Source organism: Podarcis bocagei (assembly GCF_964188305.1).
Source record: "Podarcis bocagei genome assembly, chromosome: 7".
NCBI classification, from domain to species: Eukaryota; Metazoa; Chordata; class Lepidosauria; order Squamata; family Lacertidae; genus Podarcis; species Podarcis bocagei.
The window spans coordinates 93,069,905-93,214,083 of record NC_138132.1 but is presented as its reverse complement, the minus strand read 5'-3'; the positions used below and the strand labels follow the sequence as shown (position 1 = coordinate 93,214,083).

General features: G+C 46.5%; 2 protein-coding genes across 10 annotated transcripts in view; both read right to left on the bottom strand.

Moving 5' to 3' along the window:
* The window catches only part of ANK1 (ankyrin 1), a 218,876-nt gene extending 200,187 nt beyond the window's left edge, over nucleotides 1-18,689 (bottom strand). For all 9 annotated transcript variants that reach the window (XR_014009893.1, XM_081200899.1, XM_081200905.1 and 6 more), the window contains exon 1: nucleotides 18,531-18,689. Coding sequence is in view for 8 of the 9 variants with exons in the window: in XM_081200899.1 (XP_081057025.1) it covers nucleotides 18,531-18,656 (126 nt within the window). In the remaining variant the exon portion in view is untranslated. The remainder of the gene's footprint in view (nucleotides 1-18,530) is intronic.
* A 38,540-nt stretch (nucleotides 18,690-57,229) lies between these two features.
* On the bottom strand, nucleotides 57,230-137,653 carry KAT6A (lysine acetyltransferase 6A). Its single transcript, XM_081200892.1, has 17 exons — nucleotides 137,537-137,653; nucleotides 135,035-135,964; nucleotides 104,884-104,992; nucleotides 102,951-103,066; nucleotides 101,372-101,453; nucleotides 100,646-100,781; nucleotides 98,354-98,670; nucleotides 97,519-97,637; nucleotides 85,821-85,936; nucleotides 84,406-84,547; nucleotides 83,735-83,896; nucleotides 81,932-82,025; nucleotides 76,330-76,561; nucleotides 70,732-70,939; nucleotides 67,354-68,058; nucleotides 65,916-66,213; nucleotides 57,230-62,253 (listed from the first exon to the last, which is right to left on the bottom strand). Exons 2-17 carry the CDS (start codon nucleotides 135,635-135,637, stop codon nucleotides 59,645-59,647), a joined length of 6,048 nt encoding a protein of 2,015 aa, XP_081057018.1. The 5' UTR covers nucleotides 135,638-135,964; nucleotides 137,537-137,653; the 3' UTR covers nucleotides 57,230-59,644.
* Between the last annotated feature and the right edge of the window lie 6,526 nt (nucleotides 137,654-144,179).

Below are 144,179 nucleotides of genomic sequence, written 5' to 3'. Positions count from 1 at the left end.
GCACTGGAGGGCCACATTAGACACCTCATTCCTGTCCTAAACAAATGGAGTCTCACAAAGAGGGGAGACACAGAGGCGCCAATGCTGCCCTTATATATATAGGGAAGAATGGTATTTTAAAGATTCTGTGCCTCTCTTCAGTTTAAAAATCTCCTAGGGTAGCTACTAAGGGATGTAAATAGAATAAAATGTAAGCATATAAATACCGTATTAGCCTGAATATAAGCGTCACTTTTCCCCCAAATTCAGACCGTGAAAAGTTAAAATGTGGCTTACGGTATATTCATGATTTATTGATGAAAAGGCAGTTGATTAATCAAGGTGAGGTTTTATCTGAAGCATTTATATCCTGCCTCTTTCTCCCCTTGCTCAGCACATCTCAACATCCAGTTCCTCCCTGACAACCTCAAAGTCCAAAAACAGTTACTAAAATCAGCACCTTCAAGAACATTAAAGAAAATGTTGTTACCCAAACCTAAATGTGACTGCCTTTCTGAGACACTGCAGGACGTGTGAGCTAACTCATAATTTAATAAAGAAAGACGTTTTGCTGCCTTCTAAAGCAGCATGAAAGAACAAAAACAAAATAGAAACTATAAACAAGTGCTGACTTAACTCACAGTTCCATTGATTAAAACTGGCCTCAGCGAGCCAGTCAACCAAAGTTTCAAGTTGATGACTCTATCACTTAATGTCTCCACTCCTACATAAAACACATTAGGACTGTGAAGCACAGATGCTTCCAGTGTGGGCCAGCCATGCTAATCTAATGAAAACAGTCAAAGGTTAACCAAGAGTAGCATGGGGGGGGGGGGCTTTAAAAGCCTTGACCTGAAGTCAAGCTACACTCAGCTGTTCCTGAAAGCTCAGGACAATGGACAGACCCTACAGCCTCAAATAGGGGCCCCTAAAAGCTATCTTTATTATTTGTTTCACTTATGAATCAGTTCTTAATGAAGCACCTTGAAACACTTTCAGTTATAAAAACAGTTTAAAAATGGTATTCATGTATAAAACTAAAAGGATTACATACGTAAAATCAATCACATCTATGAAAACAATTTCACACAAGGCTGCTGTACACAAATCCCCACAAATCCTAAGAGATGAAGACTCACATTGCTGAGCGCTCAAGGCACATGAAAAAGAATTCTTCTGATACCCAGAAAGCTAACATGCCAGAGTCAAGTCCCTGATAGACTCATTTTGCAAGTTCAAGGATTCTTTTGTGTGAGAAAGCGGATGAGCACTCAGGTTTGTGAACTCCATCCCTGCACTGTGAAGTGAAGCAGCCCAAATACAGAAGAGAGGAGCCCAGTGAACTCAGCCAAAGACTTCTGTACTTGGCCATGAGAAAAGCTACTCTTCTTAGACAAGAAGGCCCCTTTAAATATCTTCTCATTCCTTATTACAACCACAGACCAGAAACAAAGCAGTTTCAAGAGGTGTGCCCTAACTTTGCAGCCACACTGGTGAAAGTCAGTAGTTTCCTGGGTCGTCTCCCTCCACCCCCCTTTTTGAAGATGGGGACAACATTTGCCCACCTCCAGTCTGTAGGGACCTCACCGGTTCTGCAAGAATTCTCAAAGATCAAAGACTCTGAGATTACACCTGCAAGCTCCTTTATTACCCTTGGATGCAGCTTATCATGCCCTGGAGATTTGAATTCATTTTAAGTAAGTAGATGTTCCCTTTTCCTATCTTGGGCTGCAGCTCCCTCCTTATATCACCAGGTTGAGCATTGCTTTCCTTATGGGTGAAGGCAGAGGCAAAGTAAGTGTTGAGTAATTCCGCCTTTTCTCTGTCACCCAACAGCATCTCTTCATCTTCTCCATGCAGAGGACCTACCACTTGCTTATTCTTCGAGTATTTTGACATCTCCATTCAGAGCACATTCAGTGTGTCTGGAAAAGTCACAAGACAGTATCATATTTTAATTCTGGGCTACAGATAAGGTTCTCATCTCTTCATGAATTCTAGTCTGAAACTAACCTATGACCGACTGTTGGCAGAAGCCCACTTTGGGCCACCTCTGTGTTCACAGAGGCAGAGACACAGCTGCCCTGAATGCTGGGTGCAGACCAGAATCCATCTTCGTCATACCATCTTCAATGGGCCTCATCTCAAACATACAGCAACTCAGCTAAACACCACCTTTGGCTCAGTGTGCAACCAAGTCATGTGACCTATGCACGACACAGGGGTGGTCTATGGTGCAATCACAGCTTTGCTGCTTGCACACAGGTGCCACCCAGACAGAACTTTAATACCTGTCAAGTTTTGCTTTGGGGGCTGTTGGCAGATCAGAGAGATTCAAAACCAACATCTGGGTAGGTGGGTGGGGGGTGAATTCTAACCAATCAGTTATTGCCATTTGTGTGCATATGCATTTTACCACAGTGTACACATATGCACTAAGGCAGCATACAATCCCCGGATGTATCTGTGGTGCAGAATATGTGTGCACACTGTAAACTACACAAAAAACTTCTTCCTGAGCCTCCACTCCTTAAGCAGCATGGATGTGTCTGGGGTGAGGGGTCCCATTCATAGCACAGGCAACCAAGCCAACTCAAAGTGGAAGTCAAGCCTCTCTTGATACTTTAGAAAGACTCAGTGGCCAATCTACTTCAGCGTTGTCTGCATTGACTGGCAGCAACTCTCTCCATAGTTTTTGGCAAGAGAATCTCTCCCAGCCCTACCTGGCAATGCCGGAGACTGATCCTGGTGCCCACAGCTTGCATGGCAGATGTTCCACCGCCCTTCCCCTCATTCTTCCCCCTAGGCTGCCTCTCAAGCAGCCCAGCTGGGGGCGTGTGTGCAGGTTACATCTTCCGCAGCACACTGAGTCTCCTGAAATGCAAGGAAACATTTTTCCTATTCAAAGGAAAGTCACTTTGCCTTGCTCAGAAGCATTCTGCATTAGGAATCAAAGCAGACACTCTAGCAGAGGCAGCCTTGCAACTGTCCCCTATGCACAGGCCTCATTGAAGGCTATATCTATAGTGCCATTCTCTACCCAGTCTACTCTCATTCATCTGCCACAGCTTTTCGGAAGGATGGAACCTTCCTTCATGTGTTTCATGTGTTTACTTGTCAGAGTGAATCTGGAAAGCAAGAGGGAGAACCCTGGGACAGTTTAACATGCAGCCTATTAAGAGTGCCATATATAAATAGCAGCACTGTTTAAGAATGGGTTTTCCTGCATCTATTTGACTGCCAAATTAAGCATTTGGCCGACGAGTTTCCAGCACGAGTTTCTCTCCCTTTCTTTTTGCAAACTCACTTCCAGGCAATAAAAATAGATACACAAAAACTTGTTCCTAAATGACATTTGTGTCAGGGGGGAGAGAGTCTATCCCTGGAGACCCCCTCCCCTTTATCTTCTGCCCCCGACTCTCCAACTCACTGCTAATCAGGCTGGTCCTGAACCTGGAGGAGCATCAGGTGGGCATTGAACTTGCTTAGCACAGAGCAGCACAGCAGCCAAGGCAGCCATGCAGCCACCAGGCGCAGCGCTTGCCCTCCTGCTTGAGCCGGCACAACTCATCAAGGGGCACAGGCCAGACTCCCCCTCCTCCTTCCCCAGTCTGGCTCACAGAAATGTTAAGGGTGCGGCTGCCCTTAAAGACAGCTCAGAAACTTCATCGGGTCCAAATGCAGTGGCCAGATTATTGGCCAGGGTTGTTTTTAGAACTCACGTAACCCCACTTCTCAAGCAGCTTCATCAGATGCCAGCACATTTCCAAACCCAATTTAAAGTGCTCACATTAGCATCCCAAGCCCTCGATGACTTAGGCCCCCAGTACTTGACAGTCTCCTTCCTTACAGACCCCCACCCCGAGTATTAGGATCAACGGAGGGAGAGCTCTTGGCAGTTTCAACCCCCTCAGAAGTTTTTTTTTTGGGGGGGGGAGGGGTGGCCCAGGAGAGGACATTCTCTGTGGAGCCCCTAAGTTGTGGAATGCTCTCCCCAGAGAGGCGCATCTGGATTCTCCACAGCTTCCGGAGAATGCTGAAGACGCATCTCTTTGCCACCTTGGCCACCCAAGATGTGTGTTTTCGGGACCCATCCTGTTCTTGTGAATGTGATAAATATTATAACTATTTTTAATTCTCAAATTGCTGCAACCCACCCTGGGACCTTATTGGTGAAGGGCATGTCATAAATTTAAATAAAAATAGTAATGGTAATATAATAGCAATACATTTCCCCTATCCTTCCCTCTTCTTCTGCTATTCTCTTTGAAGAGAGCAGTTTGTACTGTCTGCTACTGGATCCATGTTCTGCAATGATGGAGTCTGGGGTGCGGAGTTTCAGGGCGAAAGAGGGGAAAGTGGGGAGCAGAATTCATCTCATGTGCATACACTAAACCATGTTGCCTGTGGATTCTACTAGGTTTCCCCCTCAGAATTGCAAGATCCACCAAGCAGAGCCAGGTATAAGCCACACATGAAGAATTAGGGGAATTCTGAGCCCAGGACTTTGAGGTCTTTCCATTCAAAAACTCGTCTGTGAGTAACTCCAAGCTGTCCTCCTTTCCACAGTATAATCTGCACTGCATAAGAGAGCAGGGGGTCATTTTGTTGCTGCCATTGTTAAGCAAACTAGGAGCCAGAAACCCTTATTGATCTGCTGTGAATCTCCTGGTAGGTCCAGATTTAACTTCTGCCCACACCTGCACTAAATGCACAAAGAACCCCACTGAGTGCCCCCCCATCCCCACCCACCTGCCCCCACACCAGTGCTGCCCCACAACACACTCACATTACCAAGAGGCAATACAGGGTCCTGATCCCCCTGGAGTGCCCACAAAGTGAAACATCTCCATGCACACCACCAAATGCGCATGGGCAATATTTTTCACACATTCCCCTTGAATGCACATGTGCTGGGGGCAGGGGGGGAGAAGGCCAATGCAGCAATGTCAGGGGGAAACACAGCCGCACCCCGGGCATTTAGCATGTGCATGGAGTCACGCACAAAGAGGGTTTGGGGACACAGAAACAACTTTTGCTATGCTCTTCTATTAAACGAGGCATGTAACTATCATACCAACTTAACTTCAAAGCTTAAAAGAAGAAGAAAATGCTCCCGTTGTGTGGCTTGGGCAGCCGGAGCCGGTCATGCAAATTACTCAGTTGCAAAAAATAAATGGAGGAGTTGGCCAGGGTTCATAAAAATGTTGCTGATTCACAAGGAAATTCTGTTCCTCCTGCATTTTCCACGACTCTTGGGACTTGTCTGGTGCCTTAATAGCTTCACTGCCATTCTTTCAAAGCCCTCGGATGGCTCTGCCCACCAGATGCCTCACTTTAACACACAAAAGATGGGCTTCCAGCCAGGTGCGTGACCCAGCTCTTGTCAAGCTGGGGAGGGGGGAAAGTGCCATGGCACCTCATGTAAATAAGAAGCGCACAGGGCAAGGGGACTTGTGCCACGGACTCAAGACTCTGGACATGCAGGAGAGAAGGTGGGTCAAGAAATACTGATAAATTTGCAAAGCACTCATCCCAGTTCCAGGAATGGTACAAGCAAGCAATGTAGCAACTGCATGGGGCCCTAGCCATCTCCAGATGTGTTGTGCTACAGGTGGGTGCCAGGTTGGAGACGTCTGGTTTATTCTAGCTGGGTGGGAAGGGCTCTCTAAGGACTCAGGGAGCAGATCATGCCCAGCCAGGCTTCCTGTACCAGAGATGCCAAACACTGAACCTGGGACCTTCTGCATGCCAAGCACAGTCTCTATGACTATCTATCAGTTATGAGTAACCATGATAGCTCTGCAGAAGCTCCTGTTTCAGAAGCAGTCTACCTTTGAATACCAGCTGTTTGGAAGGAAGCAACAGGCGAGAACTGTTTCTTTATGCTCTACTTCAGGGATTCCTAGACACACCTTGCTGGCTAAACAGAAAGCTGGATGAGAAGGAAGAGCCTCAGCTCAGAGGAGGAGCCCGTGCTCTGCTGGCTGGGAGGGACCCCTGCCTGAAGCTCTGGAGGGAGGCGGCCAGTCTGTGAGGACAATACGGAAGGAGATGGACCAACGGAGTAACTCAGCAGGAGGCTGCTTCCTCTCTTCTATGGACCTAGGTAATGATGTTCTTATAGGTACACTTACAAGTCAGAACCCTCCTGATCATGGGAGTCAGGTGATTCCCAAGAGCCAAGCCCATATCATTACCTACTGCGTGCCTATAAAGTCTCTAACATTTCCTCAGCCTGGGGAAGGCAAAGGGGGGCCAACCTGCTGTTGCTTCAGACATTGTGGGGCTCCAGCTCCCAGAATTCCTGACCATTGGCCTGTCTAGCTGGGGCTGATGGGAGCTGGAGTTCCCCACCCTTGCACTAAGGGAATACTTGTTCTCTCTCTGCCCATCCCCTTGCCATCTGCCTCTATGACACCTCCTCTGTGCCGGGTACTTGGCAGCTCTTCCTTGGCTGGCACCTGAGCATGGGCATGACTCAGGCCTGGGCAACTAGCAAGTTTTAGCCTCAACTAAGGGGGCCAAAGCAACATGAAAATTAAGGTGGAGAGAGATCAGGAAGCAGATTGCAGCTCTCCATAGGAATGGCCTGTGCCAGCCCTAGGGGCCTCCAAATATTATTGGACTGCAACTTCCATCAGCACCAGGCAGCATGGCCAATCATCAGGGGTGGTGGGAGTTGTAGTGTACTTTGGCTCTGCTGCCTATGGCTGGAGGAGGTGGTAGCCCAACAAAGCCAGGAGGGTGTGAGAAGCCTGATTCGGCAAATCTCACTGCACACATCACCAAAAGACTGCGCTTGCCTCTTTCTGCCCAACCTCCTGGAAGCCAGACTAAAATAACTGTCTCAGAAACTCTTCTGGGTTCTAATCTGCTGGGAATCATTTATTCTGTGCCAGGGGAACCAGTAGTTCCCTGTGCTCTACTTCACCTTCAGAATGCCCTCTGACAAGGCAACCTTGTCATCCCATTTTTTTACCAGCATCACCCCTTCCAGCTGCTCATGATTTTAATAGGGCTTCTTGATAACAATGTTTTATTGCCAATGCCAGTAGCTATAAGTTGAACCCACAGAGAGATCTGCTCTCTCTCACGAAGCTCTCTGGAACCCATGACATGGATTTAATTCCTACAAATGGGCGGGGGGGGTGGATTCAACATGCTGCCTCTGGCTGCATTGCAGCCCAGCTCCAGAGAGTTGCTGGCCTAGTTAGGAGTCACCTGAGTGCCCAGGATTTGCAGCACATCTCAAACACCAAAGGCCATGCCAATGTGGTGTAGTGGTTAAGAGCGGTAGTCTCGTAATCTGGGGAACCGGGTTCGCGTCTCCGCTGCTGGGTGACCTTGGGCCAGTCACACTTCTCTGAAGTCTCTCAGCCTCACTCACCTCACAGAGTGTTTGTTGTGGGGGAGGAAGGGAAAGGAGAATGTTAGCCGCTTTGAGACTCCTTAAAGGGAGTGAAAGGCGGGATATCAAATCCAAACTCTTCTTCTTCTTCAACTCTCACAGCCACTTATTAGTGCTTAACATGCAGAAGGAAAACAGGCCTTTCCCTTCAGATCTGTTGCTGAATGAGTGGAGAACTTTCTTGGCCTGGTCTTTATCTGCTGGGGACCAACTTTGGCAGATGGACGGGACTACCACCTGTCAGTCACCAGTCATATGTCAGGACCAAGCAACCAAGCAGCTTGTTCCAATGGAATCGTGGACTAGCCCACCTGCCAACAAATGCATTTAGCCATTTGCAGCACACTGGTAGCCTAAATGGGAGGAAAACAGACCACCCCTCTTCCAACTTACAGAAGTTTCCATGTCTGCATATCACAGTCCCCTGGCAGCACCAAGTTCCAGGACATCCACTACGGGGTCAGTTTTCTCAATGAGAAGACTGCTCTTGAGATTTATGGGATTTCTGTGTGACAGCAGTCATCTTCAAAACAGCATCAGCCCAGATCAAACAGAATATACCGTATTTTTGCACCATAACACTCACTTTTTTCCTCCTAGAAAGTAAGGGGAAATGTCTGTGCGTGTTATGGAGCGAATGCCTATGGATGACAGGGGGATCTGTTGCAGTCGTGAGCAGAGGATCCATGGTTACAGCCTGCACCAAAAAAATCACGCACCCACTGTTGCCTGGGGCCACAATGGTGCAAAAACATGGTTACAAAGCATGGATCCACATGGATCCTCAGGATTTTTGCATTGGGCCACCCCAAACTCACCGTCAGATCACATGTCTGTGGCTGCAGCATGAACCACAAAAATCATACATCCACTGTTTCGTTTAGAATATTTTTTTTCTTGTTTTCCTCCTCTCAAAACTATGTGCGTGTTATGGTCAGGTGCGTGTTATAGAACGAAAAATACGGTACTTGACAGTTGCAAAACTGCAGATTTCTTTTTGCCAAACCAGTGTTCAAAATTAGCCAGGTACCAGGTATATTTTGCACCTGCCTATTGGCCACTTGTGACCAAGTGAAGCTGCTTGGGCGCTGCCAAGATGGTGCCTGACATCACCACCATCTGGAAGTGCATACCTGGGAATCTTTGGGTCATAACTGTTTTCACACACTAATGCCACATCTTGTAGAATTCTATCAGTTACATTTTATCTGCACAATCAGAATGAATTTCTGGAACCAAAATGCTTTTTCTGTGCAGCCTGAGCAGGAGTTATAGCTAATTGTCTCAGCTTGTCTTCACTTACCCCACCCCACTGCCCTGCTCACAGTTGTGAAGAATATACCTATGTTATGAATGGTCTGTGTCACTATTAAGAAAAACAGGTTGGAATAGGCCAACACACACACAAACATACACACAAACACACACAAACAAACAAACACACACAAACAGTCCCTGGATCAAATGTCCCTGAACTGAAAATGGATATTGGGTCTTCTGATGGAGGTAAGAACCTGCTTAGCCACAAACAAGCACAGAACCTGAAATCAGAACTCTTGCAATCGTGGGTCTCCTGGGGTTGCTTTAGGGTGTGTGGAGGACCATTAGAAACATATTGCCCTTTCTCCAGTTTCCAGAGAAATCCTGTGAGAAGCAGGATTTCTCTGACATTCACACAGCTTCAGGCTGACTTGTTCCCATTCTGCAGAGAAGCCCGCAGGTCAACTGGCCCAGAAGCAGGGAGAGTGCCTAGCCACCCACTTGCTCCAACAAGGATTAGAAGAAAACTGAAGTCTTGGGAGCCTCTGCCTCCAGTCTGCCTCTCTGAGGCTACACCTGTTTGGGAAACTGAAGTCTCCTTGGTGTGTGGAGTGCCGCAGGGCGCAATTCTCTCCCCAATGCTTTTTAACATCTTTATGCGCCCTCTTGCCCAGATTATCCGGAGCTTTGGGCTGGGCTGTCATCAATATGCTGATGACACTCAGCTCTATCTACTGATGGATGGCCACACCAACTCGGCCCCTTACACACTGACCAGATGCTTGGAAGCTGTGGCTGGATGGTTTCGTGGGAGCCGATTGAAACTAAATCCTTCGAAGACAGAGGTCCTATGGCTAGGTCGGGATAGCATGGGGATGAGGGACCAACTCCCTTCTCTTGCGGGGGCCCAATTAGTGCCATTGCCTTCCGTTAAGAGTTTGGGTGTAATCCTTGACGCCTCCCTTTCCATGGAGGCGCAAGTCACAGCAACAGCCAAGGCGACATTTTTCCACCTTCGCCGCATCAAGCAGTTGGTCCCTTACCTTTCCCGCCCCGACCTGGCCACAGTGATCCATGCAACAGTCATCTCCAGGCTTGACTACTGTAACTCGCTCTACGCGGGGCTGCCCTTGAAGCTGTCCCAGAAACTCCAGCGGGTACAAAATGCTGCAGCGAGGCTCCTCACAGGGTCTCTACCATGGGAGCATATTCATCCAGTGCTTTTCAAGCTGCACTGGCTCCCGGTGGAGTACAGGGTCAGATTTAAGGTGCTGCTTTTGACCTTTAAAGCCCTTCACGGCCTAGGACCCTCGTACCTACGGGACCGCCTCGCCTGGTATGCCCCACGGAGAGCCTCAAGGTCCATAAATAACAACACCCTAGTGGTCCCAGGCCCTAAGGAAGTTAGATTGGCTTCAACCAGAGCCAGGGCCTTTTCAGCACTGGCCCCAACTTGGTGGAACGCTCTGTCTCATGAGACCAGGGCCCTGCAGGATCTGATCTCTTTCCGCAGGGCCTGTAAGACAGAGTTGTTCCGCCTGGCCTTTAGATTGGAGCCAATTTGATTCCCTCCGCCCCCTTTTTCTTTTTTCTTTTCCTTCTCCTACAATGAGGCTCCATTTTAATATTTTAATGTTCCATTATTTTAATGTTGTATTTTATTTTTGTTTTTAAGTTGTAATCACTCATCTTGTTTTTATTATTGCTTGTAAGCCGCTCTGAGCCCGGCCTTGGCTGGGGAGGGCGGGGTATAAATAAAAAATTATTATTATTATTATTATTAAAGGCCAGCCCTCTGACTGGAGATGGACACTTCTCCTGTGCTCTGTAGCCTCCTGCCTGGTGTGCTCCCAGGGAAGACAGTAGGATGCACCTGGTTCCCCAGGGCAAGGCACTTACTGTATGAGAGTCTTGGCTCCTGGTTCACAGGGTGTTCCTGCCTGCCAGCCTCGGGTTCAGTGGCCCCCTATCCACCAGCCCAGCTCCTTAGCCTCCAATCTGATGCCCTGCTCACTGCTGGACTCCAGAATCATGAAACAGATTGCAGTCAACTTACTTTGACCCACATTGATCCTACTCCCAGCAGCTTCTGGCCTTTGTCTCTTAATTATGGAGCAGGTGGAATGTTTTAAACCTCCCTTAAAAAAATATATATTTGTTTATATACTGAAAGTAGTTTTGAGTTACCTTGGTAAAAAAAAAAGAGCAATCAATATATTTAATTAATAATGAAGGCTGCACAAATGCAATGTTTTAAAATTTACTTCCAATACATGCTGGAAAGTGATGCTGTCCACTCACACATCAGTTTTTAATTTTTTTCAGTTGACATGTCAACATAATTATCTTCTCAGTACCGGGTTAAATAATTTCTGCTTTGCCCAGATATCCTAAAGAGGCTGTATTTGATTTTTCTCTGTCACCTTATGATGGCTTATACTTTGCTTTTATCGTATTTTATTATTGATATTATTCTACACACTGCCCTGGAGAACAGTTTAGACATTTTAAAAATAAATAATTCCAAGCCATTGGCTTCAGCAAGTCTGATCTAGTGAAAGTCCTTAATTATGAATCACAGCCTCCTGCAGAAAAGTTGAGCCCAGAATAAAGTTTGTAACTTGAGCATGTAGCAACGAATTCACATGAACAAAAACACACACATGCACACACACACAAAATGACTGAAACACTGGTTGTGCGAATCTGCTTTTAATCAACAGAAGGAATGCAGCTCTTAGAAGCTACCCAACTGGTAGTCCTGGTGGTTAGAGCCAACGGTCCATCTAACTATACTTAATATGCACTAGAAATCAGGCTTTTAGTGTTGCAGCTCCAGCCCTCTGGAATCAGTTACCAACTGAAATTAGGCAAGTGCCTAGTGATCTAGAAGCCTATTGGAGACATTTGCATTTAAGAGGGCTTTCCCTGAAGTGTGACCAGTCATTTTAGGGAATAATTATTGAAATGGGTTTACCGCTGTTAGTTCACTGCGTTTTGAATCTTTTTTATTTTATCTCATTTTATTGTACACCAATTTGGTAACTTTCAGTTGTGAAACAGTTTACATATCTGCAAATAAATAAAATAAAAATAACCACTGCCTACTCCAACCAGCGACCGACCAGCTGTTTATGCGAAGCTCACATGCAGTAGCCTCTTGGCAATTCTTTCACCCAGCAAATGGTAGAGTGGATCTGATCATGGAAGCTCTATTTAGATACCATGGCTAAAATCAGCTACTCTAGACCAGCCCTCCTATATGTCATTTAAATTTCTCTTCTGTTCATCAATTTACTTAGGTGAGTTCTAAAGCAATGGAAGAGTCTTTCCCACCACATCTGCTTTGTGCTTTCTCTACACTATTCCCAATCTGTTAATGAAAAATTGTGGTCTTTCTTAACTGTTCTTTTTCTACACCTACATCAACTGTATGTATGGAACACTGCCCAGCAGAGAAGTGGATGCTGTGCTTCCTTCCCTCTTAAGACTCATAGAACAAAATGGAAAAGAAGGAACAGTGTAACAGTGATTGGGAAATTAGTCACTGGAACTCATAGCAACAAGACAGAAGCAAAGACGAGAACTTCAAAGAACCCAGAAGCTGGCAGGAGTCAAATAAGCTTTGCTATGGCCCTCCAAAAACCTGCCTCCACACCAAGGCATTGTTTGTCAATAGACATAAGCAAGGAACGTGCTCCAACCCAAAATGAGGTGGTGGCCTCAGGTAAGTGGTTGGGTGTCATGAAATGGCAGCAAAATTTTAGAAATTTATATTAGTTATAGGAAATAATAATATGGTGATGGTGATGCTGTTGAGAGGCACTTGTAGGGTGTTCTGCCTCAAGTTGCTAAAGCAGCCTGACCCACCTTAAGACCCAGGCACCTGGATCTGGTTGGTGGGGAGAAACAAGCTGCAATTCTGCCTCAGGCAGCAAAATTTCCTGGGCAAACCCTGACATGGAGCCTAGGAAGCCGCCTCAATCCTCAGGGAGAGCATTGATCCACTGAGCCCAGGACTGCCGACCCACCTGGGGCTTCTGCAGGCAGCGCAGGTGCTCAGCACTTGCTGAGCTGTGGCCTTTCCTATGTGTGGTGCCCAAGAATGGAGATCAGGATGTAGATCTTCTTTCCCATGTTTTCGTATTCTATTTTGCATTAAAGACCAATTTGTGTGTCTGGTTTAAGTCCAAAGACTCAAGCCAGCCAAGTCAGCGTGTTGCATAGGCTGCTAATACTAAATATAATATAACATGAATATATGGCAAGAGGATATAAATTAACATTCATCTTCCGGGTTAGCGCCTCCGGTAATGGATGAATTCCTCTGATCGGGAGGAATTCGCTTCGTGGAAATTAGGGTCTGGCCGCCACGGCAAAGGCGGGGAGCCACAAAAAAATCACAGGCGGGAGAAGCCTGTGAACGTGGGATTCGGCTGGCACCTTTTGCGCCTCCCCTACTCGCGGGGAAACCTGGTTTCGGGGATCCAGAGCGACGTGGGGTGAGTGGCGCGGTGCTTCGAATTGACTGCTTCTTTCACGGAGTGAAGCCGCACTGCTGTTGCCGGAGAGCACTGACTTTTTCCTGTGGACAATTTGATTTTAAAACAACTACCCGTGAGTAGAACGGAAAATTGGATTTTTAAAAGTCTTAATTTGGTACCGAAATGGGGATGTTTCAAACAGGAAGTCCGCCTCCCCCTTTTGTAAATAGACTGAAGCAAAAAGGCTGCAAGCTAAAGTCTTGGAAAGCTTTTCATAAAGGATTAAACTTCCATCGGCTAAAATCATCAAACCCCCCTTGGAAGCAGGAGGAGAGGGGGGGAATTTTTAGACCACGTAAGCCTGCAGGAGAGAGTGAAGAAAGTCAAATTACCACCGCTCTGAACCTGGAAACGGGCTGCTAGTAAGACTGAAGTTTTGGATATGCACATTGACTGTGAATAGATTGTTTGTTGACAGTAAGTTAAAGAAGAGAAATACATTGTTTCCATTGTCTCCTTCTGCGTTTAAAAAGGAGTAAATGTAATTGAAAATTGAAACTAACTTTATTGTTTGAACTGTGCTTAAAAGGATTGATACAAATAGAAATTGTTTCCCCCTAGAGGAAGCCTTTGAAATTGTTACATGAGCTGAGCTGGGGGAATTTCCAGCTGTAAGATAAGACCGTGAGAATCTGGGATTGACCTTGGACCGCTAAGAATGTTGACAGAAGAAGCCTTAGTGGTTGCATTATGTAAGATTAATGACTCACTGGAACAGCTCCATAGGAAGACGGATGTGATGATTATAAAAATTGATAACTTGGAACAAAAAGTGACTAACTTGGGACAAAAAGTGAATATTAATACAGAAACTATTCAGGAATCGATACAGGGATCTACTTTGACATGGCAAATTGAGGAGAAGGCGGGGGAGAAAGTTGTTAGAGCCCCAGCCTCACAGATGCAATTTGATGACTATAAGTTGATGCCTTTTATGACTGAATTTAGAGAAAGCCAGACTGTGAGGATTGGAGCCCCGCTTGGACTGGAGAAGGAAAGTTGGATAGATCCCTTCATGCAGGGATTTATTGACCTTTGGGACCTGGACTTGGGTCAGGAGGAGACTGGAGTTGTGGGGACCGTCAGACTTGGAGGAACTTTGAAATACGACTGGAAATATCTTGTGAATTTTAGTTTTAACTATGGAGCTTTGGCTGATTTGTCGAGAAGGAATAAAAACATCGTTAGGTGGGAATTTCCCCGAGATTTACTTTTCAGCATCAAAGGAAGGAAAATAAGAACAAGATCAGGAGAAGACAAAATAAAGTGCATGTATAAACATGAAGAAGACTCGCAGAAGGGACTTGGAAAAGAGTTAAGAGCCTCGGACAGAAGATCACCAGGTTGATGGACTATATGGAATTGACAGAAAGGACTGGCAGAATCTGAGACCAGGGAGAAGAGACGGTGGAAGAATATTGGAAAAAGTTTAAAATCTATATATGGAAATAATGTAAAATGAATGAGTGTTAGAAAAATGTTGGAAGGAAATTATATGGCTTTAGTAGAAATGTTTTAAGGAATTAAGTATAAATAAGTATTATAGTCTTAATGGAAAATAAGGTTAAAATATGTTAAGATAATTATATGACAGAAAATAGAGAAAGATGGAAAGGATTTGCTGAAATAATTAATAGAAATGGAATACAAAAAGGGAGGTGAGAGGAGGTCGATGAAACAAGGGAATGAAAGAGAGGATATTGAGATGGTATGATGTGTGTTTTTTGAACTGTTTTTGCTTTTGTTTTGTTTAATGTGTTATTGTTGTGTTGTGTATTGTTTATATATTGTACTGTATGTTTTTTCTTTTTTCTTTTCTTTTCTTCTTTTTGTAAGGTTTAAAAGTAATAAATATTATTTTAAAAAAAATATAAATTAACATTCATGTTCCTATATTATGTATGATTTATAACCTAAAAAATTAAACCTGAAAACTGACTAACGTGCTCCAACCCAAAATGGCACAAAATGAAGAAAAGAGTACATTTGTTTCCTCAACATTAACCCTCTGAATAAACTAACCAAGCTAATCTGCAGCATCCAAAAGGGCTTTCTGTCTGCACCTGTGTGCCTGCCTTTGGCAAACCTGTTTTAGGGGATTGCTTTTGATCTTGACCAAATTTTTGTTCTGGATTTTTGTACCTCCAGGCAGGATGGGTTTTATTAATTTAGTGCTGGCTTTTATTATTTATTTCAAATGTAAGATTGCAGTGGATTTAATCACATATGCTTGCTTCAGGTTGACTTTTTGCCCCTAAAAGTGACATTAAAATATTTTAAATAAAATAAAGAGAGGAGCAGGCTGAATAAAGGAGCCCAGAGGGAGAAAATAATCTCCCTACCCTTTACTGACACGATGAACTATTTATCCAAGATGTTTCACATTTTCTCAGGCAGCATCTAATTGCTGGAGGAAGTCTATAATGCAATACTGCAGAGGATGGATGAAACGGTTTTCATCCTCAAAACATGCATGGACACATTGATGGAAACACACATATCACCTGATTTCTCACTACTTGGCTATTTGCCACTGGCTGTGTGAACAGACTCCTTTAAAAGCACACATGAGATGGTAATGAAAGTTCTGTGGGTGGTCTTTGACTGCGACGGACCATTCTTTTTGCAAAAAGGCTGCTCGATGCTGCAGGCCTCAGGTGTTAAGCATGAATGAAAGAACTGGGTGAAATGAGGTTCCAGGCCCTCTAGACTCCAAAACGTGGGACCTAGTGAAACAAAGAAAACCAACTGTAACCTTTCTCCCTTTCTGTATGTATGCTCCATGCAAAGACCTCCAGGCATCTCTCTTCTGGGTTCAGCGTGATGCTTGCATGTGGGCTGACATTTCAGTTGGTCATTGCCTGTACAACTACAAAACTGCTGCTAGCATATAGGGTTTGTTTTATTCCTAGCCTGTTTGCCCACACACACCCATTAGCCATTTGCAATGTATCACCAGGTAGAAAGAGACTGATTTCTTTGCCATTAAAAAAAAAGTCTGTTTGCCTGTATAAGGTTATGACTCCCATAGGTGACCAGGAGACGGTGTATATAGAAACTTGCTATAATACAGCTTGTTCACACAAATTATCCTCATAGACTTCTGATGCATATAAACACTGAATTCAAAGCCCTGTCTTCATCCAGAGTATTTCATTCTTAAAGTAACTTTGATAGATTCCTGCTATGATCAAAATGAGATAGCTGTGTTGACCCACGATGCCCAAAATCAGTGTGATTTAAAATACTTTTAATAAGAATCAACCAGTACTCACACTATGGGATGCAAGCTTCGGATTACAAAAAATTCATCCTCTTCCTGGATGATCTCAAAAAGAGAGGGAGGCGGGAATGGATGTTTCCCAGCAAGGATAAGACCATCTTAAGACTGAAACAAATTTCAGGCAAAGATTGCATCCTCCTTTTCCCCACATCCACTCTCTTCAGGCCGAGGAACAATTCTGTGCAACTCAAAAGCTCATGCTCTGCAAGGGTCAGGCTAAGGCATCAGCTGGAAATTCAAATGGCATCAGCCTCACATACTAATTAGCATGGATCATAATCCACCCAGAAACTGAAAGGAACAGGAGCAGCTCCTGTTCATTTATATATAAACCTGTGTGGCACAGAGATGGACCTTTGGTCCATCTAACTTAGATTGTCTAGACCCCTACAATGGCTGCTGGCATCAGCTTTCCAGAATCTCAAGGCCATGAATGGATGCATCTGGGACCTTCTGTGTGTAGAGCAAATGCTCGGCCATTGAGCTACGCCCCCCCCATGACACCTGCACATGGAAACGGGGGGGGGGGTATTCTAATAACAACACCTAAAATCCATTGCCCCAGGCGGCCACCTCATCTCACCTCTGAATACTGCATTATGAACATCAGCTGGCCCTTTAAAGGGGGCGGAACTATCATTTCACTTCCCCTCCAAAAGAAGGGAATTCAATCTCCTTAAGCTGAAACGGGAAGAACAGCTTCCTACAAAGGGAAAGGGAAAGAAGTGCAGTCTCAGGTTTAATCATGGGATACCTGGCATTTGGAGCCCCCAGCAAAAGCCCTCCCCGCCCCTATTGCCATATAATTAGGAGTAAGTAAGTTTGTGAATGAGAAACACATAAAGCTATCTATTAGCCAATAATAGTTCAATGGAGCTTCAGTGCACAGAGGAAGTATACCATTGAAGACCAGAGGCCAAGGGGGGGTTAAGCTGCCTGATTCATGCTGCAGGAGAAGGGCTGGAGCTCAGAGGCAGAAGGTCCCAGGGTCAATTCCTAGCGGGCATTTCCAGGTATTGCTGGGAAACCCTGAAGAGCTGCTGCCAGTCTGTGTCGGAAATACTGAGCTAGATGGACCAATGGTCTGATGCCGTCTCAGGCGACTTTCGGGCGGCCACTGAAAGAACAACAGGCGAGCAGGTCTTGCCTTGCATCCTTATCCCCATGCAAAGAGGCAGCCAGCAGAACACCGCCCCGTGCCCAGGCGAACAAAGGACTCCAGGCAAACCTGTGGACCTCCAGACGGTGCGGGACTCCAGCTCCCATCAGCCCCAGTCAGACCAGCCAATGGTCAGCACGATGGGAAGTGGAGTCCGGCACCATTTGGAGAGGCACTAGTCTCGCCAGTTCCCGCCCCTGGACTAGAGAGTCCTGCAAAACAGCAGCGTCTGGAAATATACGAACGAGCAGGAAGGGGCAGGAGGAGAAGCACAACATCCAGCGCGGGCAAAATGGACCAAAGCCGGGTGGAGTCCAGAACCTGCCAAAGGAACTACGGGGAAGGGTCCCCAAGCTGCTTTATGGCTCCTGGGACCTGGCCCCCGCCCCCTCCCCTCAGCCCCCGCCAGCTGGAGGGCACCAGGCTGGGGAAGGCTGGACTAGTCCGTCTGCAGCCTCCCAAGTCGGAAAGGGAAGGAGGAGCCCCTAGGAGCTGCAGCGCAGGCCCCGCGCTTGGCGGGAGATGGGGACCTCTAAGCTGTGGGTACCTTGCCCACTGGACGCCAGACTAGAGGCAACAGAAGGCTAGATGTTCGGACAGGCGGGTGGAGGGCGGAGAGGTCCCCACCACCGCAGCCCCTCTTCTACCCCAGCCAGGACCTTCCCGGGGCTCCACTGTCCGGCGCGCCTGGAAACTCCAGCGCGGCCAGGGAGAGGCGGCGGATCAAAAGCCAGTGCGCGCTCGGAAAACACCGCCACGCCAAAGAAACTTGCCCAGGAGAAGCTACTCCCCCCGGGCCCATCCCCAGAGCGCAGACCCATCCGCCCCCCGGGATCTGCAGGAGGGGGTTCCTCCTGCCCCAGCCCGCCCCGCGCGCGCCCGGGCCCTGCGCACCTTTTTCTTGCGGTCCCGCGAGCGGTTCCTGCGCTTGCGGTTGGACTCCTCCTTCTCCTTCTGCTCCTGCAAGGCCTGCGCCTCGATGTCTTTGATCTTCTTGAGCTGCTTGGCCGCCTGCGCCATGGCGAGCAGCCGCCGCACCAGCCCCGCACGCGGCCCCAGACCAGGACCAGGGCGGCCCCAGACGACGACGACGCGGCGGCGGCCACTGCAGTCCCGCCGCCCCGCGCCCGAGCAGCTGCGCCGCGGCCGCGCGGGAGGGGAAGCGGCGCCGCGGCCGGAGGAGAGGCTGCTGCTGCTGCTGCTGCGGCAGGAGGCGGGCGCGGCGCGCCAGGAGCTCGGGAGGCGAGGGGCAAGGCGGCCCGGGCGCGGAGGATGGCGCGCAGCGGGGCGCGAGGGCTGGGCTTCAGTGCGCGCTTCCCGGCGGCCCGCCCGGCGAGCTGGCCCCCGGCATGCCGGCTCCGGCGAGGCGGCGGCTCCGACGGGCCACCTGCGCAGGCGAAGCGAGGCGGGCTGCCGGCAGGTAGGGCGCCTCCGCCTCCGCCGCTGCAGTGGGGGGGTTGCTGCCGCTGCTGATGCCGCTGCGGTGGCGCGTCTGCCCAGCTCAGATGCTCCCCGCGCGGCCACTAACCGCTCAGCAGCGGCGGGAGGGGGCGGCGGGATGGGATCTGAATCGATGCAGATGCGGCTCTGCCTGGGCTAAGCAGGGGACGGCTCCTGCCCACCACCACCTGCCCACCTGGCAGGGGCTCTCTCTGTGCTCGCCGCCGGGGAGAGAGGAGGAGGGGCCCCCTCGGCTGCCCGCCCCCTAAGCATCTCTTTTCAATGAATGGGCTCAACTCTGGAACATCGTGAAGAAAAGAGGGGGTCCCTGAGCAGGTGCAGAGTTCTGCTGCTTTCAACAGGCAAGGCTGGGGGCAGAGAGCCCCCCTGCTTTCAGATTGTAGAGGGGATGGAATGCTAAAAGGCATGCCTGTTTTGTTTTTCTTTTGTAGAAATTTAGAAGTGCACAGAAGCCACAGTCAGGAAAGACCCAAAATGCCTTGCAGAGTATTCCAGTTCCTCCCTAGGAAGGAAATTGTTCTCTGTGTGTGAAGAGGGCACTGGGCACATGATCCAAGGCCAAACCCAGTTGGGCGACAGGGAGCGGGGAAGGGAGACAGTGGCTTTGGTCCTTAGCACACGTCTAGTGTAGGGGAGGCTGGGATCCCAAGCATAGTCACTGGAGAGTAACTCAGCAGGACTTGTTTGTGAGTTGAAATGCGTCAGATTGGGCAGCATCAGCATGCCGTGACCCAGGCTGAAATCGCATCAGAGCTCACCTGGATGATGCAACAAGCAGCTGTTCCATTATCCTCAGCACCTGCCTTCCAACACGGGGATAATAAATGCTTGCTACCCTTTCATGACTAAAATCAGCTGTCTCTCTTTGCCTAGTAGTCAGACTGGCCATCTTACAGGGTGTTTGATCAACCAAGCCAACCATTTCTCTTCCCTTCACAAACCAGACTGGAATCCAGTGACTGTCAAAAGCACCATCACTCCAGAGGGGAGGGATCTGGGTGATCACTTGGAGAACAGGATGTGGGACTGGATGGGCCAGCAGGCTCTACTGATGCAAGAAAGGATGCTGGGAGTTGTAGTCCAGCAACATCTGGAGGACCACAGGTGCCCCATTCCAGGTGTAGACAATACTGAGCTAGATAGATCAATGGTCTGCCTCCGTATAAGGCAGCTTCCTGCCTTGCTGTGCCAGTCTGCGCAAGCCATTTGCCCACCAAGCTAAACAGAAACCACAAGCATATGGGGCATGAGAAGTCTGCAGAGTATTTGCTAGCTACCTCAGACTGCCAAAATAGGCTGGAAGGTTAAAAGCAACTGGGAGGTTGGGGGGGGCAGCTATTTATGGGATGTAATCCACTGGGAGCAGTCAAATACAACAGTCCTTGTTTTGCTAGAGTGGAGATGGAAGGGAATGTTTGGTCCAGCCAGTCGCAATTTCCTGTTCCTCCTGGCCTGGAGCATCCTTCCTTGCATGGGACTAGTGGGTGAGCATGACCTTTCCAGACCTGATAAAAGGCCAAGGCATGCTGCCACTCTCTCCCTTTCTTCCATCTTCTTTTCATCCTGTGAACTTCCTGGAATGAGCTGCTGGCTACCAGCCAAGCAGTCCCCCAGGTCATCTGTCTTATGGGATAAACCTGTTAGTATAAGTTTGTAACTTTAAGCCAAAAGTCTGCCTTCAGGGATCATGCTGTGCTCTGCCTGATCGTGAGTAAACTTTATTTTTATTGAGTATGAATAAGACTGTGGTGTATTTATTCTTTTACGAGGGATTCAAAAGGGGATCTTACCAGGAACATACAATTCAATCTGAGGGAGATTGAATTGCATAATAGTAAGAGGTTCTAACAAGTCTGCAACCAGATTTCTGCTGTGCGTGAGAAGGGGAATGTAAAGTCTGCTAAGTAAAGGAACTTGCTAGCACAAGTTAGAAAGGATATTAATAAACAATATTACTTCTCCTGCCACTCTGAACATTCCCACACTATTTACATCTTCCATTGGACAGTGTTTGGCTGGCCTTGCTAAAACACAGGTGGGGGAGCTTTGGAAAGAGCAAGCAGCATCACCCCACTTTGGATTCCGTCTTCCATGCACACAGACTTGGGTCTGCCTCTCACACATGTCGTGTTGGAGATCCTTTCCAGAACTGTCAGCAAGTTATTTGTGGGGCAGGAGAGAAGTGCCCTGCCTGGGGCAAAGCTTAAAAGGGCTCCTTGTCTTTATTTTGGCTTTGTTTTTAATTGGAATTCATCATGGCTACTCCTTGCCACAAATATCTTGGCTTCAGTATTTGCACCCGAGGGCTGTGGAGTCCTTTCCAGGAGCAGCCAGCTGGCAAGGGAGAGAGGGTGTGGCTGACTGCTGGAGAGGCAGAGGCAGCCGTAATGGGAGGCCATCTGCCCTACTCTGTGCCCTTAAGAGCGGGAGGGTGAGAGGTAGCTGGAGGTGGCCCAGGGGTCACGCAGCCCCCCAGCTGGGGGGAGAAGGGGAAGCCCACAATGGGATTGGGTGAAATGTCATTTTTCAGCTTTCTTTCCCTCCTTTCTCCCAGGAATGCAAGGTGGTGTGTGTGGCCTTTCCCCCACCCTCAGTGAAAAATGGACCTTGTTGCTCCCAGGAGTTTCTGAACTATAGCTCCCATCAGTCTTGACCATTGGTGTCATGGACTGGCTGGAGGCAAGGTGGGAGGACCCTGCTGGGGAACCCCCAATGGAAGAAAGCTCAGAACCTGTGGAGTGGTGGTGGGACAACAATGAGTGCTTAGAGAAAGAAGACTGGGAAGAGGAGGTGTTGGAGGCTGGAGAGGTAACAGGGTTTAGTGAGCTGGGAGAGTCTGTGGCAGAAATAAGTCCAGACTCAGAGGCAGAAGCTGAAGCAGGAGAGGTGGATGAGGGAGGCCAAGAGGCAGACATGAGCCAGGCTGGTGAAGAGTCATGGGTGTCTCCCCCTCCTGACAAGACATTGGATTCACACAGGCACAATCTCTGATTGCTTGGGGAAAACCCAGGGGAGGTGGGACTTTCAGTCTTGGCAACTGAACCATGGGGTATGGTAGCTGAGCCTACCAGGTATGAGCTACTGTGCTCATTAGGCTTGATACTAAGCCAAGTCAGTGCAGATTGTGTTCTTGATAATAAAGAGTTAACTCCAACACTTAACACCAGCTTGTGATTTACTGCCAGCTCACTCCTGTCAATTGGCTACACTGGCTGGAGCCCCCCTTGTAGTGTAGGAGCAGACAATTGGAAGAGCCCAGGATGCATGATTACCACATAGGAAATTCACCCAAACATGGGAGGGGCACAGGATCTTCACCTTTGGTGTAGGCTGAGAGTTGGCTCAATGTCACCCAATAAGCTTTATGGCTGAAGGGGAATTTGAACCTGAGCCTCCTAAGCCCTTGTCCAGCCTTCGAACCATCCCATGAGGGATCCCCAATGTGGTGCCCTCCAGCCATTGTCAAATTCCAGCCAGCCTAGTGCGCTTTCTGTAAGGAGGGCCCTCGGTGAAGGGCCTCAGCCGAAGAGAGGAACACCACTAGTCCACCCTGCTCAGAACTGGGAGCAGCATTGGCTGGGAGCAGCTTTCCAGGGGTTCCAGCAGCCTGGAGATGACAGGGATTGAGCCTGGGACCTTCAGCAGGCAAAGCAGATTCTCTGCCACTGAGCTATGGAGAAAAAGCTCACCGTCTCTTGGAGCTGTCCAGGGTCTGACCTGGTGAGAGACTGGCCTACTTTTCGTCTGGGGTTGGAAATCTTGATATCTTGGCTCAGTTGGGTCCCTTTTTCCTGGCATGCTAGCTTTCTGCAGGATATTATTTGGGCATGAAGTGGTCTGAACATGAGCTTCACCTGGAGGGCGGCTGCCAGGCAATGTAAATAATAGGGAGCTAGATGGAACAGTAGTGTGATTGCATAGGGGGCAGCTTCATAGAATCATAGAGTTGGAAGAGACCACAAGGGCCATCGAGTCCAACCCCCTGCCAAGCAGGAAACACCATCAGAGCACTCCTGACATATGGTTGTCAAGCCTCTGCTTAAAGACCTCCAAAGAAGGAGACTCCACTACACTCCTTGGCAGCAAATTCCACTGTCGAACAGCCCTTACTGTCAGGAAGTTCTTCCTAATGTTTAGGTGGAATCTTCTTTCTTGTAGTTTGGATCCATTGCTCCGTGTCCGCTTATCTGGAGCAGCAGAAAAGAACCTTTCTCCCTCCTCTATGTGACATCCTTTTATATACAGTGGTGCCTCGCAAGACGAAAAGAATCCGTTCTGTGATTCTCTTCGTCTAGCGGTTTTTTCGTCTTGCGAAGCAAGCCCATCGACGGATTAGCGGATTAGCGCTATTAGCGGCTTTTAGCAGCTTATCTGCTGATCGGATCAGCTGATAAGCGGCTTAGCGGCTTAGAAAAAGGGGGGGGAACCAGCAGGAACTCGCAAGACATTGTCGAAGCAAGCCCATAGGAAATTCATTTTGCGAAGCACCTCCAAAACGGAAAACTCTTTCGTCTAGCGAGTTTTCCGTCTTGCGAGGCATTCGTCTTGCGGGGCACCACTGTATTTGAACATGGCTATCATATCACCCCTTAACCTCCTCTTCTCCAGGCTAAACATGCCCAGCTCCCTTAGCCGTTCCTCATAAGGCATCGTTTCCAGGCATCGTTCCAGTTTGTCAGTGTCCTCCTTGAATTGTGGTGCCCAGAACTGGACACAGTACTCTAGGTGAGGTCTGACCAGAGCAGAATACAGTGGCACTATTACTTCCCTTGATCTAGATGCTCTACTCCTATTGATGCAGCCCAGAATTGCATTGGCTTTTTTAGCTGCCGCGTCACACTGTTGACTCATGTCAAGTTTGTGGTCAACCAAGACTCCTAGATCCTTTTCACTGCTCTCAAGCCAGGTGTCACCCATCTTGTATTTGTGCCTCTCATTTTTTTATTTTATTTTTTGCCCAAGTGCAATACTTTACATTTCTCCCTGTTAAAGTTCATCTTGTTTGTTTTGGCCCAGTTGTCTAATCTGTCAAGGTCGTTTTGAAGTGTGATCCTGTCCTCTGGGGTGTTAGCCACCCCTCCCAGTTTGGTGTCATCTGCAAATTTGATCAGGATGCCCTTGAGTCCATCATCCAAGTCGTTGATAAAGATGTTGAATAAGACCGGGCCCAAGACAGAACCCTGTGGCACCCCACTAGTCACTCTTCTCCAGGATGAAGAGGAACCATTGATGAGCACCCTTTGGGTTTGGTCAGTCAGCCAGTTACAAATCCACTGAGTGGTAGCATAGTCAAGACCACATTTTACCAGCTTCTTTACAAGAATATCATGGGGCACCTTGTCGAAAGCCTTGCTGAAATCAAGGTAGGCTACATCCACTGCGTTCCCTTCATCTACCAGGCTTGTAATTCTGTCAAAAAACGAGATCAGGTTAGTCTGACATGACTTATTTTTCAGAAATCCATGCTGACTATTGATGATCACAGCATTCCTTTCTAGGTGCTCACAGACTGTTTGCTTAATGATCTGCTCCAGAATCTTCCCTGGTATTGATGTCAGACTGACTGGGTGGTAATTATTTGGGTCCTCTCTTTTCCCCTTTTTGAAAATAGGGACAACATTTGCCCTCCTCCAGTCTGCCGGGACTTCGCCTGTTCTCCAGGAATTCTCTCTTTTTTTTTAAAAAAAAAATAATCTTTATTAAAGTTTCAAAAGGTTACAAACAGCAAAACAATAAAAAACCAAAAGAAAACACAAAAAACAACAAAAAATTCCACCTTTTAGATCTTATTTTCAATAACTTCTTTTCATGACTTCCCCACGCCTCCCCTTATTGTATTCCAACTCCAATTGTTTGTTCAAACAAGTTTTTTCCTTAGTGTCCTAAACATAGTTGTCAGGGGTTCAGAAGCAGAGACGCAGAGAAGGGAGGAGACAGAGAGCGAGGGGGAGGAATACGAAGGAAAGATGAGTGGGGATGACGAACCGAGATCGCCGAGCTTATCCAGTGAGTCCGAGGATTCCCAGAAGGGAGCGCCAGCAGTCAGAGCAAGGGGGGAAAGCAGGGGGACACCCCAGGAAGAAGGGTCCAGAGAGGAATCAGAGAGCAGCAGTTGGAGATCGGGACCCACGTACCCAGACGGGAACAGCGGGGAGAAAGGGGACCAGATATCGGGTTCCGGAGGCTTTCAGAAGGAGGGAGGGCATGAGTCAGGAGTAGTCACGCCCACCTCGGGGAGCGACGAAACGATCAAGAGGAAGGTTGAGAGTTGGGCGCGCGCGCCAAGTTCAAATGTAGCGGAAGCTGGCGCAGTAAGCAGCCCAGAGAGTGAACCAGGTCCCAAAGCCCGCCGCAAGGAGGCGGAAGGGTCAGGGGGGTCCGCGTCAGAAGAGAGTAGGAAAAAGGAGACCCCGGGGGGCAGAAGGACCCAGAGACGGAGGGAAAGGCGCAGGAGGTGGAGCAAGGCTAGGGTATTAAGCTGGTGTGCTAGAGGCGGAGACTCAGACGGGTCTTCGCCGGTCTGACCTAGAAGAAGTAGGGCTGCATATTGCAGTTTGGAAATGGAAGCTGTAATCCAATAAAGACTCTTTTAACCTGAACGCTGGCTAACGTGGTCCTATGTGAGCTGGGACTGAGTGGCAGCCCTGACAGTAAGACCCGTCTGCTTTAAGCTTCGGACACCTGATATCTCGCAGCGGAGGCAGAAGCAGCGAGAGGAGGAAATTGGTGTTTGGGAGCGAGCTCACAACGGTTGGCAGAGATGACGGAAGCAGAGAAAATTTCAGCGCTGCAACAGGCAGTGACCCAATTGAACGCGGAGGTACAGGCATCCAAGAAAAGGGAGGAGGATGCGGCAGCCGCCTACAGAGATCTCCACGCCAGGTTTGAAGCATTGGTTAAGCATGGGCAGCCAGGACCCAGACCGGAGGGGGTTGGGTTGGCACGGAGAGCAGGAGGGCTTGTGGCTCACTTCGATGGGAATTTACAACAGTACCCCAATTTTCGAGCAGACGTAATGTGCGCACTGCAACTGCTGGCGAAAGACTTTAGGGATGAGGAAGAGAAAGTGGGGTTTATACTATCCCATTTGCATGGGGATGCTAAAGCGTGGCTACGCAATTTGTGGAGGGATAAAGATCCGGCGCTTCAGAATGCAGATGCCTTTATCAAAGCGATGGATGCGTGCTTTTTATCTACCATTGACGTGGATCTTGCCCGACGGGAGATTCATGGACTGAAACAAGGGAGGGCGAGCGTACGCCAGTATCACGCCCGCTTTTTTGCGCTGGTCAGTGCCTTGGAATGGGACCGGGATTCGCCCCCAGTCAGAGACCTATTCTGGGAGGGTTTAAGCAGTGCTGTTAAAGACGAAATTGCGAGGGGGGAGAGGCCCCGGAGCACGCAGGAGGTGGTCCAAAGGGCGCTGACTGTGGGGGTGAGGCTGGAAGAACGTCCGTGGTGCAGAGACGAAGGACGTGGAGGGCGCGAAGCAGCGAGAAGTTTCTCTTTCGTTCCCAGGGACGCTACGCGTGCGCAATCTACACCTCCGCCAGGAGGGGGAGTGGAACCTATGGAGGTGGGAGGAGCCAGGGCTCAGTCAGCTACCAGAGCCCCTGCACCGGCGGCAGTCAAGACTAAACCTCCTAGAGGGACCAGGAAGTGTTATATATGCGACAGCTCTCAACACTTGGCGAAAGAGTGTCCCCAGAGGAGCTCCAAGCACACTGCAGCCTCCGCAACGGTGAAAGCGGCCACGCAACACAGCGAACACCAGCAGGGAAACGACGATGCCTGGCTGGAGACAGAGGCACTGGGGCCCAGCCAGACGCATCACTGAAGCAGTCCCCAGCGATCTTGCAACCCACAGACCCCCTCCCACCCAAACCAGTAGTGCAACTCACAGCATCTCTCCAGCTGCCCGATGGCGTCACTATCGAAGTCCCGCTTTCTGTGGATTCTGGAAGCAACGCAGACTTTATAGCACAGGATTTTGTGGAGCAGCACGCTATACAGCTATTACCGGCCACTCTGCCCCTGCAAGTCGTCACAGTGGATGGCAGAGAGTTGCTGGGGGGGCAGGTGGTGAAGCAAACGCCGCCAATGGTGATGCGCCTTGGCAACCACAGGGAAGTCATCAGTTTTAACGTCACACGACTGTCGGACACACCCATTGTGTTGGGCATGAGTTGGCTGGACAGGCACAGTCCGACACTGGCTTGGTACCAGCGACAGCTGATCTTCGGCTCCTCTTACTGCGCAGAACACTGCATCCTGCCCGGACAGGAGGGAGAGGAGGAGGAATCACAACTGCAGTTGGGAACGTTGCAAGCAGTCCCCCACAAATACGCAGACTTTCTGGAGGTCTTCTGCGAGAAGGAGGCAGACAAGTTACCACCGCACAGGCAATATGACTGCAAGATTGACCTCCTACCAGGGGCGACGCTACCGAAGGGGAAGCTGTATTCCATGTCTGAGGATGAACTACAGGAACTCAAACAGTTCATAGATCACAATTTGGAGCGCGGTTTCATCCGGGAGTCCAGGGCAGTAGGGGGCAGTCCTGTTTTCTTTGTGAAGAAGAAGGACACGCCCCAAAAGAGGCTGGTGGTGGATTTTCGCCTCTTGAACAAGATGACCAAGCCCTCTGATTTCCCCATGCCCAGGATTGACGACCTACTGGCGACGGTGCGCAAGGGACGCGTGTTTACCAAGTTGGACCTGCGAGGGGCGTACAATCTCATCCGCATGAGGGAGGGCGATGAGTGGAAGACAGCCATGTTCACGCCTCTGGGCACCTACGAGTACAGAGTGATGCCGTTTGGATTGCAAAACGGTGCTCACTGTTTTCAAGCTTTCATGCATCATGTGTTGGCGGGACTCCTCTACAAGAAGTGCGTCTGCTTTCTGGATGACATCCTGATATTCTCCAAGTCGCAGCAAGCGCATGACCAAGACGTTCGGGAGGTGCTGGAGAGGTTGCAGCAGCATAGACTGTACGCCAAACTGGAGAAGTGCCAGTTCGACACGACGGAGGTGGATTTCTTGGGTTACAAGTTGTCGGACAAGGGGCTAGCCATGGACAGCGCCAAGGTGCGAGCGGTGTTGGATTGGAAGAGCCCGTGCAACCGGAAGGAGGTCCAGCGGTTTGTCGGCTTCGCCAACTTCTATCGCAAGTTTATCAAAGGGTTCGCGATGCAGACGGCGGCTATTACGGACACGCTAAGCTCCAAGAAAAAGAAATTCATCTGGACGGAGCAGGCAGAGCAGTCCTTTCAGGCACTCAAGCGTCTCTTCGCGTCGGAAGAGCAACTGCTGCATATCGACCCCAGCAGACCGATGCGGGTAGAGACAGACGCGTCCGATAGAGCAGTGGGAGCTGTCCTGCTGCAGAGGGACCCACAGGGGGTCTGGAGACCGGGAGCGTTCTACTCCAGAAAGCTCAGCAAGTCGGAGCAGAACTACACCATCTGGGACAGGGAGTTGCTTGCCATTCATGCAGCATTCAAAGCATGGAGGCACTTCCTGATCGGCGCCAAGCACACGGTGCAGGTCTGCACGGACCACAAGAATCTGGAGCACTGGCGCACGGCGAAGTTCCTGAACCAGAGGCAGATACGTTGGGCGGAGTTCTTTGCTGACTTCGATTTCCGAATAGAGTACGTCCCAGGCGACACCAACATCATGGCGGATGCACTGTCCCGAAAACCGCAATACCTCGAAGAGGCGACGCCAGCGGCAGCCATGCACATCTTCGCGCCAACAGCGTGGGCGTGCGCTTCAGCCACAGTAGACCTGGATGCGGTGCGGCGGGCGTTGCAGGACGACTCATTCGCGCAGGCGAAGATGGCCGAGGTGCACAAGGGCACGGCGAAGAGCGACGAGTTCCAGATACGGGACGGCTTGCTCTTACGTAAAGGGGCCATCTACGTGCCGGGAGATGAACTTCGCGCCAAGGTACTGCAGCAGTTGCACGACGCACCCACGGCCGGGCACTTTGGCACGGAAAAAACGGTGGAATTAGTCGCAAGGGACTTTTGGTGGCCCAGACTGAGAGGGGAAGTCGCGGACTACGTCGCGAGGTGCGACACCTGCCAGAGGGCCAAGCCGGTGCACAAACCACCGGCGGGACTGCTCGAACCGCTGCAAACGCCGTTTGAACCGTGGGAGAGGGTGGCCCTGGACTTTGTCACGGATCTACCCAGCTCGAGAGGCAAGACGGCTGTACTAGTGGTGGTGGACTTGTTCACCAAGATGGCACACTTCATACCGTGTGCGAAGGTGGCCACGGCAGAACAAACAGCCAAACTGTTCATAGATCACGTGTTCAAAGTGCACGGGCTGCCGCGGTCTATACTGTCCGACCGCGGTCGCCAGTTCATCTCGAATTTCTGGCAGAAGCTGATGGGCTTCCTGAACGTCAAAATCAACCTGACATCAGCGAGACACCCGCAGACCAACGGGCAAGCGGAGAGGGTCAATGCCATCATGCAGCAGTACCTGAGATGCTATGCCAATCAACAGCCTGCGACGTGGGTGGATTACCTGCCGCTCGCCGAGTTCGCCTACAACAACACGAAGCACGTGTCCACAGGGGTGACACCGTTCTTCGCCAACAATGGGAGGAATCCCAGAACCTTCCCGGGACTGGACAGAGTGGGGGAAGGGGAACCGCAGACGGCGGACGCTTTCGCGTCTGAGTTGCAGGAGGTCCACGATCAACTCCGACGGCAGCTGGAGCTAGCGAAGCACGCATACAAGGTGCAAGCGGACAAGCACAGGCGGGTTGGCGAAGAGATCCGAGTGGGAGACTGGGTCTGGTTGGCAGCCCACGCAGTGCCGACCAGATCGTTAGCCAAAAAGAAGTTGGGGCACAAGCAACTCGGTCCATACCAAGTCGAAGCGCAGATCAACCCAGTAGCTTTCAGGCTGGTGCTCCCGGAGGGTTCCAGGATGCATCCGGTGTTCCACAGGTCGGTGCTCACTCCCTACAGGACACCTCACAGGTTCCAGGAACCAGGAACAGCACCGAGTCCGTCTCAGGAGCGGTCGGAGGCGGGAAGATTGCCACAGCAGGACCCCATCAACGAAGTCACGGAGATTTTGGACTCCAGATGGGGGGAAGACGGAGTGGAATACCTCCTAGCCAGAGAGGGCACCCGGGCTAGTGCTAATAGCTGGGTGCCAGACTACGCTTTGGAGGAACCCCTGCTCAAGGACGAGTTTCATGCCCTTTTCCCACACAGACCCATGCCAGCAGGCTTCTTCGACGACTGGTTGTTCACGCCCACACTTTCCTCCAGCACGTTCCATGGCTTCGACTCGGACGGGGAGCCCGCACAGCGCACACATTCCCCAGAGGGGTCACCGGAGGGTTCGGCGTCCGACACCTCGTATTGGTGGGACGATCGGCCAGAGGAGCAGTGGCGCCGGAGGTGGCTGGAGATGCCAGGTCAAGCGACCGACGCAGAGACTGACATGGACGTGTGCGGGGAGGATCTCGGTTTCGAGCACGGCGGCACTGAAATGGAGGCGGAGCAGCTCACCGTTGACGAACGCGAGGAGGAAGACTCGGAGGTCTTCAGTTGGCGGCCAGCAACGAGGAGCGAACTGTATCCGGCATTCACTCCTGTGATGATGGAGCACCCTGCAACCACCCTTGAAAGTGGGGAGGGGGGAAGGGGGGGCTTCGAGGGGGGGATGGATGTCAGGGGTTCAGAAGCAGAGACGCAGAGAAGGGAGGAGACAGAGAGCGAGGGGGAGGAATACGAAGGAAAGATGAGTGGGGATGACGAACCGAGATCGCCGAGCTTATCCAGTGAGTCCGAGGATTCCCAGAAGGGAGCGCCAGCAGTCAGAGCAAGGGGGGAAAGCAGGGGGACACCCCAGGAAGAAGAGTCCAGAGAGGAATCAGAGAGCAGCAGTTGGAGATCGGGACCCACGTACCCAGACGGGAACAGCGGGGAGAAAGGGGACCAGATATCGGGTTCCGGAGGCTTTCAGAAGGAGGGAGGGCATGAGTCAGGAGTAGTCACGCCCACCTCGGGGAGCGACGAAACGATCAAGAGGAAGGTTGAGAGTTGGGCGCGCGCGCCAAGTTCAAATGTAGCGGAAGCTGGCGCAGTAAGCAGCCCAGAGAGTGAACCAGGTCCCAAAGCCCGCCGCAAGGAGGCGGAAGGGTCAGGGGGGTCCGCGTCAGAAGAGAGTAGGAAAAAGGAGACCCCGGGGGGCAGAAGGACCCAGAGACGGAGGGAAAGGCGCAGGAGGTGGAGCAAGGCTAGGGTATTAAGCTGGTGTGCTAGAGGCGGAGACTCAGACGGGTCTTCGCCGGTCTGACCTAGAAGAAGTAGGGCTGCATATTGCAGTTTGGAAATGGAAGCTGTAATCCAATAAAGACTCTTTTAACCTGAACGCTGGCTAACGTGGTCCTATGTGAGCTGGGACTGAGTGGCAGCCCTGACAATAGTTTATTAATTCACTTAACCATAATTTATTAATATAATTCTTCATAGTAGATTTAAGCCTTAGTTCATTATTATACCTTGGTTTAATTTAATTAGCATTTTTTTAAAATATATACCTTAACCCTATATAAAGAGAGAAAAAGAAGATATAGAAACAAAATCAGCAATACCTTTCCTAAGGTTGACCCTAATTCCCATCCACGGATTCCCTATTCTTATAATAATAAAGAACATATAATTTTTACACTGCAAAATAAAAATCAGACCCCCTTTGGACTTCTAAACCCCACGCTTCTCTTCCCGGTTTCAATCCCAACCAAAGTCCAGTTAGTCCATCTTTTTAGCCTGGTGACCTTACGTCCGAGGCTCTCAAATCTCTCTCAGTCCCTTTCAGCCGGCTTCTTCGAAAGTCTCTCATACTAAACACCCAAGATCGGAGAAGTACTTTCTCAATGCTGACCATGGTTCTTCCAGCGAGGCCTACTTGTTTAAAGGTGGAGCTCCAGCTCAATTTCTTAAGTCCATATGTCCCAAATAGTCCAGCTTTCACCTTGGTCAAATTAGAGTTCTTCTTGGCAAGTCTCCAGCTCTTTTTTATCTTCTGTGTCATTTCAGCCATCCCTTCTTTCTGCTCCTCCTGTTCAGCGGTTGTCTTTTCCTCCTCAGTATTTGATTTCTTTTCTTGTCCAGTTGCCTGTGTTTTGGGCATCAAGTCCCTATCCAGCTCAGTAGTTATGTTTTCTATTAGCATCGGTTTTGTAGGGCTCATAGACAAAACATGGCCTTGTTCGGTCATCTCTCGCAGCTTTCCCACGAGAAAGATCAGCTCTTTCAAGCCAGCTCGTATTTCCTGAATTCCCTGTCTTAGTTCCATTCTTGTAATGTCCAAGAATCCCCTCTAGAGGGATTCTGGTTACTTAATATTCTTTTCCCTTCTGATCCAAAAGTCAGGTTTGTTTGTAACAATCTTTCTTTACTTTCAATATTTTGTAACAGTATAACCGGTTAGAGTTTAATCTGACAGCTAATTTGACAGCTGTCAAAAGTTTTCTGTAGATCGTCAGCAGGCTCTTTTCACGGGTTACTCCCGGGCTTGAGAAAAGTGGTACTTAATCCAAACAAGTAAACTCTTGTCCTCCAGCACATTAGCTTAGTCCTTTAGATCCGTGGAATTTATATCTTTTACCTAATCACAACAATTCTTCTAGCAACCTTAGTTGACAAATCCTTGCTTTAAACTGTTTACAATAGGGGGGAGACGGACTTCCCTTTTTTTCACCTCCCCCGCTCGTGCCAAATCCAAAACCGAATTATTTGTAATCCAATTTCCAAATTACTCACGGGTTGTTGTTCTTGATTTTTAGTCCAAATTTTAGCAGGAAGAAGTCAGCGCTCTCCGACAAATGGCATGCGGCTTCGCTCGGCAGGGGAAGCAGAAGACTCACAGCACCACGCCGCTCCCCGGCACCCGTTCCGTAGCCTTTAAAAAGGCTCCTTCATGAGTCGGGAGGGCGCTAACGGTGCCCGCCGAGTCACCATGTCCACGGGCTCCATGCCCGTGGTTTTTAAGGGTCCCCGCGTCGCCAGCACGGCAAGACCCAGCCCCCTGTCAAGCCGATTCCCTCCGGAGCTCGGAGGGAATCCGCCATTAGCCGGTCGCGCCAACCCGGAAGTCGCCTGTTCTCCAGGAATCCTCAAAGATGGTTCTGAGATCACATCTGCCAGTTCTTTTAATACTCTTGGATGCAGTTCATCTGGCCCTGGAGACTTGAATACATCTAAACTAGCCAAGTATTCTTGTACTATCTCCTTAGTTATTCTGGGCTGTGTTTCCTCTGCTGAATCATTTGCTCCAAATTCTTCAGGTCGGGCATTGTTTTCTTTATCGGAGAAGACTGAGGCAAAGAAGGCATTGAGGAGTTCAGCCCTTTCTGTGTCCCCTGTTTGCATTTCACCATCTTCTCCTCTGAGTGACCCCACTGTTTCTTTGTTCTTCCTTTTGCTACGGACATACCCATAAAAGCCTTTTTTGTTGCTTTTAACCTCTCTAGCAAGCCTGAGTTCATTCTGTGCTTTAGCTTTTCTGACTTTGTGTCTACACGTGCTGGCTATTTGTTTGAATTCCTCTTTGGTGGTTTCCCCCCTTTTCCATTTTTTGTACACATCCTTTTTTAATCTTAACTCAGTTAAAAGTTCTTTAGATAGCCACCCTGGCTTCTTTAGGCACCTTCCATGTTTCCGTCTCATTGGTATTGCCTGATGTTGTGCTTTTACTATCTCCCTCTTAACAAACTCCCAGCCATCATGAACTCCCTTTCCTTTTAGTATTACTGTCCATGGGATCTCACCCAGCACTTCCCTAAGTTTTATGAAGTCAGCTTTGTTAAAGTCAAGAAATTGAGTCCTAGTATGCTTGGCTGCTCCTTTCCGCTGTATAGTAAACTTCAGAAGAGTATGATCACTCGCGCCTAATGATCCTTCCACTTCTACCCCACTAACCAGGTCATCAACATTGGTTAGGACCAGATCTAAAATGGCTGTTCCTCGTTGCTTCTCCCACTTTCTGGACAATGAAGTTGTCTGCAAGGCCAGTGAGGAATCTGTTTGACCTTATGCTCTTGGCTGAGTTTGACATCCAACAAATATCCGGGTAATTGAAGTCCCCCATTACTACTATCTCCCTTCCTTTTGCATGCTTGGCCATCTGTTCCAGGAAGGCATCATCTATGTCCTCCATTTGGCTTGGGGATCTATAGTAAACTCCCACAATGAGGTCTCTGTTATTCTTCTCTCCCTTAATTTTGACCCAAATGCTCTCACTTCCTATGTTCTGTCTTCTGCTGAGGCCCTTCTCAGAGCGCCTCCCTTAGCAGAGTTGCACTACTCGTTTAATTCAATCTAAAAAAAAGTAGTATAAACACCAACAATTGGAAAACACTTGCCTGCGAGTGCTTCAATTGGAGAACAGCCTTTACCAAAGGTGTCATGGGCTTTGAAGACACTCAAACTCAGGACTCAAGGGAGAAAGGTGCTAAGAGGAAGGCACATTTGGCAAACTCTCACCATGATCAACTCCCGCCCAGAAACCAATGTCTCCACTGTGAAAGGACGTGTGGATCCAGAATTGGCCTCCACAATCACTTACGGCCTTATTGTTAAAACCGTGTTTATGGAAGACAATCTTACTTGGCTACGAGTGATCGCCAAATAAGAAGACTCATATAGTTAATAAAAAATTATTTACCATTTGATTGTAAAAAACCAAAAACCTCCAAGCAGAATAAATCAAAATTATCAGTAAAAACAGAAAATTAAAACTTTCAAATAACAATTAAAATCAGCAGCAAGCTGAAGACTGATTAAGGCACATATAATATGTATGTATGTATGTATGTATGTATGTATGTATGTATGTACAAAGGAGAGAGCCATATCTGTGGTGGTTCCCCAAACTAGAGGAGGCATTGCAACCTTTTTGGCTCCAGGTTAAGACGTGTTTATTACCCCAGCCATTTTAAAGGGTTATGTTGCCTCAGTCTGCTTTTAGCTTCTATAGAGTTTGCTTAAGCAGAGCACATCTAAAGTTACCGTCCAGTTTATAGGTTGGGAACAACTTCCGTAGTTGTATTGCCCCAAATTAGGCTGACGACAATTGTCACAAAAGTTGTCAGCATGTTGACTCAATCGATTGCATTGGTGCAGGTTTGGGCTGCCAAAAATTGATTAGCTCATGAGACGCCACCATGGAGCAAAACTTCATTTGTATTCCATTGTTAAATGATAATCACAACCTGAAATCTTTAATCTAAAAAGCTCAAAAGATTTTTGTTGCAATTTTCCGAATAGCTGATGCTGGAAATTTTAATTGGAAACAGTCTTCACCTCCTCCTGTTGCAAAAGGTTTCTTTAGTGGTGTCAGGGAGAAGGCAGATTGGGATCTACAGTGGTACCTCTGGTTACGTACTTAATTCATCCCGGAGGTCTGTTCTTAACCTGAAACTGTTCTTAACCTGAAGCACCACTTTAGCTAATGGGGCCTCCCGCTGCCACCAGAGCACGATTTCTGTTCTCATCCTGAAGCAAAGTTCTTAACCCGAGGTATTATATCTGGGTTAGCGGAGTCTGTAACCTGAAGTGTCTGTAACCACTGTATTGGGAGATCGCTGGGTGATTTGAAGTACCGTAGATCTGCAAAGTTTTCTTATTTCCAACTGTTTGATAATGGCAAGAACAAAATGATTCCCCCACCCCAAAAGAATTTATACTATTGAAATGAAGAAAGTGGAGGGTGGGGGCTGGGATAATAATAATAATAATAATAATAATAATAATAATAATAATAATAATTTATTTTATTATTACAAATGTAACCCTAGTTCAGTTCAGGTATAAAAACAAATTTGGGGGATCAGAAATATTTTATTCCATGTCTCTTTTGCACCTGGATCCTGTTTGTGAAAGCATAAGAATATCCTGTGTTTCTGCATATCATTCTGAGCATGAACCCCATTTCATAAGTAAGTGCCAAAAACTGGCTCATGTAGAGATACAACAGGCAAGCACTGGCAACAAAGCGGAAATTGCTAAACCACATACAAGGGAGAATGAGGTCTAATATCTCTCTGTATACAGCTTACACAAAAACTGAGAGCCACGAAGTGCTCTTGTCCAGTTTGCCCTATCTACTGCAAGCCCAGCCCAGGGACTCGTGTGGGATGCCACAGAACAACCATACGCACTGCAGTGATGTGGCAAAAGGACCAGCTTTCCAGTGGATATTGATTAGGAAGAGGAATGTCCAAAGCAGTGACTCACACAGGGTTGCAACGGGGGCCTCCTCCTCTCTGGGTAGTTGCTTTTGGCTCAACGAAGCCAAATTATTTCATCAGTGCCTTCCTCAAAACATATTTTGGGAATGATTCTATTATCGGGGCAAAGCAAATTTTGTAATGGATATGGGGGGGGTGACGTTTCTTAAGAAAAGTCATTCCTGGATTGAACCTTTCTATATTTTGAAGTGCTCTCTAATTATGTATCACGGATCAATAACGGTAAGCCACCTGTTGATTCTTTGCTGTGTTCTACTGCATTGTATAATGTTTTCATTACTCAACAAAGTCTTTTCTTTAAAAGATAAAGAGTGATTTCAGTTATTTTCATCCAAACTGGAGCTAATAAAAACATCTGCATAATATTTGCAGAAATATTAAAACCCTCCTAAGGCAAAAACTGCCATCAAAATCTGCAAGCCTGTACTAATTTTCCTGGGAGTAAGCCCTGCTAAACTGAATGGGACTTACTTCTGAGAAGGCATGTATAAAATTGTGCCGTGCTAGCACCTGCTGAAACTTGAGAGAAAGTACATTAATGATATGATAGTCATCTTCAACTGTCTGAAGAGCTGTCACATGGAGGGTGGTGCAGCCTTGTTTTCTGCTGCTCCAGAGAGTAGAAGCCAAATCAATGGATTCAAATTACAAGAAAGGAAGTTCCAACTAAACAGTGGAACGGTCTCCCTCAGAAAGTGGTGGTTTTTAAGCAGAGGCTGGATGGCCATCTGACATGGATGCTTTGGCTGAGATCCCTGCATCGCAGGGGGTTGGGCTACATGGCCATTTGCGTCCTTCCCAGCTCTGCAATTCTATGATTCAACATATTGAGACTTGTTCTAGTTGCCAGTGCCCTAGAGCCATAAACCGTTCCAAAATTCCTGAGTTTCCAATCAAGGAAGTGAAACTAAGCTCTGCCCTCCATCAGTTTTCAGATAGGTCTGTCTGAAAATCATGTCATCAAAATTGTTGTTATGTTTATCATCATCATCATCATCATCATCATCATCATCATCATCAATATTATTTAAATAAATTGAAATATTCTTTTAAAAAAATCAGTCGCCATATACATTACTACGTTTTCCTTGCCCTGTTAAAGGAGTCATTCCTATACAGTGGTACCTCGGGTTAAGTACTTAATTCTTTCCGGAGGTCCATTCTTAACCTGAAACTGTTCTTAACCTGAAGCACCACTTTAGCTAATGGGGCCTCTGGCTGCTGCTGCGCCGCTGGAGCACAATTTCTGTTCTCACCCTGAAGCAAAGTTCTTAACCTGAAGCACTATTTCTGGGTTAGCCGAGTCTGTTACCTGAAGCGTATGTAACCTGATGTACCACTGTACTGTGTTATGAGGAATGAACTGGTGGAATAACTTCGCTCCTGTGAGCCAAAAGCTCCAGAGAGGAGGAGGCTCCCTGGAATCACAGAATTGTAGAGTTAGAAGGGATCCCCAAAGGGTCATCTAGTCCAACCCCCTGAAACGCCATCATTGCAACTCTATGTGAGTCATCTCTTCCCAGTCAGTCTCCGCAGCCTCCCTGTTCTGGTCTTGTTTTCCCAAAGAAGATGTAGGTATCCCAGACTGGAGAAGAACACTTTGCCACTTTCAATTTGTATCCCACCTTCCCTCCCAATGGAGCCCAGGGCATCAAACACATCAATAACAATATCATTAAAGGCATTCCAGAAACAAATCCCATCCTCTCAGCTGCTGATTTCATGGATGCCGACAAGAGTATCTTTCAGCCAGTATATTTTGCGATGAGGAGGGGCCTAGTCGAGAGGCAGAGCGCCTGCCTCAGCACAAAGGAATGGGAAAGATCCTTTTCTGGAGAATCACTGCCCGGCAATGCAGGCAGTACTGAGATAGCTGGACCAATGGCCTGGCTTGAAATAAGGCAGCTCCAGATGATGTGGAGCAGCCCACACCAACAGATTTTGGACTACAAATCCCATCAGCCCCAACCAGCACATGTTGATTGGGGTTGTAGCCCAACCCATCAGAAGGCAGAGAAGGTGGCTGTCTAGGGTGGCTCACAGCCTTGTGGGAGGGTATGCAGAAGGTCCTAGGTTCAACTCTTGGCAGCGTCTCCCATTATAAAGGCCCACATAGCGGAGGATGAGCAAGATCTCTGGCTGAGATGCTAGAGAGGCACTGCCCAATAGAGTGGATGATCCTGGCTTGAAAAGGCATGTAGGCTTACCCAGAGCATAGGATCATTTGACCACGGTCCTAAAGCCATTGCATTCTACAATGATTGACCCCACCCCAGCTGCAACCAATTATACAATGGCATCATGGGTGCCTACATGCTGTTGGAATCCATCTGTCTGGAGAGACCATGGTGTACGCCTCCGGAATGAAGCCACACCGCTGAAATAGCAGCACCGAAGGGACCTCCCCAGGGCGCAAGACTGGGCAGTATGCTTGGGGGTCCTGGGCTGCCCAGACCCTGCTCTCGGCACTGCTGGTTTTTCCAAGGGAAAGTAGAGCAAGACATTTGGCACCATCTTGGCTGCGGAAGTTGCTGGAAGGAGGCAGACATGGTGCCACCCAACCCTCTTAGGGACTCTACTCCAGATTTGTGTAGGGTTTATTCCATAGCCTTTTCATCTCACAAAGATACCTTGCAAGACAGAGGAAGTTTAGTTTCAGAATTTTCCTTCTTCTAGACAGGCTACCATCCCAGCATGACAAGCTCTTGTTGTTGTTGTTTACTCGTCTTAGTCGTGTTCAACTCTCCAAGACCCCAAGAGCATGCCTTGGAAACTCTCACTTTCTTCTCAAAGCTTCTCCTTTTTATGTCCATGGAGTTTTCCTGGCAAAATACTGGAGTGGTTTGCCAGTTCCTTCTCCAGGTGGATCACATTTAGTCTAAACTCTTGACTATGACCTGTCCGTCTTTTGTGGCCCTGAACGGCATGGCGCACAGCTTCTCAGAGTTATTCAAGCCCCTTCGCCATGACAAGGCAGGGATCCATGAAGGGGATGACAAGCCCTATCTGCCCCTAACTTCCCTCTACACTACAGCATGTGCAGAAACTGCCTTCTTGACCGTTAGATCCACTCTTGGCCTCGTGCCCTTGATTTGCCTGAGCCTGTCTTTGCAGGCAGGGGAAGTCCCTCACTCATGGAGGGTTTGGTCGCCTAACATCATCTGGTTTAGCCAGCCAGTTGAAGCTGTGCCCAGTGTGTGATTGCTGTCCCCTGCTGACAGCTTCTTGCAGCCACAGGGTTTAGTAAGCAGAAAGAGGCAGCCGGAGAGGGACCAGCAGACAAAGAGGCAGGCTGCTGAAGAATCTGGGGGGTCTCCTCCTCCTGCTGTGACCAGCTCCTGTCCCCCCCTGGTCTCCCAGGACCAGAAAAGGCAAGAAGATGGCAGAGCAGAGACACCTGGACAGAGTCTCAGATTGCTTGAGAAGGACCCAAGGGAGGAGGAGACTTAGAGAGCGGCGGGAAGGCAGGAACCGGCAGTCCTCGCAACTGTCTCACTGGGGCAAGACCTACTGGGAAGGGTTGCTGTGACCTCTAGGACTGAGCTGTTTTGTTTATTTGAATAAAGAGTTAACTTCACTGACATCAGGTGCTTTGTTGTTTTATTACTGAACTATGCCTAACAACCTAGCAGTTCGAAAGCACGTCAAAGTGCCAGTAGATAAATAGGTACTGCTCTGGCAGGATGGTAAACAGCGTTTCCGTGCGCTGCTCTGGTTCGCCAGAAGCGGCTTAGTCTTGCTGGCCACATGACCCGGAAGCTGTACACCGGCTCCCTCAGCCAGTAAAGCGGGATGAGCGCCACAACCCCAGAGCGCCACAACCCCAGAGTGGGCCACAACTGGACCTAATGGTCAGGGGTCTCTTTACTTTTTTTAATGTCTAACAGTATGTGTAAAGCTGCTGATTTTTGTGTGTTTGGAATGTAGCCTATTGTACAAAGCTAAGAGTCACATTTGTTGCTCCACCCACTTTTGCCTCTGGCTACACCCACCACTGGTGTGCAGCCCCCAGAAAGTTGCCCATGAAGGAAGATATGCCTGTGGGGCTCAAGACAGCTCCTCACTCCTGCTATTGTAGGGGAAATACTGGGGGAATATCCATTCATGCACTCAGTTGGGAAGGACAGGCAGGTATTCACTGCTTAATGTCAATGTTATTGTTTTCTTGCTTGCTTGCCTGCCTGCCTCTTAAATTTCTATCCCGTCCTTCTCCCAGATGATCCCAGGGCAGCAAACATAAGAGTGATAAAACAATGGAAAAATATTAAATCAATTCCAATACAGGTGCAGACTGGGAAAGATCTCTACAGAAAAGGTTTGTGGGAAGAGGAAGGTCTTCAGCAGGTGCTGAAAAGGCAACAGAGGCAGCGCCTGCCTAATCTCCAAGGGGAGGGTGTTCCAAAGGGCAGATGCCACAACACTCAGGGCCCAAGTCCTGAATTTTGTGGAACAGACCGCCTGATAAGTTGGTACAGTGGTACCTTGGTTCTCAAACTTAATCCAATCCGGAAGTCCATTCCAAAACCAAATCGTTCCAAAACCAAGGTGCGGTTTCCCATAGAAAGTAATACAAAATGGATTAATCTGTTCTAGACTTTTAAAAACAACCCCTAAAACAGCAATTTAACATGAATTTTACTATCTAACAAGACCACTGATCCATAAAATGAAAGCAATAAGCAACGTACTGCAGTCACACAATCAATCAGTAGCTGAACTGGGTTCTACACAGTCACAAAAACAAAACAAAAAAAAGCCGCAAAGACAATAGCGCAAAATAAATAGCAAAAACAGACAGAACTCAGTGTAACACTCAAAATGGAAGTGTGGCACTCAAATTGGAGCACGTTCAGCTTCCGAAAAAAGTTCGCAAACTGGAACACTTACTTCCAGGTTTGCAGTGTTTGGGTTCCAAGTTGTTTGAGTACCAAGGTACCACTGTACCAGCAGGAGACCTTCCCACCTCCAGAGGTATATGTGTGGTGAGATGACCTTTCAGGTATCTTGGTCCCAAGTTGTCTAGGGCTTTATGCAGCAGAGTCAGAACTTGTTGGTTGGCTGGTTTGTAGCATTTGTACTCCACTCTTCAGCAAAAAAGGCTTCCAGAGTGGCTTAGCTACAATCCATTAAAACAAGACAGTGCCTGCCCACAGCCTTACAATCTAAAAAGACACAACACACCAGGGAAAAGGGATAGGGAGAAAAGCAGAGTGGGGATCAAATGCAGGCACAATTTTTTAAGCTCTTATACTGGCTATCTGGCACAGTTCAGTGGGCGAAGGTGCCTGATGGAGCTGGTCTTTTGGCAAAGTTGAAGGCATGAGCCCTGCTTCCCACCTCTCCTGCTGATGGCAGGACTTGGCCCAGTTGCTCAGTGCTGCCACCCCACCAAGGCATCTGCATGTTAAGAACGGGTCCAGGGCAGCTTGCCAGCAGCCACTAGAGAAATATGAGAAAGCATAACATGAGCATAACAGAAGACAGATTGTCTCTGAAGGAAGCTCAGTCTATGAGCTGATGGGACAGGCCCCTCTCAGCAGCGTGGTGGAACTGGCTCCACATCCCAACCTGCCAACCTTTACCACTACATGCATTTGGAAAGGTGTGTGAGGCTTTCATGTTCCTGCACATTTTTGAGGATGTGCCTTAATTTGCTAGTCTCTCCTCTCTGTTACCTACTTTATTATTGTTTGATTATATTTAATTGTTTAATATTGCAGGTTTGTGTTTAGATTTTACTGTTCAATGGAAATAGCTTTAGATTTTTTTAAAAAAATATTGAAAATATTTTGGTTAAACAAGATAAAGTGAAAAAAAGGAAAAGGGAAACCAAAGTTGCATAGAAAATGAAGCGGCTTTAGATTTGTCAGTAAGCTATTTTGAACCTTTAAAAACAGGTATTTTTTAAAGAAAGAAAGATTTTGTGCTGTTTCCACACATATGGAAGGCCAGCGGCTGTTATTTATAGCTTTGTAAGTACAGAAACCATTCGGCAATAGACAATGCAACCTAGGAAGGTTGTGTGATGTCTTTTCATTTGAGAGCTGGTTCACACATGAGCTGACCAATCACTGACCCATCAAGGAATGACCTACCATCACAGAATCACAGAACTGTCATGTTGGAAGGGACTACGAGGCTCATCTTGTCCAATGCCCTGAATTGCAGGAAACCTTTGCCCAACGTGGGCCTCAAACATGTGTGAATGACACAATACAGATGAATCATTAGAGACGTATGTTTTCCTATCAACTGAGCAAATAGATAAGTTAGTTTTTTTAAGGCCTTGGAACCAAATGTAGCCTTCTACCTGGCCCTCAAGACTCTTCCCAGGCTACATTCCTTCCTGAGCTGCACCCCTCCCAAGCCCTGCTTCCTTGAGTGTTTTTGCCTGGCTGCAAATCTGATCATGCTTTAGGCCTCATTCACACTATATTAATTTAAGCCAGTATTATCCCACTTTAAACAGTCATGGCTTCCAAAATCCTGGGGATTGCATTGTCATTAAGGCTGCTGAGAGTTGAGTTAGCCGGGGACTTCCGGGGTGGCGCCATCAGTAATGGCGGATTCCCTCTGACTTGGAGGGAACTGGCTCTATGGAAATCGGGTCTTTACCGCTACGGCGCAGCGGGGACCCTTCAAAAATCACAGGCGGGTGAAGCCTGTGACCGTGGGACTCGGCGGGCACTGTTTGTGCCCCCCCCCAATTGGCAAAGGAGCCCGGCAATGGGCTCCAGAGCGGAGCGGGGAATTGGCGCAGTGCTGTGAGTCATCTGCTGTTACCGGAGAGCGCTGCCTTTTTCCTGGGACAATTTGGCTGTAAAACAACAATCCGTGAGTAGGCTAACTTCACAATTAAAGGAACTTTACAAATTTTATGAATAATTTGGCACCGAAGCGGAGAGGCATAAACAGGAAGTCTGCCTTCCGTTCTTGTAAATGGAGTAAAGCAATGAACTTGAAAGCAGAAGCTTTAAAAGACGTTGGAAAAGGATAATAATTTCGAGCATCAAAACAGTGATTTCCCCCCTTAAAAGAAGGGGAGGAGGGGGGAGAAGATTGGAACGCTATTTCCCTGCAAAAAAAGAGGAAGAGGAGCTAAAATCCACCGCTTAAAACCCTGGAACGGTTCCGAGTGACAGTAAGAAAGCCGTATTGAGAATTGTGCTGCTCCTGAAAGTTCTCTTTGACAGTTAACTCTGCATCTGAGATACAACTAAGATACAATATTGCTGACAGGCTTCTTCTGGTTTTAAAGTAACAGGATATAACTGAGATAGAAACTGTTGTCTTTTTGGTGAACTGGGGGGCCAAAGGGAGAAGTTAATTACTTTAAGACATTCTTGATTGTTACTGTGTCCCCCTAGAGGAAATTTGAAACTGTTACAACTGCAGCTGGGCTAAGGGGATTTTCCACTTCAAAACAACTCTGACTCTGATCGTGAGATTGACCTTGGGCTATATCTTGAGGGTTATGGCAGATGGGAAAGAGAAGATAGATTTGTTACAAGCAACGAGGTCTGGCAGAGTATTTCGCAGACGGTGGGCTGCAAAGAAGGGCTTTGACATCTGGCCCTTCTGGTTTACCAACAGTAACCTCATCGGCACAACCTAAATCCAAAGGTATGGCAGCTGACGATGCCCTGGCTCAGGCACTAGGAAAAATAAATGAATCTTTGGAAAGAATAAGTAAACAAGTAGCCGAGGCATCGGGCAAAATTGATCAAAATACCACAAGTATTAATAATTTGGGACAGAAGGTAAATACCAATACAGAAACTATCCAGAAATTACTGCAGGAATCCACCTCGACACGAAAGACAGCCGAAGAGGCTAAGGAAATTGCAACTGCTACAGCCACTGTTGTAGAAGAGAAGATACCACCGTTGCACAAACAACTTGAAGACCACAAGTCAATACTGTCTATGATTGAGTTGAAGGAGAAACAAGCGAATTTAAGGGTCAGGGCCGTACCTGAATTGGAGAAAGACAATTTGATTGAATTTCTTACGCAGGAATTTGCAGACTTTTGGAACCCAGATTTGGGGAAGGATAGTTTCAAGATAGTGAGCGCTTTCAGGCTTGGAAAAGGAGGGAGGAAGAACAGGGTGAGAGACTGTTTGATCACCCTCCGAACAAAAGAGGAGAGAGACAAAATCTTGAGTCTGCACCTCCAGAAGACCTTGGAAATACATCAGTCAAAAGTGGAAATATTTAAGGATATTCCGAAACATCTTTTGGACCTTAGGTCCAATTATAGAGATTTGGTCGCCCTGTTGAGAAGCAACGGAATCATTTTTAGGTGGGAATTCCCCCAAGGCCTATCCTTCAGTTATAAAGGGAAGAAGATAAAAATAAGATCAGAAGATGACAAAGATAAATTTTGGAGAGACCACGGAGAAGACCTGCAGAAGAAAGCTACAGGAGAGCTAAGAGCACTTGTAAGTGAAACTTTAGACATACCAGATTTACCTCCGGAACTAAAAGACCGCCTGAAGAAGGTGATACCACCGACAGAACAGGAACAGGCACTGGGTGCAGTTGGAGGAGAAGTAAAGTAACTACATCATGGCTCTGCAACTATTAAGTTGGAATTGTAATGGTTTGAACTCCCCTCAGAAAAGGAGATCTGTGTTTCATTTATTAAAAAAGGAACAATTGGACTTGATTTGTTTACAAGAAACACATATAACAAGGTTACACAGGAAACTACTGATTAATAAAAGACTTGGTCAGGAGTTCATTTCATCGGACAAGGTTAAAAAAAGAGGGGTTGTGATTTATGCAAAGGACAGATTATTACTGAAATTTATCTTTAAAGATGACCAAGGAAGATTTGTGGCAATTGAAATTCAAATACAAGGAGAAAAACTTTTGATAGTAGGAATTTATGCACCAAATGAGGGGAAATCCGATTTTTTTAAAAAGTTGCATGAGACCCTGATGGACTATCTGGATTATAATGTGATTTTGATGGGAGACATGAATGGAGTGGTATCTACACATATGGACAAGGCACAAAGACAGGTAGTCACTAAGGATGGTAGACTACCGAAAACTTTCTTTGAGATGACAGACAACTTGGACTTAGTTGATATTTGGAGAACAAAGAACCCCATGGCTAAAGAAGGAACCTTCTTTTCTGAAGCCAATACGACATGGACAAGAATTGACCAAATATGGGTAACTAGAGGAATGGCACCAAAGACAAGAAAAGTGGAAATCTACCCCAAAACCTGCTCCGACCATAATGCTGTTAAGATGGAAATGAAACTAATACCAACTGGCTCCTTTAGATGGAGGATGAATGACACCTTATTTAGAGATGAAGAAGTGCTTAAGAAGGCCCAAAAAAACCTTGAGAGACTATTTTGAGATAAATATGAACACCAATGTGGAAAAAAGACTAATCTGGGATGCAAGTAAAGCGGTTATGAGAGGGTTCCTGATACAACAGAATGCATTAAAGAAGAGAATCCAAAATGGGAAGAAGGATAAAATTTTGGAGAAAATAAAGGAAAGTGAAAAAAAAATTGAGAGCAAAACCAAAGTCTCAAGAGATTTTGAGAGAAATAAAGTTATATCAAGTGCAATATATGAAAATGATGAATCAGGAGATAGAATGGAAAATTAAACAAATAAGACAAAAGACATTCGAGTCGGCTAATAAATGTGGGAAATTGCTGGCTTGGCAAATGAAAAAAAGACAAAAATTAAATACAGTTACAAATTTAGAAGTGGAAGGAAGGAATATACAGAACCCAGCTGAGATTAGAAATTGTTTCCAGAGATATTTTAAACAACTATATACACAAGGGCCACAGAAAGAAACTGACGTAGATCGATTTTTGAAAACAAATGGATTACAAAAAATCTCTCAAGAAAATAAATTAATGTTGAATTACAAAATAACTGAACAGGAGATAAGAGGTGCCATTCAGAATATGCAATTGGGTAAATCTCCAGGACCGGATGGACTGACTTCTAGATACTACAGATCTTTAAAAGAATGGCTAGTACAACCTTTGAAAAAGGTCTGTAATGAAATAATGGAGGGGAAAAGGGCACCAGAGTCGTGGAAAGAAGCATATATCACACTTGTACCAAAAATAGAGACTGAAAAGATGCAGCTTAAGAACTATCGCCCCATATCATTGCTTAATGTGGATTACAAAATTTTTGCAGATATTTTAGCTAAAAGACTAAAAAGAGTGTTAGTGGAAGAGATACATAAGGACCAAGCAGGCTTTCTCCCAGGAAGACATCTATCTGATAATTTGACAAACATAATTAATATTTTAGAAAAATTACAAGTGAATATAAACACTAAGGCAGTTTTAATCTTTGTGGACGCGGAGAAAGCCTTTGACAACATTTCTTGGATTTTTATGATTCTGTTTGGGTATGGGGGTAGGCCAAGGCTTTGAAAATGGTATAAGTGCAATATATTCTGAACAAAAGGCTAAACTGATTGTAAATAATGTGGTGATGGAGGAAGTTAAGATAGAAAAAGGGACACGACAAGGTTGCCCAATCTCCCCATTGCTTTTTATATCAGTCCTGGAGGTTTTGCTGAATATGATAAGAAGGGACCAGTTGGTTAAAGGTATACAGGTCGGAGCCAACAGTACAAATTGAGAGCATTTGCAGATGACTTAGTACTGACGTTACAGGAGCCAGAATCTAGTACTAAAAGAGTTTTAGAACTGATTCAAGAATTTGGTCAGGTTGCAGGGTTTAAACTGAATAAGTCAAAAACCAAGGTTTTAGAGAAAAATTTAACACCAATTGAGAGAGAGAGGTTTCAGAATGAGACAGGTTTAACAGTGGTTAAGAAAGTCAAATACTTTGGGATTAACATGCCAGCAAAAAATGGGAATTTATTTAAAGACAATTATGAAAAATGCTGGGTTGAAGTGAAAAAAGATTTAGAAATTTGGTCAAATTTGAAGCTTTCACTGCTAGGCCGTATTGCTGCGATAAAAATGAATGTATTGCCTAGAATGTTGTTTTTGTTTCAAGCATTGCAAATTGTGGACAAAATGGACTGTTTCAAGAAGTGGCAGAGAGATATTTCTAGACTTGTCTGGCAGGGCAAGAAGCCTAGAATAAAATTTAAAATACTAACAGATGCAAAGGAAAGAGGTGGATTTGCCCTGCCAGACTTGAAACTTTACTATGAATCAGCAGCTTTTTGCTGGTTGAAAGAATGGCTGCTTCTTGAAAACGCAGACATTTTGGATTTAGAAGGTTTTAACAACGTATTTGGATGGGATGCATATTTGTGGTATGATAAGGTCAAAGCGCATAAAACATTTAAAAACCATATTGTCAGGAAAGCATTGTTTAATGTTTGGATAAGATACAAGGACTTATTGGAAAATAAAACCCCAAAGTGGCTGTCACCGATCGAAGCAAAAGCTCTGAAAAAGCTCAATATGGAGGTCAAATGGCCGAAATATTGGGAAATTTTGGAACAAGATGGAGATAGATTGAAATTGCAGAGTTTTGAAAAACTAAAAAACAAAGTGCGTGATTGGCTTCATTATTATCAGATAATGGAGGCATACAATTTGGATAAGAAAATCGGCTTCCAGGTGGAAAAATCAAAATTAGAAACAGAAAATTAGAAACCCAAAACTAAGACTTTGTCAAAGACGTATAACTTGCTGTTGAAATGGAATACTCAGGATGAAACGGTGAAATCTGCGATGATTAAATGGGCACAAGACGTTGGACATAACATAATGATGGCTGACTGGGAACAGTTATGGACCACAGGTATGAAGTTTACGGCATGCAATGCCTTAAGAGAGAATATTATGAAAATGATATACAGGTGGTACATAACCCCAGTCAAGCTTGCCCGATAACAAATGTTGGAAATGTAAAGAAACTGAAGGTACATTCTTTCACCTTTGGTGGACGTGCCCAAGGATTAAGGCTTTCTGGGAGATGATATATAATGAATTGAAAAAGGTATTTAAATATACCTTCTTGAAGAAACCAGAGGCCTTTCTCCTGGGCATAGTCGGCCAATCGGTGTTAAAGAAGGACAGAACTTTCTTTATGTATGCTACAACAGCAGCAAGAATACTTATTGCAAAGTATTGGAAGACACAAGACTTACCCACTCTGGAAGAATGGCAGATGAAAATGATGGACTACATGGAATTGGCGGAAATGACTGGCAGAATCCGAGACCAGGGAGAAGAGTCGGTGGAAGAAGATTGGAAGAAATTTAAAGACTATTTACAGAAATACTGCAAAATTAATGAATGTCAGAATGATGTTTGATTGAAGTTAAGTGGTTTCTAGCTGTAATGGTATAAAAGAATATGGAAAAATTGGATTTTTAATAGGTAAAAATTTAATGTTACAATATATTAAGATTAAAGATCAGGATAATAAGGAGGGAAAGGAATTGCTGAACTAATAAATTGAACTGGAATACAAAAAAGGGAGGTATGAGGAGGTCCGGGAAACAAGTAAATGAAAGATAAGTGACGAAAAGATGGAATTATTTTTAACTGTTTTTTATTTTGTATTTTTTCTTTTTCATTATGTAATACTGTGAAAACTTTAATAAATATTTATTTTAAAAAAAGAGAGTTGAGTTAGCCGTGTCTATTAATTTCAGTCAATCTACTTTAAGTAGGACTATCACGAGACATAACCCATAAGTGGAAAATGAAACAAAATACAACCAAGCAAATTAAAAGATGATTAAATACTGACATCCCAAAACAGAAGAAGTCAAACATCAGGGCTCAATAGTCATTGAAAGCCTACTAGAACTGGGTTTGGGCATGGGGGGGGTTACACCCCCCCCCATCCAGCAAGGAAATCAGAGGGGCCAAACATACATCTGGAGAAAACATCTGCAGAGAAAGCCCAATCCTATGGAGCCACCAACTTACCTTCAATGGCAGGGAATGATCAGACTCTGCCAGCCCCCCCCCCATTAAAATGGGCAGAAAGTATCATAAAACTGTCCTTCAGATACCCTGGACATGTGGGATTTAAGAAATGCAACCATCACTTTGAATTGGAATCAGAAATGTGCTTATGCAAAGACTCCGAAAGAAGAGAGTGGAAAATGTTGTAAAAAAGTAATGAGGAATGTTCAGTTATTGAAATGTTGCCTCCACCTAGTGTTTAAAAGTGTTGCTTTGCAGTTCAGTTTGTTCTCTCATCTGGGTTGCTCACTGGCTGAGGTTGCTTTCAGTTGCCAAGCCTAATATTTTTAGGCCAACCCTGTTTGCACGTTGATCATGTGTGTGGCTTTAAGCACCGTACAGAACAGAGCTAGCCATTTGCTAGGCGTAGTTCCATGGGTTTTTTTATTCTTTCGTCTAAGCCAGGAATGGCTATTTCTCCTCCTCTCCAGTGTGAATTTTAGTAACATGGATGGAGCCACAAATCATGCTGCCCCTCCAGAGCTATGCTTATTCTGCCATTCTGTGGTGGAACAGTATGAAAATGGGCATCAATATTCGTACTTGGAACTGGCCAGATCAAGAGTCGGCCCGCAGACTTCTGCTTTGCCCATAGTAGGCGCCAGCAACAGGTCGTGCCAACTAATCTAGCTTGGTCCCCATCTGTCTTCTGCTGAGCTCTAAAAGGGCAATGTGAAGAAACTGGGAGGGGTTGCCAATGCTCCAGAAGACGGAATCAGAATTCAAAATGACCTTAACAGATTGGAAAACTGGGCACAAGCCAACAAAATGAATTCCAGTAGGGACAAATGTCAGGTTCTGCACTTAGGCAGGAAGAACCAGATGCACAAATATAGGATGGGAGACACTAGCTGTACCTGTGAAAAGGTTCCACGAGCTTAACATGAGTCAACAGTGTGATGCAGCAGCAGCACAAAAACCTAACACTATTCTAGGCTGCATCAACAGACATATAGTGTTCAGATAAAGGGAAGCAATAGTCCCACTCTATTCTGCCTTCCCTCAGGAGGTTGTGAACTCTCCTCCCTTGGAGGTTTTTGAACAGAGGTTGGATGGCCTTCTGTTATGGATGCTTTAGCCGAGATCCCTGCATTGCAGGGGACTGGACTAGATGACCCTTGGATCCCTTCTATGTCTAACCCCATGCCTTGCTGGAGAAAGGAACAGGTGAGACTCTTGCCTTCTTGGCACAGGATTCTAAAGGTGAGAGCTTACTTCTCAGAGATAGGACAGATGTCCTATCCCTGACTTTGTGCTCTGCTTGCTCCAGATCTTTCCCCACCTCCCTCCTCTTTTCAGTGTGGGCCTGTAGCACACGGTTATTCCCACTCTCTAGGCTTTGGGTTACAGATTATATTTATTCTCTAGATCTAATGTGCAAGTATGCTTAATGGATGAATTGCTGCCCCCATACCGGCAAGTTCGCAGTCTGAAGCAGCCAACGTTTACGCCTTCTCCAATTCATGTAATAAACCAATGCTTCATTTCTTGCATGTGAACTTCTGTATCAGGCATAAGGTGAAGGGCAAACCTCTGTACATAAAAGACACATGTACAGACACCACATAAGAAGTTCTGGTTCTTTCTGAGCTGTAGGCTGAATACTCGGGCAGAGTACATGCATGTATATAGTTGAACATGGCTATCATATCACCCCTTAACCTCCTCTTCTCCAGGCTAAACATGCCCAGCTCCCTTAGCCGTTCCTCATAAGGCATCGTTTCCAGGCCTTGGACCATTTTGGTTGCCCTCCTCTGGACAGGTTCCAGTTTGTCAGTGTCCTTCTTGAACTGTGGTGCCCAGAACTGGACACAGTACTCCAGGTGAGGTCTGACCAGAGCAGAATACAGTGGCACTATTACAGTGGTGCCCCGCAAGACGAATGCCTCGCAAGACGGAAAACTCGCTAGACGAAAGAATTTTCCGTTTTGGAGGTGCTTCGCAAAACGAATCTCCTATGGGCTTGTCTTGCGAGTTCCTGCGGGTTTTTTTCCTCCCCCCCCTTTTTCTAAGCCGCTAAGCCGCTTATAAGCTGATCCGATAAGCTGATAAGCCGCTAAAAGCCGCTAATAGCGCTAATCCGCTAACCCGTCAATGGGCTTGCTTCGCAAGACGAAAAAACTGCTAGACGAAGAAAATCACACAACGGATTCTTTTCGTCTTGCGAGGCACCACTGTACTTCCCTTGATCTAGGTGCTATACTCCTACTGATGCAGCCCAGAATTGCATTGGCTTTTTTAGCTGCCGCGTCACACTGTTGACTCATGTCAAGTTTGTGGTCAACCAAGACTCCTAGATCCTTTTCACACGTACTGCTCTCAAGCCAGGTGTCACCCATCTTGTATTTGTGCCTCTTATTTTTTTTGCCTAAGTGCAAGACTTTACATTTATTCCTGTTAAAATTCATCTTGTTTGTTTTGGCCCAGTTTTCTAATCTGTCAAGGTCGTTTTGAAGTGTGATCCTGTCCTCTGGGGTGTTAGCCATCCCTCCCAGTTTGGTGTCATCTGCAAATTTGATCAGGATGCCCTTGAGTCCATCATCCAAGTCATTGATAAAGATGTTGAATAAGACCGGGCCCAAGACAGAACCCTGTGGCACCCCACTAGTCACTCTTCTCCAGGATGAAGAGGAACCATTGATGAGCACCCTTTGGGTTCGGTCAGTCAGCCAGTTACAAATCCACTGAGTGGTAGCAGAGTCAAGACCGCATTTTACCAGCTTCTTTACAAGAATATCATGGGGCACCTTGTCAAATGCCTTGCTGAAATCAAGGTAGGCTACATCCACTGCATTCCCTTCATCTACGAGGCTTGTAATTCTGTCAAAAAATGAGATCAGGTTAGTCTGACATGACTTATTTTTCAGAAATCCATGCTGACTATTGGTGATCACAGCATTCCTTTCTAGGTGCTCACAGATTGTTTGCTTAATGATCTGCTCCAGAATCTTCCCTGGTATTGATGTCAGACTGACTGGGCGATAATTATTTGGGTCCTCTCTTTCCCCCTTTTTGAAAATAGGGACAACATTTGCCCTCCTCCAGTCTGCCGGGACTTCCCGTTCTCCAGGAATTCTCAAAGATGACTGCCAGTGGTTCTGAGATCACATCTGCCAGTTCTTTTAATACTCTTGGATGCAGTTCATCTGGCCCTGGAGACTTGAATACATCTAAACTAGCCAAGTATTCTTGTACTATCTCCTTAGTTATTCTGGGCTGTGTTTGCTTTGCTGAATCATTTGCTCCAAATTCTTCAGGTCGGGCATTGTTTTCTTTATCGGAGAAGACTGAGGCAAAGAAGGCATTGAGGAGTTCAGCCCTTTCTGTGTCCCCTGTTTGCATTTCACCATCTTCTCCTCTGAGTGACCCCACTGTTTCTTTGTTCTTCCCTTTGCTACGGACATACCCATAAAAGCCTTTTTTGTTGCTTTTAACCTCTCTAGCAAGCCTGAGTTCATTCTGTGCTTTAGCTTTTCTGACTTTGTGTCTACATGTGCTGGCTATTTGTTTGAATTCCTCTTTGGTGGTTCCCCCCTTTTCCATTTTTTGTACACATCCTTTTTTAATCTTAACTCAGTTAAAAGTTCTTTAGATAGCCACCCTGGCTTCTTTAGGCACCTTCCATGTTTCCGTCTCATTGGTATTGCCTGAAGTTGTGCTTTTACTATCTCCCTCTTAACAAACTCCCAGCCATCATGAACTCCCTTTCCTTTTAGTATTACTGTCCATGGGATCTCACCCAGCACTTCCCTAAGTTTTATGAAGTCGGCTTTCTTAAAGTCAAGAAATTGAGTCCTAGTATGCTTGGCTGCTCCTTTCCGCTGTATAGTAAACTTCAGAAGAGCATGATCACTTGCGCCTAATGATCCTTCCACTTCTACCCCACTAACCAGGTCATCAACATTGGTTAGGACCAGATCTAAAATGGCTGTTCCTCTTGTTGCTTCTCCCACTTTCTGGACAATGAAGTTGTCTGCAAGGCCAGTGAGGAATCTGTTTGACCTTATGCTCTTGGCTGAGTTTGACATCCAACAAATATCCGGGTAACTGAAGTCCCCCATTACTACTGTCTCCCTTCCTTTTGCATGCTTGGCCATCTGTTCCAGGAAGGCATCATCTATGTCCTCTGTTTGGCTTGGGGATCTATAGTAAACTCCCACAATGAGGTCTCTGTTATTCTTCTCTCCCTTAATTTTGACCCAAATGCTCTCACTTTGGCTTTGAGGTTCTAAATCTTGGATCTCTTCACAGGTATACACATCCCTGACATATAACGCCACTCCTCCTCCTTTCTTGTCTGGTCTGTTTCTCTGAAATAGATCAGTGTTACCCAACCTTTTTTGGGCAAAGGCACACTTGTTTGATGAAAAAAATCTCGAGGCACACCACCATTACAGCCCCGTGACGTCAGCGCGCAGCGTCACGCCGGGAGGGACGCACGAAAGTGTAAGTTTCAATTTTTCCCCTCCCCCTTGCCGGGGAACCTCCAAGCTTTGGGGGTGGGGGGGAGGAGGCAGCAAAGCGAGGCAGGAAGGAGAGCGCGGCTTGGCTGGGTGAGCTTTGGCAGGGGCAGGGAATGAGAGCCGCGAGGCGGGCGCTGCGGACGGAGGCGCTGCCCGCCGAGCTCGCAGGCAGCCAGGCAGGCAGACAGCGAGAGCCCCGCGCTGGGCGGCCTCTCCTCGCCGCCGCCGCCCCGCCTCTCGTCGCCCGACTCGCCCGCCTCCCTCCAGGCAACATCTCGCGGCACACCAGGCAACATCTTGCGGCACACTAGTGTGCCGCGGAACAGTGGTTGGGAAACACTGAAATAGATTGTATCCCTCCATTATTACATTCCAATCGTGGGACTTATCCCACCAGGTTTCAGTGATGCCCATTATGTCATATTTAGTTTGCTGTACCAAGAGCTCAAGCTCATCTTGTTTATTTCCCATGCTTTGCGCATTAGTGTACAGACATTGAAGTCCATTAATCATTCCCCCGTGTCTCTTATTTAAGGATTTTTCCTCCCACCACTAGGTCTGCGTGCTGTTTGCTCCATTTGGTCTATGACATTTGGATGATCATCTTCATCAATTGATAGACTCCTGCATTCAGGAGCACTGTCACCCTCCCCCACATTAGTCAGTTTAAAGCCCTCCTGATGAGGTTTCTGAGATTTTTGGCAAAAACATTCCTCCCAACCGTTGTGAGGTGCAGCCCATCGCTTGCCAGAAGTCCATCTTCAAGAAACTGCAGTCCGTGATCTAAGAATCCAAACCGTTCCTGTTTACACCATTTGCGAAGCCAGCTGTTCACTTCCACTATTTTTCCCTCTCTCCCTGGGCCACGTCGTTCAACTGGGAGGACAGATGAGATGACAATTTGTGCATTTAGTTGCTTCAATTTCCTGCCTAGAGCCTCGTAGGCTCTTTTGATCTTCTGGAGGCTATTGCTTGCAGTGTCATTGGTTCCCACATGAACCAAGAGGAAGGGGTATTTCCAAGGGGGTTTTATGATTCCTTGCAGTCATTCAGTTACATCTTGGATCTTAGCCCCGGGGAGACAGCACACTTCCCGAGACATCTTGTCAGGCCCACAGATCACTGCTTCTGTTCCCTTCAGTAGGGAATCCCCTATCACCACTACACGCCTCCTCTTAGGTTTGGTCGGGGTTCTTCCGTGAGCTGTCCGTTCCAAGGTCGCCTGCACATTCCCTGAGGACTGACTTTGCTGATCGTCTTCATATACCTGATCGACTGTAATGAGGGAGAGATCCTCAAATGGAGTCTGTTCGTCGTCTTCCATGCTAGGGGAGAGGACTTCAAAGCAATTGTGTATTTCTAAACAATCAGAGCGAACCCTGGGCCTCCTACTTCTTTGAGTCACGTTTCTCCATATATCTGGCACCTGTGTTGGTGAACTAGCCTCCTTCTCAGGGGTGTCCCCTGTCTTCTCCTTGGTGGAGACGGTGTTCTCTGTTGCTTCCAAGAAGGGCTCCAGCTCTCTAATTCTTTGGAGCGTAGCTACACGTTCCTCCAGTTGCTGGACTTTGTCTTTTAAGAGGGCAATCAACATGCAATTGCTGCAGGTAAAGCTGCCTGCAACCTTTGGCAAGATGGCAAATATTGCGCAGGAACTGCAGGCGACTGCAGCTGTTCCCTCCCCCTCCATCTTGAGAACGTGTCGTTGGGGGTGGCTACAGCGGTCCTCCATCATAAAAAGCGCGAAGACAGATAAAGATTTGTTGGAAAGTAAAACTCCAAGGTGGTTGTCACCGGTGGAGGCAAAGGCCATTAAAAAACTTAATATGGAGGCCAAATGGCCAAGATATGGAGAAATTTTGGAACAAGAAGGGGATAAATGGAAACTGCAAAGTTTTGAAAAACTAAAAGGGAAAGTGAGAGACTGGTTTCATTATTGTCAAATAATGGAAGTGTTTAAAACAGATAGAAAAATTGGCTTCCAGGTGGAAAAATCAAAATTAGAGACTGATTTGTTAGAATCCAGTACTAAGAATTTGTCAAGAATGTATAGCTTGCTGTTGGAATGGAATACACAAGATGAAGGGTTAAGTCTGCAATGATTAAGTGGGCACAGGATATTGGTCGTAATATTTTGTTTGCTGACTGGGAAAGGTTGTGGACCACAGGTATGAAATTTACGGCGTGTAATGCCTTAAGAGAGAATATTATGAAAATGATATACAGGTGGTACATGACCCCAGTCAAGCTCGCAAAAATTTATCACTTGCCCGACAATAAATGTTGGAAATGTAAACAAATTGAAGGAACATTCTTTCACCTTTGGTGGACGTGCCCAAAGATCAAGGCTTTCTGGGAAACGATCTATAATGAATTGAAAAAGGTACTTAGGTACACTTTCCTTAAGAAACCAGAGGCCTTCCTCCTGGGCATTGTCGGCCAATTGGTGTTAAAGAAGGATAGAACATTTTTCATGTATGCTACAACAGCAGCAAGAATACTCATCGCAAAGTACTGGAAGACGCAAGAATTACCCACTGTGGAAGAATGGCAACTGAAGGTGATAGACTATATGGGACTGGTGGAAATGACGAGCAGAATCCGTGACCAGGGAACAGATATGGCGCAGGAAGACTGGAAGAAATTTAAAGAGTATTTAAAGAAATATTGTAAAATTAATGAAGGTTAGAAAAATGCTGGGTTGGTTATTAAGGGGTTAAAAGCGGCAAGGGATAATTAGAAGAAAATATTTTTATTTTATTTTATTTTTTTTAAAAAAAACTAAGTTAAAAGTAGGATAAGGATTTGCTGACAATTGAATTCGAAATTGGAATACAGAAAGGGAAGGTATGAGGAAGTCGTGAAAGTAAGCTAAAAGAAAGTAAAAACTGGAGTTATACGTGTGTGGTTTTTTGTGTGTGTGTTTGTTAGTATGTTATTGTTATGGTGTTGTTATTGTATTGTGGTGATTTGTTAAAACTTCAATAAAAATTTAATTAAAAAAAAAAGCGCGAAGACAGGACAAATAACTCCCCCCACAAAAAAACCCTAGGTCTCCCCCAACAAACGTTTGAGACTAGCTCCCCTAAATCTAAAAGATGGATCAAACTGTGCGCGTCGCCAGGCGCACACCACTGCCCTGCAAGCTCTGAGTGGCTTACCAACCATTCTCTCTTCACAGGTCTGAAAGGAGAAACATTAAGCTTTGGCGCTGTTCGTTGCCGGCTGAGGATTTGGGGGGGGGTGGTGGTAGCATGTCTAGAGTTTTTTGCACTGATAAACTTCACACACACACACACACACACACAGCGTCCATCTTGCATGCAAAGTATCCCAAGAGACCCCTCGGCCCCCTTGCTGGCTTTGGCTCTCCAACGTTTCAGAGGAAGAAAAATTTGATGTGCAAAACCAGACATCCAAAATGGCTCAACATAATTTATTTTTTTATGTTAAAATGTACAGAGTTCTTTTGAAAGTACTTGCTAGAAAGGGGGGAGGGAAAAAGTGATATTACATACAAGGAGAGGAAGGGAGGCCGGCCGGCCCAGGAGCGCATGACATGGAGAATTACAAAGGGTTTATCATCCAGGCACCCCTTCCCCTTTTTAAGCTTACAAGTCACCAAGAACGAAGTACAAAGAAGTTACAAAACAGGAAAAGCAAATATAAACAGACAGGAATAGACGCGGCTTCATTTTGTACATGCGGCTTTAGAGGCATCTGGAACTCTAGTTACACACTCTAGAGATCTCTTTAAAGAGAATTTTCATCTTTCTTAAAATAGTCTTTAATATTCTACAACAAAGATAAAAAATTTTAAAGATGGAATGAAATGAAAAAGCTCTTTTTTTTAAAAGGCATCAAAGTCACTAACAGTGAGGTTTTTTTAAATTTCTTTTAGAAGATTACCAAGTTTATTTTGCTAAAAATACATTATTATTATTATTATTATTATTATTATCATCATCATTATTATCATTATTATTTCTTAAACAGAAGTGGGGGGATGACAGGTACCAATATTACTGTGTCGGATTTTTTTTTTATAATATAGAAAAGAACATTGGGTTCTCTACAATAGTTCTACAGTCACAAAGGTTTGTGGAAAAGAGGGAGCTGCCCAATTGATTTTTAAAAACCATACAAAAAACCCAAAACCGAAAAAGGTTAACAGCAGACAAAAAATAATAATAATAAAATTACATGGCCCTTGTGCCAACAGCTTTGCTTTTGACACCCCAACAACGCCCCGCCCCCCTGCAACCAGGAAGCAATGGCAGCTCAGATGACCAGGGAAGGGAGGAGAGGGCAGCCCGAGACGTCTTTCGACACAGATGAGGTGAGCCTGGATTCATAGATATATACAGGGACAAGGATCCTACACAGCCTTGTACACATGCTGAAGAACTAAGAAAAAATGAGGGCTGGAAGCCCCTGGGATTCTGCTTTTATACTCAACAGTATAGAGGAAGTCCATTTTAGTGCAGTTGAACCCCCCCTCCCCCCCTCCACAACTGCCTTTCAGGTTTCTTTGAAAAAAAAATTCTTTACACATCTAAGTCAATCTAAGTGCGTCTGTAGCTCTACAGGAATATACAGAGAACTTTACATTAGAAGGATAAGCTACATGTCCCCCTCCTTGTCGTTAGTTGATGATGTGCCCACAGGCCTGGCATCTCTTCACAGGATGACGGGATGGATTGCACTGCACGGACTCGCCCTGCCCTCCTGTCTCCCTCGCACTCCCTCCTCTGGCCCCCCAGGCGCACACAGCTGAAGGAACACCCAAGAGTGACCCTCTGCAAGCTGCTAGAGCCCTATGATGCACCTTGGAGCAGGGGGAGCAAAGAGGCAGCAGTGCCAGCAACAGGCCCGCCAGGGAAGAAGGTGACAGGCTCTTGACAGCCATTGAAATGTGCGCCCCAACTTTCAAGGGGGTGCAAGAACCTTCGGAATCTCAGTCCGTAAGCAGAGTTGTGTCCAAGATTCACATGCCAGATTTCCAGCTGCAGGGCTTACTGAGCATCCCATCTCCCTCACTCCACTCCCAAGCGCCCCGCTTTCCGGCTGCACTTAGCTTGTTCTCAAGATGCTGCTGCTAGGCAAGGAAGTCTTGGATGAAGGCAACGGGCACACTTTTGAAGTTACATTTAAACTGTATTTTAGTTCAGAGAGAGGAAGGTGGGGACAGAGGAGAATAAACCATTCAGAGTTCCTATTTCTGGAGGGATGGCAGAAGAAGACCAGAAAGTTTGCCTTGGGCTCTATTATCCCATCCTTAAGTCACCACCTCAAAGCCTGCTGTTGGGCCTGAAGTAGGAAAGAGAAGCTAGGGGAGGGTGGGAAGGATCTGACCTTTAGAGATGGCGCCATCTTAGGAGCTGTGCACAAGGGACAAATGGAGGAGAAAGAATATGGCGGCTGAATATGAGATAATATGACAGTTTTAAACACTCTGCCCAGGTGGTCAGCAAAGTAAGACTCTTTGTTAAATTACAGAATGGTTTTGTGCACATTTTCAATTCCCTCCCTGAAAAAAATAAAAGTAAACCCAAACCCCATTTTAAAAATGGATTTGAACTGTGAAGTGTTTCAGGATCATGAAGGGAAAACAAAGACCCAAACCAAAAGAACCCCACAAAACGTGAAAAGAATAAAGACCAGGCCCCCTAAAAATAAAATAAAATAAACCCAAAGGGAACAAAACCCCATCTAAGATCTACAGCAATATTTAACTGGAAAAAGGTCCATTGTCTCTGGTTTGTCAGTATAAAAGGTTCCTTTATTTATAGAGAGATTTCAGTTAGTTCTTTAAAGACAGCAAGTTTATCTTGCTCATCTTCTCATGTAGGGTCCGTTGAGAGACTGCTTGGGGACCCCAGCAGCATTCATGTAGCTGTGATGAGAGGGGCCAGTGTACATCATGTTCCCGTGAGGGTTTGGCTGCATAGGCTGCTGGGGATAGGCCTGGCTCCCCATCATTCCCATTTGCATCTGCATAGGATACTGGGCTGTCTGGTTCATGTAGGCAGGGTTGCTATGGTAGCTGCTGTTCATCATGGGCTGGGTCATCCGGTAGCTGTTCATAGCATTCAGGGTATTCATATTCATGGAGTTGACGTTGTAAGGGGCAGTTGGCATCAGGTTCACCCCCATGTTCATGCCGCGCTGGACAGCCAGCGCTCGGGGGCCGGCCTGCATGGCAACCGCAGGGGGGCTGCGCCCATAGAGCTGCTGCTGGTGAGCAGCTGCTGAGGGCAGGGGTGCCGACTTGGAGCGGATGGAGATGTGCCCCTTGACGGGCATCTGCCCCTGCAGCCTTTGGGTGTGGGGGATGCCGATGTTGGTGGTGGACATGTTGCACTGGAGGAGGGGTGAGGCGAGGTTCATGGTGGTGGACGCCAAGTTGGGAGGGGGTGTCATGGTGGCTTGTGCTTGGGGCGTCCCAGCCAACGGATGAGATGGAGCCAGCTGCGCCAGGCCGGTGTTGGACAAAGACACGCTGGTTGCATAGGAAGTCACAGCGGGGGAATGGCTGTAAGGCATGGCATGAGGGTCCATTATGGTGTTGGTCAGCTGCTGCAGCTTGGCTAGGCTGAAGGTGGCCGATGGCTGGGAGTAGCCACCGGCACCAAAATCCCCAGGAATCCTTTCGTAGATGCTTATGTTGCCCGTGCTGCCAGATTCCGGGATTTCCATTATCATGGGTGCTGGAGTGAAGCTATTGTTCATGCTACACTGGGACAGGGAAGGCTGCTGTTGCTGCGCTGGAGGAGGGGGCTGGGGCTGCTGGGGCTGCTGGGGCTGGGGGGGCTGTGCCGCCGGCTGCTGGTTACTCGGAGGCCTTTCCACCACGCAGCTCTGGGGGGACTTGATACTGCAGTTTGTGGCGGGCTGGACGCTGCCCTGGGGCATCATGCTGCAGCTGTTGCCCATGCTGGCTATTTGCTGGGTGACGACGCAACTGTTCTGGGTGAGGCTGCTGGAGGACGACAGGCCACCGTAAGAACAGCTGCTCTGAGACGAGTTGTTGCCGCAGATGCTGCCACCCATGGTCGAGTCGTAGCTGCTGGGGTTCTCGTAGTTCTCTGTTGTACTCTCGATGCTGCCGAGGTCGCTGAAGCCACTGTCCACCACCTGCTGAGAATGGTCCGATACAGAAGGCACATCCATCATGGGGCTGGTCTCCATGTTCTGCATAGAAGGTGCGGAGAGAGAGCCTTGCTCAGGGCTTATCTGGGTGTAGCCGCTCTCCAGGGCACTGGGCACGCTGGGGCTGCTGACGGAGCGCACCGACTGGCTAGGGTGAGACTGGACAGAGGAGATGGGGCTGTTATGTTCCGAGGCCTGGCAGTCCTCAACCATAGACATCTGAGGATCCTCTTCAGCTTGGGTGTAGCTCTGCAGGTTCTGACAAGCCGCTAGGGTCTCCTCGCAATCCTGGTAGGCTACGTCGTGCTCATTGTTCTCCTCCTCCTGTGTCAAGGATTGCACTGCTTGGACGGTTTCAAGATCCAGTTCACTGTGAGGGATTGGCTCCTCTTCCTTCAGCTCAATTAATCCTTCCTTAGCATGCTGCTCTTCCTCTTGGTCATCTTCGGAACCAGGAACGGGATCTGATCCCACCGATGTCTCATGGGAGGCTTGCTCCTCCTCAGAATCTGCCTCTCCCTCACTCTTGTTCTTGACATCCTCTTCTCTGCTGTCCTGTGTGCTTGTTTCTAAAAAAGGCTCCTGAGCGTCAGGCTCTTCCTTCAGCCCCTCTGTTGCTGCCTGCTCTTCCAGTTCATTCTTCTTGGCAGGCTCCACCTGCCCATCGTCTTCTTCGTCATCCGCATCGTGGTCTTCATTCTGGTTTGCCACAGCTGCCACTTCCTCCTCCTCCTCCTCTTCGCGCTCAGGTTCTTCCATTTCCGGCTGCTCTTCTTCCGACTGCCTCTGCTCTCCGAGGCTCTGGGGCTTCTCCACCTCTTCCTCCATGTCAGGTTCCTTGACTTCTGCTGCTGGGCTGCTGCTGCTGCTGCCTAAAGGAGAAGCCCCTCTTGCTTCACTGGCAGCTGCACCTTCCTCTTCCTCTCCCAGGTCCCCAACTTCTGGAGGCCCTTCTTCTTCTTCTTCTTCTTTCCTTTCCTCTACAACATGCAGAAGCTCTTCCTTCTGCTCAACAGGCTCTTCCTTCTCCTGCACTTTTGGTTTGCGACCTGGTTTCAAAGCGGCTTCTGTGGGGTCAGTTGCCTCTTCGGTGGCAGCTGCCAAGACCTTCCCTCTCTTCAGCTTGAAGCCTGGCTTGCGGCCAGGCCTCTTCTTCCAGTGGATGGGCTTGCGGCTTTTGCCCTTGGGCCAGCCCTTCTTCTTCTTCATGGGGGTGGAAGTGTCTGGCTGGAGTGGGGAATCTTTCGCTTCACATTGTCTCAGCGCCGAGACTGGTTTCAAGGTAGGAGAGCCTAAAGAGGAGGGAAAAGGAGGAGGGAAAGGTTAAGCAGCTGGACCTCTCGTCCCAATTCCTCACTAGGCTTGCAGCTGAAATATCTGCAGTTGATTAACCACCTGCCTGTTAATATTACATACTGCCAAAAGCTCCATAGAGCAGCTTCTCTGAGATGTTACAGCAAGCTCAAGTTAATGTGCAATTTAGCAAGTTACCACTCCTTATCCGAAACAAATACTGTATTTCAAGCTGCCTTTTTCACTCAATTGTTGCCCCCACAGTTGACTGACTGAAGATTTAGTCTGCTATAGTCTACTAATTAAACCTTGTAGCCCTACCTAAAGAACAAACTGCACATCTATTAGAGGGTGGGGCTGGTGTGTTAGAGGAAGGAGATTCAGCTGGGTCTCCTGACCTGAAACTGCTTTCTCTCTCTCCCACCTTCCCAGGTATTGCATTTACACCTCAAGCCTCGAAAGGGCACAAGCCCAAAGAGCTCTCAACCAAAGGTAAGCAGACAGAGCAAGAGATGCTGGCCAGTGAGGTGTCAATCAAGTGGGAGATGAAGCAAGCCAACGGACTGGTGGAGAAGGAGCACATGGTCGCTGGTTGGCTACAACTGTTATCTCCTAAAATAATATTACATGCTGGAATCTAAGAACTATTTCTGCTGCTCAGCTTTCCATGGGAAGAGCCTGCTACTTAAAGGACAAGAAGAAAATCACTCCTTGAGTTTGTAGATATAAAATCAATGCCTTTTAACGATGTCAAGAAATGAACAAATGAAACTGCCTTGACAGAAGGAATTTTCTCCATTCAGGCCACTACTGTCACTGACTCTTCAGAGCTGTGGGTCACTATGCCTTTTCTTTGCGGCACTTGTAGCAGCCTATAGGCACCATTTCAGTATTTCTGCTTTAATGTTTTACTTAATGTTTTACTGGATTGTTATGGTGTTTAAATATCATGTACAGACATTTGGGTTGTGATTTTATTATTATAATTTGTGTGATCCACTTGGAGACTTTGTTGTATTAAGCCATGTATATATAATTTAATGAAATGAACATATTCACAGCCACCAACTGCAGCTTGTGCCATGGCATTTGCAAAGATTGAGCAACCTTTCCCAGCTTTGAGATGTACGACTTCCCAGCTCTCTGGCACAGGGGTGTAATAACAACTGTGACAGAAGCAGCTGGAGCCTGTGGCACTCAGACAGCAGTAGGGGTGTCTGTGAGCCAGGTTGAGGCTGCACTCCTGGGGGCCTCTTGCACAGCTGTGCTGTGGCTGGGACTAGAAGCGAGCTGCAAAACTACACAAAGGCACAGGGCACCGCAGGGACACACAGTGTGTGCACTGCAGAAAGGCCTATTCATACTTTAGAGCTCAGACTCAAATTGTCTAACCCTCACTGATACAGCCCATTTCCAGTGTTCGCAGTGCATTAACTAGTACTATTTATAGCAGCCCAGGGAGGCAAGTATGGCTATTCAATTTGGGGGGTGGAGAAGAACTGAAAGAATAATTCATAGCTTTGCACAAGAGGATCATTTCCCTGTGGATTGTGGAAGCCTCTGCAAGGTAGGATCTTCCACACACCTCAATCCTCCTAATTCAATCCACAGCATCTATCTTGCCAACAGCTGCTCCCATGTGGCATACTAGCCTCTCTCAACCTTGGGTGCCTAGATATTGTTGGACTACAACTCCCATCATCCATAGCAAGCAGAAGCAACAGCCAGGAATGAGGGAAGCGGTAGCCCAACAACACTTAGGAACCCAAGGCTGAAAAAGGCTGCTCTACTGGAAGGAGGAGGAATCAGTGGAAGCAGATTAAAATGTTTTGTACTGCAGTTTTGAAAAAAGGTAATCAAGCATTATAGCCAAGTATCTCACAGTAATTGACTCATTCACATGCAGAGAGCATAATCATAGAATCATAGAGTTGGAAGAGACCACAAGGGCCATCGAGTCCAACCCCCTGCCAAGCAGGAAACACCATCAGAGCACTCCTGACATATGGTTGTCAAGCCTCTGCTTAAAGACCTCCAAAGTAGGAGACTCCACCACACTCCTTGGCAGCAAATTCCAGTGTCGAACAGCTCTTACGTCAGGAAGTTCTTCCTAATGTTTAGGTGGAATCTTCTTTCTTGTAGTTTGGATCCATTGCTCCATGTCCGCTTCTCTGGAGCAGCAGAAAACAACCTTTCTCCCTAAGCATCTCCCATAAGCATCTGCCTAACAGGTTACTACAAAACTACACTTAACAGGGCCATCTGGGCTTAGTGACTGTTGTTTAACCTCTTAAAAGTTAAATGCAGCTTAATAGTCTAAATTCAAGACTAGATGCAAAAGCACTTTGGAGAGGGTTAAGAAGCTACAGCCTAGCATGAACTTTCCCACAATGTCATCGACGACAAAGGGAGAGTGGCAGGGGGGTGAAGAATGAACCAATTCCAGTTTTTATGGAACTGAACAAATGCAATTTGAGGGTAACAGCCTATTAGATGAAGAAATGTGGACTGCTACTGTCTTATAATGGCTTGGTAACAGATGAGTGGAGGGTTGCAGAGCTAAAACAGATAAACAATCAGACACACAGGTAGACACAGAACATCCTCAATGATATTGCTTTCTATTATGTAACTTAGTTTTATGATCTTATATTCTGTTCTCTGAGGAATGCTTTTACAGCTGATTCCAGAAAAGGCATTCCGCTAATCTAGAAAGAAGGTACTTAAAGAGATTCCTGTAAATCTACTCTTGTGGAATCTAAAGCCAATGCAGAGGACACTGCACTTTATGCACTGTGCAGTCCATTCTGTGTACCCCTTAGGAGTAAGCTTTTGACTGAAATACAGGAAAGGATTGCTATAAAGAATGATTCTGATAAAATGCCTTGGATATAAACAAAACATAAAAACAGCTTTTGTACGCAGCACCTGCACAAAAACTAGGCCAGTCGGAGATGGTATCCAGTTGCTGAGAGCCTCTGGTTCATGCAGCATATAGTTGCTGACTACAGGACTCAAAATGCCTGTGCTTCTACTTTGCAGTGACAGACTGATCTAACTAAATGAACCACACTGAAACTAATGGGCTATTTGATGGAAGTGGGTGCTTTACCTTCCACTTTCTTACCACCAGGTGAAAGGAGGGACAACAGATGCCTGCACTGGTAAGATTGCTTCTTGTTGTTGTTGAATTCCCCCACCCCACCCCTACCAGTAAGCCATGGAGTTCATCCCAGTTCCTTGAGTGGGTTGTATGTCGCCAGCTGGCCCCCTGGAGCTTGGCCTTGGGCCTCATCTCTTTCAGTAGAAGTTTCATTGCCATCCATGGCAGGAACAGGGAACCCGTGGCCATCTGGATGTTTTAGCCTGCCATAACGGGAGGCGGAAACCCAATAACCCGAGCGGGGGGGGGGGGGGAGGAGTGTCACAGGTTGCCCTTGGTCCAAGGGCTCTGGCAGCCCTTGTCCTTTGTCTTTTCCCACATCCATGCTCTCCCCGCCTTTTCTTCCCTAGCTGTCGCAGCCCACGTATTCCTGGGACTGGGCAATCTTGCGTGTTTCATATGGGCACCGAGTGCAGGGAGGGAGCAGTTAGCGACCTTTCTTATGGCAAGTCACACTGCATTGAAGCACCCACTGACAACTGTTCTTGAGAAACCTACCAGTGGCCTCGTCGGACTCCTCTCCACCCTGAGATCCTCTCTTGGAGGAGGGCCTGTGCCTGAGGGAGCCTTGGGGAGAGAGGCGACGAAGATATCCTCTTGGGAACAGTTCACTTTCTTCCTCATCCTCCTCGTCCTCCATCTCAAAGGTGGGCTCCAGCTGAGGCATGGGCCTTTCAGAATCAGAGTCCTCAAAAGGCTCATCCAGGACCTCAGTCGTTTCAGAGATGGTTTCTGTCACAACACTGCTGTTGTGATATTTGCGCTTGCGGACCCGCCTCTTCCGGGGAATGGGCTTCTGCACAAACAACCACAACCAAGTGACAGATGGTTACATACAGCACAACTCAGTGAGGCAAGAGAGAGAAGCCCTATAGCATGCGGAGAGGAGACATCCGGGGAGGGCCACTGTCATTTCCTATGGCCACCAGCTGTGCTCACATTGGCCAGGACAGGAGGAGGGGAGGCGACTGGAGAACATGTCAGTACTCCAGTTTCAGGACTGGCATATGCCACCCCCTCTGGTGTCAAGTGCATGCCAGACCCCCCTCTGCACCTACCATCAAAATATGGATAGTAGAGAACTAACTGTAGCTGCAACGAAGAGGCCTCTGGAGACATTCTCTGCCCATAGAGAGAGGTCCTCAATATCCTAGGGTCCCCTAGGGCCCCCTTTCAAAGTCTAAACCTACTGCCTTTCCCTGGCACAAAGATAAACCTTTAAAAATGGATGGGGAATCTGGGGCCCACCTGATGTTGTGGGCCTACAACTCCCATCATCCCTGATAACTGACTGTACTGGCTGGGGCTGACAGGAATTGGAGTCCACCAACATCTGGAGGGCCACAGGCTTCCCACCCTTTCTTTAGAATATGCATCTCACAAATATGTAAGTAACAATATGTGCATGCTGCAACAGCTGAGCAGAATAAACAAATGGAGTGCTGCAGTGGGCGGAGCCTCTGCATTTGTTTAGAAAAAAAGAAAAAGCAGCAAAGTTTCTGGCACTGTCTGACTTAACATGTGTTTGGAAGTATAGGTAGTGGCTGCTAAAATCTCAGAAGCCAGAAGACCTGCTGGATAAGAGTCCCAATGGTTGTGAGTGGGATGTCAGTGCCCTGCACGTCTCTCCCTTAACTAGCAAAATGAGGGGGGGGGGTGAAAGTTCCCTCCCAGAACTGCTACTTGTAAAACAGTAAATTTGCAAAAAGCTAAATTACAAAATTAAGTTTTTCTGGGTTTATTATTATTAAAAGCATACACAGTCCTGAAGATGATCACCTTCTTACACATGCACATAAAGCCTACAGACGCAACAGCTTTTCAGGAACCTATCCAGGGAATGAGAGAGGTTCAACAGGCAAGCAGAAGCTAACACAAGGAGAAAGCTCAGGGTTGTGTGCAGCTGCGGAGCAGACAGAAAGGGAGAAAGACATACCTTTCGCTTCAAGGTGGGTTTGGTGAGAACGGGTGGGGAAGTGGAGCAGGGGCTGACAGGCTCCTCCCCCTCCTCTTCGCTGCTCTCACTGAAGTGCCTTGGCAGTGTCCTCTCACCCTCGCGGTGTGGCCGGGGTATTCGGTCGCACTCCTTGGAGAGTCTGCCTTTCAGGGGCTCGTGGGTCTTCAGCTGCCCTCTCCACACTTCACTGTATCTCTGAGCCACTGAGGGCTTCTCCCCTTTGCCATACTGCCCATGGGAGATGGGGGACTTTTCCTCATCTTTGCCAAAGTGCCCCCGGGGAGCTGGGGACTTTTCCTCACATTTGCCACACTGTCCCTGGGAGGAAGTGGTTCTCTCTTCAGTCTCCCCAAATCTCTCTCGGGAAGCGGCCGCAGCTGCAGCCGCCGCAGCAGCCGCAGCCGCCTTTTCCTGACACTCCCCACAGCGACCTCCCCTGGCCAGGGCTGACTTCTCCTCTAAAAGCAGTTTCAAATCCTTCTCTGCAAAGGACTCCCGCGGCTGTTTGTTCTTCCGACGGCCCCTCCGTGGTATCTGGTTGTTTGCAGGAAGACCAGCAAGGGGAAGACTTTGTTTGTTTGGCCGCACAGAATTGGCTGGAGAAACAATGTCTGGCTTTTTTTCACTCTCCAGAGGAAAGTAAGACTCTCTCTCTTTTTTCTCCCAGGATACAGATTTGATCACCTGGTATAAAGAAAAAAAAGCAAGCTATTTTATTTAAGACTTTCTTGCAACTGTTACTTCCTACAGACATAAGGTTGCTGGGAAAGTTGGTTCTGCATTTAAAGTACCAGCTTGCAGCCAAAGATTGGAACAATCTTGATCTCCCCTTGATTCCACAACTCCTGGTCATGTCCACCTTTCCTTTCTTCCGATTCCCCTCCAGTTTTCCTCTCCCAAATACCTCCCCATTAGCTAGCCAACTTCCACCCTCAAGCCCACTCCCTCTTCCTGGGCCCCACCACTACTTCCCTGGGTTTTCTGCTCTCCTTCCTTGGCCTCAATTTTTCTACACTTCCTGTGCAGGCCTACCAATGACCATGGAAAACCTCATCTGAACAATCCCACCCATCTTTCCATCCAGGCTGCATAAATTTCCCGTCACTATATAGGCCACGAAGGGAATATTTTTATTCCGAAACTGGGTTCATGAGTGCAATAGACCCCGGGGGTTTAAGTTCAGATGAGCCAAATTTTCAGACCTAAGCCCATTATTCAATAATAGTACAAGCACTGTTCCATGATTCAGTCTTAATCATTTCCAGTTAAAGGATCTCAGGTTGCAGAGTAGGAAGGCTTCTGTCTGAGTGCAGAAAGGAGCAAAGCCTGCGAGATCTTTTGTAGTTGTGGCAGCTTGATGACAGGAACAAAACACTTGTAGTAGTGAGACCATTACATGCCCTCTTTATCTCAGTCTCTAGTATTTCATTTCTGGTATCTGGGCAAAGATGATCTAAATCCATTTGAGTCTGATTTCATGCCCATTTTTAGGATCAAAACAGCCTCAGTTGCCCTGACTGATTGCCTTTATCAGAAGAGAGAGACCAAGAATCATAGAATCATAGAATCATAGAGTTGGAAGAGACCACAAGGGCCATCGAGTCCAACCCCCTGGGAACAACCCTTGATTTTTCAATGGCTTTTGCCATCACTGACCATAGTCTCATTTTGAAACAAATCAGGGGGTTGGGAGCTAGAGGCACCTTATTGCAGCAAACCTGCTTCTGCCTGCAGGGTCATTACCAGAAGGTAACGCTAGAGGAATGTTGCTCAGCCCCATGAGTTCTGAGCTGTGGGGTCCCACAGGGTCCATTGTGCCTCATATGCTAATTCAACATTTATATGTTAATATCACACCGCTCTCTTCCTCTCCCTCCTTCCATCTAAATCTGCAAAAGCTGTGGGGTTGGACTGGTGCCTGGCTGAAGTGATGAGATAGATATACTGAGACTAAACAGTGGGTGATTCTCGGGTCCAGAAATAAGGTAGACAGCTTGCACTGTCCCTTGAAGGAACAGGTTTGCAGTCCGAGAGCATTCCTGGATTCCAGCCAGGTGGCTTCTGCAGCTAGGAGTGATTGCACCCAAATTAGGCTGGTTTGCCAGCTATTAGCCTGACCTCAGTTGCCCTTGCTCTAGTGACTGAATACAATCCAGAAGCTGCAGGTACAACAGAAAAAGGTTGGTGAGTGGGGCAATTTGAGAGGACCATGTGTCACTGGTCCTGAAAGTGCTTCACTGGCTGCCAGTCTGAATTTGTACCAGTAAACAAACCCTAAAGGGCTTGGGACCCAAGACAGCCTCCCTCAAAACCAACCACCTTGGGCCAGAAAACCATCAAAGCAGGCCCTTTTGGCAGTGCCACTCCTTCTGGGGACTTCCTGATTGATGTTGACCCACGGCAGGGCCTTCTCAGTACTGAAGTGATGGCCAAACTTGGCCCTCCAGCTGTTTTGGGACTACAACTCCCATCATCCCTGGGTAACAGGACCAGTGGTCAAAGATGATGGGAATTGTAGTTCCAAAACAGCTGGAGGGCCAAATTTGGCCATCACTGCAGTATTGGTTCCTCACTTATGGAACACCTTCCAAAGCATTCAGGAGGTTTTTAAAAACATTTCCATTTGTCCAGGTATTTAATGGCTACAACATACTAATTTAATTTTCTAGCCTAATGTGTTTATATCCCACCCTTTGCCCAAGGAGCTCAAGGTGGTGTCCATGGTTCTCCCCCTAATATAATCTCCACAACAACCCTGTGAGGTAGATTAGGCTGAGAGGCAAGGACTGGTCCAAGGTCATCCAGTGAGCTACACAGTCGGGGGTGGGGGGTAGGGTCTTGAACCTTGGTCTCCTGGGTCCTAGTCCAACACACTAATCCTTGCACCACTCTCTTCCTATTTCTAGCAACCTGGAAATTATTAGGTGTGAGGATACATGGCTGTTTTTAAACATTCTCAGATGTTTTTAACATCTAAATATTTTGTTACTTTTTGTGTTGTCTTGTTTGCCTCCCTGGACTCCTTTGGGAGGACGTACTAGATATAAATTTAAACAATAAATAATGGTTTGGGCTCAGGATAACAAAGTTTTGTGTTTATTTGTTCCTACCCCACCTTTTCAAATAAAATTCCTCCCAATGTGGCATATGTAGAGGTAGGGCAAATTAATACAGGCTTGATGGAAAGATGAAGGGGATCCAATTTTCCCATTACGTTCCTTAGCAACTCCAGCTGGCTTTTAGCCATCCGCACTTTTAAGCTACCTTTCCATCCCTCTGCCATACAGTCACACATGTGACTGCTTTGCTAATTACTCCACAATTGCATGCATATATAAATATCTATTCCACACTGACCTCTACCTCTCTTTCCCTTTGCTGCTGCTGCTGCTCTTCATTTTCCCCATCTTCAGCTTCTTCTTCTTCATCCTCTGAAACCACTGAGTTTGAGACAATGACAGGAGTCCAGCGTAGGCATTCTGGATCTACAACTACAGGCCGGAGATTCAGTTTCAGCTTTGCCATGTGGTCTTGGATAAGCTTCTCCCGCCGGACAATCACAAATCTGAGAATGAGAAAAAAATGATTCAGCCAAATGTTGACGTTTAAGTGCAGGTAACAAACATACGGATGCAGGGAGGAAGAGTGACCAGCAGGAGGATGCCCAAAAGACTGTCACATTACTAAGCAGCTGCCATAGTCTGTTGCATCAAGAAGCAAACAGATCAAAACAGCATTTGAGGTGCACAAATAGGTTAAAGTCAGCTCCAAAATCCTACAGTGACTCATGTTACAGGTAGGTAGCCATGTTTGTCTGCTGTAGTCGAAACAAAATAAAAGAATTTCTTCCAGCAGCACCTTAGAGACCAACTAAGTTTGTTATTGGTATGAGCTTTCGTGTGCATGCACACACATGCACACGAAAGCTCCTACCAATACAGTGGTGCCCCGCAAGACGAATGCCTCGCAAGACGGAAAACCCGCTAGACGAAAGGGTTTTCCGTTTTTGAGCTGCTTCGCAAGACGATTTTCCTATGGGCTTGCTTTGCAAGACGAAAACGTCTTGCAAGTGTTCCGATTATTTTTCGCTTTCCCCCCCTTTTTCTAAGCCGCTAATAGCCTTTTAGCCGCTAATCCGCTAAGCCTTTAATAGCCGCTAATAGCCTTTTAGCTGTTAATCCGCTAAGCCTTTAATCGCCGCTAAGCCTTTAATAGCCGCTAAACCGCTAATAGCGCTAATCCGCTAAGCGGGTTGCTTCGCAAGACGAAAAAACCGCTAGACGAAGAGGCTCGCGGAACGGATTAATTTCGTCTTGCGAGGCACCACTGTAACAAACTTAGTTGGTCTCTAAGGTGCTACTGGAAGAAATTCTTTTATTTTGTTTCGACTATGGTGACTCATGTGAAGTTTTGAAAAAAAGTTGTGTAGGACATTTCTTTCTCACTTCCGTTTGAAACTTGCAGCCCAGAATCAAACTGAGATTGACACTAGAACTGATGCAGAGTGCAAGGTAATGAAGAATCATTAAAGGCAGCTAAGCATCTGTTGCAGGAAAAGAAAATATATCTACCAGCTTTTCTGGCTTCTTGTGCCTCAGGCTGAAGGCATTGGAAGGCTCTTAGTGCCTTGGCTGAAACTGCAACAATCTCAAAACCCAAAATCCTGCAATGCAATGATTGTGTTTTAGCAATAAAAATAAGCCCCAAAGCCAAAAAGCTTGAGCTGAGCTTCCGAATCTCAGGTTTGATTTAATAAAATGCACATTTCTATCCCTATTGTTTGAAAATGTGCTGATGTCTCAGAAATCAAAGTAAATCAGCATATTAATCACATGGTAGTGTTTATATTCCCTTGCAATGCTAAAATTATAGTAAATAAAAGAAACATGCAAATTTGATTGATCTGCAGGATTTAGAACAATTCCAGAATTCAGCTGCTTTTGGTGAAGAATTCTGATTGCCTGAGTACAGAATTACTTTTTAGTTAGCCTTAATTATGAGAATAAGCAATTGCGTTTTCAGCAGAAGTGACAGATTTAGTTTGCTTCAGTGGGGCTTGTACTCTTCTGTTCAATGTACTCAACACAAGGTCTGTACATGTTATGAAAATGTTTCCTGTTGCCATTATCTATGCTGGAGGGTGGAGGGAGCAGTTGGACAAGGCACTGAATGCCTGCACTGTGACTACTAGAAATTTTGGGACAGACAGATGAAGAAAATACTAGAGAATGTTTCAGCTATATGGGATCATTGGTCTTACCTGAAAGAAATTTCTCTATGCATGTAAATATAGTCTTATTTGAGATGTGAGCTGCCCCATGTGTTTTATGGCATAAACACAAATTGTTTCAAAAGCAGTTAAATTGTCTCTTTCCCTCTGTAGCACTAGTTTTTGTTCATGACAAAGCTTAAGAGCAGAAATGTTACACAAAAGAAACAAAAACACAGACAAGCATTCAACTGCACAAACGACATTGTTCCCATGACAAACTCACACCCCAGTAGGCACGGTAAAATATAGAGTGCAGCCCAGAGACCAACATTACATGCACAGATATTTTTTTCAGTTAAGACCAGCAGTCCCTTCTCTTGTGCATGTAAGATGGTCTCAGATGGAGTGTCCAAAAGTGTACCCATGTAGGGAAGGCTTTAGCTGCCTATTGGTCTAGGAGTCCGTGCTGCAGCACTTTTCTCCCCAAAGCTGCCTCAGCCAAGGCATATAAATCCGTTTTGTAAATGTGTAGCAACCTCCTGAAGAGGTCTGCTCATTTGGCCCCTGCCCCAGTAGCTGAGTGTGCAGTAATTTTAGATGGTGGCATCAAGTGCAACACATTATATGGCATATTTATTCAGACCCTAACTCACTAAGACCAAGTGGAATTTGAAACTCTCTTTCCTAATCCATTTGGATGAGAAGATGCAAATAATGACTGTCTAAATGGCTTTGTACATGCAATGTGAATCTTCAAAGATCTTCTCACATCCAGAGAATGCCATGCCTTCTCTGTAGGATGTTCAGGTGAAGGACAAAAAGTTGGAAGAATGAGCTCTTACTGTCCATGAAAATGTGTATTGATTTTCAGACTAAAAGAAGAATCAGTCTGTAATACTACTTGGTCTTGATACAGTACACAAAGGTGTTTGGCTACCGATAGCATATTCAGTTGAGAAACTTGCCTTGCTGAAGTAACAGTGTTAAGAAATACAACCTTAATTGGTAACAAACGTAGAGACTGATTTTAAATGTTTAAATGCTGGTCATTGCAGAGTCTTTAGCTCTGTATGCAATTCCACATGGGATACGGGTGGATTTATTATTGCAGCCTCTTTAAGAAACTAAGGAAAGGAAGAGCACCTAAAGAAACCTCCTGAATGTCAGACAAGACAGACCACAATGCTGATGACAATCTTCACAGTGTGTTGGGGTGTAAGTCCTTTGGGGGAGGGACAGAAAATCTCTAATGCTAGCCCTATCCAGCTGCACTCGATTCTGCTTGCACCAGTGCAGAAATGCTGACGATGCTGAACGATAAACACAAATTGGAGAAGGATATCTTGAGGCTAGAATGGTATTCACCAAATCTGAAGGCAGGCACTTGTGTTCACCTGGTCAGGTTCAACCACAAAAGGTGTTGAGGAAGCAATGGCCCTTGGACAGAACGTTGCATCTTCCTGGAAGATGCCAGGTGGTCACAGCCAGGGGAACAACCTCTGAGAAACAAGGTCTCCTTCGCCAATTCCCTTTGAAGAACTGTCTGACCTTGCCTTCTCAGCAGCTCATCCTCTGACAAAGCCTCATCAAGGATTGTGAAAACTGCTGTGCCCTCTCAACGCCACCACTGGACAAGGACTGAGACTGGGGTTTCTGCAGGGGCTTCCCTGCCATTACTTCTCTGCCTTTACACACTGACTGCTCCCACAAAAGACAGTGGCAGCTGACCTGGGGTGACCTAGCTAAGCCCTGATAAGTTCACAAACAGTGGCTACTGCCTACCTAGGAAGCACCAGAACTGCAGTTGCTGCAGACATGAAGCCTTTCATGCTCGGTCCCCTCAGGGATCCACATAATGGCAGCAGTTAAATTAGGTGTTATGCTTGCTGCCACAGATGCTTCCAGGTCTCTTGTGTGCTGGTGCTTCCTTATTAACTTCCATGCTGCTACTGCAGGCGCTGACAGTCTCTAATTATCCCCCCCCCCAAGCCAGAAAAGGTATGGGGCAAAAATAACCGCAACATGGGAGCCAGGATTGTAGGGAGACAGACTGTTAGAAAACCAGGAAGAACTGAACAGAAACAAAATGGTGGGGTGGGTTTTTGTTTTTTGTATTTAAGCAGCACATGGGGAGGAAAATGGGCTGGGCCTAAACTTAAACAGAACATGTGCAGAAGGTGGCAACCAAGATGATCAAAGGTCTGGAAACCAAGCCTTCTGAGGAGTGGTCGAAGGAGCTGGGTATGTTTAGCATGGAAAAGAAGAGACTGAGAAGAGATATGAGAGCCATCTTCAAATATCTCAAGGGCTGCTGCCACATGGAAGATGGAGCAAGCTTGTTTTCTCCTGCTCAACAGGAGCAATGGCTTCAAGTTACAAGAAAGGAGATTCCATCAAGAAGAACTTTCTAACAGTAAGAGCTGTTTGACAGTGGAACATACTCCCTCAGGAGGTTGCAGACTCTCCTTCCATGGAGGTTTTTACGCAGAGGTTAGGATGGCCATCTGACATGGACACTTGAGCAGATATTCCTGCATTGCAGGAGGTTGGACTTGATGACCCCCAGGGTCCCTGCCAACACAATTCTATGATTCTATGAGAAAGGTAAAAAACAGACTGTCATAGAAGAGTGGCAGATGAAAATGATGGACTTTGCGGAACTGGTGAAGCTGACGGGGGAAATCCAAAACTAGCATGACCAAGTATTCCAAAAAGACTGGAGTAAATTTACACAATATTTGAAAGATCATTGTATGCAATTAACAACATTAGTAGGGTTATCTGAAAACTTGTAATAAGAAATTTTTTACCCTTCTACTTTTATTTAAACTTTGAGGTATTTTGTAATGAGTTATATTAGAATTGGAAAATATATAAAATGCTGTGATATAAAGGTTACTTTTGAAAGCCAAGAGGTGGGAGGGAAGGAAGTCTATAGCCTCTAGACAATCAAAGAAGTTAAGTGGATAATAATGATGTGACTATATATTTTTAAATGGAAAATAAAAAATATTTTTTTTAAAACGGACGTTAAATCACACACACAAACAGTTCACACTGAGTGAGCCCAACACATACCAGGGGAAAACTATTTCCTTAATAGGCAAGTCACACATACTCCAAGGGCCCCACCATAAACTCCTCAACACCACAATCACAGCAGGCAATGCCAACAAGTAAGAGAAAAGAGGAGCTTCAGAGTCAGCAAAAAAGACACGAGGGACTGGCTTCAGCAGCAGTGGCTTGAGGCAGGCAAGAATTAAAACTGGCGCTTCAGAGGGAGAGAAACTGTTTAACTGCCTTTAAGCAAGTCAGTGTTTGCACCATCAAGCACTAGGCTGAGTTCATGCCCCACCTGAGACCACCTTGCTTGCACGGGAGAATGTCCCCATCCCTCTACAGAGGGATGCGATTTTCATTAGCCTGCTTTGATATTACTTTTGATCCACCTTGAAAAGATCCATATCCTGAAATGCAGAATATGACTATAGTAAATAAATTATGCAATCCCTCTGCTTCCCACATTCTAAAATTGCCCTCACTTTAAAAGCAGTGTACCAGAACAGTTAGGGTTAAAAATTTGGATGATTTGGGTTTCTGTCCCCCTTAAGAGGAAGCAGAGTTTTACACCCAAAACTACTGCACTTTTGCAGTGCTTCCACAGAAATCTACCATTGGGCACAGCCATGTCTGACCCATGTATGACCCTGCCATTTCTGGCCCTCCAATTCTACGATGCTCACTGATCATTTCGGAAATCAAGCATTCGCAGGTGATGCAGGGTGGAAGTGATGTCTTGAGGGCAGATGCCAGTCAGCTTGCTTAGCTTCTTGATGCTGAGTTGCTTGTCATTTTGGTGATAAAGGCACTCCAAGATTACACTTTTCCAATAAGCCATGTAAGAGAGACGACCCAAATCTGATAGCGGCTTCTCTGGGGATCCTGCTTGGCCTTCACGCTTTGATAGGAGATAACCTGAGAGAAAGCAGAAAACACTTAGGACTGGGCTCTGTACGGAAGCTAGCCTACCCTGTTGGAGTGTCTGCTCCTTATTCAGCTATAGGGTCAGGCACTCTGGCTGGAATTTAAGTCAACAAAAACAGCCAATGGCTCTCACAGGACCCAGAAGCTCTTCTCTCCAGAGGTCACCAGCATTTCCCGCCCCCTTCCACACAGAGGTAGCCACCTGTACAAGGAGACACATGATTCTAATCTGTGCTGAAGGCATTTTGAATTTTTCAGAAACATGGACAGAAATGTAGAACACCCTCCAATGAAGACCTTTGATTTCGGAAAAGGTCAACCAACAACCCCCCCCCCCGAAGTGTTTCAGCACCAATTCCCATGGGATCATGGAAGCAAACGCTGGTAAATCAGTGGGAAAGGTCTTGCAGGCTACACTATGTCTGGCTGTAATTGGATATAAACAGTGCCACTAGGTGGCAGATTCTTTCTGTTACAGTGAAAAAAGCGAAACTTGCAAAAAAATATTGCAGAGCAGAGCTCCTCCTGTTCAGGGTTGTGGTCAACAAATCATGGCCTTTTCCCCCTGCCCCCCCCCCCCCCGCCACAGTTGCCACTAAGCCTTCTCATTCTTCACACAGTTGTTTGGGGAATTTCCCCCCTCCCTTTTGTTCCCCACCCTCTATTGATTGTTTGCCTTTCTGCAAACCTTAAGGTTTCCTCCCTCTTCCTAAAGCATACCTCTCTCTTGTTTTTTAGCAGCTCCATTTTGGCCATCATCCCGTTGGCACTTGCCAGCTGAGCTTGCTATGAGAGGCAAGGACAGATAGGTGGGGCTTCCAAACGGCCACAACCAATGACATGGCCAGACCACTTTAGACCATCCTAATGAAGCAGTTGCTAATAGAGGATGTGCGTGAACTCTATCATTGTTAATTAGGGAAATTAGATGTTCCAAGAATTATTTCAAACATAAATGGCACCTTGTATTATTAGGTGCCCAAATAATGGGCATTGTAACTCTGAACAGGGGGACACATTATGTATTACTGGAAATTAAGAGCAATTTTACAGGACTAGAAATGTAGATTCTGTATAGGTATGCTCAAAACAACAACGCATACCTCTGTGGACAGGGAATCCAAACATATTTTGTTCCCATTTTCTGGCAAACTCCCTCTAGGTCAACACAAGATGGTTTTGGAACTGGAAATCCAGGCACTTCTTTATCTCAAATGCTTAATTCATCCAGAGTATTTTGGTCAAATTACGTTTTCTTGGCCCTCTTACTATTTTTAGTACAGTGGTACCCCGCAAGACGAATGCCTCGCAAGACGGAAAACCCGCAAGACGAAAGGGTTTTCTGTTTTGGAGGCGCTACGCAAGACGAATTTCCCTATGGGCTTGCATCGCAAGACGAAAGCCCATAGGGAAATGCTGGCGGTCGGGAGCAAAGACTTTCGCCCACAGCCGGCCTTCAGAAGAGGACCTCTTCTGAACGCCGGCGGGGGGCAAAAGTCTTTGCTCCCCCCCGCCTGCCCCGGGCGATCTTAAAATGCTGGCGGGCGGGAGCGAAGCGTTCGCTGCCGACCCCCAGCATTTTAAAATCTCCCCCTGTCCCGGGGAGATTTTAAAATGCTGGGGGTCGGCAGCGCTTCGCTCCCGACCCCCAGCATTTTAAAACGCTGTTCCGAAGGGGGGGCGGGGACACCTGCCCCAGCCGCCCCACTTCGGAAAGCTGTTCCGAAGTGGGGAGGGGGGGCGGGGACACCTGCCCCAGCCGCCCCACTTCGGAAAGCTGTTCCGAAGTGGGGAGGGGGGCGGGGACACCTGCCCCAGCCGCCCCACTTCGGAACGTTGTTCCGAAGTGGGGAGGGGGGGCGGGGACACCTGCCCCAGCCGCCCCACTTCGGAAAGCTGTTCCGAAGCGGGGAGGGGGGGCGGGGACACCTGCCCCAGCCGCCCCACTTCAGAAAGCTGTTCCGAAGCGGGGAGGGGGGGCGGGGACACCTGCCCCAGCCGCCCCACTTCGGAAAGCTGTTCCGAAGCGGGGAGGGGGGCGGGGACACCTGCCCCAGCCGCCCCACTTCGGAACGTTGTTCCGAAGCGGGGAGGGGGGGCGGGGACACCTGCCCCAGCCGCCCCACTTCGGAAAGCTGTTCCGAAGCGGGGAGGGGGGGCGGGGACACCTGCCCCAGCCGCCCCACTTCGGAAAGCCATTCCGAAGCGGGGAGGGGGGGCGGGGACACCTGCCCCAGCCGCCCCACTTCGGAAAGCTGTTCCGAAGCGGGGAGGGGGGGCGGGGACACCTGCCCCAGCCGCCCCACTTCGGAAAGCTGTTCCGAAGCGGGGCGGGGGGCGGGAACACTTTCTGAAGGCGGGCAGGGGGCGAAAGTCTTTGTCCCCCCTGCCTGCCTTCCCAGGGGCTTTTAAATCGCCCCGGACAGCGGAGAAGTCCTCCGCTGTCCCAGGGTTTTTTAAAATGCTGGGGGTGGGAAGAAAAGCCCTTGTGTCCCCCCCCCCCCAGCCTTCAGAAGAGGTCGGGGGACAGACTGTCCCCGGACCTGGTCTGAAGTCGGTTTCCCTAGGAACGCATTAATTGATTTTCAATGCATTCCTATGGGAAACTGTGCATCGCAAGACGAAAAAACCGCAAGACGAAGAGACTTGCGGAACGAATTAATTTCGTCTTGCGAGGCACCACTGTACTTCTCTCTTTCACTCCTGCTGTGTGAACACAGGGCTGACTCTGTCGATTCACTCATCCTTGCTAGATCCAGAATACAACTATTAACAACTGACTCACTTTTTAAACAGACATGTTATTTTTACCTTTGCTACCTCTACATATGCCTTCATCTCCTTCCCTTCCCTTACTTTCCAGAGAATGATCCTAAAGCCACTGATGTGAGCGACTTTATAGCAGATCTCATGTGGACCCTAGTCCACAAAAGTATATGCCAAAATGTATTTGTAATGTATTTATCATGCCACAAGGCTGCTGTCACGTAACAGGGTGATCTAGCCAAGCCTACTGGTTTGAAGCAAGTTGTCTAACAGTTACTCGTGAAATATATAGGTGATATGAAGCTTCTGTTGGCCATGGAAAACCCATTCAGTTCACACTCCCTATGACTTGTCCTCATCAGCAGGCAAGTTTCAGGGTTACATTCTAGCTGCTACTTTCAAAAACAGGCCTGGAGGAACCTCCTGCTCCTGTTCTACAGGTGTTGCTGGACTACGACGACATTTTTGGCCCCTGGCCATGTGGCTGATGGGAATGTCAGCCCAGAGACACCTGGAGAGACACAGGGTTTCTCTGTAGGTGATCCCAAGGACACTACATTATGTTAGTCAAGCTTTGAAGTTATGAAGTCCAAGGGCTGCTACAAGATACCACTGTGAGGACTAAAAGGCAGATGCAACTTGATTTTCCAGGTGCAGAATTCACCAAAGATGCTCTTCCGCCCAGGTAGCAGGGCTCACCATTCACCTGTCTGTTTAAAAATTCTGTTTGAATCAACTCCCTCCACTCTTCATTTGTAAGTTCAAATACAAAACCAACCAACCTTCATAATCCGCTGACTTTTCACAAACCTTCAACTTGCACATCAGTCTCAGCAATGTGATAGTAAAGCAAATGAAGGAGCTACTGTCTCAAGCTACTGTCTCAAGCACTTATGTAAACTAAGCATTAAAGCAGACTGTACATGGGCAAACTTTTGCATTAAAAGAATGCTAATGAAAGGGTTTTGCTGCTGGAAGTTCTTTAGCAGGGATGGGGAACCTATGGCTCTGCAGATGACCTCTGACTCCCATCAGCCCCAGTCAGCATGACCAATGGTCAGAGCCAGAGGTCCCCTCGTCCGGTTCTACAGTACATGTGTTTTTTCCTGACAATGAGTGAGTGAGCATCAGCATTCCTATAAGAGTGCATAATGTGGGCCTCACTCCTCACCAAATGGGAAGATGCCCATCAGAAGTGATGGTCAGTGATAAAAATAGAATATAAAAGATAGAAGGACTTGGCGAAAGGTAGTTAGCTTCGCTTTGGAACTGGCTCTTTGCTTTCCCTCCAGAAAGTAACGTGGCTGTATTCCATTTGCGTCTGATGCCACTGCCATTGAGTCCTCCATTGAGTCCTCCAGAAAACGCACCTTGCTTCTTTGTTTTCCTTTATGTGACGATCCTATAAGCTTTAAGGATATATATGCCTTTGTTCCTTTGTAATATTAATATTTTTTCTTGGATATTTAGTACAAAACTAATTTGAACAGAAAAATGGAAATTCTATATTTAATGCCTATTCATTTTTCAGACAAACATTTATAATGGGAAATTAAACAGCAGCTGCACAGATATGTCATAACCACCAGTAAAGGTAAAGGTAAAGGGACCCCTGACAATTAAGTCCAGTCGCGAAGGACTCTGGGGTTGCAGTGCTCATCTCGCTTTACTGGCCGAGGGAGCTGGTGTTTGTCCACAGACAGCTTCCGGGTCATGTGGCCAGCATGACTAAACCGCTTCTGGCGAACTAGAGCAGCGCACAGAAACGACGTTTACCTTCCCACAGGAGCGGTACCTATTTATCTACTTGCACTTCATGCTTACGAACTGCTAGGTGGGCAGGAGCAGGGACCGAACAACGGGAGCTCACCCCGTCGCAGGGATTCGAAACTGCCAACCTTCCAATCGGCAAGCCCAAGGCTCAGTGGTTTACACCACAGCATCAGTAGTGCCAGCTAAAAATGTTTTGCTGTCTGCAATGAAAGGCAAGATGGTGCCCACTTCCACTGAACACACAGAAGCCAGACTGACTGGCAGCTTAAACTTATTTCCGCACCTAGCAACAGCACAGCAACCTCTACCACATCAGAAAGCTTTGGGGTGCAAGGCAGGCTTTCAGGCACAGCTCAATAAATTCACACAAATATATGGTCAAAAAAATAAGAAGTGGGTCTTCAAATGCTACAGGTGAGTCCCAGGAGTGAAAAGGGTAAAGACTACTGGTAAATGATTTGATGTGTTTGTTAGCCACTTGGCACGATGTAGTGGAAAAGACAGGATATAAATAGCCTTTTAAACATACAAATAAAATTTCTGCCTCTCCACATGGCTAGGAAAGCAGGGAAGAAGAGCAAGTTCTGAAGTGCCATCTTAGATGTCCTTGTGGGCTGAAGTGTGATGGGGGAAGGAGGGGGGCTTGTGTGCAAGCATCTGGGGTGCAAGAAAGCAGTTGGGAAAAGGATGCTGGCCAGAATCCCAAAAAGTAGCCATTTCAGATAATTAATGCTCTTGAAATAAAGTGCTGGAGAATTGCATGGTTTCATAAACTTTAATCTGAAGCTGAAGAGAAAGGCAGAAAAATGAGAATATGCTTACTGAAATCAATGAGGAACCTGCCATAGCCCTTGCGCTGGTACTGGGGAAGAATCATTATGCAGGAAACATTGTATTTCTGCTGGCAGTGCTTCTCCTAGTAAGAGAGACACACACACACACACAAACACAGAAGATTAGCAAGATGGAAAAGAACTTCTTCTCGATGAGGAATTAATTGGGGTAAATCACAATCACCCCAAAAGCAAGTCTCCAAGGAAAGAACACAAGGCATTATCCAGCCACTGAACCTCCGTGATCACAGCCAGGAAGGGAAAGGAAGAAAGAACTGTCACTCAGCACACAAAGTTGCTTTCTGTAAACCTGTATCATTCATGTGCCTAGTGCAGTAATGTCTACCACTCCAAGTGACAGTGCTTCTCCGGGGTCTCAGTCACATAGGCCCTCCCAGTCCTGCTACCTGTGATCCTTTTTAGTTAACGATGCTCAAGAATCAACCTGCACCACCACCAGAATCATGGGCCCTACCCTGTAATACATCATTTCAGGACCTTGTACTTACAGCAAACTTCTCTCCCTACTTCTCTACAAAGGGCTTTTCAAATCCTCAGAGATTTCCAAAGCAATAAAGAACCTTTGTGGGGGGTGGGGGTAAGACAAAATAAAAGTCCATCTGCAGGTGGGCTTGTGGGGGGGGGGGAATAGGATGGCCATAGATTAAGGCTACATTATTTCCTTTTCTGAAAGTGATGAAGTAAAAAACAACTTCTATTTTTTTTTGGGGGGGGGTGTTAAGACGGGCCTTTCAAAGTAACTCTCTGTCCCTGTGTGAGGAATACTAAAGCCACATTCCGCCTCCATGGTCTCTTTCCCAAAATGCAAACAAAAGCTCTGAAATGAGATCAGCATCTGATTTGAGAAGCAAGCTCATTGGAGGTAACAATTAATGTTTACTTCACCAACTAACTCTCCTCCTCACCACCCAAGGGACTAGGAAGTCATTTAAAACCCTCTCCCCTCAGAGCTGCCAGGCTGGAATTCATGCTCCTTAGAGAATACACTCTGTTCAACAGCATAAAAAAGAAAGCTGCTTTGATTAACTGCTTCAATTCCCTGGATTCTGCTTATGCAGAACTTTAAAGGCTGTTTGGAACCCATAAAATTACACCCATCACTTCAGAAGTGTGACTGGACACTAGTTTGGTTAGATCCACTACACTAAGGAGGGAGAAAATTTAGATCTGCTGAAAAATGACTTTCAGTTTACGCACAATTCAAATCCAATTATATTTTCTTGGATACGAGTCATACCAGTGTGAATAGACTTTTCCAGAGGTACAGCCAGTCTTATCACACACAAGACTTGACAGGAAGAACAAAAGAAAGTTTATAGTCTTTTTGCACACACTAGGTATTTGGCCATAGTCAGGGTTGTGTGGATTTGCTTCATACACACAAAAAAGTGTGGAATGCAATTTTGGGTGCAGAATTCAGTTTACTGAGAGTTTCAGTCTCAAAAAGACATTCCCAGCCTTTTTTCTTTTAAGTGCAAGCATAGGCATGGGAAAGTGTATGGCCAAAGCTCCTGCACATGTCAGCAGGAAAAGTTCCAGGAGTTAAGCAAGGGCCTGTAGTGCCTTGTGCCTCTCCTCGTGAGTAGCAAAAACAGAGCAATCAATTAAGCAAAAGCTTAAGAACCCAGCTTTTCACCACCCAATATTTGGATTAACTTGGTGCAGATTTTTTAAAAAGTGCATGATAGATATGCTCCTGGTTTATAGTTCCCTTAGGTATTGTCGGGACACCAACAGAACACCAACAAGTGGAAATCCCCCCACCGCTCACCTTGGAGAAATAGCCAACCAGGTGGCAGCCCTTCATGTCATTTTGCGTCAGCACATAGAAGAGAAATGGCTCCACATCATAATAGAGCGTCTTGTGATCCAGGAAGAGTTTTGCTAATAGACACAGGTTCTGGCAGTAAATGGTACTGACGTTGCCATCCACCTTAGAAAAATGAAGAACAGGTCAAGACACTATCCCTCATGAACTGCTAGCAGGCCACAACACAAAGTGATTTGCTTAAATCAAGTAGGATTATACCAAACGGACACAAACCATCTAAGGACTTGTAGCTTCAAGAACTAAAGGATGCAGCCTGAGGTAAGTAGTCACTTTGAGGAGAAGCCCAAAGCGGCCAGCGCTCCTCACACTACCAACCTTTTCCTAAGAGGAATGTACAACATAAAATGCCAATACACTTCTGTTTTGCAGCCAATCATTACTGAATGGAATGAGACACTCATGAAATATAACAAAAGTAAGACAGCTCTGGGTTGTTTTTTAAAAACTGGGCTGCCCTCAGCCTCCCAAAGAGGGGATTCTAGCCGTGATTAGAGCCCATTACAAGGGAATTAGGTTCCTACAACAGTTCTTCTCTGGGAAGCTCACAGCAGATTATGCCCCAGAGATTCAGGCAGGGACATAAACAGCAGCTCATAATCTTTGACACTTACCTCAAAGACTGAAACATTGCTCTTCCTGTAAATTTCATTGGCTGGGGGATGAAACCAGCCACACTTCTTCATGTGTTGCTGAAGGATAGTTCTGCTTTTCATATACTTAAGACAGAATTCACAAATGTACAGCTTAGGCAGCCTGCAAGATTAAAGGCATGGATGCATTGAGCAGTTTTGCAAAGTTAGAACTTGAGGCAATCAGTACTGTTATCTCTACTGTGGCAACTCCCATAAAGGTCCATTGTCTTAAAGCTGGGTATACAGGAGGCAATATAGAAACAAAAAAAGCATAAGAGCAGGTTAAAATGTGTATTTGGTTGGATTCAGTTACTGAGACTGAGGGTCTTAACAAAGACCTCTTAGGATTACTTCTAGCCTAAAGTTTACCAAGGGTGTCCATCACTGGATATGAAGGGACCCCGTAGGCCCCTTTCCAGTACTATCCCTCCACCCCTTAATTTATGCAACTGGCAACTGGAACATACATAGCAAGCTGCCTATTATCAAGTCAGACCTATTGGCCCACCTAGCTCAGTATTACTTCCACAGGCTGGCAGCGCTCCCCTGGGTTTCAAACAAGGGGCCTTCCTGAATCTACCTCGAGATGCTGGTGATGAAACCTGGAACCTCCTGTATGCAAAGCAGATGCTGTACCACTGAGCTATGACCCTCCACCTCATACAAATTTCAATAAAATAGAAATTCCGCTCTTCTGTTTCTTTGCTGCACGGCACAGAAAATAAAGAACACTTACATCTACAAAATGTTTAATAAAACAAAGTCTTTCAGTATGTTAATCCCAAAGATAGGAGGAAGCTCAGCTCTGATTATTCTGAATACTTCTTTCAGTTATACTATACTGTATGTGAAGATGATCAGAGAAACGAGGAACCCAACACAATTTGACATGCTGACATTTCTGTGCTTGTGTTTGTTTAAAAACAAGTTGCCAAATCTCACAGTTGCAAATGCAATGCCTTTACTTCAAGAAGAAAATCAGTGGCAGAAGGATCTGAGGGGGGGGGGGGCGGGCAGTTTCAAAATCCTGTGTCTCCAATCCTTGCTACTATTTTTGCACACCAGCCACTACACTCAAATTTCCATGCTCTTTGCTCCCCCCCCCCATGTCACAGTGCTTACTAAAATATATTAATTCTTTGATAGCTTCAACCTTAAAAAAAAATATGCTAAGCAAGCAAATACCTATATAGATAATATATACATTGCATGATTTAACTTGGTTACACATTTGGTTTGTTCAGAGGACATCCAGTCCTAATTTTAAGGAAGAGCATGTCTTTACAGTATGAGCTTGTCAGGCTTAACACATAATTACACTTTATTTCCTACTCTTGCTAAACATTCAGCTGCATAATGTAAACTGTATAATAGAGAGGAGGCCTGTGTTGTACCTGGAATACTCTTGTGGGTATGGAGAGGAATACCAGGTGTGGATTTCATATTTCCCAAACTCGATGACTGATGGACAGCGGACTTGTGGATCAGGGGCTCCTGTTACTCCTACTTTCTGTAAAAGAAACAAATATCTCTCCAAGTTAACAACAACAAAAGCACTACTAAACAGATCCAGCAATCCAGGAAAGAAGGAAAAGCTTTGGGATAGCACAGCTTTCTTCCACTGAACTACAGTGGTACCTCGGGGTTAAGAACTTAATTTGCTCCAGAGGCCCATTCTTAACCTGAAACTGTTCTTAACCTGAGGTACCACCTTAGCTAATGAGGCCTCCTGCTGCCGCCGCAGCACAATTTCTATTCTCATCCTGAAGCAAAGTTCTTAACCCGAAGTACTATTCCTGGGTTAGCGGAGTCTGTAACCTGAAGCGTATGTAACCCGAGGTACCACTGTAATTCACAAAGCAAGAAAAATATAAAGCCAGGTGTGCTAGTAAAAATGCTAGTCCAATCCGTCTTAGCATTATGCTTGCCTGTTAAGAGTAATCTAAAGGAATTACCATATTTTTCGCTCTATAGGACGCACCCGACCATAGGAAGCACCTTGTTTTAGAGGGGGAGAGCAAGAAAAAAAAAATCTCCCCCTCTCTGCCCAGCGCCCCTTCAGCAAAGCGGCAGGAGAAACGGAGCCCCTTCCATTTCTCCTCCCGCTTCGCTGAAGGGGCGCTGCGCAGAGGGGGAGATTTTTTTTCCTTGTTCTCCCCCTCTAAAACAAGGTGCGTTCTGCGCATTCAAGGTGCGTTCACCTGAAGCCTCCGGAGCGCAAGGGACACTCCCGCTGCACTCTGGAGGCTTCAGGCGGCTACCTTGGAAGCCTGGAGAGCGAGAGGGGTCGCTGCGCACTGCCCCTCTCGCTCTCCAGGCTTCAGTGAAGGCAACCCGAAGCCTCAGAAGCGCGGCGGGAGTTCCCGCTGGGCTCCGGAGGCCTTGGGTTCCTTTCAACCTGCTCTTTGGGGCTGGCGGGGGGAAGCGCTGCTTTCCCCCACCGCCAGCCTCAAAACCAAGTCGGGGAGCAGCGCAAAGGCTGCATGCAGCCTTCCCGCTGCCCCCCAGCTTGTGGGGCTGGCAGTGGGGTGAAGCGCTGCTTTCCCCCACCGCCAGCCTCAAAGATTCCGGAAGCCTTCGGAGCGCAGCGCGAGTTCCCATTGTGCTCCGCAGGCTTCGGGTTCCTTTTGCTGAAGCCGGGAGAGCAAGACTCTCCCGGCTTCAGCGAAAGGAACCTGAAGCCTCCAGAACGCAGAGAGAACACGCGCTGCGCTCCGAAGGCTTCAGGCGGCTATCCCTGAAGCCTGGAGAGCAAGAGGGGTTAGTGCGCACCGATGCCTCTCGCTCTCCAGGCTTCAGCGAAAGCAATGTGAAGCCTCCGGAGCACGGAGGGAGCGCTCCCTCTGCGCGTCGGAGGCTTCGCGTTGCTATCGCTGAAGCCAAGGAGCCTGCATTCACTCCATAGGACACACACACATTTCCCCTTCATTTTTGGAGGGGGAAAAGTGTGTCCTATAGAGCAAAAAATACGGTAATAGCCACTTAATAAATCCAAGGAAATAAGTGACTCCTGAAAAAGCAAAAGGGAGGGAAGGAAGCAGGGGCAGGCAGGCGTGTATCCCAAGTGCACCTGTAATAGACAGCACAGAACCTGGTTAGGAACTGCATCAAAAGGCAATGGGTGACCTACAAACCTACAAACAGGGTTTTGTTTTGTGTAAGTTTTCAAAACTCAAGATGCAACACCTCTCTCTCAAGAATATTTACATCAAACCAGAAAAGTGTCACCAAAAGAAATATATAGAAATACGGCAAACTGTATCCTTAAATTTTTCAGAGCACAAGGGGGCTTTTTCGTCCCCGCAGCTCTAAAATTACCGTATTTTTCGCCCTATAGGACGCACTTTTCCCCCTCCAAAAATGAAGGGGAAATCTGGGTGCGTCCTATGGGGCGAAAGCAGGCTTTCGCTGAAGCCTGGAGAGGGAGAGGGGTCGGTGCGCACCGACCCCTCTCGCTCTCCAGGCTTCAGGAAGCTATCTGCAAGCCTTGCAAGCCCGGCGGGATGTCCCGCGGGCTCGCAAGGCTTGCTGGCAGCAGCCTGCACCCAAAAGCTGGGGACAGCGGGGAGGCGCAGCGCTGTCACCCCGCTATTCCCCGACCTGATCTGGGGGGGGGAAAGCAAGCCTGCTTCTCCCCCCCCCGCCAGCCCCACAAGCTCGGGGGATAGGGGGATGGCGGAGCGCCGCCACCCCGCTATTCCCCGACCTGATCTGGAGGCTGGGGGGGGGGGAGAAGCAAGCTTGCTTCTCTCCCCCCCGCCAGCCCCACAAGCTCGGGGGATAGGGGGATGGCGGAGCGCCACCACCCCACTATTCCCCGACCTGATCTGGAGGCTGGCGGGGGGGGGGGGGAGAAGCAAGCTTGCTTCTCTCCCCCCCCCCCCCGCCAGCCCCACAAGCTCGGGGGATAGGGGGATGGCGGAGCGCCGCCACCCCGCTATTCCCCGACCTGATCGGGAGGCTGGCGGGGGGGGGGGAGCAAGCTTGCTTCTCTCCCCCCCCCCCCGCCAGCCCCACAAGCTCGGGGGATAGGGGGATGGCGGAGCGCTGCCACCCCGCTATTCCCCAACCTGATCGGGAGGCTGGTGGGGGGGGAAGCAAGCTTGCTTCTCTCCCCCCCCCAGCCCCACAAGCTCGGGGGATAGGGGGATGGCGGAGCACAGCCACCCCGCTATTCCCCGACCTGATCTGGAGGCTGGGGGGGAGCAAGCCTGCTTCTCCCCCCGCCAGCCCACAAGCTCGGGGGATAGGGGGATGGCGGAGGGCCGCCACCCCGTTATTCCCCGACCTGATCTGGAGGCTGGCGGGGGGGAAAGGCAAGCTTGCGTCTCCTCCCCCCCGCCAGCCCCACAAGCTCGTGGGATAGGGGGGTGGCGGAGCGCCGCCACCCTGCTATTCCCCGACCTGATCTGGAGGCTGGCGGGGGGAGAAGCAAGCCTGCTTCTCCCCCCGCCAGCCCCACAAGCTCGGGGGATAGCGGGGCAAGCTGTCCGTGAAGGCAGAAGAGGGAGACGGTGCGCTCCGTCTCCCTCTTCTAGCTTGGGGATGGCTGCGCAAACCTGGGGGGGAAATAAAAATTTTTCCCTTGATTTCCCCCCCAAAAAACTAGGTGCGTCCTATGGGCCGGTGCGTCCTATAGGGTGAAAAATACGGTATACAAGGCCAAAACGTTGGCACAGCTCCTTTATGGATCCTTTCTGGGCCCACCTTCCTCTGCTTTCTCCCCCCTTGAGAGAGTTCAATCCAAACTCCTTAGAGCTCTCCTACAAGTCCCCAGATGCATTTCAAATGCATGGGTTAGACTAGAAATGGGGATGATGAGAGTGGAGGCTTCTATCTGCGTAACATCAATCTACAAATGGCTGACACTGAATCTGCTCCCCCCGAGGGATAGCCCCACTGATCTTCTGCGACCAATTCCAGTCAGGCTGGCAGACTGTAGTCCTGAACACCCTTCAGAAACTGGGTTTTGCCCCTCAAGCCCTTCTGAGCCCTGGGTTGGGCCAGGCAAAAGCAATGGTTAGGCAAAGAATTATAGACACCAAGAGACAACAGGAGTGCTCAAGGTGCCCCGACTATAAATTTGGAGAAATCGAGAGAGATACAGCCGCACTGGCAGCATATCTCGTCTTTCTCGTATCTAAAAATGCAAGAAGGGCTTTTACACTCGCCAGAAGCTCGGCTCTGCCCTCGCCAATCCTGGAAGGAGCCTTTTAAAAAGTCCCATATTCTAAGAGATCTTGCGCCTGTTCACTGGGGGAGATAGGAAGCCCAGAACACTTGTTCTTTAGATGTCTCTCTTATGAAGAGGCATGTAGTAAGACCATTTATCCCCTACTGGTGAGGCTCGCTAACCTCACAAAAATTTGACCTTTTTAACCTCGCAAATATTTTAACCTCGCAAAAATTTGACATTTTCCTGTTAGGCAAAGATCAGAAGACGATCTGGATGGTTGCCAGATTCTGTGTACAGGTCTGCAGGCGCAGACCATCTCCAAACTCAAACTAGTTTGTTAAGAAAATCCCCAAACTCGGTTTCATGGGTGACTCTGGGTCAACTCCCTGTGGTAGTTTATTGTTGTACATTGTTTTAATTGTTTGTTTTCCTTCTGTGACTGTACCCCCAAGTGTGTTTTATAAGCTGGTCTCCGACCATAATAAATTATCTATCTATCTAGAAATACCCAGATTATGGGGAGCTATCCAGTGGAAGATGCAATGAAATCAAGTATTTCATGTCCACTTATTTCAATGGGTCTATTTTGTGCACAACATAGTTGGGTATCATTCATTAAAAAAAATATGGCAAAGGTGTTTTGCAAGAAGAATCATGGCCATCAAACCTTAAGGAAATTATCTTCCTTTGGGGCAATCTGCACACCTCGGGCCTCCATTGTTATTTTTCATGCATGTATAAGGTAAAATATAGCTTTCCCTTTCTACCCACCCCCTCCCCAGACACATTTTCTTCCTTATATACACTATGAAGAATTGAGGATGCTTTGCAAATTACATCTACAAGCAAAGGCTCAGGAGTGAATGGAAGAGAGAAAATGCTGGTTAGACTTCCAACACTCTTTTCTCTCAGTTTACATTGTGCATTGAGAAAAATAAACTATACATTAAAAAGACTTGCTTAGTGGTGATATTACTATTATGTCTTGCATCCTAATACACCTGTAAGTTCTGTAGTGTGTGTTCACATTGCGCTCCTAGTGCTGTTTTTAGTGACAGAAGTATTTCAAATCCCAGGACATTTGGAAACATCAAGTTCTAAACAAGTGCTAAAAGCATTTTATCTACTATGGAAGGTCCATCTCTTACCTTCCCTCCCTTTGCACACACCCACATTTCTTCAGCACTACGAAGTCAGTGCAGATAGTCCCTCAGTGGGGGCCAGTTAGGTCAGCTTAGCCAACACAGAAACACTTGCTTAAAGCAATTTCATAGAATCATAGAATCCTAGAGTTGGAAGAGACCACAAGGGCCATCGAGTCCAACCCCCTGCCAAGCAGGAAACACCATCAGAGCACTCCTGACATATGGTTGTCAAGCCTCTGCTTAAAGACCTCCAAAGTAGGAGACTCCACCACACTCCTTGGCAGCAAATTCCACTGTCGAACAGCTCTTACTGTCAGGACGTTCTTCCTAATGTTTAGGTGGAATCTTCTTTATTGTAGTTTGGATCCAGAGCAGAATACAGTGGCACTATTACTTCCCTTGATCTAGATGCTGTACTCCTATTGATGAAGCCCAGAATTGCATTGCAATTTCTTTTCCCCTTTGTTTTTCTATAAACTACAGGGCACTTTTCAATGCTCAGGTGCAGGAAGTGGCATCTGAGTCTCCTCCTTTCTCTCACAAACAGCTCAGTTCAAGTGCAATCCCACGCTATACTTAGGTGGTTCAACAAGCCTCACACACCTGCCTCTACCCCTCACTGTAATCCAATTCTTCAATTGGAAAACTATGGACTGTGCTTGCCCTGCCAAGCAGGACTTTAACTCAGTCTGCATGCCTGGTTTGGAGGGCACCTAGAGTTGAAGTCTGCCTCTGTTTGGCTGGAACTGCAAGGTAACCCCATGTAGTGCAGCATTGTGGGATTGGAGGGAGGGCAGGAGCAGCCAACTACAGGTTTTGCTCATAACACTCCAAAATGAGGTTTGGTGGTGCGAGCACCAGGCCTATAATTTAATTATAAAATGGGGTGCCATCAGTTCATAAATATTTATACCCCGTGGCCCCAAAAAAACCATGATTTATTCGACTGAGAGAAAAAAATTGTGCCCATGTGTTTCCACCTCGTTCAGACTGCATTTTCAGACTTTGTTTGTAGTCTAAGATTTAACCAGTTTCTCAGTTTGGAAGTAACAGTAAACAATGGTTTTAATGAACGCTGAAAGTATTTCAGTGCAGTGCAAGAGAAAAAAGAGCATGCAGGTATAACACTCATTCTCAGTCTTATAAACCATAGCATATTTGATTGAAATTATTTCATCTGCCGGAGAGGCTTGGGGGTAGAATAGAGCAGACAACTTATCCAAATAAATGGCCTCAGTGACCAAAAATGCACCCTTAACACAGACTGCAATGACAGAGAACTTATCCCTGTAACTGTGTAGAAAAGATTTCTAATTTAATTTCACAATATAAAAGTGCTAAACAGGAACTGGTGACCAGCTTATGTCTTGAAATAATATTCATACTGATTTACTCTTTACCCAAACTGTGCTAAAAGCACTTTGGAATTCTCTATCATGAGAGATACTGATGGGATTTTTAAAGGACAGCAGTCTCCATCCTGGTCCCTTCCAGATGCTTAGAACTCTAACTCTCTTTATGGTAGTTGTAGTTCAAACATGTGGTGGTGATCAAGATGGGAAGGGCTGGATTAGGATAAGAGCTGGGTCTAAACCACTGAGCCTAGGGCTTGCCAATCAGAAGGTCAGTGGTTCAAATCCCCAAGACGGAGTGAGCTCCCCTTGTTTGGTCCCTGCTCCTGCCAACCTAGCAGTTCGTAAGCACGTCAAAGTGCAAGTAGATAAACAGGTACCGCTCTGGTGGGAAGCTGAATGGCGTTTCCGTGCACTGCTCTGGTTCACCAGAAGTGGCTTAGTCATACTGGACACATGACCTGGAAGCTGTCTGCGGACAAACGCCGGCTCCCTTGGACAGTAAAGCGAGATGAGTGCCGCAGCCCGAGTCGTCCACGACTGGACTTAATGGTCAGGGTCCCTTTACCTATGTCTGACTCCCAGGAGGAGGCTCCTCCCACGAATAATAGAGACCCCTGGCTGGCCAGCGCTAGAAACAGGAGGCTGCACTATGATGGACCTTTGGTCCTCCTCCCACGAATAATAGAGACCCCTGGCTGGCCAGCGCTAGAAACAGGAGGCTGCACTATGATGGACCTTTGGTCCTCCTCCCATGAATAATAGAGACCCCTGGCTGGCCAGCGCTAGAAACAGGAGGCTGCACTATGATGGACCTTTGGTCCTCCTCCCATGAATAATAGAGACCCCTGGCTGGCCAGCGCTAGAAACAGGAGGCTGCACTATGATGGACCTTTGGTCCTCCTCCCATGAATAATAGAGACCCCTGGCTGGCCAGCGCTAGAAACAGGAGGCTGCACTATGATGGACCTTTGGTCCTCCTCCCATGAATAATAGAGACCCCTGGCTGGCCAGCGCTAGAAACAGGAGGCTGCACTATGATGGACCTTTGGTCCTCCTCCCATGAATAATAGAGACCCCTGGCTGGCCAGCGCTAGAAACAGGAGGCTGCACTATGATGGACCTTTGGTCCTCCTCCCATGAATAATAGAGACCCCTGGCTGGCCAGTGCTAGAAACAGGAGGCTGCACTATGATGGACCTTTGGTCCTCCTCCCATGAATAATAGAGACCCCTGGCTGGCCAGCGCTAGAAACAGGAGGCTGCACTATGATGGACCTTTGGTCCTCCTCCCACGAATAATAGAGACCCCTGGCTGGCCAGTGCTAGAAACAGGAGGCTGCACTATGATGGACCTTTGGTCCTCCTCCCATGAATAATAGAGACCCCTGGCTGGCCAGTGCTAGAAACAGGAGGCTGCACTATGATGGACCTTTGGTCCTCCTCCCACGAATAATAGAGACCCCTGGCTGGCCAGCGCTAGAAACAGGAGGCTGCACTATGATGGACCTTTGGTCCTCCTCCCACGAATAATAGAGACCCCTGGCTGGCCAGCGCTAGAAACAGGAGGCTGCACTATGATGGACCTTTGGTCCTCCTCCCACGAATAATAGAGACCCCTGGCTGGCCAGCGCTAGAAACAGGAGGCTGCACTATGATGGACCTTTGGTCCTCCTCCCACGAATAATAGAGACCCCTGGCTGGCCAGCGCTAGAAACAGGAGGCTGCACTATGATGGACCTTTGGTCCTCCTCCCAGGAATAATAGAGACCCCTGGCTGGCCAGCGCTAGAAACAGGAGGCTGCACTATGATGGACCTTTGGTCCTCCTCCCACGAATAATAGAGACCCCTGGCTGGCCAGGGCTAGAAACAGGAGGCTGCACTATGATGGACCTTTGGTCCTCCTCCCACGAATAATAGAGACCCCTGGCTGGCCAGCGCTAGAAACAGGAGGCTGCACTATGATGGACCTTTGGTCCTCCTCCCATGAATAATAGAGACCCCTGGCTGGCCAGCGCTAGAAACAGGAGGCTGCACTATGATGGACCTTTGGTACAATTCACCAAGGGAATCCTTCTGTTTTTATACAAAAGTTAAGGCAGAACCATTTTTTCTCCAAAAGTTTGTAGACATTTCTTGTTTTGCCATTTTTCTTCCACCTTTACATTTGAATAATCTCAAAGCAGCAATAAGGAAACAGCTATATTCACCAAATCTCTTTGTTCTTCCCTCATATCTTGCCATGCCAGAAAACAACCTGATGTATTGCCTTTCCACAGCAATACACAAATAAAATCTCTCAGTTACTTAATAGTGTGCACAATAGCAACTTCAACTGCTCTAAACATCACCTCTTCGCCACTGATTGAGTCCCAGGGCTCTTTCTTCCCCTTTTCTTTTTTAAGGAAAAAAACCTGAGGGATTGGATGGGTTTTCCTAAGGGAAAGGCTGCAACAGCCAATTTACTTTCCCTAAGATACAAAATATCCTCAGTCAAAAGAGAGAAAAGCACACAATAGCCAAATCAAAATCATGTTTGATGCTAGAAACTGTCTTGCAATTGGCTCCACAAATATAATGGGTAGCACAAGTTCAATCACCCAAACTGAAACTCAAGAATTCTACCACCTGATAGAAGCCAATTTAAGAACACATCATTCCATGGAAGAATGAGAGACACACAATACAGTATCTATGAAAATCCACAGTTCAAAAAACGTAGTTTAGAATTGCTAATCCCAGACAGGACAGCGTTGAAATTACTCAGCTCACAGTCTGTTGCCAACAGAACAACACTGGTTTACATGGAGATGCTTCAAGGATGCTCTCAGACCGCACCTGTGGCACTGCCTTGCATGTTTGTGCCTTCTGGATGGCCACTGAATTCTCCTCCAAATAGATGCCTGAGATAAAGGTGGAGTCCCAGTTCCAGTACAACTGCTTGCACATCATAACAGCTCAAAGTCCCATCAAAGCAGACGTCCAACTCCCACAACAGTGGCACCCGCCCACAGACCACTCCCTCCGGCAGACGGTCTCTCTTCAACAACTCAGCCAACCATCCCTGCACCTCTGCTCAGCGTATTCCGATTTGCTCAGGTGCGGCACCCTGCTCTACCTGGATACGCACTGCGTCAGCAGCTCAGCTGAATTTAACCCAATCCTTGCCAAACTCACACTCACAAGTCTTTGCAAAGTTACGGTATGTACAATATCAGCAAGAAAAGAGAACAGTAATATTTATCAGAAGTTGCAAAGAGATGTAGGGCTGCTTAGTAACTCATGAGCAAGTACTCTGGATTTTACACCATGCTATATATGCTAAGCAATTACTTTCAAATATCAGAAGTCTACATTGATCAGAGATTAACTAGTTTGTGCTGTCTGAAAGGCCTGAAGCTGGCTGACCAAAAAAAACCTATTACAAAAATAATATATTTGCACCAGCCATTCTAATTTGTGCACAGAGTGCACCTATATAAACACAACTAAATATAAAAGTGTCAATTTCAGAGGACATCATTGTGGTCCTTACATTGATGGCAGAAGCAAAAATATTTGTGGTCTTTGCTGTCACCAGCTTATCTTGGTCTATAAGAGAAGATTCATGAAATAATCAACTAAACCTCCTGGATGAGATAATGATAAGCAGTGTTAGAAACTCAGATATACAAGCCAGGTGCCAAGTGACACCTTAAACCTTGGTTATGGCCACCACAACAGAATGTCTATTCACCAGGGGGTTGGACTAGATGACCCTAAGGATCCCTTCCAACAATTCTACGCTTCTATGATCTCAACTACATTGCTTGACTGTCCCAATATGTAAGAAGGAGAAATGCAGCAGAAATGGAAAAGATGTAAACTATGGACTAAGGCAGAGGTTTTTAAACTGTGGTTTGTGAGTTCCATTTGGGTGGCCTGTGGAAAGGCTGTAGCACAGTCAAATAGATCTGTATTCAGCCCTGCACTTACTTTCCTTGATGTGATGATGGAGGACTAAGGTGCCCAGCAAGGGGTCTATGATTTGCATAGCTGCGCAGAAGCACAAGACTCACAACTTTTACTGCACATGAGTCATCTGGCTCGATTGAGACGTCAGTCACCAACCTGGTGCCCAGAAATCTCCATGTAGTTGCAACTGGACCCTTGCCAATAGCAAACGTGCATGGTGCACAGTGAATTCCTAACACTGGTGATGAGGTGATTACCTCTTTAAGCAAATATTTGTAAAAAGAGCATACTAGCAACACATGAGCCTTTGTTTCTGTATTCCCATCAACACATGGATATATATGACCTTGGAATCTTCCTGTTACAGAAATACCAACAAGCTTTCTTTTCAATTTCTTCATCTGCTTACTCCAAAGGTTCTGCTGGCTTTTGTATTTCTCTTCTTCCAGGCAGAGGGTCATCAACACCTCCCAAGAAACAGAACCTATAGGCCTCCTTTCCCCTGCAGTTTTGAAACAGGACATATTGTATCTGTACCAATACAGCTATGAAGGAGCTGAAGGGCCATGCTTAGACAGATGTGCACAAACATGGAATATTGAACAATCCACCATGCCTCTGCATTAAGCCAATGTCCTTTATATAGAACACTGAAAAACAAGCAAACTCCCCTCACAAATGCCAGGCAAGACCTTGCAGAATTCAATGTGCACTAAAACAGGGAGGAAGAAATGTCCAATAGAAATGGAAACGGGAAGGTACAGACTTGCTCTGATTCAGTTTTGAAGCAAGCAAAGCTATTGTATAGCTTTGGCATGCAAGTCTTACAATCTTGGACAATCCTCGATCTCCACTCGTCAGCCCCATGTTTCTGGGCTATAATATTTTAAGTTTGCCTCAGAGCTGCCTGCTTATCTCTCATCAGCATCACACCTCATCACTTCTTATCAACTGGCTGGTTCCCAGAAAATCCTCAGTAAACTACCTGTCTCAATCTTCTCAGTACTATGCATGTTATGACTAATATACCCCTGTAAAAAGGTAAAGGAACCCTGACAGTTAAGTCCAGTCACAAACGACTCTGGGGTTGTGGCACTCATCTGGCTTTACTGGCCGAGGGAGCTGGCAGCATTTGTCCACAGACAGTTTTTCCGGTCATGTGGCCAGCATGACTAAGCCGCTTCTGGCGCAACGGAACACCAAAACCAGAGCAGCACACGAAAACGCCGTTTACCTTCTTGCCGGAGCATTACCTATTATCTACTTGCACTTTGACGTGCTTTCAAACTGCTAGGTGGGCAGGAACTGGGACAAAGCAAAAGGAGCTCACCCTGTCGTGGAGATTCGAACTGCCGACCTTCCGATCAACAAGCCCCAGGCTCAGTGGTTTAGACCACAGCGCCACCCACACCTCTGTAGGAGTCTACTAACCATACCTTTGCATACAAGCTTCATTCAATTTTACCTGCAGTGCTTGCTCCTGAATATCTCTGAACAACTCCATATCTTTCTCAGTCATGACATCTGGACCTCCAAGAAGCCATTCTTCATTTTCCTGTTTTCCATCCCAGCCATCCTGACTGTCTGAAAATGAACACACAACAACAAATGGAATTTCCTGAAATTAAGCACCTGAATATGCAAGGTGGTCACAGGATAAATAACTATCTAAAAGGGGTTATTGCACTAAGAAGTTTTGAAGTTCATGGCAGGCTACCCCTTTAGACTAAACTGTGACATACCAACATAGACCCTTCCACCCCACCAGGTGGCAGCTTCAGTTCTTCCAGTGGTATAACCATTCCACTCTCACCCATCAATACTTCTTGGCTTTGGGAGAAGGCATAGTCCCCTGGACTGTGGAAATGTGCTCTCAGTCTAAACCAACCTCACATGGCTGTTGTGCCAGGAAAATGGGGAGGAGAACTATATATGCCACCTTGAGCTCCTTGGAGGAAAGGTGCAATGTAAGTCTAATAAAATAAATAAATATTCTTACAATCTTAACAAACACAAAATAATACACACTAACCTCCACTGCTTGGACTGCTGTCCACAAATGAAAAGATATATTATGATGATTTTAGGATATACACTTTGCCAAGGTTCTGTGGTGTATTTGAAGATGACCCTTTAATTGTATGTGGTTATAGTACCTTCAACAGAATTTTTGTGCCCCAACAACATTTATGATAATGTAAAAAAAACCAAAGTGTTGAAGTTTCTTCAGAATCTGTTCTCAAATTGAAAATTAGAAGTCCAGAAAGTAAGAAGAGATAATACCCTCTACAATTAGCTACCTGTAGGCCAGTCTGAAGTGCTTGATTTCCTATTGTCTTTTCTCCTGATCCTATACTGCTGAGAGTAATCCACCACTTCTCCTCGAGCTTTACGCCCATCAGGGGATGGGGTGAAGAATTTGGTAAGGCCATCAATGAGCCCTTTGGTTTTCTTGTTGAATTTCAAGGTGGTGCTTGCATCTCTGCAGAATTCCAGGCCGTCGATTTGCTCCAAATAGCCCCCTTCTGACGAACAAGTTGACTGGCTGGATAGGGGAGTCTTGCGCTTACGACCTCGACCAGGTCCCGTCTGAACTTTGCTGAAGGGGGCTTTTGATCTAAACAAATAGTAAAGTGGGTAATAGAGACTTACAGAAAGAGAAGATATGCAGGGTATTGGCCAGCTGATAATTTCAAATTCTTCCTTGGGCAATAAAGATACCTGCAGGGCACTTTAATGGAAGTTTACTCAGAAGCAAATCCAACTCTGTTCAATGAAGCTTACTGTATGGTTAACTGTACACAGAACTGGAGCCTTCCCAAATTTCTCAGGAATCTGGTATTCTGAATAAAAATTAAGTGTATAGGAGTTATCGTATTTTTCGCCCTATAGGACGCACTTTTTCCCCTCCAAAAATGAAGGGGAAATCTGGGTGCGTCCTATGGGGTGAATGCAGGGTTTCGCTGAAGCTTGGAGAGCGAGAGGGGTCTGTGCGCACCGACCCCTCTTGCTCTCCGGGCTTCAGGAAGACATCCGCAGCCTAGGCAGCCTGCCTCCCAGCACAAGGGGCGCCCTGAAGCAGAGCGCCCCTTGCGCCGGGCAGACATCCGCAGCGTGGGGAGCCCTGCAGGAGTTCCCCGCAGGGCTCCCCACGCTGCGGATAGCAGCCTGCCGCCCAGCGCGAGGGGCGCCCTGAAGCAGAGCGCCCCTCGCGCCGGGCAAACATCCGCAGCGTGGGGAGCCCTGCAGGAGTTCCCCGCAGGGCTCCCCACGCTGCGGATAGCAGCCTGCCGCCCGGCGCGAGGGGCGCCCTGAAGCAGAGCGCCCCTCGCGCCGGGCAAACATCCACAGCTTGGGGAGCCCTGCAGGAGCTCCCCGCAGGGCTCCCCACGCTGCGGATAGCAGCCTGCCGCCCGGCGCGAAGGGCGCCCTGAAGCAGAGCGCCCCTCGCGCCGGGCAGACATCCACAGCGTGGGGAGCCCTGCAGGAGTTCCCCGCAGGGCTCCCCATGGTGCGGATAGCAGCCTGCCACCCGGTGTGCGAGGTGCAGAGCTCCCCACGCGCCGGGCAGACATCGGCCAGCCCCACAAGCTTGGGGGACAGCAGGGAGGCGCAGCGCCGCCATCCCGCTGTTCCTCAACCTGTTTCGGTTTCCCCGACCTGGTTTTGGGGGGGAAATAAAGGGGGGGAATTTCCTATGGGACAGAGCGTCCTATGGAACGAAAAATACGGTACGTACTTAATCCCCCCCCCCACCAAAAAGACGCCACGAGAACTCAAGTGTTTAAGAGCAGTGTATAATGATCCTAATGGCAAGGCTTGTTTGACCCTTCAGATAGTTTCCCACCCACACCTTTCTGACAAGGAACTCTAGAGCAAAATTGGAAGCCATCTAAATATTCAAAAGCAGCAGTGACATGGATCATGTCCTGTGTTCTGTAAAGCAACAATCCAAGCACCCTCCAGATTTCATGGGTGTGGAAAAATCTTGAAACCAAGTGAGACAGAGTACTTCACTAATGGCAGCAGAACATTCTGCCAGTCTAACTTGAGAGGCTAGAAGGGTTTGTAGTGCAAGAAACATAGTTATATATTGCCTCAATCTAACAGAGCAAAGTGGATGCTCAAACTTATTTTATTGAAGGAGGGAAGCTCATCGCTTACTTTAGATTCAGTGGGAATGCAAGCTAAGAATGGCCATTGTTGTTATCTAGCATAGAGATCTACCTCCTAAGTAGAAGCTTGGGCTGCTTGAAATCAGCACTGAAAGTTTTTTTACTGAGGACTAACTGCCTACACTGAAAGGTGTAAACAGACTTCTTCTACAAATTAAAAAAATGTGAAAACCAAAACAAATGCTGAGTTTTCGGAAGCTGGGAAATTAATGAATCCCACAAAGTAAAAGATATGCCTTGTGTTGCATTCAGAAACAAAAAGCATTAAAAATTTGGACAGAAGTACTCATAATCTTTCCAGAACACGTACCAAAATATTTAACCCAACAAAGAAGATGGAACATCTCTAACAACAGAACTGCACAGGTATCCATATTCACACTGTACCCACTGCCACCAAGTTTTGGAAAAACTTACGTTGCATTTTGGTTCTTTAATCGGTTTTTGGGACGTCCTATTGGGTTGGCATAACGCCGCTTTATCTGTGCTGCCTTCTTGTGTAGAAGTTTTCTTCCTTTTTTACGTGGCCGACATATCTGACATATCCACATGCCTGTAAAGTGAACAGACTCATCATAATGTATATCAACATCTGTTAGACCCAGAGAACAATACCGTATTATTTATATAACCTAAGGAAAGCCCTGCTGGGCACGCAAGTGGCCCATCTAGTCCAGCCCCCTCATGGGAAGCCCATGAGCAGGACAGGAACACAACAGCAATGCTCTCCCTGGAACTGTATATAGTACTGCTTGAGTGTTCAAACACTTCAAATACATTCTCTGCAGTCACAGAATCATAGAGTTCCCTACGCCAACTTTTAACATATGGTAGTAGCATTATGACCCTGTGCTGCAGATTTTTGAGGGGTGGGGGAGGAGGAGCTGAGGCTGACAGACTTGTGGTTTCCCTTAGGAAACCTAGTAAGCTCATGGAAAAGGCCAGATTCAAGCCATGGTCTTCTTCATGTCTCGCAGCTCACACTCTTATTCACTACAACACTATTTGTAAAGTTATTCAGAACTCTTAATCAAGCCTATGCTACTATTCTGTTCTGCCTGTTAAAGACATCTATAATTTGAAGGCTAAAAGGGTTGTTTGTGTGAGTTTCTCCCCCTGCAGCATTTTTTAACCCTTTCTTACCTTTTGGCATCCTGGTCAGAGGGGGGTCACAACATTCCATGTGAAAGCCACGATCACACGAGTCACAAAATAGCATATTATCCTACGAAGCACAGAAATTCCAAGTTACTGCAATTCAAGCACTTAGACCAAGAACACTCTTTTCTGTTATCATCAAATATAACCACTATGATTCTAGGCTGAGAGGGGGTATTCCAGCTGCAGACTGGTATCTTCCTGCCTGTGCAAGGATGAGGAAGGGAAACTGCAATAAATATATAATCAGAAGCTGCAATTACGCTGTGGCCCTCACACTGCAGAGGGACCGTGTGGGCAGGCGGCTTCTTTAAACTGCTCTGTTGAGGGGCAAGCGGCTGCCCATGCCTCAGCAGAGCAGTCTAACGAAGCTTCGACTCTGGCTCACATGTATGGGTATGTAGGCAAGGAGGCAATCCTGGTCTCAAACTGTATAGGGCAGGCATGTCCAAAGTCCATTGGGGGAGCCCTAATCTGGCCCGCCAGTCGGGTTAATCCAGCCCCTGTGGCAGTTTATTTCTTGGAGTACAATCGTAAAAACAACCTTGGTCGGCCCTTTGGCCGGCCCCCACGGCCCTTCATTTCATCAAATCTGCCCTACTTTGAAAAAAGTTTGGACACCACTGGTATAAGGCTTTGTACACTAATACCAGCCCCTTGAACACAGCACGGTAGCTAATTGTCAGCCAGTTAGAGTAGCAGTTACTACTTGCAAGTGCTGTTTCAAACTGTTTTCACTGCTTTATTTGTTTCTATTAATAGAATACTATAATTTCCTGCTCTGGTAGTATTTTATTGAAAGGTTGGTTAAATATTTTCTAGATAAATATTTGCCTATAACTGTTATGCAATCAAAGGAATAAACACTGAATTAATGAGGCAGAAAGAATATTTTGTTTATTCTATTTACAAAACTTTACTTCCTATATTCCTTTAAAATATTTGTACCCTACTTTTCTGCTTAAAAATCATCTGAATTAGCATAAATGAGCACAAATGCAACCAATATAGATTATTTTTAAAAACAATAGCTTGCAGAGAAAATTGCAGTAGAAACAAATAAACTCAAATCTTAAGTAGGAAGAATAACCAAGACCTCTCCACTAAACACTTCTGGAATAGGAAGTTTTAACCTGTTAGTAAAATGCAAGAACATAGCCTAGGTGCAATGGCCATAAAGGTCCTGCCATGCATACTAACCCACCTAACCTCAGAAAGTGGAGAGAGACAGAGCAGGACCAGCAGACTCTTTGGGGAGAAGGCAGACCCCCCTAAGATCTCAGGCTGTTCAGGGCTTTGAAAGTTGACGGCCAGAACTGGGCTCAGAAGCAAATAGGGAACCAACACAACCGATACGACAAATGCTCTCTGCAGAACCACCACAATTTGTAGCAATTAAAACTTGAACATACTTTTCCAGCACAGCATGCTGTAGTAGTCCAGCCTGGACGTTTGCACTGTGCACATGTCTATGGCAAGGTCAAATCTCACCGCCAACTGCAGAATCTCATGCAATTAGTTAGAATATGAACATGATCCAGAAGGTGAATGTCCAGGTACTCACAGCATTCTTGCCCTGATCTCGACAGGAACTGCATGTTTTGCACTCAATGCACTGCCATCGTAAGGCCTTCACACGAACTGTTAACTCTGGGGAGAACTTCAGGCAGGATGGATGACCTACACCAAGGTGAAAACAATTTCAGTTAAACTAAGTAGGAACAGCCTGTGCTCAGGAAGAGCAGAAGGTACAGGTTTTATTGCAGTTAACATTTGACATCTTAAAAAGACTCCAGTTCTGCCAGAGCAGTTCCGTGTGTGCTTGGCACTCTGGGATGAACCCACAATATGTGTTTTTGGAAGGGAAGTTGGTTTCCTGCCCAAACACTCAATATTCAGAGGAAAGAGGAAACAAAACCCTTGAGGAATTGCATGAACAGTTCTAACCGAAGATGATTCCAATATGTACTTAAGTACTTGCAGAAATTATGATGTGCCCAAATAATGCCAAAGAAGCCGTTCATGAGGTGAGCTTTGTAGATTAGCCCTGCCCCCCCCCCAGCCTGCCAACACACCTTTATATTCAAAGGTGGAGCTTACTGGGTTTCTATGTTGGACACGCTGGAGGCAGAACCCTGTCCAGTTCATCCAACATAGTAGGTGGCAGCCAAGGCACAGATAGGTCCCTGCTTTCTTAGTGAGTGTCCTGCACTTCAGTGCTGGACATACAAAAGGAAAAGCTCCTTCCTGTGTATCCAGAATACAATTAAAGAAACCTGGTTCAATAACAGAGACACAGACTGTCATCAGCTCACCATGTTTCTGTTAAATGCAAAAAAGATTCATTGGCTGTGAGTCTAGCACAGAGCTTTCCAAACTTTTAATGTTGGTGACACACTTTTTTGACATGCATCATTTCATGACACAGTAATTCAGTTTTACTAGCAAACCGGAGGTTAAACTAACCTCTTTCCAGCGTTCACGCAACATACCTACACACTGCAGCCGACAGACATGTGCTGCGACACACAGTTTGAGAAGCTCTGGTCTAACACATTAACATGGTGGGCTAATGGTGAAAGGGTAGAGCCCTTCTTGACTCCATTTCCAACCTCTTGGTTTCTATGGTAGGCAGGGAGCTTTACCTCCTATGCATCCAGTGCACTGCCAGAGGATGCGTGAAATGCTCTATCCCTATGCTAGTAAGCCACATAGTTTCTATGCTGGATTGGAAGGGGGGTTTCCATTTCTCCTTGACCAGCATAGGAACCATGTGGGAGGAGATGTCAGGAGATGTGAAGAGCACTCCATGCAGAAGCCCACTTCGTTTCTGCAATGGGTAGAGAGGAGGCAAAGCACCAACTTTCATGCACAATATATAAATGCGGTGGGTTGCCAGAGGACAGCCTGAGCATTCTGCTTGTCTTCTAGCAGCTCACTCAGTTGTCTGAGTGAAATTCCACCTACGCTCACCAGGCAAGCAGCTAAAAACAAAGCTGCATTAGGCTAAAGGGCACATCTGCAGGGGACATTTTTACAAATTGTATTCCCTGCACATTGCATTTTTAATAGAGCTGTTGGTGGTATCTGTGTGACAAAGAGTCTTCCCAGCCTACAATGAACCTTCTTCCAAGCAACTTCTCTTTTACTTCTCTTTCAGCAGCAAAACTCTAGAGCAAGAAATACTTTACCACACTGTACCACACAACTTTTCAGCCCCAACATGAACTCTGGTCATATTAAGTTTTGCAAGTTTCTGCACTGCTCCAAGCATTACCTCAGAAAACATAAAACTAATCCCTAGCAGCATAGCCAAGCATACCGAGAAGTGTAACTACAGTGGGTATTGCCCATGACAAGCAGTCTTGAAGCAATTCTCCAGCTGGGTTAAAAAGGTGTGTTTTTTTTAAGTTAGCTTGTTAAATGTGCACAATGAATGCATTTGCAGGTCACCAATTCAATAGATCTCACTGCCCAAAAGGCAGGCAGCCACCTACCACTATTGCCGCAATCAGCACAAGAAATGAGCTCTTCAGGTTTCTTTTCTCGGTTTTGTTCTTTTGTGCCAAGGCAGAAGCTGCAGATTGGGATTGGTTCAGCAACTGGCTGTGGGGGAAGGAGACGAATATTAGAGATTTTCATTAATTATATCATATTTGCAAAACATATACTGAATGAAGACATTAGAGCAGAGATAGCTAACTCAGGTCAAAAGTATCGAGACATAAGCAATTCGTTTCCTAGGACAGTGTTAGAAAATCAGATATATAAGCAAGGAGCCAAATGGCTCCTTAAACCAAGGTTACAGTCACCAAAACAGAATTTTTAGTTGCCATTTGGGGGTAAAATAGCTCAGAAGTCTTGTTTTTCAAATGATGGATTGACTGTGATTGATTCTCAGTTAAACATCTGGCTAACTCAGACGACTACCTTGAGTAAGGTTAACTTTGAGAACTTAAAAGTCACTTGATTCAGGAACATGCCCACCTACACAGTACATTGGCCTATTCCAACCTCTCTTTCTTAATGGTGACATAATAACGTAAGAATATTCTTCACCACTATGAGAAGGACAGTGGGGTCGGGTAAGTGAAGACAAGCTACAACTAATAACTATAACTATTAACTATAATGTTGTTTACTGCTACTGCTCAGGCTGCACACAGAGAAAGCATATTGGTTCCAGAAATTCATTCTGATTATGCAGATAAAATATAACTGACAGAATTCTTCTACAGGATGTGGTATGAGTGAGTGGAAAGAGCCAAGACCCAAGGATGATCAGAAACGCACCTCCAAATGGTGGTGATGTCAGGTGCCATCCTGGTGCCCAGGCATCTTCACTCGGTTGCAAGTGGTCGGTAGCCAGGTGCAAAATGCAACTGAATGAAGACATTAGAGCAGAGATAGCAACTGGCACTGTCCTAGGGTGTTAGACAACTACGCTTTATTCAGAGAGAAACTAATGGGTCTAACTTAATCATGGTCATTAATTTCAATGGGTCTGCTCTGAGTAAAACTTAATTGAAGACCACTCCTAGCCCCTGTCCCTACCTCAAAAATTCACAGAGCACTGCAGTGAAGATATACATATACAAAGGAAGCCAGTTCCAAGTGATTGCAATGAGAGCAGACTGCAGGTGCTGGGCCTGTATTGGTCACGGAGACCATTTTGAGTGGTGTAAGTGTTGTGGTACAGACTGGAAAACAGTGACTACAATGCTATCAAATTCAACTTATAGGCAAGTGGGCAACTGCCAAGGAAGTCAAACAGTCACAGAGAACTTCAAAGGAGAAAACTGAGGTGATTGGCAGAAAGGAAATAGAAAGGCAAAGCTAAATTTCTCCAGACTGCCATGAGGTTATTCAAAAGCATAATCAATGTTAAATTATATAATATATACCACAGATCAGGAAAGGTGCCACAAAGGTCTACAGGATGTGTGGCTAACAAGCAATAACATAGAGGCAAGAATGTGTTTTTCACAAAATAGATGAGATGACAACAAAAAGCAACAAAACATTGGCAAAATAAAGGAAAGCTGACAACAAAAAATACAAAAAAGAATTTCAAGGAGTTCATCACTAAAAACATTATGCCTAGTAATAAAACATTATTTAACAAATCAGAAGCAAGAAAAATGCTTAGGGATGATATTGGACATTTGGATGACATTTGGTCAAATGTGCGCTAAGGGAGGAAAAGGAGTCTGATGGGGAAATGAACAAATCCTTTCAACAGTATTCACGGCAGACGGGCAGAGCCCTGTGCCTGAGCTAGTCGGGGAAACCAGGGCAAAGAGTGGAGAGAAGGCATAAAGCCCTAGGCCAACAAACAGGAACTTGAGAGTAGGAAAAAGTGGGCAGCTCCCACATTGGAGAAATACATAGTAAGTGGGGGTCAACCATGGATCTGTATTGGGACAAGCTGGAGTTGGGCTGGAAAGTGAGAAAGTCAAACCTGGAGGTGGCAACAAATTGATCAGGGTTCTAGAAACAAGAACTCCCAAAGGAGCTCTCCAAACTGGATGAATGGGAGCTAAAAAAGCAAATGCAGTTAAATGTCAGGAAGTGCAAAGTTATGCACATGGGGACAAAAAATCCTAACATACACAGCAATGGGTTCTGAATTGGTGATGGCTGGCCAAGAATGAGATCCTGGAGTTGTAGTGAAGGTATCAACCCAGTGTGCAGCAGCTGAGAAAACGGCAAATTCCATTTTAGGGATCATTATGAAAAGGAGTGAGAATAAAACCACCCAAATCTTAATGCTGTTATATAACTCTATGGTCCACAGTTCTGATCAATGATCCCCAAAGAAGATACTCATGAGGCAGATTTACAACATTTGGAGCTTTTTTAGTTTAGAGAAAAGAGAAGTGAAAAGGGGTAAATTACAGAAATGTATAAGATTATCACACGGTGGAGAAAGTGGGCAGAGAAAAGCTCTTCCTCCTCTCTCATAATACTAGAAGCCTGTGGGGTCATCAAAAGAAGGTGAATATTGGAAGATTCAGGACATACAAAAGGAAGAACTTCTTCACAACTATGGGAATCTGTAGGCACAAGGCATGGCGATGGTTACTGACTTGGACAGCTTTTAAAAGGGATTAGACAAATTCATGAAGGTAAGGCTATCAATGGCTACTAGAGGTGACAATTATATATGATTTTTAGTATCAGAGAAAGTAGGCCTCTTGAGTAAGAGAGTGCCTACTCACGTCCCATTTGTGTGCCTCTGACACACATTCACTTGGCCACTATGAGAACAGGATGCTAAACTAGATGGCCTGATCCAGCAAGGCTCTTCTTGTGTTTTTATTTTTCATGTGGAAAAGGTAATAGCAGTTCCACAGTTAATTCGTTCTGGAGTTCCGTTCTTAACCTGAAACTGTTCATAACCTGAGGTACCACTTTAGCTAATGAGGCCTCCTGCTGCCGCCGTAGCACAATTTCTATTCTCATCCTGAAGCAAATTTCTTAACCCGAGGTACTATTTCTGGGCTAGCGGAGTGAGTCTGTAACCTCAAGCCTCTGTAACCTGAAACCTCTGTTACCCGAGGTACCACTGTACCACTCTATTCTGCCTTGGTCAGACCACACCTGGAATACCGTGTCCAATTCTGGGCAACACAATTTAAGAGGGTGTTGACAAGCTGGAACATATGCAGAGGAGGGTGACCAAGACAGTCAAGGTCTGGAAACCAAGACACTTGAAGGAGCTGGGTAGGTTTAGCCTGGAAAAGAGAAGGCTGAGGAGATACGATAGCCATCTTCAAATATCTCAAGGGCTGTTACATGGAGGAAGGAATAAGCTTGTTTTCTCCTGCTCTGGAGGGTAGAAATCAAAACTAATGGCTTCAAGTAACAAGAAAGGAGATTCCAACTAAACATCAGGAGAAATTTTCTGATAGTAAGAGCTGTTCAACAGTGGAATGGTCTCCCTCGGGAGGTTGTGAACTCTCATTTCTCATTTCTTGGAGGCTTTTAAGCATGGGTTGGACGGCCATCTGTCATGGATACTGTAGTTGAGATTCCTACATTGCAGGGGGGTTGGACTAGACGACCCTTAGGGTACCTTCCACCTCTACAACTCTATGATGTGATGATTCTATGATTCTACTACACAGGGTTTGTCAGAGAAAAAAATGTATCACTTAATGCATTCCACCTGGAGCTCTTTGGAGAGAAATGGGAAGCGAATGTGATTAGTACTAACATTCTTTACAATGCAGGCCTTGAATACTAATTGACTATGGGGAATGAAAGCTCTCAGTCACCCCAACATACTCAGTCAGAGAAAATTCAATAGTAAAAAGGTTCCCACCTCCATAGATTAAATGCATTGCTTATTTTCGCACCAACTGATGGTTCATTTGTCTTTCCAATGTCCTTTTAAAATATATGAGAAAGCTACCCTCTTTCTTTCTTCTCTCCCACTATAGCTTTATCTTTTTTTTTACAGTGGTACCTTGCAAGACGAATGCCTCGCAAGACAAAAAACTCGCTAGACGAAAGGGTTTTTTGTTTTTTGAGCTGCTTCACAAGACGATTTTCCCTATGGGCTTGCTTCGCAAGACGGAAACGTCTTGCAAGTTTGTTTCCTTTTTCTTAACACCGTTAATACAGTTGCGACTTGACTTTCGAGGAGCAACTCATAGAACGCGGTGTGGTAGCCTTTTTTGAGGTTTTTAAAGACTTTGGTGATTTTTGAAGCTTTTCAAAAACTTTCCCAACACCGTGCTTCGCAAGACGGAAAAAATCGCAAGACGACAAAACTCGCGGAACGAATTAATTTCGTCTTGCGAGGCACCACTGTACTTTCACCAATGTGAATGTGATCAAGAATCCTAGTTTTCTTTTCAAAAGAGCCATCTAGCCTTTTTAGTTGCATAGACAACTTTTGAGCGTGTACAAGCAAGCATGTCAGTGAGAATGTTTAGTCCCTAATAAGCTCTTCTCTGCTCTTAAGAAATGGTTTTTCTCGCTTAAGAAATCAACTCCGGCCCTCCAGATGTTTGGGACTACAATTCCCATCATCCCTAGCTAACAGGACCAGTGGTCAGGGATGATGGGAATTGTAGTCCCAAACACCTGGGACTATGCCTATGCCTGGATGCCTTCCAAACCATAAAAACTTTCATGAGCTGTAGTAAAGAACAAAAGCACGTACATTCCCATCATATAATCTTGATAGACACTCATATAATCTTGATAGACACTCATCTACATAATCACAGTTGCCCTGAGAATGCAACAAAGGGAAGGGATAACTCTTTGGCCCCTGCCATCAGTTTCACCACTGATACCACACCAAAACCACCAGCAAGGGAAGAATGGCTTCATCAGCTGGATATAAATGTTTGTTTATTCTGGGTTGTTAAACTGATTGTTCTCCCCCTTTCCATAGTGTTTGGCCTGTAGGTCTGAGTGCAGGATCTGTGTCTCATTGTTTGATTGATGTGAGCCTACTTTGGAAGGCAAAATTCATCTGTAGTGAGATAAAAATATAAAATGAAACAAAACATCACCCCTAAATTTCTCTCAGAACTGCAGCTGCCTACCCTCTTATTCCCATCTTGTGTTCTGCTGGCTGTCATGAGTATTTTTCTCCTCAGTCTGCACTGCTGAGAGCAATAGAAACCTTCCTTCCATGGGACTGTTGCATCTGCTCTGCACTATCAAGAGCTCTCAGCTTTTGCCTCCCAACCATATATATATCACCACACTATTAACCAATGCTCGTCAAATGTGACAGGGCTTCATAAGTAGATGCTCACTGAGTATGCCACCTAAACATGATTACACAACACTAGAAAGAAAACTGTTTCATCTAGAGCACAAATTACTGTGCTAGGAATCTGCCCATTAAAAAGAAATTTCGAAACAACTACACATCTATTTTCATTGAAATCCTTTTGCCCAAACAACTACTGTGAGTGCTGAATTGAAGCTAAGCATCATTTTGTTAGTCTTTCACGAACCAAATAACTGCAATTTATCATGACTGCTTTGGCCTTGCTTTGCTGGACCTATCAACTTTCTCATTCTTTCCCCAAATCACAGAGATAGATGTATGTTCTCATTTTGATGAAGTTTAAGGACAATCACATTCATAAAGTTGGCTGCATCTTCACTAGTAGGTATATAAATCATTAGCCAAACAGGTGAAAAAACGGACCTTGGTAGGGGGCTCTCTTGCTTGTGAATAAGACAAAGACACTGCTGCCAAATTTATTTTGCCACAAAACTGATGTAAGGGATTTTGCAATACCAGTGCAGTTACAAATGAAACTGTAAATGTATACATGGAGTGAAGAACAACAAGCTCTTAGTCACAGCTCCATATCACTTCTCTGAACAGATTTTCCTGGTAGGTTTCCCAAACATTCGAGAGGGCAATTTAAAGTCAAAGAAAAGGAATGTCAGTTCTCCAATTCAATAAGCACCAGAAATTCGTTCTCAGAAAAACTGGCTCTTGATATACAGTAGGTAATCCTCTCCAAGAGTCTGCTCAAAATTCACAATACTTTTGTTTAAAATAGCCTTATGGCCCCATGATTCAGCGAGACAACCAGGACAACCACTCACAGATATTAACCTCTCCCCCCATCTAGACCAGGTCGAATTCACAACTTGATGAGAAAACCTCCATTTTTCATATCACCCAATATGCCTTCTGGACACAGAACTGTTAAGACTCTAGTCTGTCAACTTTAAACAAACAGTACCATATTTACTTGAATGTAATGTGCACCTTTTTTGCACAAATTACCATATTTTTCCGTGTATAAGATGATGCTTCTTGCTAAAAAAAAAAAAAACAGGCAAAAATTGGGTGTCGTCTTATACACGGATAGTGAATGGGGGGGGCGTGCGACTAATGGGAGCAGCAAGCAGGAGATTGGCAGCAGAGATTGGGCAGGTGACTGGTGGCTGTGGCGAGGCAGGCAGACAATTGGCAGCTGCAGCAAGTGGGCTGTTGGTGGCGGCGAGCGGGCAGACAATTGGCAGCTGTAGTGAGGTGTGCAACCAGCAGTGGCTGTGGCAAGCGATTGGCAGTGGCAGGCAGGCGGGTGAGTGACTGGCAGAAGTGACTTCCCCCACCCCCCAAAAAAGCTAAACAACTTAATTTCTTAATTTCGGTTTTAAAAAATTGGGGTCATCAAATACTTGGGGGCGTATTATACACAGAAAAATGCAGTACATCGTGAAAATTAGGGTGCATATTAGATTTGATTGCAAACTTGAAAAACACCACTGACATAGCAAATACCACATTTTTCGCTCTAGAAGACCCCTCCCGCGCACCGACCCCTCTCGCTCTCCAGGCTTCAGGAAGCTATCCACAAGCCTTCGGAGCCCGGCGGGAGTTCCCACCAGGCTCCGAAGGCTTGCGGATACCAGCCTGCAGCCTGGGGAGCGCAGTGTCAACTCCCACTGCGCTCCCCGGGCTTCATGCAGCTGTCCGCAAACCTTCGGAGCACTTTTTGGCTTCTGCCAAAGCCCCACGCACCCTCTCCCGGCTGGAGAGGTGGCGCGCGGCTATGGCAGCAGCCTCTCCAGCTGGGAGAGGGTGCGCGGGGCTAAAGAAGCCATAGCCTCGGGCTTCCCCAGCAGCCTCGAGAAGCTCGCTGAGCAGTGGGAAGGCTTCGTGCCTTTCCGCTGCTCCCCGACCTGCCCTTTGGGGCTGGCGGTGGGCTTCCCCCTGCCAGCCCCAAAGAGCAGGTCGAAAGGAGCCTGAAGCCTGGAGAGCAAGAGGGGTCGGTGCGCGGGACCCCTCTCACTCTCCAGGCTTCCAAGGTAGCCGCCTGAAGGCGACTGAACGGCACCTTGTTTTAGAGGGGGAGAACAAGGGGGGGAATTCTCCCCCTCTCTGCGCAGCGCCTCCTGCCGCTTCACTGAAGGGGCGCTGGGCAGAGAGGGGGAGAATTTTTTTTCTTGTTCTCCCCCTCTAAAACAAGGTGCGTCCTACAGTCCGGTGTGTCCTATAGAGCGAAAAATACAGCACTTTTTGTGTTTCAAGGTTATGAAAACTGAGGTGCGCATTAGATTCAATGGTGCATTAGATTCACATAAATATGGTATATTTTGAACTGAACTAGCAACTTGGGTACTGCCCACCAACTCACTCTCAGATGAACCAAGCATTGAGCTTCTTTAACACCCTCATTCCCGGAGCAAACAGTAACTACAATTTTGAGAAAGCTTCCCCCTTGTTCATCTCAGCAGCTCACAACCATTTGCTTCTATATGGACCCCCAGAAGGGAGTGAGCAATTGTGATACATAAAGTGAGCTTTGGCAAAGCCTCTGCTAATGCTCAAACTAGCAAAGGGAGAGATCAAACGCCCCTTGCCTGTGCCTTAGCCACAAAGAAAATGGACCTCGTAATAAGCGCTAAGCTGAGGGACAGATATGAAGTAAGTTCAGACACTAACTCCAATTCAGGCCATAGTAGCCCTGAGCCACTGACACACACAAATATGACAGATTGGAAGTTTCATCTTTCAGCCCATTCCTTGCCAAAAGAAGAGCATGCAGAGCCTAGACTGAGGGAATTGGCAATTATCCTATTTTTCAATCATAAGCACTGCCAAATGGGCCACTGCCACCGGCCTCAAAATGGCAACAGTCTTTTCACAACTGTTTGCAAGCAGATTCTCAATTAATATCCATTTAATTTCTACCCTACAATTTTAGGCTCCTTCTCTCTCTCTCTCTCTCTCTCTCTCTCTCACACACACACACACACACACACACTGTATTACAACTGTAAGTTTATTAAAGTGCATCTACTGAGGGCTGATCCAGTCATTTTCGGAGTTTATTCTAACCGTGGTAGAGACTTGTGCTATTAACATCAACTTAGGTTAATGAAGAAACAAACATTGTTTATTTCTAGAAAATGTATTTATTACTGGTTCACTGAATATGTTCCATCATTATTTTTTTAAATCCAAAACAACCCTAACAAGCATAAGTTTCCTTTAGCAATGACAAAGAAAGAAAAGTTAGACTTCTAAACTTGGAAGAAAAACTGATCAGACAAAAAAATACTCACAGTGACAACAATACCACAGAGTGGTGGTAGTTCAGTAGTGAAGCACATTATTTACATGCAGCAGGTCCAGGCATTTCCAATTAAAAGAGAAAAATGGATGTGCCTTACAACTTGGAAAGTCACTGCCGGTCCCAAGTAGATTTTACTGAACCATGTGAATCAATAAATAGCCTGACTCAGTACAATAAACTGTTATAGAATCATATCAATATATGGTTATCATGAGTTTTAATCATGCAAATATTTACTATTTATGATTAAGTAAATAGAAGCTTGCTTTATTAAATAATTGTGGCAATGAGTCAGTCATATTTCTAGTTTCCTCATATGCTCCTTTCTAATAGACCCCCCAACTCTTCCAAATTACTCATTCAATCTCATATCTGGTCTCTGCCCTCTGCAGTCAACACACATAGGTGCAGCCTGGTGCTGCCCCACACTGGCTACAGCCCTGCCCTCCTTTTGCCAACTCACTGCATAGCATTACTGTAAATATATATTAAGTGGCCAAGCAGATTTGCCCAGTTTTGGTAATTTGTGCATGTATGTCTCAAACTTCAGCTTTCCTTGACAAATAATTTTTTTAAATATGCATACTCTTTTACACACAGATTCCTGGCTACAATATGAAAAGGAAGCAGTAGCTCTTTAAGGCCTGAAATGAATGAATTGCTGAGCAACACAATAATAGTTGGAAAGGAAGGAAGACAGGCAGCACACAAAAGTAGCCACAATGTGGAACTTGACAGGACCATTTTGAGTTCACGGAGAAAGAAAGGACCAGGGCTGGCAAACAGCTCTGTCCCTGGTGCTAAGTTCAGCACTTCTATTCTGGTTTATTTTGCCAATTCCTTGAAGAACGAATGTTTTTCGTTTTTGTTTTTTAAGTGAAAGCTATCGTGAACCTTTTTTTAATTGAAAGGTGAATACACTATTAAGATCCTCCCTCTCACAAAATGGCCATTTTGACATTTGCTACCAACTACTCAGCACCAACATTCAGGTTAAGTTACAGAAAGTGGGGGGTGGGGAATCGCTTCAGTGGGAGTGAGAAAAGGATACCTTATTGTTCCTCTGTAAGTTGTTCTTATTTGCAAATCCTAGCAAATAAATCCAGAAAAGAGTTACTAGACGATAGAAATTATAGTAGTCACCTTCTCCACATATATCTATGGCTGTTATTTGTGATACACTTGACAGCTTGAATGGATCACTCACCAGATGTACCTTGCCTCACTGGCCTGAACAAAATTCTTAACAAACACACATGAGAAACCATGCACACTGGCTGACTTAATCCAGTCTAGCAACATTACTGTAAATGCTTCTGTTGACAATAAATGGTTCGTGTACCACAGCCTCTTGAGGATGGCTTGTTCTGTGATCACCAAGAGTCACATTAATAGAGAGTACTAAGCAATAGGATTTTATACAGCTTACTGGCCCAGATTAATTTGCAACTCTTTGTGTTTAGCTCCCACTAAACATGTCCCTAAACCCAACACTTTTTTTCTTTTTTCAAATATACCATATTTTTCGCTCTATAGGACACACTTTTTAAAAAAATGATATTTATTGAAAGTTTAAAATTACAGAAAAAAGTGGAAAAAAGAGATTAAACAATACAAGTCAATACATATAAAAAAGGGGGGAAAGAAAAAGAAAAAAAGAACAAAACACACAATACATCAAGACCAAAAGCAAAAGCAAAAAAATTAAAAATAGATCCAATATTTCCATATCTTTGTCTTTCATTAACTTGTTTCATCGACCTCCTCACACCTCCCTTTTTTGTATTCTAGTTATTATTTCAGCAAATCCTTTCCATCTTTCACTACTTTCTGTCATTTAATTGTTATTTAATTGTCTTAATTTATTTTAACCTTATCTTACCATAAAAACCCTTAAACTTAAAACTTATTTGTACATAACTCCTTATAATATTTCTACTAAAGCCATATAATTTCATTCCAACATTTTTCTAACACTCATAAATTTTACAATATTTCTCTAAATAAATTTTTAAACTTTCTTCCAATCTTCATCCACCGTCTCTTCACCCTGGTCTCAGGTTCTGTCAGTCTTTTCTATCCATTCCATCTAGTCCATCAACCTGGTGATCTCCTGTCCGAGGCTCTTAACTCTTTTCCATGTCCCTTCTGCAAATCTTCTTCATTTTTATACCTACACTTTACTTTGTCTTCTGCTGATCTTGTTCTTAATTTCCTTCCTTTGTCACTGAGGAGTAGATCTCGGGAAGACTCCAACCTAACAATGTCTTTATCCCTTCTCGACAGGTCAGCCCATTCTCCATAGACAGGGCCAAAATCCAAAAAATATTTCAAAACATGTTTCAAAGTCCCTCCAAAGTTAAAGGCCCTCGCCACTCCAATCTCCCCCTGGCCCAAAACCAGATCCCAAAGGCCAGAACATCCCTGCATAGGGGGATATTTCCAACTTTCCTTCTCCAATCCAAACGGGACTCCATCTCTCCAAATCTGGCTTTCTCCAGATTCGGTCTTCAAAAGCAACAGCTTATGCTCATACAAGGCCGAGGCTCTCTCCACTTGTATTACTTGACGTTCAACAACAACCTCCTCCTTAGTCTTCTCCACAGCTTGCCATGTCAAAGCAGATTCCTGGGTCGGTTCCTGAGTAGTTTCTTTATAAGTATTCACTTTTTGTCCCAAATCAATCCTTTTTTGTCCAAAATTGTCAATGCTAGTAGTCATCGCATCCATCTTCTCATGAAGCTGTTCCAATAAGGCACTTGTTTTGCAAAAAGCAATCACTAAGGCTTCTTCTGTCCACATTCTTGTCCAAGGTCAATGTCTAATTCTCACGGTCTTTAATCTCTACAGCTGGAGAATTCCCCGGCTCCACTCCAACAGTTTCAAGAGCTCCCTCTAGGGGAAACAGTTTCTATTTGTATCCGTCTTTTTAAAAGCGGGTCCAGCAACAAAGTTAACAAAGTTAATTTCGATTTTCAGATATTTTGCTACTTACAAGTGCAAAAGGAAACATTGGAATCAATATGTTTCTCTTGTTTAACTATCTGTCAACATACATTTTATTCACAGTCAATGAACTTTCCCAATACGTCGCTCCCTGGCAGCCCGTTCCCAGGTTCAAAACGGTGGTAATTTATCTTTCTTCACTCTCTCTCCTGCAGGCTTAAACAATCTAAACTTTCCCCCTCTTCTCCTGCTTATTCTTGTTCTCCCCCTCTAAAACAAGGTGCGTCCTATTGTCCGGTGCGTCCTATAGAGCGAAAAGTACAGTACCTCCACTGCCACACCAGCTTCTACATTTTTGCAACATAGTTTGGCCTTTCAGACTAAATGCCAGTGTGCTGCCATCTCCTTTGTTTAAAATTCCAATGTCAGCAGTGGTCATTCACCAACAGCACACCTACACAATGCAGTGGTACCTCGGGTTACATACGCTTCAGGTTACAAACGCTTCAGGTTACAGACTCTGCTAACCCAGAAATAGTACCTCGGGTTAAGAACTTTGCTTCAGGATGAGAACAGAAATCATGCGGTGGTGGCGTGGCAGCAGTGGGAGCCCCATTAGCTAAAGTGGTGCTTCAGGTTAAGAACAGTTTCAGGTTAAGAACGGACCTCCGGAACGAATTAAGTACGTAAGCAGAGGTACCACTGTACTGTGCAAATCACCCTGTGCATCAGCTGCCTCCCAAAGGAGCCAACCAGTCAAGACCTCCCTGCATCTCAGTCGCTAACTGCCCTACGATCCACCCCACCAAGGACAATAGCACCTGGTGTTGGAGATCTGAGGTCTAACACTGTAACTAGTGTTGGATCCAGGGGTGCCAACTTGAATAAAATATTGGGAGGGCAGATAAGCCCCCTCCCCAATCATAGCAATGAGGTACCTAGTGCTGGTGAAGGTTTATTCCTCCTTCACCCCACTTTTTATCCCCAAAACAGCTCTGTGAGATTGACTGGTTTCAGAAACAGCAACTAGTCCAGGGTTACTCTCAATTCTTAAAGGTGAAAATGGACTTGAACCCAACTCTCCCCAAACCCAACTTTCTAGGCATCTGGTTGCACCTCCCCCCTCCAAAAAACCCCCTGAGGGCTGGCTGTAAAATTATGCATATGCCTGCTGGGGCATCTTTTAAAAACCCACCTTAATTCTGTGACAGTAAGTTGTTTTAATTTGCTTTTAAATAATGTGTTTTAATTGTTGTAACCCACCTTGGGACCTTGGGGTAAAGTGTGGATTAACAACAGCAGCAACAATAACGAGTAAGGAGCTTCACCTTCCAAGTCATCGGAATTAGGCACTCCTAGTTTAATTTTTTTAATGATAAGCAACCATGAGAGGCTTTATCTCTTGTCCTAGCACAGCTTCATGAACCACTCTGCGGAGCAAACAGTTTGCATTATCTCTCTTATCTCTCACACTCTCTCTGCTCCAAAATGTCAAGAGGTTTTTGTCCAATCCCAGCTCTCTTGCTATCCAGCAACCCTTTTACAAGTTCACTTACAGTGCTTGTTGGGAAACGGAAGTCCAAAAGTGGAAAAGAAAGAAAGGCAGCAATGCCCATCAATTTGGAGGTGAGGGGGCTGGCCCCCTCAAATATTTTAGGGAGAGGACAAAGGGACCTGAGCCCCTAGGAGTTGGTGCCTGTGGTTGGATCTATTGGGTTGTATCTGACACTGAAGCTCATGCAACAGACTAGCCTGCACAATAGAACTTCCCTCTCCCCTACAACCTCAACTGCCACACCTTCTAAATCTGTTCCACTGGATTGGGTGACCCTTTGGAGAAGGCTGGGGGGGGGGGGTAAGCAGGGAGATGAGAGGAAGAGGAATTCCAGACTTCCGGGTTAGCGCCTCCGGTAATGGCGGATTTCCTCTGATCGGGAGGAATCCGCTCCATGGAAATCAGGGTCTGGACCGCCACGGCGAGGCGGAGACCCATCAAAAACCAAAGGCGGGAGAAGCCTGTGGATGTGGGATTCGGCTGGCACCTTTTGCGCCCCCCCTACTCGCGGGGAAACCCGGTTTCGGGGATCCGGAGCGACGTGGGGTGAGCGGCGCGGTGCTTCGAATCGACTGCTTCTTTCACAGAGTGAAGCCGCATTGCTGTTGCCGGAGAGCGCTGACTTTTTCCTGTGGACAATTGGACTCTAAACAACTACCCGTGAGTAGAACGGAAAATTGGATCTCTAAACTTCTTAATTTGGCATCGAAACGGGAAGGTTCCAAACAGGAAGTCCGCCTTCCTCTTTTGTAAATATGATCGAATCTAGAGAAAGCCAGATTTGGTGGGATGGAGCCCTGCTTGGATTGGAGAAGGAAAGTTGGATAGATCCTCCTATGCAGGGATGCTCTGGCCTTTGGGATCTGGATTTAGGTCAGGGGGAGAGTGGCGCTCTGAAATATCTTTTGGACTTTAGTTCTGACTATGGAGAATGGGCTGATCTGTCGAGAAGGAATAAAGACATTGTTAGGTTGGAGTTTCCCCGAGATCTACTCTTCAGTGCCAAAGGAAGGAAATTAAGAACAAGATCAGCAGAAGATAAAGTAAAGTTCATGTATAAATATGAAGAAGATCTGCAGAAGGGACATGGAAGAGAGTTAAGAGCCTCGGACAGAAGGTCACCAGGTTGATGGACCATATGGTATTGATAGAAAGAACTGACAGAATCCGAGACCAGGGAGAAGAGACGGAAGAAGATTGATAAAAAAAGTTTTAAAAAATTTATTTAGAGAAATGTTGCAAAATTAATGAGTGTTAGAAAAATGTTGGAATGAAATTATATGGCTTTAGTAGAAATGTTATAAGGAGTTAAGCATAAATACCGTTTTTTTTGCCCCATAGGACGCACCGCCCCATAGGACGCACGTAATTTTTTGGGGGGGGAGGAATAAAGAAAAAAACTTTCCCCTCCCCAGGCACGGGGCAGGCACGGGGGAAGCCCGAGCTTCCCCCGACCCCAGCCCCTTAGAACAGCCTGCTATCTGCAAGCCTAGGGAGCCGTGCCGGTCTCCCCAGGCTTGCGGAGAGGTGCGCGAAGCCCGGGACGCTCTTCAGCGCGCACCAGGCTTCGGAATGCAGGCAGCTCTGCGCTACCCTCCGGAGCCCCGCGCAGCTTCGCGCCGGGATCCGGAGGGTGGCGCGGAGCTGCAAGAAGCCCTGGAGCGCAGGCAGCTCCATGCCACCCTCCAGAGCCCCGCGCGGTTTTGCGCCGGGATCCGGAGGGTGGCGCAGAGCTGCAGGAAGCCCGGGAAAGCCTGCATTCACCCCATAGGACGCACACACATTTCCCCTTCATTTTTGGAGGGGAAAAAGTGTGTCCTATAGGGCGAAAAATATGGTAAGTTTTAGGGTTTTAATGGTAAGATAAGGTTAAAATAAATTAAGATAATTAAATGACAGAAAACAGTGAAAGATGGAAAGGATTTGCTGAAATAATTAATAACTAGAACACAAAAAGGGAGGTGTGAGGAGGTCGATGAAACAAGTTACCGTATTTTTCGCTCTATAGGACGCACTTTCTCCCCTTCAAAAATGAAGAGGAAATGTGTGTGCGTCCTATGGAGCGAAGACGCCATAGCCCCGCGCGCGCTCTCCCAGCTGGGGAGGTGACGCGGGGCTATGGCAGGAGCCTCTACAGCCCCGCGTCACCTCCCCAGCTGGGAGAGCGCGCGCGAGGCTAAAGCAGCCCCCCGCGACCCTCTCCCGGCTGGGGAGGTGACGCGGGGCTATGGCAGGAGCCTCTACAGCCCCGCGTCACCTCCCCAGCTGGGAGAGCGCGCGCGAGGCTAAAGCAGCCCCCCGCGACCCTCTCCTGGCTGGGGAGGTGATGGCAGGAGCCTCTACAGCCCCGCGTCACCTCCCCAGCTGGGAGTGCGCGCGAGGCTAAAGCAGCCCCCCGCGACCCTCTCCCGGCTGGGGAGGTGACGCGGGGCTATGGCAGGAGCCTCTACAGCCCCGCGTCACCTCCCCAGCTGGGAGAGCGCGTGCAAGGCTAAAGCAGCCCCCCGCGACCCTCTCCTGGCTGGGGAGGTGATGGCAGGAGCCTCTACAGCCCCGCGTCACCTCCCCAGCTGGGAGTGCGCGCGAGGCTAAAGCAGCCCCCCGCGACCCTCTCCCGGCTGGGGAGGTGACGCGGGGCTATGGCAGGAGCCTCTACAGCCCCGCGTCACCTCCCCAGCTGGGAGAGCGCGCCGCGACCCTCTCCCAGCTGGAGAGGTGACGCGGGGCTGTAGAGGCTCCTGCCATAGCCCCGCGTCACCTCCCCAGCCGGGAGAGGGTTGCGGGGGACTGCTTTAGCCCCGCGCGCGCTCTCCCGGCTGGGGAGGTGACGCGCGGCTATGGCAGGAGCCTCTCCGCTGCCCCTTTCCGCTGCTCCCTGACCTGCTCTTTGGGGCTGGTGGTGGGCTTCCCCCCGCCAGCCCCAAAGAGCAGGTTGAAAGGAACCTGAAGCCTGGAGAGCGAGAGGGGTCAGTGCACACCGACCCCTCTCGCTCTCCAGGCTTCCAAGGTAGCCGCCTGAACGCACCTTAAACGGCACCTTGTTTTAGAGCGGGAAAACAAGAGGGGGAAAGTTCTCCCCCTCTCTGTGCAGCGCCTCCTGCCGCTTCACTGAAGGGGCGCTGGGCAGAGAGGGGGAGAATTTTTTTTTTCTTGTTCTCCCCCCTCTAAAACAAAGTGCGTCCTATTGTCCGGTGCGTCCTATGGTGCGAAAAATACGGTAATGTAAGATAAAGATATGGAAATATTGGGTGTGTTTGTAACTGTTTTTGCTTTTGTTTTTGTTTTGATGTATTGTGTTTTTTGTTTTTCTATATGTATTGTAATGTATTGATTTGTATTGTTTATTTTTTCTCTTTCTTTTTTACTTTTTTCTTTAATTCTTAAACTTTTAATAAATACTATTTTTTTAAAAAAGAGAGGTAGAGGAATTCCCATTGTATGAGCAGAACACCACACCTGCAGCATCAGATACAACGTATTATATTTATGAAATTACGAATTGTCAATAGCAGAGCATGATATTTAATATCCAACTCATGAAGAAACACTGATGGGCCAGGTTAACTACTAGCTCTGGTTCTGAAAGTTTCGGACACTTGAAAATGAAGGAATTAGTTTTGCTTAGTGTAATTTAAAGCTGGAAAAATAATAAACACAAATACTTCTTTTTACAGTTGCCCCGCTCTATGATATATAAATTGCACAGTGCAGGGAGGCATGGAGGATGCATGACTAAAGGTTTTGGATTATACTACCTAAGAGTTCTATTTCATTACAAACACATCTTTATCACAGTGACCAATTTATAAGTATGTACGCTTATTCAGGAAATACACCAATTAAAAAAGTTGGAAACTTGCTTATGTCAGTGATTTAAATTGCTTTTACTTATTTTTATATCATTCAAAACAATCTGTTACTAACCCAGCCACTTCTGTCCTAAAACCTCTAGTCCTGCTGCGGCTGCCACACTACCCAGAGCAAAGCCATGATTTGGCTTAGTGTTATGCAGGAACCCAAGCTCATGGTTGTCTCCTGTGCACAAAGCTTAAGTGACAAGTCAAGAACAAACCCTGGCTACAGTTCATGATTTGTCTGGAGTGAGACAAACCATCAGCCCAGTTTTGAATGTTAACACTAAGCCTAACCATGGTTTAGCCCCAAAGAAATGAGAGTGCCAGACCACCTTATCTGTCTCCTGAGAAATCTCTATGTGGGACAAGAAGCTACAGTTAGAACTGGATATGGAACAACTGATTGGTTCAAAAATGGGAAAGGAGTACAACAAGGCTGTATATTATCTCCCTGCTTATTCAACTTATATGCAGAATACATCATGTGAAAGGCTGGACTGGATGAATCCCAAGACGGAATTAAGATTGCCGGAAGAAATATCAACAACCTCAGATATGCAGATGACACAACTTTGATGGCAAAAAGTGAGAAGGAATTAAAGAACCTCTTAATGAGGGTGAAAGAGGAGTGTGCAAAATATGGTCTGAAACTCAACATCAAAAAAACTAAAATCATGGCCACGGGTCCTATCACCTCCTGGCAAAAAGAAGGGGAAGAAATGGAAGCAGTAACAGATTTTACCTTCTTGGGCTCCATGATCACAGCAGATGGTGACAGCAGTCACAAAATTAAAAGACGCCTGCTTCTTGGGAGAAAAGTAATGACAAACCTAGACAGCATCTCACCTTGCAGACAAAGGTCCGTATAGTTAAAGCTATGGCATTCCCAGTAGTGATGTATGGAAGTGAGAGCTGGACCACAAAGAAGGCTAATGGCCAGAAAATTGATGCTTTTGAATTATGGTGCTGGAGGAGACTCTTGAGAATCCCGTGGACTGCAAAAAGATCAAACCTATCCATTCTGAAGGAAATCAACCCTGAGCGCTCACTGGAAGGACAGATTCTGAAGCTGAGGCTCCAATACTTTGGCCACCTCATGAGAAGAGAAGACTCTCTGGGAAAAAACTCTGATGTTGGGTAAGATTGAAGGCACAAGTAGAAGGGGACGACAGAGGAGAAGATTGCTGGACAGGGTTATAGAAGTGACCAACATGAATTTGACGAAACTCTGGGAGGCAGTGGAAGACAGGAGTGCCTGGCATGTTCTGGTCCATGGGGTCACAAAGAGTCGGATACGACTAAATGACAACAAACCAGCAGGAAAGCAGGGAAGCAACCATGATTTGCGCTGTGAGTAACTGCACATTCATACTTGGCCATGGTTTGCCTGAGTGTTACATGTGAAAACCAGTGTTAGAAAAGCTATTTGGCACATGGCTCCTGAAACCTGAGTTATGAGAGCAAAAAATAGAATGGCTAGTCACCCCCCCCCCCGATGCAGCAGCACTTCCTATTTATTTTTTCATAGAGATTTCATTTGGTTCTTTTTGCAATTTGTGGTATTTGGAGGGTTGTAACCAGCCATAGCAAAACAGGTCTTACACAGAGCACATTGAGATTTAAGTTTAGGCAGTAACACTCGGTGAACTTTATGGCTGAGTGGGGATTTGAATCCAGGTCTCCCACGTTCTAGTCCTACAGGCACTCTAACCACTACACTACACTGGCTCTCACTGGGGTGAACTATTTTCTTTCAAAATAAAAAAATTCCTTCCAGTAGCACCTTAAGAGACCAACTACGGTAAGTTTGTTATTGGTATGAGCTTTCATGTGCGTGCACACTTCTTCAGATACACTGAAACAGAAGTCACCAGACCCTTATACAGTGGTACCTCGGGTTAAGTACTTAATTCGTTCCAGAGGTCCATTCTTAACCTGAAACTGTTCTTAACCTGAAGCACCACTTTAACTAATGGGGCCTCCAGCTGCTGCCGCCGCGCCGCCGGAGCACGATTTCTGTTCTCATCCTGAAGCAAAGTTCTTAACCTGAAGCACTATTTCTGGGTTAGCAGAGTTTGTAACCTGAAGCATCTGTAACCCGAGGTACCACTGTATATAGTGAGAGGGTGGGGAGGGGTATTCATCACAAGGGTTGTGGGAATGAGTGATTGGCTGATAGGTGTGGTAAACCTGTTGACCACTGTTAACAACTGCAATTGGTCTTAGAGGAAAAAGCCTACCTGTAACTATTTTCTTTCAGTTTGCAAAGTCACAGCTTCTGTGATAAGTGGAGCTACCAGTGAGGGATATTGTCTCACTCTGTCCATTCATGCCCACATAACGTGATTATTTTCAAAGTTTTAATGTTTTTATTACTGCAAGCAAAGCACTTCCTTGTGTAAATGGTAAAGGAGCACCTGTGCAAAAAAGTCCATTTCAAGATCCTTGGTATCTTTTAAGGTTTGGCCCCTTTGCAAATTACCGTATTTTTCGCTCTATAACACGCACCCGACCATAACACGCACGTAGTTTTTAGAGGAGGAAAATCCATAGGCATGCCACCCGTAGGCATTTCCTCCATAACACGCACAGACATTTCCCCTTACTTTCTAGGAGGAAAAAAGTGAGTGTTATGGTGCAAAAAATACGGTACTATAGCAGCTGTAGTGACTTAACTCCATGAGTGTAGATGAGAGGAAGTCTATGGGAAATGTTTGCACTTAAAAAAAGCTACCCTTCTTTATAAACATCTAGGATTTAGCATGAAAACCCTCATACATTTATACAAACCCTAAAATGTCATTTCTTCTGACATAAAAAATGGGATTTCCCTAAGAAAAACACTTTATTCACTTCCAGTAAAAAACAACAACAACCAGTGCAAGTAATACTGACCTCTTGTAGTTTGAATTATAAATGTTGATAGGTCATTCTGAATCCCTTGCACTTAAAAGATCATACAATTCCACACACACCTCTTTCTTCTATTTCTAAAAGATTATATTTTATAGAATATGCACCAGTTTAAAAGGTGTTCCCCACACCGCTGTTCTGTTTCTCCAAAGCTACTATCTTCCTCCCCACCCTACCCCCAGCTTCTTCACAGTTCATTTAGCACATTAAAAGGCTTCCTGGGGAGCAGGCAGAAAGGGAAGGCTTCAGTCCAAGGACAGTCACAAACCACAAGACTGGAAATATCAACTTGGTCACTAGGTAGTGCTCCAGAGTTACAAAAACAACAACTGGCAACCGGTTAATTTTGAACACTGGTGGAAAAACGGTCCACTGTGCCTGATATCTGACAAATTTTACAAAAATACTGAAGAGAAGACCTATTTGAAGCAAGTTACAGCTACTCTCTACTAACTTGAACTATTACTTTAAATAATAGTTTAACTGTATTCCTGATGGCAAATTTTAAAATCAAAGTGTGGCATTAAGCTAAAACCTCTTATCACTTTCATCATGATAAAAAAGTATTTACGGTTCTGAAGACGTTAAATGGAAACTGCCTTAGCACAATCCTAAAGCTGGCCAAAGTCTGGCTGAGCATCCTCAGGGCACAACATTAACTTGCACCCAAACACTTTTGCACTCAGAGGCCTAAAGGTCTATGGGTGCAGTTCTACTACCAGAATTATGCCATCAGAAATAATAGGGAGTACCATATTGGCCTGAATATAAGCCACACTTTTCCCCCAAATTCCAATGGTGAAAAGTTAAAGTGTGGCTTAAATTTGCGACCTTACAAAACCTGGCTTTTACGATATAGATATCGCTCCCCTCCCGTCCTGTCAGCAGCTCCTCCAGCCTCCCCCAAAGCTGGGTAGGAAAGAACACGGGGGGGGGGGAGAGACCTCTGGCACTGTGGCAGGGCTCCCCCTCAACCTGTAATGGTGCCAGGAATGTGGGAAGTGGCCCCCGCCAAGACAAACACACCGGGAGCACGGGGAAGCGGCACCCATTCCACGCCTAGTCCCCCATCCTCCCCCCAAGGCCAGGAAGGGAGGAAGCGGAAAGGCAACCAACAATGTAGCAAGGCTCCCCCCCCCCAGCCCAGTGTGCAGCCAAGAGCATGGGGCAAGCAGCGCCAGAAGTCCTCTCTAGGACCTGTAGAATTTTCTTCCACATTTGACATTTACGGGTGTGAGTGCCTGTGGAGATTTAAGGGAGTGGCTTTTATTTGGGTATTGTCTCCCCCCCCCCTTGAATTTTAAAGGTGCGGCTTATTTGTGGGTACAGCTTATATTCGGGTCAATACGGTATGTCAAGATCCAGATTCAAAGGCACAAAGTTCCCAAAAACAAGCCCTGGAGCTGGTTTGGTGATTTTTTTCTCACTGATGGCAAAAGGAGAGGAGAAATTAAAAAATTAAATGAGGAGAAAGGAAAATGGGCAGCCCCTCCACCACCCCTGGGCCCAAGCAAGCTAGGAAGGGCTTTGTAACTGACAGTTCTCCTTCAAATTATTTGCTAGCCGCTGAACTTTCTCTGCTCGGCACCGTGTGTTTGCCTCCATCACCCCTCACCTTCTATCACAAAATGCAGCCAGCAGACTTCTCTCCTTCCTTCAGAATCTCCTCTGGCTCCCGGCAAAAAGAAAAGGAAAAGAAAAGCAAGCCACCAGCTGCCCAGGCCGGCAGTCGGGAACTTGGAGTTTCCCTCTCCCTCTGGCACTGCAGGTACAGGAGGCAGAGATAAACAATATATGCAATTTGCACCTAGTCATAAGACTTTCACAAATCAAGAGTTTTGTATAAAATAAGGTATCTGCCAAAAGAAAGTCAAAACTAGGCACAACACGTTAACATTAAAATTCAAAAAATTCTGAATTTTGCAAGCAGATCACATTACCCTTTAGAAATTTTGACCTTAAAAGTGTATGCAACCTTGAATAGAGTTCTCTCAAGAACACCCCCTATAATCAGCTGAAAGCAAAGAGGGAAAAAATACTTGATACTTGTTGTTCCTCCTCACCCCCACCCCAAACTTCATATTCCCATGGATAGTGGGTGCTATTGTTTCCAACTGAAATGAGATAAATGGGTATGGGTAGACCACGAAGGAGCCCAAACACATCTGGCCACATGGTTCTTCTCTGAGAATGGTCACAGCATCATCTCAAATGAGGTCACTGGGGAGACCCAGCGAGATGGACAGGGCACAAATAATAAAATTATGATGAGGAGGATGATGATGATGATTTTGATGGTGATGATGTCTTTTACAGGGATCACAAATTCAGATCCTGGGCAGCTCCTCCAGCAGTTTCTGTTGAGATCAAAAGTCAAACTTGACTTATTTAAAGTCCCACTTGTTCAACCAGCTCTATGACAGGGAACGTTAGAAACACTGCTGACTTGATATATCATTCACCTTTTTGCATTCAACATTTCTAGAGTGGTGGAGAAAGAATGAAATTGAAAGGCATAGGATAAACAATTGTACCCTTAAAATGTCAGACGGCAAAAAAGCAAACTACTGAGAAGGCTGCATCACAGAAAACACAACACGCCCAAACCTCTGCACAATTTCCCACTGTTTCAAAACAGACCGCAACACTCAGGATACTACATAAACAGCATCCGAAATTAATTGGTCGCCAGTCAGTTTTTGCGACTCAAGAGCTCCACCTAGTGATAAAGGAGTCCTGTGCAATTTGTCTAAATGTAGTCTGTATTTACCATAAGTTTTCAGTGCCAAGGAAATCCCTTACTATGATAAACAGGAGCAGAACTTGAGGAATATCTCTAAAGCATAAGCATCTACAAAATAATTTCCTCCAAAGAATCCATAGCCATGGTTTTAAATAAAATAATACTTTCCTTGTATGAGAGCTATTCAATATTCAAAGTTGTCACAATATACCATAACTTCAGGTATTGCCCTATCCAAAGGTATCCAACAGCTATCAAGGTTTATCATGATTAAAATAATTCAGCTATATCCAAACAGGAATGTCAGGTGGGATTCTGTGGAACTAGAAAAACTGTGAGCTGGTAATTACAGTGGTGCCTCGCAAGACGAAATTAATTCGTTCCGCAAGTCTCTTCGTCTTGCGAGTTTTTCGTCTTGCGATGCACGGTTTCCCATAGGAATGCATTGAAAATCAATTAATGCGTTCCTAGGGAAACCGCCTTCAGACCAGGTCCGGGGACAGTCTGTCCCCGGACCTCCTCTGAAGGCTGGGGGGGGGGGACAAGGGCTTTTCTTCCCACCCCCAGCATTTTAAAAAAACCCGGGACAGCGGAGGACTTCTCCGCTGTCCAGGCGATCTTAAAATGCTGGCGGGCGGCATTTTAAAATCGCCCCGGACAGCGGAGGACTTCTCCGCTGTCCGGGGCGATTTAAAAGCCCCTGGGAAGGCAGGCAGGGGGGACAAAGACTTTCGCCCCCTGCCCGCCTTCAGAAGGTGTTCCCGCCCCCCCTCCCCGCTTCGGAACAGCGTTCCGAAGTGGGGCGGCTGGGGCAGCTGTTCCCGCCCCCCCTCCCCGCTTCGGAACAGCGTTCCGAAGTGGGGCGGCTGGGGCAGATGTTCCCGCCCCCCCCCCCGCTTCGGAACAGCGTTCCGAAGTGGGGCGGCTGGGGCAGATGTTCCCGCCCCCCCTCCCCGCTTCGGAACAGCGTTCCGAAGTGGGGCGGCTGGGGCAGATGTTCCCGCCCCCCGCTTCGGAACAGCGTTTTAAAATGCTGGGGGTCGGCAGCGAAGCGTTCGCTCCCGCCCCCCAGCATTTTAAAATCTCCCCGGGACACGGGGAGATTTTAAAATGCTCCCGACTTCTCTGCTGTCCCGGGGAGATTTTAAAATGCTGGGGGTCGGCAGCGAACGCTTCGCTCCCGCCCGCCAGCATTTTAAGATCGCCCGGGGCAGGCGGGGGGGAAGGCAGGCGGGGGGGAGCAAAGACTTTTGCCCCCCGCCGGCGTTCAGAAGAGGTCCTCTTCTGAAGGCCGGCTGTGGGCGAAAGTCTTTGCTCCCGACCGCCAGCATTTCCCTATGGGCTTTCGTCTTGCGATGCAAGCCCATAGGGAAATTCGTCTTGCGAAGCGCCTCCAAAACAGAAAACCCTTTCGTCTTGCGGGTTTTCCGTCTTGCGAGGCATTCGTCTTGCGGGGTACCACTGTACATCACCCAACACAGACACAAGAAGTTTCACACAAATAACTTCCAAGTTCTTTTCTACACAACCAACACCCTAATTCAGCCACACCTAAAACTTGCAGTATGTACTTACTGTTGTACATAGAGTTTTACTTGCAATTATGCAAAATAGGTTCCTCTCCCATTTATTTTCATAAAGTACAAAGTATTTAAAAAGCCATCCTTTCCTTTAACTAGGCATTTTAACCAAGTAGTTAGATTAAAAAGACAAGAGTGGTTTCAGCCTTCAAGGCTACAGTGTGAACAAGTGCTTAAAATGTCAGAAGAAGTTAGACACCACATGAATGAACAAGGTTGTTATTCAAATAAATCCCTCGAAAACATTCAAGAACCACTACAGACAACATGTTCTCTGAAATGCTTAAGAGTATGGGGATTAGCATTACATTACTGGGAGACCATTGCTACAACATTTGTGAAGCCAGGGTTACCGGTAAATCTTTGGGTCTTGATATTGAAAAGACTAGGAAAACAATTTATATAACTGGGGGGAGGGAGGTATTATAAACTTTACAACTTATCAATAAGTCACCATAAGGATGTTATTTGCCCGAGACCAGCCAGTGAATTGCAGGGCTCAGCACAGAGAGTTAAGCAAAGACCAGTGTGACTGAAATGTCTGTCCCACTCTATTTTGATGACTTCAACTTTTAGATTATCTTATTTTGGAGGGAATGTCTGTGTCTCTCAAAGCAATACCTTTTTGCTAACATATGCTGGATTGCCAAATGTTTTTATGCCTTTATATCAGGCAATCCTTTTAAGCACTGACATGGTGCACCTACAACAGCATAGTGAGAATTTAGAAATAAAGCTGGCAAGAATGTACAAAAACATATTTCACTGTTGAAGTGGAAGTTAAATACCAGACAGCATGAAATATAATTTACTTAAATCTATGGCACCACCTTGTTGAGAAAAAAAATCAATAAAGGGTTAGCATGCAGATTTGAAACTTAGAAGGGATTTAGACATAGTCAGTTGGAAAGCTTTAGAGACTCAGTTTGAAAGCTTTGCCAAATGCTCAAAAGAACTTTTGTGTGTGTGAGTTTGTTCCCATGTTCAAAACCTAACCCCAGACAAGACATGTGATCTATTCTAGGTAAGCGCTATGCTCTCAACAGCCCCCTCCAAAGCATTTCTATTCAGAATTATTTCAGAACAGAATTCAATGGAATTTTTTATTTCTAGTAAGATGGCTTGAGATGACTACCTTAGAAGTTCAGCATACCTACCCGCCCTTCAGCTACCTCCCCTACGTTAGCCACAATACTGCTATGTTAAACACGCAGCAACGGTCAGGGTTTCCCATCAAGCAGTGGCTCTCTCATTTCTCTCCATGGAATATCCAGCAGCTGTATTCCAGATATTTCAGGGGTGGGGGTGGGCGGAGTGGACTCCAAGTGACTCCCTCTGCGCCCAGAGGGAGCCTTGCAATCTTAGTACAGTTGTACCTTGGAAGTCAAACAGAATCCGTTCTGGAAGTCCGTTCGACTTCCAAAATGTTCGAAAACCAAATTGCAGCTTCTGGTTGGCTGAAAGAAGCATCAGAAGCCGCGGAAGCCCCATCAGACGTTCAGGTTCCCCAAAAAATTGTTTGCAAACAGGAACAATAACTTCCGGGTTTGTGGTGTTTGGGAGCCAAAACGTCCAAGTTCCAGGGCGTTCGGGATCCAAAGTATGACTGTAGTTACAAACAGAGAATCAACAACAAACAGAGGATCCAGCAACAGGGGCATCATTGTATCAGATCCTTTAATAGAAGGGACCAGCGTTCGAAACCAACCAGGCACCAGACGCGTTTTGCTAATGGTGTGGGTCCAATTGCAACTACATGGAGATTTCTGGGTGCCAGGTTGGCAACTAGTTTAAAAACCTCTGCCTTAGTTCATATTTAATACCATTTCCATTTCCCCTGTGTGTGCTTTTTTCCTTTTTGAATACTGGGACAAGTGAATTGTAAGGGCAAGCTACAGTCAAGCAATGCAGAATCATAGAGTTCGAAGGGACTCTGAGGGTCATCTAGTCCAACCCCCTGGTGAACAGACATTCCATTGTGGTAACCACAACCTAGATTTCAGGTGCCATTTGGCACCTAGCCTATATATCTGAGCTTCTAACACCAGAAGGGATGTGTGTAAACAGGACATCAACCAAAGAGAGATTGCTAGAAGAGAATGCCTGATGAAATTCTCACATGCACCTTTAAGAAATTAATGTTTTCTTAACCATTAATCTTCGCATAAGTTGCCATAGGAAATGGAAATGGCCAACAGAATAGCGGATTCAAAATGCTGCTCAACCTTGAAGCAGACCTTGTATCACTCATTATTTCTCAGCCTCAGCTACCAGACAATATTACAGTGGTACCTCTGGTTACGTACTTAATTCGTTCTGGATGTCCGTTCTTAACCTGAGGTACCACTTTAGCTAATGGGGCCTCCCGCTACCGCCGCACCGCTGCTGCGCGATTTCTGTTCTCATCCTGAAGCAAAGTTCTTAACCCAAGGTACTATTTCTGGGTTAGCGGAGTCTGTAACCTGAAGCATCTGTAACCTGAAGCATCTGTAACCCAAGGTACCACTGTATTATGGATGTAAAACTACATAATCCCCTTCTACACCACTTCCTGCCAACCTAGCAGTTCGAAAGCACGTCAAAGTGCAAGTAGATAAATAGGTACCGCTCCGGCAGGAAGGTAAACGGCATTTCCATGCACTGCTCTGGTTCGCCAGAAGCGGTTCAGTCATGCTGGCCACATGTACGCCGGCTCCCTTAGCCAGTAAAGTGAGATGAGCGCCGCAATCCCAGAGTCGTCCGCGACTGGACCTAACAGTCAGGGGTCCCTTTACCTTTACCTTACACCACCTTTACTCTTTGGAAGAAGGGTAATGTTTCCAAAAGGAATGGGTGCATTCATGAGAGTGGACAACCCATTACCACTGTAAGTCAGGAAGAATGCTCTCATGTCAAAAGCAACCCAAACTACTACAAATGAGATCAACAGGGAGAACAGCTACTATGACAAACTTTATAGACTTCCTCTGGCCTTCACCAATGCTACTTGCTACACTGGATCATGTAATATCTTTTTCCTGTATCCCAATATTTAAGATTTCCAAGATGACAAGTTTGTAGCATTACTGACTAACAGTGTTTACTCCAGTGTTTCCCAACCACTGTTCCGCGGCACACTAGTGTGCCGCGAGATGTTGCCTGGTGTGCCGCGAGATGTTGCCTGGAGGGAGGCGGGCGAGTCGGGCGGCGAGAGGCGGGGCGGCGGCGGCGAGGAGAGGCCGCCCAGCGCGGGGCTCTCGCCGTCTGCCTGCCTGGCTGCCTGCGAGCTCGGCGGGCAGCGACTCCGTCCGCAGCGCCCGCCTCGCGGCTCTCATTCCCTGCCCCTGCCAAAGCTCACCCAGCCAAGCCGCGCTCTCCTTCCTGCCTCGCTTTGCTGCCTCCTCCCCCCCCACCCCCAAAGCTTGGAGGTTCCCCGGCAAGGGGGAGGAAAAAAAAATGAAACTTACACTTTCGTGCGTCCCTCCCGGCGTGACGCTGCGCGCTGACGTCACGGGGCTGTAATGGTGGTGTGCCTCGAGATTTTTTTCATCAAACAAGTGTGCCTTTGCCCAAAAAAGGTTGGGAAACACTGGTTTACTCTATGTATCAACTGAGTTAGACAATGGTCACCGTTGCTACCTTAGTAATGTCTTCACATCACAACCACAGATTTCAAACTTTTATCTACCAAGAGCAAATGAGGTTGGCAGACTATTTGAAACAGTCAACAAAATTAAGATTGACAGGACATCGTTTAAAGTTATTGGTGCTACACTTTACTTTTCATTTGCAAATAACCAATGTCTGCTTCATTTCTAATGAAGTATCTCTTAATCCGAGGTACCATTGTATTTCTATACTTAAGATATATATAATATCTAAATCTTGTATAACTGCAATGTTCAACATGATTTTCCAAGCCCACAAAAGCTAGGAACAGGGGCTACTTTAAAGACAGAAACTTCCTGTCTTAGAAGAATGACAATATGTGATATCAACAATAAATTATATGGTCACAGACCTGGCAATATAACTGATTCACAAAATCCCCAGCTTTTTCCTCATCCCATGTGCTAAATTCACTACAGTAAGTTACACATGGCAATCAAAGCTCTTAATCACATCCCTGTCAAATAGGCAGGCCAATGCTATTCTCACTCTATAGAAGGTGAGCCAAGGCCAGCAGCCAAATACTTGTCATCCAACCAGCTTGTGGCTTAGCAAGAATGTGAACTCTAGTCTGCCAGCTCTCTTCACTAGACAGGTCACTGTCTGCCTTGTCATCCAAGATCAATTGGAATTACATTTATGGGCCCTTAGGTATCTCTAGACTTCCTAGTGTATACCAGCACTTAAAACTTTCAGCTGTTACTACCACATTGCATTCCCAGTAATCTAATCTTCCTCCCAATTAGGAGAAATGGTAGCTTAGGACTAGTTGATAGAATAAAGTACCTACCAGGTTTTTACTAGCAATAACAAATTTTGAGGAAGGAGGGGAAACAGTGCAACATAAAACTTGGTACACCATTGAAGAAAATAGTCACTTCAGAAAGTAAAACTACAACTTTGAAATTTTCTATGCTGGCAAGTGACCTGTTTAATCCAGCAGTCCAGAGACATGGCAATAGGAATGCAAGAAGGGCCTGCTGGATCAGGTCAATGGCTCCTCTCACCCAGCAACCTGCTCTCACAGTGACCAACCAGGGGAGCGGAGCATAAGAGCGCTCTCAATAACAGGCATTGAGAAGCTTACTGCCTCTGAGTCTATTTGAATCTATTCATCTATTTAGTGGCAAAGCAAGAAAGTAGAGCCCATTCTGAAGGAGCGAGTTGTAATATTAACTGAAAAGTCAGATGATACAGCACAAACAAATTAATTTCTAATGTTAGTTATCTTTCAGCTTTCCCAAACTTAGTATCAGGACAGGTGTTGATTTTAATGTAACATATAGGAGGTCTCTATGATTATCACATTCATTACATCAACAGCTACTCATTCTTTAACATACAAACCCCACCTTCCCATTTAAAATACACACCCATCCCATTTCCAAAGTTGCTTAAAAGCAGCTTCCCTCACTCTTTCCCAGTGAGGACAAAACGTGAGAGGACATGGAAGGTCTTAACAATAAATTCAATACTGTGTATTTGGGAAAGAAAGTATACTGAAGTTTTGAGGTTTAGGATCCTAAACCTCATGTACATTATCTGGGAGAAGTTAAGATGAAGCATATCAACTCCACCCCAACTTAGCTGGCCTTATGTGAGTGTAAATAGCTTACCCAGCTCATGGACTTACACCGGCTGAAGAAAAGCCCTGCTGGGGAAAGTAACACCAGTGTACAGGGCAAAAGGGGGCATGTCAAGGGTGGGGAAAGCAGCTCATGGAGGAGGAGGAGGAGGTATAAACTATGGTTTGCCGCATCCTCACTATCTTCATTCACTGGCCCTACACACAGAGCTCAGTGTAACTTAAACTGCCAAAAATGCAAGTGTAAATTTAATTCACCCATTGGAAGAGGATAAAAGCCCCCCACCAACAAGGAGCAGTTAACATGCAGCTTAAGGAGAGACACCACATATCTGTCTCCCTGCGAATCTGCCTGTTTAAAATTGATCTGCTCTCCTCCAAACAAAATACCCAATGCTTGGAAAGAATAATCTATGCACCATAAAATGCACAATGCATATCTGTAGTGCTTTTAATAATGCTGCTTAAAACTGACAGAGCAAAGCTGCCTTCTCTTAGTAATCCTTACAATAGACCTATGAGGTAAACTGGCATTACCCCCCCCCCCCCCGACACACACATATTGCAAATTGAAAGATGAGGGATAAGGCCTTGCCTAAAGCCACTTGGGAGTTCAGAGCTGAGCTGAGAGTCCTCAGCTCACACTCTTAGTTGACAAACCAACAATTTACAAGTTACTTTTGTAAAAGTAATGTGAAACACTGAATCTGCCATTCAGCACCCAAGAGCTGGTTAGCAAGTGGTTCTTACCTTATCTTTTTCATGTGGAAGGAGAGATACTGGAGGAAGACAAGAAAGAGATTCACAGCTCTCTTTCCTATCTGCATTTGTGGCTGCTTTAGTATTGAGTTGGTACAGAGGTCCATCTTTAAGGAGTCGCCCATGGCCAATTGCCCGCTTGACAGCCAATCGCAGTTGCTGGTGAAAGGTGGAAGGGCCACTGCTTGCAAATAGAGCTGACACATCCTTCTGCCCTTTCAAAAAGCGTTCAATGTTCTTCAAGGATGAGCCACTGGACTCTGCCAAGCCCTCAACTGCCCGTTTAATCAGTTTATTCCAGTCCACGTTTGGTTTACCATCCAACTTTCCATGATTTCGTGGTTTGGGAAGTGCTATTCGCCCAGGGTTATCAGGATCCTTATAGGAATTAAGTCCCTTATTGGAAACCTTTAATATGGTCCCATCTTTAACACTCAGTTCCAATTGCTCCAGAACCGTTTTTCGATCCAAACCATGGGACGAAGACACAGCATTGCATATCCTCTCTTCTGAAGGGCGCTGTTTTTGCTTCTTGACCTTTTTAATTGCCTCCAAAATCCACTCCGTGTACAACGGGTTAGCGAGTTTTACCATGATGAAGACTTCTGTATATCCATAGAGTCGTTATCCCTTATCCCTATACTGAAGGAGTTTCACAGAATGGGAAAACAGATGATCGGAGGATAGGGACCAGTTAACCATAGCATACACGTTGTTTGCCCCAAATTCCTTTTTCAAACATAAGATTTCCTATTTTCCATTTAAAAATATATATCCTGTTAGGAACCGATTCATATTTTCCAATGCCCCCCCCCTCCAAAAAAAGCAGCAGGTGTATCATACAAGTGAGACGAATTCAGCACATCTCATTCCAGCTCTTTACATTCCCAATCTGGTACACAAGTAAATAAAATGGTAAGCCTGAAAGAAAGAAAAAAGAGAAAACAGAGTTATTTGACTTTTTAACAAGCAGCTCCTAACTGTAAAGTTTTGCTAGCCCCTCAGCACAACAGCGTCAGCATAGCTGTGTTAAAAAAGGGAAATTTGTCCAAGAATATTTGGTCTAAAAAAAAAATCTGAAAGCAATTAAAGATTTGGCATTTAAAATGGCAATGTATTGGGCCAATTCTTCAACAAGTCTGGACTTGAAGCAAAACACCATTTAGAAGGCACTAACCACCAAAAGAACTGAGGCAAAATCCTCCAAAGGTATAGACGAAAATTGCATAGAAAACCCAGCTCATTCCATCTCCTCACCCAGGAAAGAGACTTGCAGGATTACTACAAGAAAACGAGCTGGTTGGACAAGTCACTATCATTTGGGGGGAAAGAAGGTAAGTTGGGAGGGGCAAAGGCAACTGCCTAACAAGAAAGTTGCAGAAGCCCATCTAGTCCAACCTTTCACAGCAGTCGGGCCAACCCAACACCTACATGAAGGTTGCAGCTACGCTACTTTCTGAAGGTATACAACCCTACCACCTGCTCAAGCGGCGCATGGTTGGGGTCTGGTCAGGGCTTGAGTGGCAATCACATGTATCCCACCTCAGGCTCCAAGATGCAAGGGAACAAACTTTAAAACTCCCTAAACTTGCAAGGGATGTACAGAAGAACTATGGCGTAATGCACTGCACGCCTTGAGCCCAAAAATAAGCCAGAATGCCGCCTACCCTAACTTTACGGGATAAAGTTTTTACCCTCTTTAGAGTCCCTTTTTGTTTTTGTTTTTAAGTTTGCAAGGGGCGCTCAGGTCTGAACACCGCAAGATCTGGGTGGCCGCGAAGCCTAAGGAAGCGCCGCGCATCTTCCGAAGTCGGGAAAAGGAAAAGTCGCTCGCATCCCTGCGTGTGTTTCAAAGAAGCAACAATAAACAACTGGCCGCCAGAGCGAGCGAGATAAGGCCTTATGTAAGGAGCAGCAGCGGCAGCGCAAGCGGGGTCCGGGGGCGGCGGGCCCTCTCCGTCCTTCGGCCGCTGCTCTCCTCTCGCACTCTCAGGCCCCGGGCCAGGAGGAGGCAGCGGGCCCAGCCGCCTCGCCCGCGGCGGGGTCCCCGACGGCGAGGCGCGGCCCAAGCCGAGGAGGCCTCGCCCGAGGCGGCCCGGATGCCAAGCGGCGGCGCTCCGGCCCCGCCGGCTAGGCCCGCCCGCCTGCTCGCTCTGGCGCCGCCGAGGCCGACTTGGCCTGCACCTGCCGCCGGCGGGCGGGCGGGCGGGCGCCGAGGGAGGCAGGCAGGCAGGCGAGGCCGCGGCTGGGCCTGGCGCGGCGAGCCTGGGCCGGGCCGGAGCAGGCCGCGGCCGGGCCTGGCGCGAGGAGCCCGCCCGATGCCCGCCGCCCGCCCGCCCGCGCGCAGCCTCTCGCTCCCTCGGCTTCTCCCCGCCTCCGCCTGCTTCGCCTCTCGCCGCCGCCGCTGCCCGGCTCGGAGCCGCCCCTCCGCCCGCCCGCCCTCGCCCTCCGCCCGCCCGCCGGAGAGGCGCCGCCGCGGCCGCCGCTGCTTACCGGGGCCTACGCGAGGCGGAGCCCAGGAGCCTGAGGCCGGACGGCGGCGAAGACCCAAACTGACACGGCGGCCATCTTGGGTCCGGAGCTGGGCGGAGGGCGGCGCGGCGCGCAGCGGAACAGCCGGGGGGGCGGAGCCGCGGCGGCGCGGGGAGGGGAGCCGGGCCGCGGAACGGCCCAGCCCGGGAGACGCAGGGCGCGTGCGCGCCGCCGCCGCCGCCGGCGCCCAGAGACGCGCGGACCCGGCCGGCTGGGAAGGGAAAGCACGGTTCCCGAGGGGCGGGTGCGAGGAGGGGCTCTGCCCCGAGGAAACCAGAGCCAGACCATGTTCTTCGGGCCTGAAGCCGTGCTTTTCGGGGGGGGCGGGGGACGCAGATCCCTAAACATGGTTGAATCAGTAGGAAACCGAGAGCAGCCCTCAGCGTGGCCTGAAGGGGGTCTGCATAAAAGGCGGATCTACACGGATCCTCATGGATCCTCCACTTTTTAAAAAATAATTCCAACAAATGCAGTGTCAAATCACACCTAGAAGGCACGCCTACAAACTGGACTATAAAAAACGTGGATCCAACACTTTGCCGCGCTGCAGTACCATAAAAACATGGATCCGAGGCACGGATCCTCATGAATTCATATGATTTTTATATTGAAACAAAATAAAAACACCATGCTACTGTAGACCACATCTTAGTCTGTAGGAGGAACCAAAAAAATCACGCATCCACTGTTTCGTGGTGCCGCAATGGCGCAAAAACATGGTTAAAAAACACGGATCCTCATGAATCCTCATGATTTTTGCACTAGATCAGCCCCACCTCACTTTCAAATTACACATCATGTCCAGGGGCACAACATCCACCACAGAAATCACGGATCCATGGCTTCCTGGCCATACCATGGCCCAAAAAAGTGGTTTTCAAGAACAGATCCTCATGGATCCTCACACTTTCTACATTGGACCAACCCAAACTCACTGTCAAATCACACATCATAGCCAGGGGAACAACCTACACCACAAAAAACTCAGATCCACGCCTGCCTGACCATGCCCTGGCCCAAAAACGTGGTTCCGAAGCACGGATCCTCATGAATCCTTATGATTTTTGCACTAGATCAACCCAAAGTCACCATCAGATCAAACATCATGGCCATGGGCACAGCATCCACCACAAAAATCACGGATCCACGGCTTCCTGGCGAAACCGTGACCCAAAAACGTGGTTTTCAAGAACGGATCTTCATGGATCCTCATGCTTTTTGCATCGGGCCACCCCAAACTCACCATCAAATCACACATCATGTCCAGGGGCACAGCCTGCACCACAAAAATCACGGATCCACGGCTTCCTGACCATACCGTGGCCCAAAAACGTGGTTTTGAAGCACGGATCCTCATGGATCCTCACGCTTTTTGCATCGGGCCACCCCAAACTCACCGTCAAATCACACATCATGTCCAGAGGCACAGCCTGCACCACAAAAATCACGGATCCACGGCTTACTGACCATACCGTGGCCCAAAAACATGGTTTTGAAGCACGGATCCTCATGGGTCCTCATGCTTTTTGTATTGGGCCAACCCAAACTCACCGTCAAATCACACATCATGTCCAGGGGCACAGCCTGCACCACAAAAAACTCGGATCCACGGCTTCCTGGCCACTCCATGGCCCAAAAACGTGGTTCCGAAGCACGGATCCTCATGGATCCTCACGCTTTTTGCATTGGGCCACCCCAAACTCACCATCAAATCACACATCATTCCCAGGGGCACTGCCTGCACCACAAAAAACTCGGATCCACGGCTTCCTGGCCACTCCATGGCCCAAAAACGTGGTTCCGAAGCACGGATCCTCATGGATCCTCACGCTTTTTGCATTGGGCCACCCCAAACTCACCGTCAAATCACACATCATTCCTAGGGGGAACAGCCTGCACCACAAAAAACTCGGATCCACGGCTTCCTGGCCACTCCATGGCCCAAAAACGTGGTTTTAAAGCACGGATCCTCATGGATCCTCACTCTTTTTGCATTGGGCCAACCCAAACTCACTGTCAAATCACACATCATGTCCAGGGGCACAGCCTGCACCACAAAAAACTCGGATCCATGGCTTCCTGACCACTCCATGGCCCAAAAACGTGGTTTTGAAGCACGGATCCTCATGGGTCCTAATGCTTTTTGCATTGGGCCAACCCAAACTCACCGTCAAATCACACATCATGTCCAGGGGCAGAGCCTGCACCACAGAAAACTCGGATCCACGGCTTCCTGGCCACTCCATGGCCCAAAAACGTGGTTCCGAAGCACGGATCCTCATGGATCCTCACGCTTTTTGCATTGGGCCAACCCAAACTCACCGTCAAATCACACATCATGTCCAGGGGCACTGCCTGCACCACAAAAAACTCGGATCCACGGCTTCCTGGCCACTCCATGGCCCAAAAACGTGGTTTTGAAGCACGGATCCTCATGGATCCTCACGCTTTTTGCATTGGGCCAACCCAAACTCACTGTCAAATCACACATCATGTCCAGGGGCACTGCCTGCACCACAAAAAACTCGGATCCACGGCTTCCTGGCCACTCCAAGGCCCAAAAACGTGGTTTTGAAGCACGGATCCTCATGGATCCTCACGCTTTTTGCATTGGGCCAACCCAAACTCACTGTCAAATCACACATCATGTCCAGGGGCACAGCCTGCACCACAAAAAACTCGGATCCACGGCTTCCTGGCCACTCCAAGGCCCAAAAACGTGGTTTTGAAGCACGGATCCTCATGGATCCTCACGCTTTTTGCATTGGGCCAACCCAAACTCACTGTCAAATCACACATCATGTCCAGGGGCAGCGCCTGCACCACAAAAAAACTCGGACCCACGGCTTCCTGGCCACTCCAAGGCCCAAAAACGTGGTTTTGAAGCACGGATCCTTATGGATCCTCACGCTTTTTGCATTGGGCCAACCCAAACTCACTGTCAAATCACACATCATGTCCAGGGGCACAGCCTGCACCACAAAAAACTCGGATCCATGGCTTCCTGACCACTCCATGGCCCAAAAACGTGGTTTTGAAGCACGGATCCTCATGGATCCTCACGCTTTTTGCATTGGGCCAACCCAAACTCACCGTCAAATCACACATCATTCCCAGGGGCACAGCTTACACCACAAAAAACTCGGATCCACGGCTTCCTGGCCACTCCATGGCCCAAAAACGTGGTTTTGAAGCACGGATCCTCATGGATCCTGACTCCTTTTGCATTGGGCCAACCCAAACTCACCATCAAATCACACATCATGTCCAGGAGCACTGCCTGCACCACAAAAAACTTGGATCCACTGCTTCCTGGCAATGCCATGGCCCAAAAACTTGGTGGAAAAAAGAGTGATCTGGGACGCAAGCAAAGCGGTGATGCGAGGTTTTTTGATTCAACAAAACTCAATAAAGAGGAAGAAACAGAATGAGAAAAAGGAAAAGATTTTGGAAAAGATAAAGGAAGGAGAGAAAAAATTAAGAGTAAAACCAAAGTCCCAGGAGATTTTAAGAGAGATTAAGGAGTCAGGACCCATGAGGATCCGTGCTTCAAAACCACGTTTTTGGGCCATGGAGTGGTCAGGAAGCCATGGATCCGAGTTTTTTGTGGTGCAGGCTGTGCCCCTGGACATGATGTGTGATTTGACAGTGAGTTTGGGTTGGCCCAATGCAAAAAGAGTGAGGATCCATGAGGATCCGTGCTTTAAAACCACGTTTTTGGGCCATGGAGTGGCCAGGAAGCCGTGGATCTGAGTTTTTTGTGGTGCAGGCTGTGCCCCTAGGAATGATGTGTGATTTGACGGTGAGTTTGGGGTGGCCCAATGCAAAAAGCGTGAGGATCCATGAGGATCCGGGCTTCGGAACCACGTTTTTGGGCCATGGAGTGGCCAGGAAGCCGTGGATCCGAGTTTTTTGTGGTGCAGGCAGTGCCCCTGGAAATGAAACAAAAGACATTTGAATCGGCAGATAAATGTGGCAAACTTCTGGCATGGCAATTGAAGAAAAGGCAGAAATTAAATACAATTACAAGCCTAGAAGTGGATGGAAAGAACATATCTAAACCTAATGAAATTAGAAATTGCTTTTTGAGTTATTTTAAAAAACTTTATACTCAAGGACCGCAAAATGAAGAAGATATAGACAAATTCCTTGACAAATATGGATTACAAAAAATCTCTCATCAAAGTAAGATGGATCTGAATCAGAGAATAACAGAACAAGAGATAGAGGCTGCCATTCAGAATATGCAACTGGGCAAATCTCCAGGACCAGATGGACTGACTTCCAGATACTACAAATCTTTGAAGGAGTGGTTGATTCAACCATTAAAAGAAGTCTGTAATGAGATCCTAGAGGGAAAAAAGGCACCTGAATCGTGGAAAGAAGCGTATATTTCACTCATACCAAAGACAGAGACTGAAAAGACTCAACTGAAGAACTACCGCCCAATATCATTACTTAATGTGGATTACAAAATTTTTGCAGACATTTTGGCAAAAAGATTTAAAAAAGTGTTGATGGAAAAGATTCATAAGAACCAAGCAGGCTTTCTCCCAAAAAGACACCTAGCAGACAATGTAAGGAATATAATAGATATTTTGGAAAAGCTAGAGGTGAATATAAATACTAAAGCAGTACTGATTTTTGTGGACGCGGAGAAAGCCTTTGACAATATTTCTTGGAGTTTTATGATAAAGAATCTTCATGGGATGGGGGTAGGTCAAGGTTTTGAGAATGGTATGGGTGCAATATATTCTGAACAAAAAGCTAAGTTGATTGTAAATAATGTAATAACTGAGGAACTTAAGATAGAAAAAGGAACACGACAGGGGTGCCCAATTTCCCCATTGCTTTTTATTTCGGTTCTGGAGGTGTTGCTGAATATGATTAGAAATGACCAGCAGGTCAAAGGTGTACAGGTTGGAGCTAAACATTACAAGTTAAGAGCATTTGCAGATGACCTAGTATTGACTTTGCAAGAGCCAAATACTAGTACGAAAAAGGTGCTAGAAATAATCCAACAGTTTGGCCAGGTAGCCGGATTTAAGCTGAATAAACAAAAAACTAAAGTTTTAGGAAAAAATTTAACAGATATGGAGAAGGAGAAATTCCAAGAGGAGACGGGGTTGACGGTGGTCAAGAAGGTGAAATACCTAGGGGTTTATTTGACATCTAAAAATTTGAATTTGTACAAGGATAACTATGAAAAATGTTGGTCAGAAATTAAAAAAGATCTAGAAATATGGTCAAATTTGAAATTGTCAATGTTAGGCCGAATTGCAGTGATTAAGATGAATGTACTGCCTAGAATGTTATTTTTGTTTCAAACCTTGCAGATTCTTGACAAGATGGAATGTTTTAAGAGGTGGCAGAAAGATATCTCGAAATTTGTCTGGCAGGGCAAAAAGCCCAGAATCAAATTTAAAATATTGACAGATGCTAAAGAAAGAGGTGGGTTTGCCCTGCCGGACTTAAAATTGTACTATGAGGCAGCAGCGTTTTGCTGGCTGAAAGAGTGGATGCTCCTCGAGAACACAGACATTTTGGATCTGGAAGGTTTCAATAATGCATTTGGTTGGCATGCATATCTATGGTATGATAAAATTAAGCTGCATAGTGCCTTTAAAAATCATATTGTCAGAAAAGCACTGTTTAATGTTTGGATAAGATATAAAGATCTGTTGGAAAACAAAACCCCCAGATGGGTGTCTCCAGTGGAAGCTAAAGCAGTGAAGAAACTCAATATGGAGGTTGGATGGCCGAAGTATTGGGAAATTTTGGAACAGGAGGGAGATAAATTGAAATTACAAAGTCATGAGAAAATGAAACATAAAGTACAAAATTGGTTTCAATATCATCAAATAATGGAGTTTTTCAAACAGGACAGGAAAATTGGCTTTCAGATGGAAAAATCAAAATTAGAGACTGAATTGTTAGAACCCAATACTAAGAATTTATCAAGAATGTATAACTTGCTGCTGAAATGGAATACACAGGATGAAACAGTTAAATCGGTTATGATTAAGTGGGCACAGGACATTGGTCATAACATTATGTCTGCTGACTGGGAATGGTTATGGAACACCGGTATTAGATTCACGGCATGTAACGCCTTAAAGGAAAACATTATGAAAATGGTTTATAGGTGGTACATGACCCCAGTCAAGCTGGCAAAAATTTATCATTTGCCTGATAATAAGTGTTGGAAGGTACCTTCTACCACCTTTGGTGGACATGCCCGAAGATCAAGGCCTTCTGGGAAATGATTTATAATGAAATGAAAAAGGTACTTAAATGTACTTTCCCTAAAAAACCAGAGGCCTTTCTCTTGGGCATTGTCGGCCAATTGGTGTCAAAGAGGGATAGAACTTTCTTTATGTATGCTACAACAGCAGCAAGAATACTCATCGTAAAGTATTGGAAGACACAAGATCTACCCACTCTGGAAGAATGGCAGATGAAGGTGATGGATTACATGACATTGGCTGAAATGACTGGCAGAATCCGTGATCAGGGGAAAGAGACGGCGGAAGAAGAATGGAGAAAATTTAAAAGCTATCTTAAGGACTATTATAAACTTGATGAATGCTAGAATGTTGAGGTT

Coding starts and splice junctions, on each gene's coding strand:
- KAT6A (XM_081200892.1), bottom strand. CDS start 135,637: ATGGTAAAACTCGCTAACCCGTTGTACACGGAGTGGATTTTGGAGGCA. Junction 85,937..97,518: donor TTCAGGAGCAAGCACTGCAG/GTAAAATTGAAT, acceptor TTTCTTTTACAG/AAAGTAGGAGTAACAGGAGC. Junction 82,026..83,734: donor TGGTTGGCTATTTCTCCAAG/GTGAGCGGTGGG, acceptor CTCTCTTACTAG/GAGAAGCACTGCCAGCAGAA.